Raw genomic sequence first — 125,775 nt, forward strand, 5'->3', positions numbered from 1 at the left:
CTCCGGCTCCAGCACCGTCACCATGTCGCTGGAAAAGCGCTAAGTGAGCTCACAGTGAGCTCAGTGTAATGTCTGCTCTGGTGAGCTCACAGTGTGACCTAGTCGTGAGTTCACGTCTTCACTGGGTAGTCCTTGACAACTTAATTGACTCAAATCTTGGGCTTAATTGGTCAAAATGACCATTGGTTGAAGGTACTCAGGGACTGATGTGTAGAGAGACTTATTAAACCTGCAGGATTGTGGTTTTCCCAGATCAGAATTAACCAGATCACCACAAAGGAACATGGTAGGTGCTATTGCAACACAGATTACACAAATACATTGAAATCCAAGTTTGCAGTGGTCCTTGGGCCATTGTGTGGTGATCCAGATCACTTCAGCAGGAATTTTGCAGTGGTCTGGACTACAACTCTCTCTCTCTCTCTCTCTCAATTCAGTGCATTTGAATTGTCAAAGCAATTGGACATGCATACATACATACATACATATACACTCACCTAAAGGATTATTAGGAACACCTGTTCAATTTCTCATTAATGCAATTATCTAACCAACCAATCACAGGGCAGTTGCTTCAATGCATTTAGGGGTGTGGTCCTGGTCAAGACAATCTCCTGAACTCCAAACTGAATGTCTGAATGGGAATGAAAGGTGATTTAAGCAATTTTGAGCGTGGCATGGTTGTTGGTGCCAGACGGGCCGGTCTGAGTATTTCACAATCTGCTCAATTACTGGGATTTTCACGCACAACCATTTCTAGGGTTTACAAAGAATGGTGTGAAAATGGAAAAACATCCAGTATGCGGCAGTCCTGTGGGCGAAAATGCCTTGTTGATGCTAGAGCTCAGAGGAGAATGGGCCGACTCGATTCAAGCTGATAGAAGAGCAACTTTGACTGAAATAACCACTCGCTACAACCGAGGTATGCAGCAAAGCATTTGTGATGCCACAACACGTACAACCTTGAGGCGGATGGGCTACAACAGCAGAAGACCCCACTGGGTACCACTCATCTCCACTACAAATAGGAAAAAGAGGCTACAATTTGCACAAGCTCACCAAAATTGGACAGTTGAAGACTGGAAAAATGTTGCCTGGTCTGATGAGTCTCGATTTCAGAGTCAGAATTTGGCGTAAACAGAATGAGAACATGGATCCATCATGCCTTGTTACCACTGTGCAGGCTGGTGGTGGTGGTGTAATGGTGTGGGGGATGTTTTCTTGGCACACTTTAGGCCCCTTAGTGCCAATTGGGCATCGTTTAAATGCCACGGCCCGTTGTTTCTGACCATGTCCATCCCTTTATGACCACCATGTACCCATCCTCTGATGGCTACTTCCAGCAGGATAATGCACCATGTCACAAAGGTCGAATCATTTCAAATTGGTTTCTTGAACATGACAATGAGTTCACTGTACTAAACTGGCCCCCACAGTCACCAGATCTCAACCCAATAGAGCATCTTTGGGATGTGGTGTGTAACGTTATGTTGGGTGTATTTGGATAAGAGTATTTGGGCTCTGAGCTGAAGCACGGATCTAAAGAAGACCTCTCCCCCCCAAAGTTATCAGATTTCCTTAGCTCATCAGCTTGGAACTGGTTTGCATCAAAGTGACAGTTTTGGGGAGGATGGCACCGAGAAGAGGCCAAATAGTTTGTTATTCTGCTATGAGATGTCTGGAGAAAGGGGCCTGTGGGTGATAAAAACTCTTTGAAGTGGATGAGAGCCGAAATCCCGACATAGAGCTACGAACCCAGGCCAACCGGCATTTCCAAAAGATGGCATGGATTGACATCAGTCATAAATCCAAAGTCACAAAAGATTAAGTCTGTTTTAGTTACTTGTGATAAATTGTTGATATCCTAAGCGTTGGCATTAGAGTCATTAGGTGATTAATCGAGTACTGTTCTGTTGGGTTGTTACTGAATAGCCAAAACAATGATTACCCAAATGTCCCCATGTGAAGCATTGATTGTTAAGGTACCAGGAACAGAGATTCCTGAATTCCTTGGACGCCTAGGCAGTTTGGACTTTGAAGTAGAGTCGCGTCGAACTCAGTTGGTAAACGACACTACGACGCAACTCGAAAAAGAGTCGATAGAGGTGATGAAAGTTATGGCTAGCTTAGCACTTGCGAGCTCAAGGGTAGTGAACTGGATCATAAGCAAGTTTGAAAAACTGAAAAAGCTAGGAGAAAAGTATGCTAAAGCGAAAGAAGAAAGAGCCAAACGGCATGGAATGGTTTTAGAATTTGAAGGAAAGCTAGATACTTGTGGAAAACAAGTCATTGTGTTGAATGCTGAAAAAGAGGACTTAATTGAACAGAGAGAGCAATTAGGAAATGATTTAAGACAATGTCAAGTTGAATTGGAAACAACTCTGATCCAAGTAAAAGGTCTGCAAAATGACAGATGTAAAGCGGTTGAAAATGAAAGGATAGTTTTGAAGGACCGGGATGTTTTGGAAATGCGTCTTTGCAAAACAGTCAGGGAGAAAGATTTGGGCACTGTAAAAATGGAGATACTCGAAGGCGAGGTCATACATTTAAAAAGGGACAGTGAAGAAATGAGGAGAGTAAATCAGGTGCTTAGGGGAGAACTCAAATCAACTGAAGTTGAAAATGAGCGTCTCAAGCAACAAATAGGGGCCCTGAAAGCTGCCTCTTGGTGGGCTGCAAAGCTGACACCTGACAGCATAAAGGAACAGCCGGAACCGGCCAATGCACGGAGTCGCACACCGTCTCCACATTTAGGCCCCGGGTTGCCTCGTCCTGATCGTACCCCTCCCTGTAGTCTTTCTCCACCCAGGGTAAGAAGCTCGTCGCACAGACGAACTTCCTCTCCCGAGAGTCCAGACCGAAAGGTTAACATGCGCCAGTTGAGAGAACTGGCTAAAGATTGTGAAACCTTTAACCCAGCAGACAAGGAAGGAAATGTGGAAGCGTATATTAAGGACATTAAGTATGCTTTGAGTTTCTATCCTGAGGCTACGGAGAAGGAAAAGGTTCTCCTAATCCGCAAAACTACCTCTCGCCAAGTCCATTCTTGGATGGAGAGGCAAGGGTCCATGGTCTGCGATAGGTTTCAACGCTTGTGCAGAGCATTAGTTAGGGACTATTCCAGGTTTATTGATCCAGTGGCAGCAGTGACTGCCGCACACCAGATCAAACAGGGTAAGCATGAGTCCCCCCGTGATTACTATGAAAAGCTTAGGAAAACCTATTTTGCGGGTCAAGATCGACCCGGGGCCGAGGAAGAGGTGAGCTTTAAAGGGTTGTTTGTTGCTAATTTGTTCCCAACGATTAAGGAAATGATCACATTACATGCAGACGCAATGTATATGAACATAGCTGAAATTTGAAAAAATGGCACAGAAAGCTTGTGAAAGCAAGTACAATAGCACTTCTGATCGTAAAGATTCAAGCACCCAAGTACTGGCAAGGCGCTCTGAGAGCCCTATTTCTCCACTGGAGTTAGAGGGGACAGAGATTCAAAGAAGGAAAGAACCTCCCAAGGTTGGAATCCAAGACACCCAGGCTTACAATAAAAAAAAGAAATCTGCTCCTAGCCTAGGTGGGTTAACTCAGTCTCTGAGCAATGTTGCAGTTTCTGAGCTACTGCTACGCTTAGCTCTGCTCCCTTTGCCCCCTCTTCCCAAACTGGAAGTTAGTAGCCAGGGTAAAGGGCCGGACTCGCCACCTAAGGAATGACTAGCTCTGGAACCACCCCCTGTCCCCGCCTCTGTGTTTTTGATTGGATGTGAGGAACAGCAGGGGGGTTTCTCTGACACATCAGCCCACTGGGACCTCCCAGTGGGGGAAGTTGCCTGCAGGCAAGCTGAACCTTTGGTGATGTTACTGGGTGATCTGACACAGAGAGGCAGAGCCAAGCAAGTTTACATAGAAGTGACCATTGAGAATGTGTGGGAGTGAGGAGCCTTGTTGGACACTGGGGCTGAAATTTGTTTAATGTCTGCCACCACAATGGGCAACCTGAAACAAATTATGGAAACCTCAGACCAACGACTGAAAGTGGAAGCTTGTAGTGTGAACATTACAAGTTACACAGAGACTAAGGCACAGCTCACTCAAAAGGCATTGTTAGAGTTCACCTTTGGGAAGATTAAGTTGGTTCATCCAGTTTATATTTCCAAATTTGAAACAGAGAAGTTGATCATTGGTCAGGATCTATTGAACATCTATTGGTTGTGGGCTCAAGTTGAATCACCAAAGCCGGTGGAATTGAATGACAGATATGATACAGCCACCAAGGTACAACTTCCCAATGAGACCATTTTTTGTGCATGTCCCTAAAGGGGGCACCGGCTTACCATGTAAGCCAACCATTCGAACCCAGGTCCCTACCAACTATTATAGACATAGTGAAGGTCAGGTGCCTGAATAACACCTGAATTCCCAGTCACCTCCCTCTGTTAATCAACTTCCACCTATTGGTTACCGTCAGTAACCATACTCAATACTGAGTAATACCAATTGTTTTTTTGTTTTAATGTACTTGTGTTATAATATGTAACCTGTATATGTGCTAGTATAGGATTGTCAATTTGATTGGAATACATTCTGCTTAAATAATGAACTATTAGTTTGTTTTCTTTGATTTCTCGGGGTCATGAATGGTGAAGTCCACTGTTGAATTCTGTTACATAACTTTGAGATAAATGCTTAACGTCTTATTTTGTCTTGAAGGGGATAACGTCCTAGTCGACCTCAGTCCCATTCAAGAAAGGGGGTATGTAGCGTTATGTTGGGTGTATTTGGATAAGAGTATTTGGGCTCTGAGCTGAAGCACGGATCTAAAGAAGACCTCTCACCCCCAAAGTTATCAGATTTCCTTAGCTCATCAGCTTGGAACTGGTTTGCATCAAAGTGACAGTTTTGGGGAGGATGGCACCGAGAAGAGGCCAAATAGTTTGTTATTCTGCTATGAGATGTCTGGAGAAAGGGGCCTGTAGGTGATAAAAACTCTTTGAAGTGGATGAGAGCCGAAATCCCGACATAGAGCTACGAACCCAGGCCAACCGGCATTTCCAAAAGATGGCATGGATTGACATCAGTCATAAATCAAGCCCCCCTCCAATAGGACACTGGGGGCTGAAACCGAAATCCAATCTCAAGAACTCAGGAACCAATCACCTATTGATCTGACAGACTATAAAGGACAAACACGGCCTTTCTTTCTCTCTCTCTCTCACCTGAACCAGTAACTCGCTGCCACAGCTCAACCTGTAGCTCTGTTGCCCGAACCGGAACCAGAAACCAACCAAGTCTTTGCCGGCAACAGAAGAGTTAAACTGGGAGAAGGAGATTGAGCCGTACAAAGAATTCTTTTAAAGGACTTTATTAAATAAAGAACTTTACAGACTGCGCTGCCCGCCTGTGCCCACATGATCAGTGGAGTTTTACAGCTGGACAAATGACTAAGTCGACTGAATACGAAAGTGTCAGTCATTTAAATAGCTATTTGAGTTTTAAGAAACTTGACCCTTGGAACAAACAGGGCCCTGCTTTCCTCAAAGACTTTGTCTTCAAGTAACTACGGTGGAAACCTGCTTACAAAGAAGATTTTGTGCACAACCTTGGAGCCTTCAAACCAGTGGAAAATCTGTTTGGAAACGACTCTACTTTCGCGAAACCCCAACTTCCAGGTGCATCGACTGAGTGGAAGTTCTTGGACAAAGCCGAACCGGACTGCCTTTGTTCCAAACCACACGGACCTCGTGCCGTGTGCTGTTATCTGAGCCCGAAGGCAGAGAGGCCTCTCTGCGACGAAGTTCAGATAAGTTTAACAGTTTGGAGTTCATGATTCATGACATTTGAGAAATCAATTAGAAATGTTAATCTGTGATTCATAACTCTAGAATGTGTAATATCATTTAGTTTTCTTAAATTTAAATGTGTGTTGCATTAAACTGTTTTGTTGATAATTTTAGAAATAAAATCTGTCAACGCCGAGAAATATCTTCTCATTCCTGTTTAACTGTTTAGTCTGAAATTGACACAAGTTAATAGACACCAGATTATAGGTGGCCCTGCCTATCCTTAATCATTGAATAATAATCAGTTAAGGGAAATTGTGGTAACAAGTAATGATAGGATCTTTCTCTCCACCTAAACGTTAATGAGACTGATATATATATAACGAGAAGTTACCTGACATAAATACTAACCTGCGTAGTTATTTAATGTCTGACTAATAATACTAACAAGAGACTCACCTTCATCTTACTAACTGGTATTGTAGTCAATGTGTTTATAACCTCTTTTGTTTAACGATTTGTGTTATCATATGCGATCCCATGGTCTTTGATTTGGTCACGGAAGTGATTTGTCTTTGATTTGTTGATATAGAGTTGAATTCTAATTAGTTTTTCCCTTTTGTATAATTAGTGTAGTGCTACATTTAGTCTTTGTTTTGAATAAATTTGACAATTTATATCTTTGGAATTGGTGTCTGCGTCCAATTATTACAGAAATTGAGTTCTACAAGATTCCAGGATTCGTGATAAGGTGATACTATAAATTCACTTCTTTAATTGAAATTTATAAGTGTACCTTACGCTACAGGTGGAACGGGAGCTTCGTGCCCTGGATGTGCATCCCACAAATCTCCATCAACTGCAAGATGCTATCCTATCAATATGGGCCAACATTTCTAAAGAATGCTTTCAGCACCTTGTTGAATCAATGCCACGTAGAATTAAGGCAGTTCTGAAGGCGAAAGGGGGTCAAACACAGTATTAGTATGGTGTTCCTAATAATCCTTTAGGTGAGTGTATATGGAAAAGGAACAATATGTGTACATCTCTGCATATGGTGCCCTAACAGATGTGCAAGTTACATGACAGACAGACACTCACACACACTTTCAAAGACAGACAGACAGACAGACACTCACACACACTTTCACACACTCACTTTCACAGACAGACAGACACAGACACAGACACACTCACTTTCACACAGAGACAGGCACATTTTCACACAGAGACAGACACACAAACACAAACAAACAGACACAGACACACATACTTTGACAGACAGACAGACAGACACATGCATATTATGGGTCTTTGTTGGGTAGTGAAATGGGTAGCATCAGTCGCAGTGTGGGTAATGTCAGGGAGCCAATCATAGTCCCCGTTATTTGCATATCGTGGCGCAAAGCATTCTGGGAAAAGCAACTTAACACGTTTAGTCATGTATTTGTCCATAGTTTACACATGAGATGAACGAGACAGTATGACGTATTGAGCACCTGGGATTCCTCATGTGTATGTGAGGGGCAGAGGAACCGGATCCCAAGTGTGCGTCCCAGGTGCTATAGGTTTCAAAGCATGCAGGGGAATAGGCACCCCACCCTGACACATATAGAAGACTGGATAGGGAGATATAAATAGCAATGGGGAGACTCTTGTACTTGGTGTGGCTCTATCCATATAGTGGGGCCAGCAGGTGCAGCAATAGAAGCTCAGCCTGGGGAGACTGGATTTAGCATTTCCTCTCCATTTTGATAACTATTCATAATCATTTCTGCAAAATACTTCTATGATACCTATGTATGTTTTTTACTTGTACTATATTATACTATCAAGTATCAGTGTACACATACAATGTGACCTGTTACATTAATACAGAGGCCACGGAAGGCCAGATCACTAATAGCCACTGTCCCCTGATATTACACTTTTTTACAATCACTTTGGCACTCATTTCAGAACCTTGATGTCATTTTTCAAAACTCTAGACACTAAACTCACACCCGATGATCAAAATGCACATTTTTCAAAACTCTAACACTTTTTTACAATTGCTTGGATACAATACACATCAACCTCAGATCATTTGTTCATTGAACTAAAATGACACAACTTAACATCAAAGTATTACCATTTCAAAATGCAATTCACACATTACATCTGAGATCACTGTCTATTCATTTCATTACAAAGATCTAACTATCAATTGATACAGCTGCTCAAAATGATAAGTGACTGTTGCATTACTCTTAATGCATAGTTTTATGGAAACTGACAAACAGTATTCCATGTTTCGATCATGAAAGTTTCAGGATAATGAGATCCATTGACACCAATAACCGAGGAGCATGGTTTCTTAGGGTTACCATAGACTTGACTGTGTCTTCTTGTTTGTGAAGGAACAGGACTGTGTTTTCCTGTCTGGGTTCCCGCAGGCTTAAGTGGGTTTGACCTACTATTAGAAAAAAAAAAAAAAAGGAGCGCTAATTAATTGTTCAATATCTGATACGCCGGTGATAATATAAAATAACGTGTTTATAGTTTATAGAAGTTTATAGTGTTTATGGTAAATGAAGAAAAGTCATTAAGTTATATACAAGTTCTATAAATGCAAACATTGAAAAGCATGTTTGTTGTTATTCCTATATAGGATTTAGTATTATTTGTGTTTTCTTGTTTTTTGCTATGTTTTCTCCCCTGTCGTTTATTGTTATTTTGCGGGCTTGCACGCCTTGGTTGTTGTGTACAAAACGATACATAGAAAATGGGAAAACGTGTTACTGTGTGGGAACAGCTCTAGTAAGACGGGCGACCCGCCACTTAAAGGTACACATGTAAGGTACATGTATGATAACTATGGAGTGAAGCGGTGCGTTTGACTGGACAATAGGTGACAGAAAATTAAGGTTTCCAGAAGATGGGACTTTTGATTCAGATAGACTTGAGCACCTAAAAACGGTTTTGCAAAATAGGAATACAAAGCATTAAGAAATGAGAAACCAAAGCTAGCTATCTTAAAACATTTGTTAGAGAAAAGAAAGAAAAGACAACAGGCATAATTCAATCTGAATGCCCCGAAGACAAATTAAAAATATATATATATGTTTTTCAGTATAAATGATAGTCCTCAAGATACTGAAGGAAAATTACTAGATAAGTAATAAATAAGGGTAGTTTGAGACACTGCAGGTCAATATAACATGCCAACCAAAACCATGGTATCTGAATTTACTATGGATATAAATTAATATGTGTCTCTTTGTATGTTTGTACGTTTTCAGTTTGCGCAAGGTAAATGTCCATATTTTGACTTTTTCATGTACTGTATAGTCCAGAATATGACTAAGAGAGTCATAAGTCACAAATAGTTACAGAATGATAGCTAAAAAACGCCAGTTAAATATGTTGTAATAACAGACCTACAAGAAAGTCAGCATTTAACTGTACACAGAATGCTATTGCAAACAGAAATAATAATACAAAATTAAGTTATTTAAATAGGTCTTACGAATACAGAAGTTAAAAGTAACATGTTAGAAATGGAATTAGAGCCAAATTTAGAAATAGGAATCCGAGGCAACCACAAACATTCGGTGAAGGTTTCTTACATATTGATAAATAGATAACCAGATACTCCAGGAAATTAACGATGTGCTCATTTGGAAGCTATGAGTTCCACAATGAAGAGTTTTTAAATCCCTAGAAATAGATCCCTAAATACAATGTGTAGGTAAGAAATTAACTATTGATCAGTTCAATCTGGATTCGGGAACAGTTCTTCTGAACCTGTACTGGTGTAGATTGGACTTCAATAGGAGGAAGTGACACAATAAAGACATGAGCCGCGCAGGAGGACAGTCTTAGTGCCCACGCAGGTTCTTAGTTGGGGAAATCATTGACTGGACACATTTTTTGAAAATGTGCTTTCCTGAAGTACCTGGACATCATTATTGAGATCAATGAAAAGGCTTATTTTCCAAAGATTAAATACATTCATTAACTACAATAATGTAGTGAAATGTATATAAATAGTAATAATACAAATCGATCAAATATAACTTGCATTTTCTTGTAAGAAATTAGGAATAGGAGAAAGAACAGCTGTTGGGATGCAGTGCGATGTTATCCAAAATTGAAAGCGGTTGAGAAAGGAGAGTTTGTTCTGTGTGAGACAAATGTACTGCCACGAGAGACTCTGATGGTGATTGACTGGAATATGAGGGAAAATAATGAAGTTACTACAGGTATAACTAAAGGTGTAACATAACTAATTTAATGAAACATAGTCATGGCAAGTTATAAAACTGTTTGGAAATAGTCCTTTCACAAACAGAAATACCCTATCAATTAGGAAGAGGGGGGCAGGGGGCAAGGACCGTATGTGCTCCTCTGCTCCCCCTGTTCGCCTGAGCAGACAAGCAGCCTGAGATGAGAGAGAGAGAGAGAGAGAGAGAGAGAGAGAGAGAGAGAGAGAGAGAGAAGTCAGAGACAAGGCAGAGACTGTAAGTACGTGTAAGGGTTCATAACTTATTACAAACAGAGCAAGAGTGTAATGAATGGTAATTTACACTGCTTGTATTAATAATGATAATAATATTGATGTTGATACAGACGAATACATCACATACTAGATGACAACCGCATAAAACTAATAATAATGAAAATAGGAATAATAGGAGTATGGAAATAATTTCAAATTATGGTTTATTGGTAAAAAATGAATTGAGAAACAAAGATTAATAACTGCCATCATTTACCCAACTACTATTAACTATGGTGTTGAAGGAGCTGCTGTAATAGTTATTGTAATGTTCTCAGGTATTTAAGTTAGATAAAAGGACAAAGATAAGCACATTGTTTTGAAACTTTGACAACTCCACACAAAAAGAGTATCTACACTAGGAAGTAAAGCTGATTCAATAAACACAGGAGATATGATGCTGCTGACGACAGCTGAGTGCTGTACTGAAATAATTTGATAAATGAGATAAATTGGAATCAAGATTATTATTATTTTGAATTGTCCCTTTACTAGAAACCTTATAGATTGTGCGAATGTCAACTAATGTGATAGAGATGCCTTTTATAAGGACGATCTCTGATGTTGTGTGAACCACACATTGTGTCTTCAGACTGATTTATTCCACATGGCAGATATGCATATTATGAATCGTGTCCTGAAGGAACCGATGTCTGACCCATATGGAGAAGATGCTGGTGTTCTTGTTGAGACACAGTAGGCCGAGGGCGCGGCTTTAAAGACAGCCTCACAGCAACTTGAACAGACCAATGCTGAGGTCCACTACGCTGAAGTGATGCTTGACTCAGTGGAGAAATAAGTTAAAATACTATAATTAAAGGTTTTCCAGATTATAGGAATCTACAATATATTGTGAAACTGCTCAGATGACGTCCGCAGTAGCACATATTCTTCTATTGATAGTTTAATTTATAATGTACTATTAGTGGAGATGTCACATTATTCAAATGAATAGAATGACAGCCATGAAGTCAGAATCAGTCCATTGCCCTTCACTTAAGATTTGTACAATGTATAATGTTTATAAATCAAAACGCAACAAATATATGTACAATACAGTTTACAAACTGAATTTGTAAAAAAGAATGTTTTGCTGACTTTTGTATTCTCTTTGAAGCAACAAAATGTATGTGTTATGTATGTCGTAACTAGGGTTTGACTTTTATGACCTGGGGCTGGATGAAATTTAATTTGAGATGCACTGTAAAAGCTCCAGGAAATTGCAACTGGCCACTGCACCTTCCATAAGAGAGCTCAAACATTTGCTAATGCATTGGTTGCCTCACAGGCACTCTTTCCCTGGTTTGCCCATGTGGCGCATGGTGTTGGCCACACGGGCAAAGGGGGGATGTGTGCATCAATCTTTTAAATTGGTTTGCCCCAGGTTTTATAGTAACAGCTTAGCAATTTTGTAGAACTTGCCACATTTGTCAAGCTCATAATCCTGCAATAAAATGTTGTGGATATGAATATATACTTGTAATAATATATAGGTGTTCTAAATGGGTTGAAGCCTATCCCGTAGGAAGGCTGAAGTAGTAAAAGTAGCAAAAATACAGTTAAGGGATGTTATATGTAGATTTCGCATTCCAGGGAAATTTCCAGTGATAGGAACACTCACTTCACTGGGACAATAGTGCAGGAACTATGCAAAGCCCTGCGAGGTAAACAACATTTTCACTGCCCCATCAGGCTCAGTCAGCTGGAGCAGTGGAGAAACAAAATGGGATATTAAAGAATAAGCTGTCTAATATATGCAAACAAACAGGACTCAAACGTCCAGATCCCCTTCCTATAGTCCTAATGACAATGAAATCGTCAGCAAATTGAGAAAAACAGGTCTTTCTCCGTGTGAGATTATTATGGGATGACTTATGAGACTCTCCATCACTCCTCCATTGTCTGTAAGGGAAATGGACATCCACTTGATGGATGATGCTATGTTGTCTTTTTGTATGGGACTAACACGTGCTTTCGAAGCTGTCCATTCACAGATGAAAGCCGCCCAGACTGAACCATCCCAGCAGGTTTACCACCCCTTCCAGCAAGGTGACTGTGTATATCAAAGCACACAAGAGAAAGTCCTCCCAACAGCCCAGGTGGACAGGGCCCTACCAGGTGCTCCTGACCACCCACACAGCTGTGAAGTGCCTAGGAACGACGACATGGATCCACTCCTCACACTGCAAACTTGCCAATCGAGGCGATCAGCACAACCCTGGTGGAGAACAGAGGGATAAAGGAATTGTTCTTCCACATCAGATTTGACATTACTGTATGTATGCAGGCCCTTGTAATTGCTTTTCCAATACTGCCAACTGGTTATTGATGATTGATTTCACATTGTGGTACGAGTATCGAGTGAAATGAGTGCTATCCACCTCAACAACACAGCGATAACATGGAGCCGGCAGGTGATCCAGGTCACAATAGAGGTCAAGCAGTGGGAGGAGGAAGACGTGGTGGTCAAAGGTGTAGCGTAAGGTACACTTATAAAATTCAATTAAAGAAGTGAATTTATAGTATCACCTTATCACGAATCCTGGAATCTTGTAGAACTCAATTTCTGTAATAATTGGACGCAGACACCAATTCCAAAGATATAAATTGTCAAATTTATTCAAAAACAAAGACTAAATGTAGCACTACACTAATTATACAAAAGGGAAAAACTAATTAAAATTCAACTCTAGATCAACAAATCAAAGACAAATCACTTCCGTGACCAAATCAAAGACCATGGGATCGCATATGATAACACACAAATCATTAAACAAAAAAGGTTATAAACACATTGACTACAATACCGGTTAGTAAGACGAAGGTGAGTCTCTCATTAGTATTGTTAGTCAGACATTCAATAACTATGCAGGTTAGTATTTATGTCAGGTAACTTCTCGTTATATATATATCAGTCTCATTAACGTTTAGGTGGAGAGAAAGATCCTATCATTACTTGTTACCACAATTTCCCTTAACTGATTATTATTCAATGATTAAGGATAGGCAGGGCCACCTATAATCTGGTGTCTATTAACTTGTGTCAATTTCAGACTAAACAGTTAAACAGGAATGAGAAGATATTTCTCGGCGTTGACAGATTTTATTTCTAAAATTATCAACAAAACAGTTGAATGCAACACACATTTATATTTAAGAAAACTAAATGATATAACACATTCTAGAGTTATGAATCACAGATTAACATTTCTAATTGATTTCTCAAATGTCATGAATCACAAACTCCAAACTGTTAAACTTATGTGAACTTCGTCACAGAGAGGCCTCTCTGGCTTCGGGCTCAGATAACAGCACACGGCACGAGGTCCGTGTGGTTTGGAACAAAGGCAGTCCGGTTCGGCTTTGTCCAAGAACTTCCACTCAGTCGATGCACCTGGAAGTTGGGGTTTCGCGAATGTAGAGTCTTTTCCAAACAGATTTTCCACTGGTTTGAAGGCTCCAAGGTTGTGCACAAAATCTTCTTTGTAAGCAGGGTTCCACCGTAGTTACTTGAAGACAAAGTCTTTGAGGAAAGCAGGGCCCTTTTCGTTCCAAGGGTCAAGTTTCTTAAGACTCAAATAGCTATTTAAATGACTTTCGTATTCAGTCGACTTAGTCAATTGTCCAGCTGGATGGCTGGGCACAGGCGGGCAGCGCAGTCTGTAAAGTTCTTTATTTAATAAAGTCCTTTAAAAGAATTCTTCGTACGGCTCAATCTCCTTCTCCCAGTTTAACCCTTCTGTTGCTGGTAAAGACTTAGTTGGTTTCTGGTTCCGGTTCTGGCAACAGAGATACAAGTTGAGCTGTGGCAGCGAGTTACTGGTTTAGGTGAGAGAGAGAGAGAGATGCCGTGCGTTACCCTTTATACGCCTGTCAGATCAATAGGTGATTGGTTCTTTAGTTTGTGAGATTGGATTTCGGCTTCAGCCCCCAGTGTCCTATTGGAGGGGGGCTTGATTTATGACTGATGTCAATCCATGCCATCTTTTGGAAATGCCGGTTGGCACGGGTTCGTAGCTCTGTGTCGGGATTTCGGCTCTCGTCCATTTCAAAGAGTTTTTATTTCCTACAGGCCCCCTTCCCCAGACATCTCACAGCAGGGATTCCAAGCTATTTGGCCCATTCTCGGTGCCATCCTCCCAAGACTGTCACTTTGATGTAAACCAGTTCACATGCTGATGAGTTAAGGAAATCTGATAAATTTGGGGGGGAGAGGTCTTCTTTAGATCAGTGCTTCAGCTCAGAGCTAAAATGCTCTTATCAGAATACACCAACATAACGCTACACTGGTTAATTCTGTTCTGGGAAAACCACAATCCTGCAGGTTTAATAAGTCTCTCTACACATCAGTCCCTGAGTACCTTCAACCAATGGTCATTTTGACCAATTAAGCCCAAGAATTGAGTCAATTAAGTTGTCAAGGACTACCCAGTGAAGACGTGAACTCACGACTAGGTCACACTGTGAGCTCACCAGAGCAGACATTACACTGAGCTCACTGTGAGCTCACTTAGCGCTTTTCCAGCGACATGGTGCCGGTGCTGGAGCCGGAGCTGCTGCTCGGCCTGGGATCCAGCTGATCTTTTTTGAACCGGCCCGCTTTTCCACCGGTTTTGACGTCACTGGATGTGGGCGTTCCCAAGCATGGAGTAGAAGTGGAGAAACACAGCAATAGTAATCAGCACCGAGGCGACTGCGTCTTTAAACCCCATTTAACATCACAATCAAACTCATTCCGCGTCTATGGCAAATCGTAACCCTAATGTTACAAATGTTCCCTAAACACCTATTTTGCAGGATCAATAAAAAATTATTAGGATTTTTTAAACTTTTACTGACACACATAGTTAATAGCAATGTGTTATAACTTTACCGAAAATAAAAATCTGTATATCTTTAATTGTTTAGACGTTATTAAGATATAATGCATCTTTCACATAGGGAACATTTGTAACATGTTAGGAAAAACAAACAAATGATTTGAAAATATTCATAATTACAGCATACAATTTGTCAGGCTTCATAACAATGGTATTTATAACATACTCTGTAAAAATCAAGCAAATAGCATTTGTGGTTCACGAGAAAAAATATATATATATAATCAAAGCTATCAGACTATAGCAGCCGGTGTATGAAGACACATACGATTATACAGCATTATTTGGCAGCTTCGCAAGACCTAATTTGAAACGTTGTTGGTAAGTTAGATAATTAGTGGGGACCCTCTATTTGCAGTTCTTCCCCTCCATAATTGCTAAAATAAAGTTTTACTGACATTTTATTGACCCTACCACTGCATAGGGCACATCTGTAACATGAACGCTACTGAATGGCACATACATTGAAAACTACGGAGAACTGAGACAAAATCCACTTTACACTTCATAAATAATCTTAAAACGTTTCCAACCAAGGCAACACCCACTTGAAATACGTTCATTCTCATTTTTGGTAAACAAAAAGAGAGATTGTTACATATGTTCCCTATGATGCATCTACAGAGAGAGAGAGACAGACAGACACTAACTCTCTCTCTCTCTCTCTCTCTCTCTCTCTCTCTCTCTCTCTCTCAGCTGGGAGTGTGTGGGAGGGGTCTGCAGTGAGCGGGAGTGCTGCTGAGAGCTCTGTCCTTTGGCTGCGTTTTTTTGTTGCTTTACTTTTTTCAGTTTGTTTATTTTGTCTTCTGTTTTCAGTGCTTTTCTTATTGTGGGGGAACAGGGGAGGGGAGGGGGGAGTACCGGTAGTTCTTCCCGGGTCGGGGGGTCGGACCCCCTGAATGCGTCTTTTGAAAAACTGACCCGACGCCATGGAGTCAAGATCGCTCCGGTGCAGTTCTGCCCCCTAGAGCAGTGTGTGTTAGCGGTTGGGGAGGTAGCAGGGTGTGAAAATATCAAGTCTGCTGCCATTGTTATCTTCTTAAAAACCACTGATCTGCTCAATCAGCTAGTGGCTAATGGCACAGTGTTAGACGACACTTTCACCCCGGTGTTGCCGCTCGCTGCTCCTGCCCGGAAGGTAACGCTGTCTAACGTCCCTCCGTTCATCCGCACCGGCTCGGGCAGCTGATGTCCGGCATTAAGAGGGTCCCGCTGGGCTGCAAAGCCCCGCAACTGAAACACGTCGTGTCCTTCCGAAGGCAGCTGTATATGATCCTCAATAACATCAATGAGGATCTTAATGTCTCCGAAGTTGGATCTCTCTTGCTGCCACCACCACGAAGATTGCTCTTTAGTAATGTTGGAAAGTCAAAGACAGCAACCGTCAGGGTTCTTGCATATGACGTATTCGTGCTGCACCTCTCTGCAAGGATCCAGGACAGTTTGTCAATGTAAACTCCAGTGCCTGGGAATATTTCCACCTAAAAGACAATGGTAAATAAAAAACAAGTTTATCCCCAAACTATTCTTATATTATGTTAAGTGGAATACATTATCAGTAAGGCTGTGATTTTGTTACAGAAATGTGTTATTAAAGACCACAGTATGTCTCAATTCTAAGTTTATTAATTTACAGACATAATTAAGTCAGTGAATCTGTGTCACCCATAATTCAATTACATTCTTATTATCAACTTTAACTATGAATATAACTGATAATGTAGCATCATTAGATTGTTTACAACCAATATTTGTTTTCAATATATATATTTTTACCTTGTCTTTGTAATATTGTAGACCAAGAGTGTTATACCTGTTTTGGTGATTCTTTGTCAGATTCAGAACAATTTGCTGTGGGGCTGTCAGAACCACTTGATGGTGACACACTTTTGTCTTCATTGCTGATAAATGTGGCTTTTGTTACAATTTTTTTCAGATTGTCCAAAAGGTCTGGAATCTCTGGAGAAAAAAACCTTAGTATTAAATGATAATCATTTCTAGTAATATATTTAATACAAAGTGAAAACAAAACCATCAATGCCTGCAATTATACTTGAGAGACTTGCTCTATGTTATTGGCAAACTGACCTTTTTGTGGGTCATTAACATTAGCTACGAAAAAAATAAAAGAGATAAAATACAAGAATTACCAGGTCTAATGTAATGCATATAGTCATTAATGTAGGATTATGAAGTTATGTTGAAAAACTTTATTTAATAATCAGTATTATTAAACTATTAGACAGTGCACATTAAGAGTCTGTATTGTGGTTCTAGATTACTTCAGTATGATCAACTATAATACATTACTCTGGAATCTAAATTACTGAAGAATAACATTTATCAAGGTAAGGAATTATTTGCTATAAATAAAAAAACTTACCATCAACCATACGGTTTCGAAGACATTGGTTTTCATTTTTAAGTCTTGTGTTTTCCTTTTCGAGCTGCTTAACGTTTTGCTGTAGCTCAACTTCACTGGACTCTTTAAATGTCTGTAGAATATGACGGGATCTAATTCTTGAAGCTCCATCGGTTTTCTTTCTTATTTTGTGCTGTATTCAGAGAGAAAAAGAGTTTAAAATGAATATATATATATATATATATATGAAAATGATTTAAAAAAAAAACAATCCTGCAATACATTTATTTAATATTTGCAGTAATTATCTCACCGGTAACTGTGGTTCATCAAGGTCACTATCATCTGAAATTTGAAGTTTTTTGTTTGGTTTAGGTACTCTCTTCATTTTAGGACAGGGCATTTTTGTTAGGTCATTAAGTTTTCTTCTTAGTTCGCCTTCTTTTCCTAAAATAAAAATAAAATAAATAAAACCCTGCATTATGTCCACAGATATTTGGGGATTATATTTATTTGTCATAAAAATACTGTGCTTTGACCACACAAATTAAGATGAACAGCCAACACTGAATCAAAACTGAAGTTAAATTATATCTGGTTTAATTTATTTTGTGATTTGGGGGATTTTATTGTAAAGCACAACACACAATAAATCGTTCTTACAAATGCCAGTCAAGTATGACGAGTTTTTAGCGCCCTCACCACCACCTACCATGTTATAAGAGTATGTTAGAAGTACAACACATTAATAACTTAAACATTCATTTCAAATATACTGTGATTGTATATATCAAATAGCATGTAAAGACTTTAATGTTTTTTTTTTTTAAATAAACATTGTTACCAGTCATAATGATCTGCGCTTCATGGACAGGCCATCCACCTTTTGGAGGTTTGTTCGTGTCTCTCCACTCTGCTCTGAAGTTTCGAGTCGTCTCTTCGTCATCATCAGCAATGCTGAATAAATCAAAATTGCGAAAGCAAGCAGTGGGAATCACGCTGTAAGAGTCTTTGTCGACCCCGCTTTCCCACTTCACCAACGCGTGCATCACCGCCATACTACCTTCACCTTCTCGTCCGTTTTTTCTGCGCGTTTTTCCCCCGACAAGTCACGGCACAAAAAACAGTCCCGCTCTGCATTCTGGTACTTGGCGTTCTTAATAACACCAACAGGGTGTAATCGCATAGACCACTCGAGTATAAAGTACTACATATCCCATCTGTTACAGTTTTTTTTCTTCTTCTGAAACTGCAAGCGCACTACATAAAGTTTGGCAAATGAAGAAATTTGGATGATGAGTTTACAATCTTATAAACAGTATTTAAGTAAACCTAGATATGCAATTCCAAAAAGAACAGCATCGAGATGGAGAAACAGGATACAAAAATAATAATACAATGTTTATACTTTTTGTATTTTAATTACAGTATGTAATTATTGCCTTTTGATTTACATTTACAGAAAAAGAACGGCGGCAAATGTGGACTACCCAACAAGAAGCAACAAAGTTACTAAAATATCAGATTCTCAGGTAAGCTTCATGCAGCCATACATGTATAATTATAAAATCAATCCAAAAAATAGACCTTGTTTACCCTACAACTGATTTGAGTGTTAATTCTATTTAAGATATAAAAAAATATTTTGTTTTCTGAACTAATAATCTGTGAACATTCTATTATCTCTATAATTTTAATTAATACATTTATTTTATTATTGGTGGAACATTATATTTTTCAGCTCAGATGATTTCACGTACCATCAATTTTTCTGTTAATAAATGTGCAAAAACAAATCAGATGGATAGGCCCCTACATATGAACATTAAGTTAAAGGCCTAGAGTGAGTGTTCTTCACTTCCAGTCATGGCGGGCCACAATCCAGCTCTTTGTAACTCATCAACAACCAAAGACCTGGGAAAAGGGTTAAATGGCTTCAGTTAAGCCAATTAGGTAATTAAGAGCTCAACTGGAAAAAAAACAGCAGGCATAGGGGTACTTTAGGACCACAGTCACTGATATAACCTACAATGTTGTTGTAATGAAAATCAGCAGACAGTGGGCCTCCTCCAGGACTAAGGTTGAGAAGCACTGGTCTTGAAGACCACAATAACAATCGACCTCAAGGGCTAGGGATATTCGAGGTGATGCTAAACCAGTCCTGAATGTTTAAATATAATGTTATTTTCTTGTAGTGTGCCGTTGCTGTTAATGCAACCAGTTATATTGAGCCATCAAATACAGAAGCTGACGAAAGACATCAACATGTAAATTTAGTTGTAAATTTAAAGTGTGTGTGAAAAGTATTTTGTATATGGAGATTAACCCATAGTTTCACAGATAAATTGTGGACCAGTGATATTCAGGATCTTCAAAACAAGTCCTGAATGCTCAAACTTAACACTTCTTTTTTTAGAGTGTCGTTGCTGTCAATCCAGCCAGTGATGTGGAGCCATCAGATACAGAAGCTGATGAAAAACAACATGTAAATTTCCTAAATTAATATGGTGCATCAAAATACTTATTTAGCACTTTCAACTGTTTCTTTGTGATTCCTAAAATTACTTTACAGGCTGGGGCTGGGGGAAGACACTGCGCCCGCCTGGATAAGCCTGTACAAGCCCCCCTCAATAAGAGAGCTGGCAATCTGCAGTGGAGGGTGTTACACACCATTATTGCTGTCAATTCTTTTATTACTGTTCTTAACCCTGCTGTGTCCGACGCCTGCCCATTCTGTGCTCAGAGAGAGACCGTGTTTCACTGTTTCAGCACTTGCTCTCGGTTGTCACCCATTTTTAGTCTTTTAACTCGTCTTTTTACTGATCTTAACCTGATTTTTAACACAAAGGTTTTTATTTTAGGGGCGCGATACACCAGAAAGACCAAACATGTGGACCAGCTGGTAAACTTCTTGCTGGGCCAGGCTAAAATGGCCGTCTATAAGACTAGGAAGAACAGAGTGTGTGGGGAGGGCAGTGAGGATGCAGTGAGAGTGTTTGCCATGCTGGTCAAGTGCAGAGTCAGACTAGAGTTTAACTATTACAGGCTGATGAATGATTTGGAGAGTTTTGAACAGGTCTGGTGTATTAATGATGCCCTTTGTGAATTGTATGACGGGGAGTTGGTTTTTATTATGTAATTCATTTATAGGGTTTAGTATTTGATGGTTGTTTTGTTGTGTGTATTGGGTTGCTTTCTTTAAAAGTGTACAGATCAGTGGCGGAGTTAATGCTTGTTGGGGGGAGACAAACAAAGGGGAACACTATTTTTTATTTATTTATTTATTTTCTTTTGTATGAATTATTGCGTGTTGCAAACAGGCAATGAAGTCTGATAAAAGTCAAAAAGTCTCTCTCTCTCTCACACACACACACACAGCCAGCAAGACACACAGAGCCAGCCAGCTCAGCGATGACATCACAAACATCTCTCTCAGGTGACTCCTATGACATCACAGAGCACGTACATTCCGTTGCTTGCCGTCTGTCAACCACTCAGTCACTGCCAGCCAGACTGGCTGGCTGACTGGATGGTGGGGCTGCTTGCTGCTGCTGCGTACCTTAGCAAGCTTATTTGCTTGACCGGCCTTCCTCCTCCGCCCACATGCCCACCTATGTCCGATCTGCTGTTCACCTGGATCACAGCTCCGCCCCAACAAGGCAGAGCCTCCCAAGAATGGTACAAACTCACCCACGATCCCCTCCACGGAAAGCTATAGCAAAAGGCAAAAGCATTATACGTAATGAAGAGGAACCCGAGTCCAAGACGCATCCGACCAGCCATACATATTTGTGTGTATTAAAGATCACATTTTATTACATTTAGATTTTCTGTACTTTATTACATCTTTTTGTGATTTTTAAATGTATTGTTTCTTTTCCTTATATATGTATGTATGTATGTATGTATGTGTGTGTGTGTCTGTGTGAAAGTGTATGTGTTTGTGTGTCTCTGTGTGAAAGTGAGTGTGTGTGTGTCTGTCTCTGTGTTTGTGTGTCTGTCTCTGTGTGAAAGTGAGTGTGTGTGCGTGTGTCTGTCTGTGAAAGTGTGTGTGTGTGTGTGTGGGTGTGACAGTGTGTATGAGTGTCTGTCTGTCATGTAACTCGCACATCTGTGAGGGCACCATTTTTGCAGAAAGAGATGTACACATTTTGGAGCAACATATGCTGCCATCCAGACATCGTCTTTTCCAGGGACATCCCTGCATTTTTCAGCAGGATAACGCCAAACCACATTCTGCCCAGATTACAAGCGCATGGTTGCGTAGGCAGAGAGTGCGGGTGCTAGCATGGCCTGCCTGCAGTCCTGACCTGTCTCCGAATTGAGAATGTGTGGCGCACTATGAAGTGCAAATTAAGACAACGAAGGCCCTGTGCAGTTGCGCAGCTGAGGAAATGCATAATGGATGAATGGGGGGAAATCCCACTTGCTAAACTTAACCAAGTGGTGTCTTCAGTGCCCAAGTGCTTAATAAGTGTTATTAAAAGAAAAGGTGATGTTACATAGTGGTAAACAGTCGACTGTCCCAACTTTCTTGGTTTCTTTTCACTGCTAATGAGATGCTGTAGAGTGAGTTAGTTATATTGCTTTCAGGAGCTCTAATCGTATTGATGAGTTCATGCAGCATTTGTAATTGAATTTCAAAAAGAAATCCTTGCTGTCTGGCCTGTGTGTATGAGATGTACTCTGTCAATCTTTGGCTAACAACTGAAACATTGGTAGAACAAAAATGGCAACATAAAAAAGAAAAGTACATTTTAAAAGAGCACATTAAATAGGATGAATATACAGTTTTTTACAATCACTTTGTCACTAATTTCAGAACCTTGATGTCATTTTTCAAAACTCTAGACACAAAACTCAAAACGGTCATCACTTGTAACACAGGCTGTCCAATGTTCAAAACATTGCATTGTGCATTCATATCTTTAAAGAAACCTTGCACTTGCAGACTTGTTGGTTCAAATAATTCATTTATCATGAAATACCATAGTAACATTTATTTAGATCACCCACACAGAAGATACCGATAGTTTCACTGTGTAGTTGTTCGTACAATCATTAAATATTGTAGTACAAAATATGTGATACATGTTTCATTATGGTACTACACATAAATACATCACTGTAAAAGGACTAGTAGAGAGAATACTACAGACACAGTGGAATCATTGAACAAAATCTGAAATGTATTGATGCAATACAATCAAATCACACCATAGGTTTCTTTGAAGCCATGCAACAATAATTAGCTACAAAAAAGAACAAAACTACAGTAAAATGTCAACTGCAGTGTTCCTCACCTGGCTTAGTGTAAAACAAAGGATTGATTACTGTACTTCTGAATTTCCATCAGCCCTGTATTCAGGTTCAGGTTCTCACAACCATTTTTCACAAGAGGCATCTTGAAACTGAACATACCTGAACATACTCAGTCATCAGCTGCTTCACTCTGTCTGCATTTCTTTCAAAAGGCACACTATACTCTGTGCTACACATTGGTATGCAGTATACAGTCATTTGACAATTGAGAGTAGCCTAATGTTTAGTGCATGCTGAAGACTTGCCGCTTCTCAGTACGGACATTTCTGATGATTGAGGCCACAGTTGATCCTGAGTTGATTCTGAGGTTTGATTGAATCATTGTAGCTGCCTCAGTCATGGTCATGCCATGATTTACAACATGCTCTACAACTATTTCTCGGATTTCACTGGACACTATTTGCTGTTGCTGCCGCTGTCTGGTCCGTGGCCTTGTCCTCTACCACGTTCCCCCAACACCTCTCAAATGAGGCCCATGGCTGCCTCTCTGGTGAGGCCTAAGCCCTCCTCTATGACGAGGCCCACGACCACCTCTCAGAAGGGGTGCATGTCCCCTTCCATTCCTTTGACCACCACGTCTTCCTCCTCCCACTGCTTGACCTCTATTGTGACCTGGATGACTTGCCGGCTCCATGTTATCACTGTGTTGCTGGGGTGGATAGCACTCATTTCACTCGATACTCGTACCACAATGTGAAATCAATCATCAATAACCAGTTGGCAGTATTGGAAAAGCAATTACAAGGGCCTGCATACATACAGTAATGTCAAATCTGATGTGGAAGAACAATCATCTTCAACCAGGTTGGAGCGTTAGTTGCAATGCCTTTAATACACGCAGCGTGGAGAGGAACAGTGACTCAAGTAGATCCCAAAGTCGCTCTGCCTTCATTTTAACAGTCAGAGCTTTTATACACAAAAATCAAAGAGCTGGTTATAATCAGAAAGTCATTACTATGTTATCTTAAAAGTTAGCTAAGCAGAATTTATATCATTATAGGACAGAGTTCATAGATCAACACATGGATTAGGGAGCAGGCACTTCAATCATACTGTTTGACATTGTCTCCAAGATTCTCATCGTAAATAACAAGCAGAAATCAAACTACCTTCTGGCCTGACCTTCTAGCTTGACCTTATCTTTCTTAAGTATACAAGAGAGAAAAACAGGTATTAGAGAAAAAAATTCTAACTTTCCTTCCACACTGCAAACATGGTGTGGAAAAGTGCTACATGATGATGAATGATGATGAAATATTACATCCATAGATAATGTAGTCCAACTGGTTCATGCTCCTCGTTTATTGATGTCAATGGATCTCATTATCCTGAAACTTTCATGATCGAAACATGGAATATTGTTTGTCAGTTTCCATAAAATTATGCATTAAGAGTAATGCAACAGTCACTTATCATTTTGAGCAGCTGTATCAATTGATAGTTAGATCTTTGTAATGAAATGAATAGACAGTGATCTCAGATGTAATGTGTGAATTGCATTTTGAAATGGTAATACTTTGATGTTAAGTTGTGTCATTTTAGTTCAATGAACAAATGATCTGAGGTTGATGTGTATTGTATCCAAGCAATTGTAAAAAAGTGTTAGAGTTTTGAAAAATGTGCATTTTGATCATCGGGTGTCTAGAGTTTTGAAAAATGACATCAAGGTTCTGAAATGAGTGCCAAAGTGATTGTAAAAAAGTGTAATATCAGGGGACAGTGGCTATTAGTGATCTGGTCTTCCGTGGCCTCTGTATTAATGTAACAGGTCACATTGTATGTGTACACTGATACTTGATAGTATAATATAGTACAAGTAAAAAACATACATAGGTATCATAGAAGTATTTTGCAGAAATGATTATGGATAGTTATCAAAATGGAGAGGAAATGCTAAATCCAGTCTCCCCAGGCTGAGCTTCTATTGCTGCACCTGCTAAGTGGCTGCTGGCCCCACTATATGGATAGAGCCACACCAAGTACAAGAGTCTCCCCATTGCTATTTATATCTCCCTATCCAGTCTTCTATACGTGTCAGGTATACAAGTGTGTGTGTGTGTGTGTGTGTCTGTCTGTCTGTCTGTCTGTCTGTGAAAGTGTGTGTGTGTGTGTGTGTGTGAAAGTGTGTGTGAGTGTCTGTCTGTCTGTCTGTCATGTAACTTGCACATCTGTGAGGGCACCACTAATGCAGAAAGAGATGTACACATATTGTTTATTTTCCATATATATGTATGTATGTATGTATGCATGTCCAATTGCTTTGACAATACAAATGAATTGAATTGAGAGGGAGAGAGAGAGAGTAAGAGAGAGAGAGAGAGACAGACAGACAGACAGACAGAGAGACACACACACACACACACACACACACAGAGAGCCAGCCAGCCAGCTCAGCGATGACATGACGAGCCTCTCTCAGCTTACTGCTATGACATCACAGAGCACGTACATTCCGTTTAACAAATCGTTAAACAAAAAAGGTTATAAACACATTGACTACAATACCGGTTAGTAAGACGAAGGTGAGTCTCTCGTTAGTATTATTAGTCAGACATTAAATAACTACGCAGGTTAGTATTTATGTCAGGTAACTTCTCGTTATATATATATCAGTCTCATTTACGTTTAGGTGCCGAGAAAGATCCTATTTGTTACCACAATTTCCCTTAACTGATTATTATTCAATGATTAAGGATAGGCAGGGCCACCAATAATCTAATGTCTATTAACTTGTGTCAATTTCAGACTAAACAGTTAAACAGGAATGAGAAGATATTTCTCGGCGTTGACAGATTTTATTTCTAAAATTATCAACAAAACAGTTTAATGCAACTCACATTTATATTTAAGAAAACTAAATGATATTACACATTCTAGAGTTATGAATCACAGATTAACATTTCTAATTGATTTCTCAAATGTCATGAATCACAAACTCCAAACTGTTAAACTTATGTGAACTTCGTCGCAGAGAGGCCTCTCTGGCTTCGGGCTCAGATAACAGCACACGGCACGAGGTCCGTGTGGTTTGGAACAAAGGCAGTCCGGTTCGGCTTTGTCCAAGAACTTCCACTCAGTCGATGCACCTGGAAGTTGGGGTTTCGCGAATGTAGAGTCTTTTCCAAACAGATTTTCCATTGGTTTGAAGGCTCCAAGGTTGTGCACAAAATCTTCTTTGTAAGCAGGGTTCCACCGTAGTTACTTGAAGACAAAGTCTTTGAGGAAAGCAGGGCCCTGTTTGTTCCAAGGGTCAAGTTTCTTAAGACTCAAATAGCTATTTAAGTGACTGACACTTTCGTATTCAGTCGACTTAGTCAATTGTCCAGCTGTAAAACTCCACTGATCAGGTGGGTCTGTGAAGTTATTTATTTAATAAAGTCCTTTAAAATAATTCTTCGCTCAATCTCCTTCTCCCAGTTTAACTCTTCTGTTGCCGGCAAAGACTTGGTTGGTTTCTGATTCCGGTTCTGGCAACAGAGCTACAGGTTGAGCTGTGGCAGCGAGTTTCTGGTTCAGGTGAGAGAGAGAGAGAGAGAGAAAGACTGTCCGCTGTTCCTTATAGTCTGTCAGATCAGTAGGTGATTGGTCCCTGAGTTCTTGAGATTGGATTTCGGTTTCAGCCCCCAGTGTCCTATTGGAGGGAGGCTTTATTTATGACTGATGTCAATCCATGCCATCTTTTGGAAATGCCGGTTGGCCTGGGTTCGTAGCTCTATGTCGGGATTTCGGCTCTCATCCACTTCAAAGAGTTTTTATCACCTACAGGCCCCTTTCTCCAGACATCTCATAGCAGAATTCCAAACTATTTGGCCTCTTCTCGGTGCCATCCTCCCCAAAACTGTCACTTTGATGCAAACCAGTTCCAAGCTGATGAGCTAAGGAAATCTGATAACTTTGGGGGGGGAGAGGTCTTCTTTAGATCAGTGCTTCAGCTCAGAGCCCAAATGCTCTTATCCAAATACACCCAACATAACGCTACATATGTATGTATGTATGTATATATGTGTAGAAGGAAAATTAGAAATTATTTTCTTACACCTGTTTTTCTCTCTTGTATACTTAAGAAAGATACGGTCAAGCTAGAAGGTCAGCCCAGAAGATAGTTTGATTTCTGTTTGTTATTTACGATGAGAACCTTGGAGACATTGTCAAACGGTATGACCTACGTGCCTGTTCCCTAAAACCATGTGTTGACCTATGAACTCTGTTCTATAATGATATATGTTCTGCTTAGTTAGCCTTTAAGATAACATAGTAATGACTTTCTAGCATGTATGGATGTATGTATGTATGTATATATATATATATATATGTATGTATGTATGTCCAATTGCTTTGACAATACAAATGAATTGAATTGAGAGGAAGAGAGAGAGAGAGAGAGAGAGAAAGAGAGAGAGAGAGACAGACAGACAGACAGACAGCTCAGCGATGACATCACGAGCCTCTCTCAGCTGACTGTTATGACATCACAGAGCACGTACATTCCGTTGCTTGTCGTCTGTCAACCACTCAGTCACTGCTAGCCAGACTGTCCCTAAGACAAAGTGTACAATACTTCAATTATATCTCCTCCAGACAGATAAAGAGTATTAAGAGCTACGATGAAGTTACCCAGGAGACGTAAGAAGCTTGCAGCACCTGGTATTTCTAGGAGATCTCCCATCCAAGTACTGACCAGGCCATGCCCCGTTTAGCTTCCGAGATCTGACGAGACGGGGTGCGTCCAGGACGGTGTAGCCGCAAGCCGAGAGGCCTGGCTGCATGATGTCTCTTAAAGGCTGACAGGTGTTGACGGAACTTCCAGCAAATAAAAAAAGAAAAATGGAGGGAAAAATATCAGTTCAGCAAAGGGTGTTGAAAGTAGCCGGGTACGTGTACATTTCTTCAATTATATCTCCTCCAGACAGAAAGAGAGTATTAATATCTACGATGATGTTACCCAGGAGACGTATAAAGCTTGCAGCACCTGGTATTTCCAGGAGGTCACCCATCCAAGTACTGACCAGGCCCTGCCCTGTTTAGCTTCCGAGATCTGATGAGATCGGTCGCATTCAGGACGGCGTGGCCGCAAGCCGAGAGGCCTGGCAGCATGATGTCTCTTAAAGGCGGGCGGGTTTTGACGGACCTTCCAGCAAAAAAAAAAAGAAAAAAGAAAAATGGAGGGAAAAATATCAGTGCAGCAAAGGATGTTGAAAGTAGCCGGGTACGTGTACAATTCTTCAATTATATCTCCTCCAGACTGAAAGAGAGTATTAAGAGCTACGATGAAGTTACACAGGATAAGTAAAAAGCTTGCATCACCTGGTATTTCCAGGAGGTCACCCATCCAAGTACTAACCAGGCCCTGGCCCGTTTAGTTTCCATGGTCTGACGAGATCGGGCGCGTTCAGGACGGTGTGGCCGCAAGCCAAGAGGCCTGGCTGCATGATGTCTCTAAATGGCTGGAGGGTATTGACAGAACTTCCAGCAAAAAAAAATGAAAAAAGAAAAATGGAGGGAAAAATATCAGTGCAGCAAAGGGTGTTAAAAGTAGCCGGGTACGTGTACAATACTTCAATTATATCTCCTCCAGACAGAAAGAGAGTATAAAGAGCTACGATGAAGTTACCCAGGAGACGTAAAAGCTTGCAGCACCAGGTATTTCTAGGAGGTCTCACATTCAAGTACTGACCAGGTCCTGCCCCGTTTAGCTTCCGAGATCTGATGAGTTCGGGCGCGTTCAGGACAGTGTGGCCGCAAGCCAAGAGGCCTGGCTGCTTGATGTCTCTTAAAGGCTGGAGGGTATTGACGGAACTTCCAGCAAAATAAAAAAGAAAAAAGAAAAATGGAGGGAAAAATACCACTGCAGCAAAGGGTGTTGAAAGTAGCCGGGTACGTGTACAATTCTTCAATTATATCTCCTCCAGACTGAAAGAGAGTATTAAGAGCTACGATGAAGTTACACAGGATACGTAAAAAGCTTGCATTACATGGTATTTCCAGGAGGTCACCCATCCAAGTACCAACCAGGCCCTGGCTCGTTTAGTTTCCAAGGTCTGACGAGATCGGGCGCGTTCAGGACGGTGTGGCCGCAAGCCAAGAGGCCTGGCTGCATAATGTCTCTAAAAGGCTGGAGGGTATTGACGGAACTTCCAGCAAAAAAAAAAGAAATAACAAAAATGGAGGGAAAAATTTCAGTGCAGCAAAGGGTGTTGAAAGTAGCCGGGTACGTGTACAATACTTCAATTATATCTCCTCCAGACAGAAAGAGTATTAAGAGCTACGATGAAGTTACACAGGATACGTAAAATGCTTGCATTACATGGTATTTCCAGGAGGTCACCCATCCAAGTACTGATCAGGACCTGCCCCGTTTAGCTTCCGAGACCTGACGAGATCGGGCGCATTCAGGATGGTGTGGCACACAAGCCAAGACGCCTGGCTGCATGATGTCTCTAAAAGGCTGGCGGGTATTGACGGAACATGCAAGAAAAAAAAAAAAAAAAAAAATAGAAAAATGGAGGGAAAAATATCAGTGCAGGAAAGGGTGTTGAATGTAGCCGGGTACGTGTACAATACTTCAATTATATCTCCTCCAGACAGAAAGCGAGTATTAAGAGCTACGATGAAGTTACCCAGGAGACGTAAAAAGTTTGCAGCACCTCGTATTTCCAGAAGGTCACCCATAAAAGTACTGACCAGGCCCTGCCCCGTTTAAATTCCGAGATCTGACGAGATCGGGCGCGTTCAGGATGGTGTGGCCGCAAGCCGAGATGCCTGGCTGCATGATGTCTCTTAAAGGCTGGCGGGTATTGACGGAACTGCCAGCAAAAAAAAAAAGAATAATAGAGGGAAATATACCAGTGCAGCAAAGGGTGTTGAAAGTAGCCGGGTACGTGTACAATTCTTCAATTATATCTCCTGGAGACAGAAAGAGAGTATTAAGAGCTACGATGAAGTTACCCAGGAGACGTAAAAAGCTTGCAGCACCTGGTATTTCCAGGAGGTCACACATCCAAGTACTGACCAGGCCCTGCCCCGTTTAGCTTCCGAAATCTGATATGATCGGGCGCGTTCAGGACAGTGTGACTACAAGCCAAGAGGCCTGGCTGCATGATGTCTCTTAAAGGCTGGCGGATATTGACGGAACTTCCAGCAAAAAAATAAAATAAAAAGAAAAATAGAGGGAAAAATATCAGTGCAGCAAAGGGTGTTGAAAGTAGCCTAGTACGTGTACAATTCTTCAATTATATCTCCTGGAGACAGAAAGAGAGTATTAAGAGCTACGATGAAGTTACCCAGGAGACGTAAAAGGCTTGCAGCACCTGGTATTTCTAGGAGGTCTCCCATCCAAGTACTGACCAGGCCCTGCCCCGTTTAGCTTCCGAGATCTGACGAGATCGGGCGCATTCAGGACGGTGTGGCCGCAAGCCGAGAAGCCTGGCTGCATGATGTCTCTTAAAGGTTGGCGGGTATTGACGGAACTTCCTGCAAAAAAAAAAAAAAAAAAAGAAAAATGGATGGAAAAATATCAGTGCAGCAAAGGGTGTTGACAGTAGCTGGGTACGTGTACAATACTTCAATTATATCTCCTCCAGACAGATAGAGAGTATTAAGAGCTACGATAAAGTTACCCAGGAGACGTAAATGCTTGCAGCACCAGGTATTTCCAGGAGGTCTCACATTCATGTACCGACCAGGTCCTGCCCCGTTTAGCTTCCAAGATCTGACGAGATCGGGCGAGTTCAGGATGGTGTGGCCGCAAGCCGAGATGCCTGGCTGCATGATGTCTCTTAAAGGCTGGCGGGTATTGACGGAATTTCCAGCAAAAAAAAAAAAAAAAAAATAGAAAAATGGAGGGAAAAATATCAGTGCAGGAAAGGGTGTTGAAAGTAGCCGGCTACGTGTACAATTCTTCAATTATATCTCCTGGAGACAGAAAGAGAGTATTAAGAGCTACGATGAAGTTACCAGGAGACGTAAAAAGCTTGCAGCACCTGGTATTTCTAGGAGGTCTCCCATCCAAGTACTGACCAGGCCATGCCCCGTTTAGCTTCCGAGATCTTACGAGATCGGGCGCGTTCAGGATGGTGTGGCCGCAAGCCGAGATGCCTGGCTGCATGATGTCTCTTAAAGGCTGGCGGGTATTGACGGAACTGCCAGCGAAAAAAAAAAAGAAAAATAGAGGGAAAAATACCAGTGCAGCAAAGGGTGTTGAAAGTAGCCGGGTACATGTACAATTCTTCAATTATATCTTCTCCAGACAGAAAGAGAGTATTAAGAGCTACGATGAAGTTCCCCAGGAGACGTAAAAAGCTGGCAGCACCTGGTATTTCCAGGAGGTCTCACATTTAAGTACTGACCAGGTCCTGCCCCGTTTAGCTTCCGAGATCTGACAAGATCGGGCAAGATCGGGCGCGTTCAGGACGGTGTGGCCGCAAGCCGAGATGTCTGGCTGCATGATGTCTCTTAAAGGCTGGCGGGTATTGACGGAATTTCCAGCAAAAAAAAAAAAAAAAAAAAAAGAAAAATGGAGGGAAAAATATCAGTGCAGGAAAGGGTGTTGAAAGTAGCCGGGTACGTGTACAATTCTTCAATTATATCTCCTGGAGACAGAAAGAGAGTATTAAGAGCTACGATGAAGTTACCCAGGAGACGTATAAAGCTTGCAGCACCTGGTATTTCTAGGAGGTCTCCCATCCAAGTACTGACGAGGCCCTGCCCCGTTTAGTTTCCGAGATCTGACGAGATCGGGCGCATTCAGGACGGTGTGGCCACAAGTCAAAAGGCCTGGCTGCATGATGTCTCTTAAAGGCTGGCGGGTATTGACGGAACTGCCAGCAAAAAAAAAAAAGAAAAATAGAGGTAAATATACCAGTGCAGCAAAGGGTGTTGAAAGAAGCCGGGTACGTGTACAATTCTTCAATTATATCTCCTGGAGACAGAAAGAGAGTATTAAGAGCTACGATGAAGTTACCCAGGAGACGTAAAAAGCTTGCAGCACCTGGTATTTCTAGGAGGTCTCCCATCCAAGTACTGACCAGGCCCTGCCCCGTTTAGCTTCCGAGATCTGACGAGATCGGGCGCATTCAGGACGGTTTGGCCACAAGCCGAAAGGCCTGGCTGCATGATGTCTCTTAAAGGTTGGCGGGTATTGACGGAACTTCCAGCAAAAAAAAAAAAAAAGAAAAATAGAAAAATGGAGGGAAAAATATCAGTGCAGGAAAGGGTGTTGAAAGTAGCCGGGTACGTGTACAATTCTTCAATAATATCTCCTGCAGACTGAAAGAGAGTATTAAGAGCTACGATAAAGTTACCCAGGAGACGTAAAAAGCTTGCGGCACCTGGTATTTCCAGGAGGTCACCCATCCAAGTACTGACCATGCCCTGCCCCGTTAGCTTCCGAGATCTGATGAGATCGGGCGCGTTCAGGACGGTGTGGCCGCAAGCCAAGAAGCCTGGCTGCATGATGTCTCTTAAAGGCTGGCGGGTATTGACGGAACTTCCAGCAAAAAAAAAAAAAAAAAAATGGAAAATGGAGGGAAAAATATCAGTGCAGCAAAGGCTGTTGAAAGTAGCCGGGTACGTGTACAATACTTCAATTATATCTCCTCCAGACAGATAGAGAGTATTAAGAGCTACGATAAAGTTACCCAGGAGACGTAAAAGCTTGCAGCACCAGGTATTTCCAGGAGGTCTCACATTCAAGTACTGACCAGGTCCTGCCCCGTTTAGCTTCCGAGATCTGACGAGATCGGGCGCGTTCAGGACGGTGTGGCCGCAAGCCGAGATGTCTGGCTACATGATGTCTCTTAAAGGCTGGCGGGTATTGACGGAATTTCCAGCAATAAAAAAAAAAAAAAAAGAAAAATGGATGGAAAAATATCAGTGCAGCAAAGGGTGTTGACAGTAGCTGGGTACGTGTACAATTCTTCAATTATATCTCCTCCAGACAGAAAGAGAGAATTAAGAGCTACGATAAAGTTACCCAGGAGACGTAAAAGCTTGCAGCACCAGGTATTTCCAGGAGGTCTCACATTCGTGTACTGACCAGGTCCTGCCCCGTTTAGCTTCCAAGATCTGACGAGATCGGGCGCGTTCAGTATGGTGTGGCCGCAAGCCGAGATGCCTGGCTGCATGATGTCTCTTAAAGGCTGGCGGGTATTCACGGAATTTCCAGCAAAAAAAAAAAAAAAAAAATAGAAAAATGGAGGGAAAAATATCAGTGCAGGAAAGGCTGTTGAAAGTAGCCGGGTACGTGTACAATTCTTCAATTATATCTCCTGGAGACAGAAAGAGAGTATTAAGAGCTACGATGAAGTTACCCAGGAGACGTAAAAAGCTTGCAGCACCTGGTATTTCTAGGAGGTCTCCCATCCAAGTACTGACCAGGCCCACCCCGTTTAGCTTCCGAGATCTGACGAGATCGGGCGCGTTAAGGATGGTGTGGCCGCAAGCCGAGATGCCTGGCTGCATGATGTCTCTTAAAGGCTGGCGGGTATTGACGGAACTGCCAGCAAAACAAAAAAAGAAAAATAGAGGGAAATATACCAGTGCAGCAAAGGGTGTTGAAAGTAGCCGGGTACGTGTACAATTCTTCAATTATATCTTCTCCAGACAGAAAGAGAGTATTAAGAGCTACGATAAAGTTACCCAGGAGACGTAAAAGCTTGCAGCACTAGGTATTTCCAGGAGGTCTCACTTTCATGTACTGACCAGGTCCTGCCCCGTTTAGCTTCCGAGATCTGACGAGATCGGCCGCGTTCAGGATGGTGTGGCCGCAAGCCAAGATGCCTGGCTGCATGATGTCTCTTAAAGGCTGGCGGGTATTGACGGAACTGCCAGCAAAAAAAAAAAAGAAAAATAGAGGGAAATATACCAGTGCAGCAAAGGGTGTTGAAAGTAGCCGGGTACGTGTACAATTCTTCAATTATATCTCCTGGAGACAGAAAGAGAGTATTAAGAGCTACGATGAAGTTACCCTGGAGACGTAAAAAGCTTGCAGCACCTGGTATTTCTAGGAGGTCTCCCATCCAAGTACTGACCAGGCCCTGCCCCGTTTAGCTTCCGAGATCTGACGAGATCGGGCGCGTTCAGGATGGTGTGGCCGCAAGCCGAGATGCCTGGCTGCATGATGTCTCTTAAAGGCTGGCGGGTATTGACGGAACTGCCAGCAAAAAAAAAAAGAAAAATAGAGGGAAATATACCAGTGCAGCAAAGGGTGTTGAAAGTAGCCGGGTACGTGTACAATTCTTCAATTATATCTCCTGGAGACAGAAAGAGAGTATTAAGAGCTACGATGAAGTTACCCAGGAGACGTGAAAAGCTTGCAGCACCTGGTATTTCTAGGAGGTCTCCCATCCAAGTACTGACCAGGTCCTGCCCCGTTTAGCTTCCGAGATCTGACGAGATCGGGCGCATTGAGGACGGTGTGGCCGCAAGCCGAGAGGCCTGGCTGCATGATGTCTCTTAAAGGTTGGCGGGTATTGACGGAACTTCCAGCAAAAAAAAAAAAAAAAAAAGAAAAATGGATGGAAAAATATCAGTGCAGCAAATGGTGTTGACAGTAGCTGGGTACGTGTACAATACTTCAATTATATCTCCTCCAGACAGATAGAGAGTATTAAGAGCTACGATAAAGTTACCCAGGAGACGTAAAAGCTTGCAGCACCTGGTATTTCCAGGAGGTCTCACATTCAAGTACTGACCAGGTCCTGCCCCGTTTAGCTTCCGAGATCTGACGATATCATGCGCGATCAGGACGGTGTGGCCGAAAGCCGAGAGGCCCGGCTGCATGATGTCTCTTTAAGGCTGGCGGGTATTGACGAAACTTCCAGCAAAAAAAAAAAGAAAAAAGAAATATGGAGGGAAAAATATCAGTGCAGCAAAGGGTTTTGAAAGTAGCCGGGTACGTGTACAATTCTTCAATAATATCTCCTACAGACTGAAAGAGAGTATTAAGAGCTATGATGAAGTTACCCAGGAGACGTAAAAAGCTTGCAGCACCTGGTATTTCCAGGAGGTCACACATCCAAGTACTGACCAGGCCCTGCCCCGTTAGCTTCCGAGATCTGACGAGATCGGGTGCGTTCAGGACAGTGTGGCCGCAAGCCAAGAGGCCTTGCTGCATGATGTCTCTTAAAGGCTGGCGGATATTGACGGAACTTCCAGAAAAATTAATAAAGAGAAAGAAAAATGGAGGGAAAAATATCAGTGCAGCAATGGGTGTTGAAAGTAGCCGGGTACGTGTACAATACTTCAATTATATCTCCTCCAGACAGAAAGAGAGTATTAAGAGCTACGATAAACTTACCCAGCAGACGTAAAAAGCTTGCAGCACCTGGTATTTCCAGGAGGTCTCCCATCCAAGTACTGACCAGGCCCTGCCCCATTCAGTTTCCGAGATCTGACGAGATCGGGCACGTTCAGGATGGTGTGGCCGCAAGCCGAGATGCCTGGCTGCATGATGTCTCTTAAAGGCTAGCGGGTATCGACGGAACTGCCAGCAAAAAAAAAAAAAGAAAAATACAGGGAAAAATACCAGTGCAGCAAAGGGTGTTGAAAGTAGCCGGGTACATGTACAATTCTTCAATTATATCTCCTCCAGACAGAAAGAGAGTATTAAGAGCTACGATGAAGTTACCCAAGTGAAGAAAAAAGCTTGCAGCACCTGGTATTTCCAGGAGGTCACCCATCCAAGTACTGACCAGGCCCTGCCCCGTTCAGCTTCCGAGATCTGGCGCGTTCAGGACGGTGTGGCCGCAAGCCAAGAGGCCTGGCTGCATGAAGTCTCTTAAAGGCTGGAGGGTATTGACGGAACTTCCAGCAAAAAATAAAAGAAAAAAGAAAAATGGAGGGAAATATATCAGTGCAGCAAAGGGTGTTGAAAGTAGCCGGGTATGTGTACAATTCTTCAATTATATCTCCTCCAGACAGAAAGAGAGTATTAAGAGCTACAATGAAGTTACCCAGGAGACGTAAAAAGCTTGCAGCACCTGGTATTTCTAGGAGGTCTCCCATCCAAGTACTGACCAGGCCCTGCCCCATTTAGCTTCCGAAATCTGACGAGATCGGGCGCATTCTGGACGGTGTGGCCACAAGCCGAGAGGCCTGGCTGCATGATATCTCTTAAAGGCTGGCGGGTATTGACGGAACTTCCAGCAAAAAAAAAAAAAAAAAACTTAGGGAAAAATATCAGTGCAGCAAAGTGTGTTGAAAGTAGCCGGGTACGTGTACAAAACTTCAATTATATCTCCTCCAGACAGAAAGAGAGTATTTAGAGCTACGATGAAGTTACCCAGGAGCCGAAAAAGCTTGCAGCACCTGGTATTTCCAGAAGGTCACACATCCAAGTAGTGACCAGGCCCTGCCCCGTTTAGTTTCCGAGATCTGACGAGATCGGGCACGTTCAGAACGGTGTGGCCGCAAGCCGAGAGTCCTGGCTGCATGATGTCTCTCAAAGGCTGGAGGGTATTGACGGAACTTCCAGCAAAGAACAAAAGAAAAAAGAAAAATGGAGGGAAAAATATCAGTGCAGCAAAGGGTGTTGAAAGTAGCCGGGTACGTGTACAATACTTCAAATATATCTCCTCCAGACAGAAAGAGAGTACTAAGAGCTACGATGAAGTTACCCAGGAGACGAAAAAGCTTGCAGCACCTGGTATTTCCAGAAGGTCACCCATCCAAGTACTGACCAGGCCCTGCACCGTTTAGCTTCCGAGGTCTGATGAGATCGGGCACGTTCAGAACGGTGTGGCCGCAAGCCAAGAGGCCTGGCTGCATGATGTCTCTTAAAGGCTGGCGGGTATTGACGGAACTTCCAGCCAAAAAAAAAAAAAAAAGAAAAAAGAAAAACGGAGGGAAAAATATCAGTGCAGCAAAGGGTGTTGAAAGTAGCCGGGTACGTGTACAATTCTTCAAATATATCTCCTCCAGACAGAAAGAGAGAATTAAGAGCTACGATGAAGTTACCCAGGAGACGTAAAAAGTTTGCAGCACCTCGTATTTCCAGGAGGTCACCCATCCAAACACTGACCAGGCCCTGCCACGTTTAGCTTCCCAGATCTGACGAGAACGGGCGCGTTCAGGACGGTGTGGCCAGAAGCCAAGATGCCTGGCTGCATGATGTCTCTTAAAGGCTGGCGGGTATTGACGGAACTTCCAGGAAAAAAAAAAAAAAAAAAAAAAAGAAAAACGGAGGGAAAAATATCAGTGCAGCAAAGGGTGTTGAAAGTAGCCGGGTACGTGTACAATACTTCAATTATATCTCCTCCAGACAGAAAGAGAGTATTAAGTGCTACGATAAAGTTACTCAGGAGACGTAAAAGCTTGCAGCACTAGGTATTTCTAGGAGGTCTCCCATCCAAGTACTGACCAGGCCCTGCCCCATTTAGCTTCCGAAATCTGACGAGATCGGGCGCATTCTGGACGGTGTGGCCACAAGCCGAGAGGCCTGGCTGCATGATATCTCTTAAAGGCTGGCGGGTATTGACGGAACTTCCAGAAAAAATAAAAAAGTAAAAGAAAAATGGAGGGAAAAATATCAGTGCAGCAAAGGGAGTTGAAAGTAGTCGGGTACTTGTACAATTCTTCAAATTTATCTCCACCACACAGAAAGAGAGTATTAAGAACTACGATGAAGTTACCCAAGTGACGTAAAAAGCTTGCAGCACCTGGTATTTCCAGGAGGTCTCCCATCCAAGTACTGACCACACCCTTCCCCGTTTAGCTTCCGAGATCTGACGAGATCGGGCGCGTTCAGGACGGTGTGGCTGCAAGCCAAAAAGCCTGGCTGCATGATGTCTCTTAAAGGCTGGTGGGTATTGACGGAACTTCCAGCAAAAAAAAAAAAAAAAAACTTAGGGAAAAATATCAGTGCAGCAAAGTGTGTTGAAAGTAGCCGGGTACGTGTACAAAACTTCAATTATATCTCCTCCAGACAGAAAGAGAGTATTTAGAGCTACGATGAAGTTACCCAGGAGCCGAAAAAGCTTGCAGCACCTGGTATTTCCAGAAGGTCACACATCCAAGTAGTGACCAGGCCCTGCCCCGTTTAGTTTCCGAGATCTGACGAGATCGGGCACGTTCAGAACGGTGTGGCCGCAAGCCGAGAGTCCTGGCTGCATGATGTCTCTCAAAGGCTGGAGGGTATTGACGGAACTTCCAGCAAAGAACAAAAGAAAAAAGAAAAATGGAGGGAAAAATATCAGTGCAGCAAAGGGTGTTGAAAGTAGCCGGGTACGTGTACAATACTTCAAATATATCTCCTCCAGACAGAAAGAGAGTACTAAGAGCTACGATGAAGTTACCCAGGAGACGAAAAAGCTTGCAGCACCTGGTATTTCCAGAAGGTCACCCATCCAAGTACTGACCAGGCCCTGCACCGTTTAGCTTCCGAGGTCTGATGAGATCGGGCACGTTCAGAACGGTGTGGCCGCAAGCCAAGAGGCCTGGCTGCATGATGTCTCTTAAAGGCTGGCGGGTATTGACGGAACTTCCAGCCAAAAAAAAAAAAAAAAGAAAAAAGAAAAACGGAGGGAAAAATATCAGTGCAGCAAAGGGTGTTGAAAGTAGCCGGGTACGTGTACAATTCTTCAAATATATCTCCTCCAGACAGAAAGAGAGAATTAAGAGCTACGATGAAGTTACCCAGGAGACGTAAAAAGTTTGCAGCACCTCGTATTTCCAGGAGGTCACCCATCCAAACACTGACCAGGCCCTGCCACGTTTAGCTTCCCAGATCTGACGAGAACGGGCGCGTTCAGGACGGTGTGGCCAGAAGCCAAGATGCCTGGCTGCATGATGTCTCTTAAAGGCTGGCGGGTATTGACGGAACTTCCAGGAAAAAAAAAAAAAAAAAAAAAAAGAAAAACGGAGGGAAAAATATCAGTGCAGCAAAGGGTGTTGAAAGTAGCCGGGTACGTGTACAATACTTCAATTATATCTCCTCCAGACAGATCGAGAGTATAAAGAGCTACGATAAAGTTACCCAGGAGACGTAAAAGCTTGCAGCACTAGGTATTTCCAGGAGGTCTCACAATCAAGTACTGACCAGGTCCTGCCCCGTTTAGCTTCCGAGATCTGACGAGATCGGGCGCGTTCAGGATGGTGTGGCCGCAAGCCGAGATGCCTGGCTGCATGATGTCTCTTAAAGGCTGGCGGGTATCGACGGAACTGCCAGAAAAAAAAAAAAAGAAAAAGAAAAATAGAGGGAAAAATATCAGTGCAGCAATGGGTGTTGAAAGTAGCCGGGTACGTGTACAATACTTCAATTATATCTCCTCCAGACAGAAAGAGAGTATTAAGAGCGACGATAAACTTACCCAGCAGACGTAAAAAGCTTGCAGCACCTGGTATTTCCAGGAGGTCTCCCATCCAAGTACTGACCAGGCCCTGCCCCATTTAGCTTCCGAAATCTGACGAGATCGGGCGCATTCTGGACGGTGTGGCCACAAGCCGAGAGGCCTTGCTGCATGATATCTCTTAAAGGCTGGCGGGTATTGACGGAACTTCCAGAAAAAATAAAAAAGTAAAAGAAAAATGGAGGGAAAAATATCAGTGCAGCAAAGGGAGTTGAAAGTAGTCGGGTACTTGTACAATTCTTCAAATTTATCTCCACCACACAGAAAGAGAGTATTAAGAACTACGATGAAGTTACCCAAGTGACGTAAAAAGCTTGCAGCACCTGGTATTTCCAGGAGGTCTCCCATCCAAGTACTGACCACACCCTTCCCCGTTTAGCTTCCGAGATCTGACGAGATCGGGCGCGTTCAGGACGGTGTGGCTGCAAGCCAAAAAGCCTGGCTGCATGATGTCTCTTAAAGGCTGGTGGGTATTGACGGAACTTCCAGCAAAAAAAAAAAAAAAAAACTTAGGGAAAAATATCAGTGCAGCAAAGTGTGTTGAAAGTAGCCGGGTACGTGTACAAAACTTCAATTATATCTCCTCCAGACAGAAAGAGAGTATTTAGAGCTACGATGAAGTTACCCAGGAGCCGAAAAAGCTTGCAGCACCTGGTATTTCCAGAAGGTCACACATCCAAGTAGTGACCAGGCCCTGCCCCGTTTAGTTTCCGAGATCTGACGAGATCGGGCACGTTCAGAACGGTGTGGCCGCAAGCCGAGAGTCCTGGCTGCATGATGTCTCTCAAAGGCTGGAGGGTATTGACGGAACTTCCAGCAAAGAACAAAAGAAAAAAGAAAAATGGAGGGAAAAATATCAGTGCAGCAAAGGGTGTTGAAAGTAGCCGGGTACGTGTACAATACTTCAAATATATCTCCTCCAGACAGAAAGAGAGTACTAAGAGCTACGATGAAGTTACCCAGGAGACGAAAAAGCTTGCAGCACCTGGTATTTCCAGAAGGTCACCCATCCAAGTACTGACCAGGCCCTGCACCGTTTAGCTTCCGAGGTCTGATGAGATCGGGCACGTTCAGAACGGTGTGGCCGCAAGCCAAGAGGCCTGCCTGCATGATGTCTCTTAAAGGCTGGCGGGTATTGACGGAACTTCCAGCCAAAAAAAAAAAAAAAAGAAAAAAGAAAAACGGAGGGAAAAATATCAGTGCAGCAAAGGGTGTTGAAAGTAGCCGGGTACGTGTACAATTCTTCAAATATATCTCCTCCAGACAGAAAGAGAGAATTAAGAGCTACGATGAAGTTACCCAGGAGACGTAAAAAGTTTGCAGCACCTCGTATTTCCAGGAGGTCACCCATCCAAACACTGACCAGGCCCTGCCACGTTTAGCTTCCCAGATCTGACGAGAACGGGCGCGTTCAGGACGGTGTGGCCAGAAGCCAAGATGCCTGGCTGCATGATGTCTCTTAAAGGCTGGCGGGTATTGACGGAACTTCCAGGAAAAAAAAAAAAAAAAAAAAAAGAAAAACGGAGGGAAAAATATCAGTGCAGCAAAGGGTGTTGAAAGTAGCCGGGTACGTGTACAATACTTCAATTATATCTCCTCCAGACAGATCGAGAGTATAAAGAGCTACGATAAAGTTACCCAGGAGACGTAAAAGCTTGCAGCACTAGGTATTTCCAGGAGGTCTCACAATCAAGTACTGACCAGGTCCTGCCCCGTTTAGCTTCCGAGATCTGAAGAGATCGGGCGCGTTCACGATGGTGTGGCCGCAAGCCGAGATGCCTGGCTGCATGATGTCTCTTAAAGGCTGGCGGGTATCGACGGAACTGCCAGAAAAAAAAAAAAAGAAAAAGAAAAATAGAGGGAAAAATATCAGTGCAGCAATGGGTGTTGAAAGTAGCCGGGTACGTGTACAATACTTCAATTATATCTCCTCCAGACAGAAAGAGAGTATTAAGAGCGACGATAAACTTACCCAGCAGACGTAAAAAGCTTGCAGCACCTGGTATTTCCAGGAGGTCTCCCATCCAAGTACTGACCAGGCCCTGCCCCATTCAGTTTCCGAGATCTTACAAGATCGGACGCATTAAGGACGGTGTGGCCGCAAGCCGAGACGCCTGGCTGCATGATGTCTCTTAAAGGCTGGCGGGTATTGACGGAACTGCCAGCAAAAAAAAAAAAAAAAAAAAAGAAAAATGGATGGAAAAATATCAGTGCAGCAAAGGGTGTTGAAAGTAGCCGGGAACGTGTACAATACTTCAATTATATCTCTTCCAGACAGATAGAGAATATTAAGAGCTACGATAAAGTTACCCAGGAGACGTAAAAGCTTGCAGCAACAGGTATTTCCAGGAGGTCACCCATCCAAGTACTGACCAGGCCCTGCCCCGTTTAAATTCCAAGATCTGATGAGATCGGGGGCGTTCAGGACGGTGTGGCTGCAAGCCAAGAGGCCTGGCTGCATGATGTCTATTAATGGTTGGCGGGTTTTGACGGAACATCCAGCAAATAAAAAAAAGAGAAATGGTGGTAAAAATATCAGTGCAGCAAAGGGTGTTGAAAGTAGCCGGGTACGTATACAATACTTCAATTATATATTCTCCAGACAGATAGAGAGTATTAAGAGCTACGATGAAGTTCCCCAGGAGAAGTAAAAAGCTGGCAGCACCTGGTATTTCCAGAAGATCTCCAATCCAAGTACTGACCAGGTCCTGCCCCGTTTAGTTTCCGAGATCTTCCGAGATCGGGCGCGTTCAGGATGGTGTGGCCGCAAGCCAAGAGGCCTGGCTGCATGATGTCTCTTAATGGCTGGCGGGTATTGACGGAACTTCCAGCAAAAAAAAATAAAAAAAGAAAAAGAAAAAGAAAAATGGAGGGAAAAATATCAGTGCAGCAAAGGGTGTTGAAAGTAGACGGGTACGTGTACAATAATTCAATTATATCTCCTCCAGACAGATAGAGAGTATAAAGAGCAACGATAAAGTTACCCAGGAGACGTAAAAGCTTGCAGCACTAGGTATTTCCAGGAGGTCTCACAATCAAGTACTGACCAGGTCCTGCCCCATTCAGTTTCCGAGATCTGACGAGATCGGGCGCGTTCAGGATGGTGTGGCCGCAAGCCGAGATGCCTGGCTGCATGATGTCTCTTAAAGGCTGGCGGGTATTGACGGAACTGCCAGCAAAGAAAAAAAAGAAAAATAGAGGGAAAAATACCAGTGCAGCAAAGGGTGTTGAAAGTAGCCGGGTACGTGTACAATACTTGAATTATATCTCCTCCAGACAGAGAGAGAGTATTAAGAGCTACGATGAAGTTACCCAGGTGACGTAAAAAGCTTGCAGCACCTGGTATTTCTAGGAGGTCTCCCATCCAAGTACTGACCAGGCTCTGCCCCGTTTAGCTTCCGAGATCTGACGAGATCGGGCGCATTCAGGACGGTGTGGCCACAAGCCGAGAGGCCTGTTCTGCATGATGTCTCTTAAAGGTTGGCGGGTATTGACGGAACTTCCAGCAAAAAAAAAAAAAAAGAAAAATGGATGGAAAAATATCAGTGCAGCAAAGGGTGTTGACAGTAGCTGGGTACGTGTACAATACTTCAATTATATCTCTTCCAGACAGATAGAGAGTATTAAGAGCTACGATAAAGTTACCCAGGAGACGTAAAAGCTTGCAGCACCAGGTATTTCCAGGAGGACACCCATCCAAGTACTGACCAGGCCTTGCCCCGTTTAGCTTCCAAGATCTGACAAGATCGGGCGCGTTCAGGACGGTGTGGCCGCAAGCCGAGATGCCTGGCTGCATGATGTCTCTTAAAGGCTGGCGGGTATTGACGGAACTGCCAGCGAAAATAAAAAAGAAAAATAGAGGGAAAAATACCAGTGCAGCAAAGGGTGTTGAAATTAGCCGGGTACGTGTACAATTCTTCAATTATATCTTCTCCAGACAGAAAGAGAGTATTAAGAGCTACGATGAAGTTCCCCAGGAGACGTAAAAAGCTGGCAGCACCAGGTATTTCCAGGAGGTCTCCCATCCAAGTACTGACCAGGTCCTGCCCCGTTTAGCTTCCGAGATCTTACGAATTCGGGCGCGTTCAGGACGGTGTGGCCGCAAGCCGAGAGGCCTGGCTGCATGATGTCTCTTAAAGGTTGGCGGGTATTGACGGAACTTCCAGCAAAAAAAAAAAAAAAAAAAAAAAAAAAAAGAAAAATGGATGGAAAAATATCAGTGCAGCAAAGGGTGTTGACAGTAGCTGGATACGTGTACAATACTTCAATTATATCTCCTCCAGACAGATAGAGAGTATTAAGAGCTACGATAAAGTTACCCAGGAGACGTAAAAGCTAGCAGCACCAGGTATTTCCAGGAGGTCTCACATTCATGTACTGACCAGGTCCTGCCCCGTTTAGCTTCCGAGATCTGACGAGATCGGGCGCGTTCAGGATGGTGTGGCCGCAAGCCGAGATGCCTGGCTGCATGATGTCTCTTAAAGGCTGGCGGGTATTGACGGAACTGCCAGCAAAAAAAAAAAAGAAAAATAGAGGGAAATATACCAGTGCAGCAAAGGGTGTTGAAAGTAGCCGGGTACGTGTACAATTCTTCAATTATATCTCCTGGAGACAGAAAGAGAGTATTAAGAGCTACGATGAAGTTACCCAGGAGACGTAAAAAGCTTGCAGCACCTGGTATTTCTAGGAGGTCTCCCATCCAAGTACTGACCAGGCCCTGCCCCGTTTAAATTCCAAGATCTGATGAGATCGGGGGCGTTCAGGACGGTGTGGCTGCAAGCCAAGAGGCCTGGCTGCATGATGTCTCTTAATGGTTGGCGGGTTTTGACGGAACATCCAGCAAATAAAAAAAAAGAGAAATGGTGGTAAAAATATCAGTGCAGCAAAGGGTGTTGAAAGTAGCCAGGTACGTGTACAATTCTTCAATTATATCTCCTCCAGACTGAAAGAGAGTATTAAGAGCTACGATGAAGTTACCCAGGAGACGTAAAAAGCTTGCAGCACCTGGTATTTCCAGGACGACACCCATCCAAGTACTGACCAGGCCTTGCCCCGTTTAGCTTCCAAGATCTGACAAGATCGGGCGCGTTCAGGACGGTGTGGCCGCAAGCCGAGATGTCTGGCTGCATGATGTCTCTTAAAGGCTGGCGGGTATTGACGGAATTTCCAGCAAAAAAAAAAAAAAAAAAAGAAAAATGGAGGGAAAAATATCAGTTCAGGAAAGGGTGTTGAAAGTAGCCGGGTACGTGTACAATTCTTCAATTATATCTCCTGGAGACAGAAAGAGAGTATAAAGAGCTACGATGAAGTTACCCAGGAGACGTAAAAAGCTTGCAGCACCTGGTATTTCTAGGAGGTCTCCCATCCAAGTACTGACCAGGCCCTGCCCCGTTTAGCTTCCGAGATCTGACGAGATCGGGCGCATTCAGGACGGTGTGGCCACAAGCCAAAAGGCCTGGCTGCATGATGTCTCTTAAAGGTTGGCGGGTATTGACGGAACTTCCAGCAAAAAAAAAAAGAAAAAAGAAAAATGGAGGGAAAAATATCAGTGTAGCAAATGGTTTTGAAAGTAGCCGGGTACGTGTACAATTCTTCAATAATATCTCCTACATACTGAAAGAGAGTATTAAGAGCTACGATGAAGTTACCCAGGAGACGTAAAAAGCTTGCAGCACCTGGTATTTCTAGGAGGTCTCCCATCCAAGTACTGACCAGGTCCTGCCCCGTTTAGCTTCCGAGATCTGACGAGATCGGGCGCGTTCAGGATGGTGTGGCCGCAAGCCAAGAGGCCTGGCTGCATGATGTCTCTTAATGGCTGGCGGGTATTGACGGAACTTCCAGCAAAAAAAAATAAAAAAATAAAAAGAAAAAGAAAAATGGAGGGAAAAATATCAGTGCAGCAAAGGGTGTTGAAAGTAGACGGGTACGTGTACAATAATTCAATTATATCTCCTCCAGACAGATAGAGAGTATAAAGAGCAACGATAAAGTTACCCAGGAGACGTAAAAGCTTGCAGCACTAGGTATTTCCAGGAGGTCTCACAATCAAGTACTGACCAGGTCCTGCCCCATTCAGTTTCCGAGATCTGACGAGATCGGGCGCGTTCAGGATGGTGTGGCCGCAAGCCGAGATGCCTGGCTGCATGATGTCTCTTAAAGGCTGGCGGGTATTGACGGAACTGCCAGCAAAAAAAAAAAAGAAAAATAGAGGGAAAAATACCAGTGCAGCAAAGGGTGTTGAAAGTAGCCGGGTACGTGTACAATACTTGAATTATATCTCCTCCAGACAGAAAGAGAGTATTAAGAGTTACGATGAAGTTACTCAGGTGACGTAAAAAGCTTGCGGCACCTGGTTTTTCTAGGAGGTCTCCCATCCAAGTACTGACCAGGCCCTGCCCCGTTTAGCTTCCGAGATCTGACGAGATCGGGCGCATTCAGGACGGTGTGGCCACAAGCCGAAAGGCCTGGCTGCATGATGTCTCTTAAAGGTTGGCGGGTATTGACGGAACTTCCAGCAAAAAAAAAAAAAAAGAAAAATGGATGGAAAAATATCAGTGCAGCAAAGGGTGTTGACAGTAGCTGGGTACGTGTGCAATACTTCAATTATATCTCTTCCAGACAGATAGAGAGTATTAAGAGCTACGATAAAGTTACCCAGGAGACGTAAAAGCTTGCAGCACCAGGTATTTCCAGGAGGTCTCACATTCAAGTACTGACCAGGTCCTGCCCCGTTTAGCTTCCGAGATCTGACGAGATCGGGCGCGTTCAGGATGGTGTGGCCGCAAGCCGAGACGCCTGGCTGCATGATGTCTCTTAAAGGCTGGCGGGTATTGACGGAACTGCCAGCAAAAAAAAAAAGAAAAATAGAGGGAAAAATACCAGTGCAGCAAAGGCTGTTGAAAGTAGCCGGGTACATGTACAATTCCTCAATTATAACACCTCCAGACAGATAGAGAGTATTAAGAGCTACGATGAAGTTTCCCAGGAGACGTAAAAAGCTTGCAGCACCAGGTATTTCCTGGAGGTCTCCAATCCAAGTACTGATCAGGCCCTGCCCCGTTTAAATTCCGAGATCTGACGAGATCGGGGGCGTTCAGGACGGTGTGGCCGCAAGCCGAGAGGCCTGGCTGCATGATGTCTCTTAATGGCTGGCGGGTATTGACAGAACTTGCAGCAAAAAAAAAAAAAAAAAAAGAAAGAAAAAGAAAAATGGAGGGGAAAATATCAGTGCAGTAATGGGTTTTGAAAGTAGCCGGGTACGTGTACAATTCTTCAATTATATCTCCTCCGGACAGAAAGAGAGTATTAAGAGCTATGATGAAGTTACCCAGGAGACGTAAAAAGCTTGCAGCACCTGGCATTTCCTGGAGGTCACCCATCCAAGTACTGACCAGGCCCTGCCCCGTTTAAATTCCAAGATCTGATGAGATCGGGGGCGTTCAGGACGGTGTGGCTGCAAGCCAAGAGGCCTGGCTGCATGATGTCTCTTAATGGTTGGCGGGTTTTGACGGAACATCCAGCAAATAAAAAAAAAGAGAAATGGTGGTAAAAATATCAGTGCAGCAAAGGGTGTTGAAAGTAGCCAGGTACGTGTACAATTCTTCAATTATATCTCCTCCAGACTGAAAGAGAGTATTAAGAGCTACGATGAAGTTACCCAGGAGACGTAAAAAGCTTGCAGCACCTGGTATTTCCAGGAGGACACCCATCCAAGTACTGACCAGGCCTTGCCCCGTTTAGCTTCCAAAATCTGACAAGATCGGGCGCGTTCAGGACGGTGTGGCCGCAAGCCAAGATGTCTGGCTGCATGATGTCTCTTAAAGGCTGGCGGGTATTGACGGAATTTCCAGCAAAAAAAAAAAAAAAAAAAAAGAAAAATGGAGGGAAAAATATCAGTTCAGGAAAGGGTGTTGAAAGTAGCTGGGTACGTGTACAATTCTTCAATTATATCTCCTGGAGACAGAAAGAGAGTATTAAGAGCTACGATGAAGTTACCCAGGAGACGTAAAAAGCTTGCAGCACCTGGTATTTCTAGGAGGTCTCCCATCCAAGTACTGACCAGGCCCTGCCCCATTTAGCTTCCGAGATCTGACGAGATCGGGCGCGTTCAGGATGGTGTGGCCGCAAGCCGAGATGCCTGGCTGCATGATGTCTCTTAAAGGCTGGCGGGTATTGACGGAACTGCCAGCGAAAATAAAAAAGAAAAATAGAGGGAAAAATACCAGTGCAGCAAAGGGTGTTGAAAGTAGCCGGGTACTTGTACAATTCTTCAATTATATCTCCTCCGGACAGAAAGAGAGTATTAAGAGCTATGATGAAGTTACCCAGGAGACGTAAAAAGCTTGCAGCACCTGGCATTTCCTGGAGGTCACCCATCCAAGTACTGACCAGGCCCTGCCCCGTTTAAATTCCAAGATCTGATGAGATCGGGGGCGTTCAGGACGGTGTGGCTGCAAGCCAAGAGGCCTGGCTGCATGATGTCTCTTAATGGTTGGCGGGTTTTGACGGAACATCCAGCAAATAAAAAAAAAGAGAAATGGTGGTAAAAATATCAGTGCAGCAAAGGGTGTTGAAAGTAGCCAGGTACGTGTACAATTCTTCAATTATATCTCCTCCAGACTGAAAGAGAGTATTAAGAGCTACGATGAAGTTACCCAGGAGACGTAAAAAGCTTGCAGCACCTGGTATTTCCAGGAGGACACCCATCCAAGTACTGACCAGGCCTTGCCCCGTTTAGCTTCCAAGATCTGACAAGATCGGGCGCGTTCAGGACGGTGTGGCCGCAAGCCAAGATGTCTGGCTGCATGATGTCTCTTAAAGGCTGGCGGGTATTGACGGAATTTCCAGCAAAAAAAAAAAAAAAAAAAAAGAAAAATGGAGGGAAAAATATCAGTTCAGGAAAGGGTGTTGAAAGTAGCTGGGTACGTGTACAATTCTTCAATTATATCTCCTGGAGACAGAAAGAGAGTATTAAGAGCTACGATGAAGTTACCCAGGAGACGTAAAAAGCTTGCAGCACCTGGTATTTCTAGGAGGTCTCCCATCCAAGTACTGACCAGGCCCTGCCCCGTTTAGCTTCCGAGATCTGACGAGATCGGGCGCGTTCAGGATGGTGTGGCCGCAAGCCAAGATGCCTGGCTGCATGATGTCTCTTAAAGGCTGGCGGGTATTGACGGAACTGCCAGCGAAAATAAAAAAGAAAAATAGAGGGAAAAATACCAGTGCAGCAAAGGGTGTTGAAAGTAGCCGGGTACGTGTACAATTCTTCAATTATATCTTCTCCAGACAGAAAGAGAGTATTAAGAGCTACGATGAAGTTCCCCAGGAGACGTAAAAAGCTGGCAGCACCTGGTATTTCCAGGAGGTCTCACATTTAAGTACTGACCAGGTCCTGCCCCGTTTAGCTTCCGAGATCTGACAAGATCGGGCGCGTTCAGGACGGTGTGGCCGCAAGCCGAGATGTCTGGCTGCATGATGTCTCTTAAAGGCTGGCGGGTATTGACGGAATTTCCAGCTAAAAAAAAAAAAAAAAAAGAGAAAAATGGAGGGAAAAATATCAGTGCAGCAAAGGGTGTTGACAGTAGCTGGGTACGTGTACAATTCTTCAATTATATCTCCTCCAGACAGAAAGAGAGAATTAAGAGCTACGATAAAGTTACCCAGGAGACGTAAAAGCTTGCAGCACCAGGTATTTCCAGGAGGTCTCCCATCCAAGTACTGACCAGGTCCTGCCCCGTTTAGCTTCCGAGATCTTACGAATTCGGGCGCGTTCAGGACGGTGTGGCCGCAAGCCGAGAGGCCTGGCTGCATGATGTCTCTTAAAGGTTGGCGGGTATTGACGGAACTTCCAGCAAAAAAAAAATAAAAAAAAAAAATAAAAAAGAAAAATGGATGGAAAAATATCAGTGCAGCAAAGGGTGTTGACAGTAGCTGGATACGTGTACAATACTTCAATTATATCTCCTCCAGACAGATAGAGAGTATTAAGAGCTATGATAAAGTTACCCAGGAGACGTAAAAGCTAGCAGCACCAGGTATTTCCAGGAGGTCTCACATTCATGTACTGACCAGGTCCTGCCCCGTTTAGCTTCCGAGATCTGACGAGATCGGGCGCGTTCAGGATGGTGTGGCCGCAAGCCAAGATGTCTGGCTGCATGATGTCTCTTAAAGGCTGGCGGGTATTGACGGAATTTCCAGCAAAAAAAAAAAAAAAAAAAAAGAAAAATGGAGGGAAAAATATCAGTTCAGGAAAGGGTGTTGAAAGTAGCTGGGTACGTGTACAATTCTTCAATTATATCTCCTGGAGACAGAAAGAGAGTATTAAGAGCTACGATGAAGTTCCCCAGGAGACGTAAAAAGCTGGCAGCACCTGGTATTTCCAGGAGGTCTCACATTTAAGTACTGACCAGGTCCTGCCCCGTTTAGCTTCCGAGATCTGACAAGATCGGGCGCGTTCAGGACGGTGTGGCCGCAAGCCGAGAGGCCTGGCTGCATGATGTCTCTTAAAGGTTGGCGGGTATTGACGGAACTTCCAGCAAAAAAAAAAAAGAAAAATGGATGGAAAAATATCAGTGCAGCAAAGGGTGTTGACAGTAGCTGGATACGTGTACAATACTTCAATTATATCTCCTCCAGACAGATAGAGAGTATTAAGAGCTACGATAAAGTTACCCAGGAGACGTAAAAGCTAGCAGCACCAGGTATTTCCAGAAGGTCTCACATTCATGTACTGACCAGGTCCTGCCCCGTTTAGCTTCCGAGATCTGACGAGATCTGACGAGATCGGGCGCGTTCAGGATGGTGTGGCCGCAAGCCGAGATGCCTGGCTGCATGATGTCTCTTAAAGGCTGGCGGGTATTGACGGAACTGCCAGCAAAAAAAAAAAAAGAAAAATAGAGGGAAATATACCAGTGCAGCAAAGGGTGTTGAAAGTAGCCGGGTACGTGTACAATTCTTCAATTATATCTCCTGGAGACAGAAAGAGAGTATTAAGAGCTACGATGAAGTTACCCAGGAGACGTAAAAAGCTTGCAGCACCTGGTATTTCTAGGAGGTCTCCCATCCAAGTACTGACCAGGCCCTGCCCCGTTTAGCTTCCGAGATCTGACGAGATCGGGCGCATTCAGGACGGTGTGGCCACAAGCCGAAAGGCCTGGCTGCATGATGTCTCTTAAAGGTTGGCGGGTATTGACGGAACTTCCAGCAAAAAAAAAAAAGAAAAAAAGAAAAAAGAAAAATGGATGGAAAAATATCAGTGCAGCAAAGGGTGTTGACAGTAGCTGGGTACGTGTACAATTCCTCAATTATAACACCTCCAGACAGATAGAGAGTATTAAGAGCTACGATGAAGTTACCCAGGAGACGTAAAAAGCTTGCAGCACCAGGTATTTCCTGGAGGTCTCCCATCCAAGTACTGATCAGGCCCTGCCCCGTTTAGCTTCCGAGATCTGACGAGATCAGGCGCGTTCAGGACAATGTGGCCACAAGCCAAGAGGCCTGGCTGCATGATGTCTCTTAAAGGCTGGCGGGTATTGACGGAACTTCCAGCAAAAAAAAAAAAAAAAAAAAAAAAAAAATGGAAAATGGAGGGAAAAATATCAGTGCAGCAAAGGGTGTTGACAGTAGCTGGGTACGTGTACAATTCTTCAATTATATCTCCTCCAGACAGAAAGAGAGAATTAAGAGCTACGATAAAGTTACCCAGGAGACGTAAAAGCTTGCAGCACCAGGTATTTCCAGGAGGTCTCCCATCCAAGTACTGACCAGGTCCTGCCCCGTTTAGCTTCTGAGATCTTACGAATTCGGGCGCGTTCAGGACGGTGTGGCCGCAAGCCGAGAGGCCTGGCTGCATGATGTCTCTTAAAGGTTGGCGGGTATTGACGGAACTTCCAGCAAAAAAAAAAAAAAAAGAAAAATGGATGGAAAAATATCAGTGCAGCAAAGGGTGTTGACAGTAGCTGGATACGTGTACAATACTTCAATTATATCTCCTCCAGACAGATAGAGAGTATTAAGAGCTATGATAAAGTTACCCAGGAGACGTAAAAGCTAGCAGCACCAGGTATTTCCAGGAGGTCTCACATTCATGTACTGACCAGGTCCTGCCCCGTTTAGCTTCCGAGATCTGACGAGATCGGGCGCGTTCAGGATGGTGTGGCCGCAAGCCGAGATGTCTGGCTGCATGATGTCTCTTAAAGGTTGGCGGGTATTGACAGAACTTCCAGCAAAAAAAAAAAAAAAAGAAAAATGGAGGGAAAAATATCAGTGCAGCAATGGGTGTTGAAAGTAGCCGAGAACGTGTACAATACTTCAATTATATCTCCTCCAGACAGATAGAGAGTATTAAGAGCTACGATGAAGTTACCCAGGAGACGTAAAAGCTTGCAGCACCAGGTATTTCCAGGAGGTCTCACATTCAAGTACTGACCAGGTCCTGCCCCGTTTAGCTTCCGAGATCTGACGAGATCGGGCGCGTTCAGGACGGTGTGGCCGCAAGCCGAGATGTCTGGCTACATGATGTCTCTTAAAGGCTGGCGGGTATTGACGGAACTGCCAGCAAAAAAAAAAAGAAAAATAGAGGGAAATATACCAGTGCAGCAAAGGGTGTTGAAAGTAGCCGGGTACGTGTACAATTCTTCAATTATATCTCCTGGAGACAGAAAGAGAGTATTAAGAGCTACGATGAAGTTACCCAGGAGACGTAAAAAGCTTGCAGCACCTGGTATTTCTAGGAGGTCTCCCATCCAAGTACTGACCAGGCCCTGCCCCGTTTAGCTTCCGAGATCTGACGAGATCGGCCGCATTCAGGACGGTGTGGCCGCAAGCCAAGAGGCCTCGCTGCATGATGTCTCTTAAAGGTTGGCGGGTATTGACGGAACTTCCAGCAAAAAAAAAAAAAAAAAAAGAAAAATGAATGGAAAAATATCAGTGCAGCAAATGGTGTTGACAGTAGCTGGGTGCGTGTACAATACTTCAATTATATCTCCTCCAGACAGATAGAGAGTATTAAGAGCTACGATAAAGTTACCCAGGAGACGTAAAAGCTTGCAGCACCAGGTATTTCCAGGAGGTATCACATTCATGTACTGACCAGGTCCTGCCCCGTTTAGCTTCCGAGATCTGACGAGATCGGGCGCGTTCAGGATGGTGTGGCCGCAAGCCGAGATGCCTGGCTGCATGATGTCTCTTAAAGGCTGGCGGGTATTGACGGAATTTCCAGCAAAAAAAAAAAAAAAAAAAAATAGAAAAATGGAGGGAAAAATATCAGTACAGGAAAGGGTGTTGAAAGTAGCCGGGTACGTGTACAATTCTTCAATTATATCTCCTGGAGACAGAAAGAGAGTATTAAGAGCTACGATGAAGTTACCCAGGAGACGTAAAAAGCTTGCAGCACCTGGTATTTCTAGGAGGTCTCCCATCCAAGTACTGACCAGGCCCTGCCCCGTTTAGCTTCCGAGATCTGACGAGATCGGGCGCATTCAGGACGGTGTGGCCACAAGCCGAAAGGCCTGGCTGCATGATGTCTCTTAAAGGTTGGCGGGTATTGACGGAACTTCCAGCAAAAAAAAAAAAAAAAAAATAGAAAAATGGAGGGAAAAATATCAGTGCAGGAAAGGGTGTTGAAAGTAGCCGGGTACGTGTACAATTCTTCAATTATATCTCCTGCAGACTGAAAGAGAGTATTAAGAGCTACGATAAAGTTACCCAGGAGACGTAAAAAGCTTGCAGCACCTGGTATTTCTAGGAGGTCAGCCATCCAAGTACTGACCAGGCCCTGCCCCGTTTAGCTTCCGAGATATGATGAGATCAGGCGCGTTCAGGACGGTGTGGCCGCAAGCCGAGAGGCCTGGCTGCATGATGTCTCTTAAAGGTTGGCGGGTATTGACGGAACTTCAAGCAAAAAAAAAAAAAAAAAAAAAAAAAAAAAGAAAAATGGATGGAAAAATATCAGTGCAGCAAAGGATGTTGACAGTAGCTGGATACGTGTACAATACTTCAATTATATCTCCTCCAGACAGATAGAGAGTATTAAGAGCTACGATAAAGTTACCCAGGAGACGTAAAAGCTTGCAGCACCAGGTATTTCCAGGAGGTCTCACATTCATGTACTGACCAGGTCCTGCCCCGTTCAGCTTCCGAGATCTGACGAGATTGGGCGCGTTCAGGATGGTGTGGCCGCAAGCCAAGATGCCTGGCTGCATGATGTCTCTTAAAGGCTGGCGGGTATTGACGGAACTGCCAGCAAAAAAAAAAACGAAAAATAGAGGGAAATATACCAGTGCAGCAAAGGGTGTTGAAAGTAGCCTAGTACGTGTACAATTCTTCAATTATATCTCCTGGAGACAGATAGAGAGTATTAAGAGCTACGATGAAGTTACCCAGGAGACGTAAAATGCTTGCAGCACCTGGTATTTCTAGGAGGTCTCCCATCCAAGTACTGACCAGGCCCTGCCCCGTTTAGCTTCCGAGATCTGACGAGATCGGGCGCATTCAGGACGGTGTGGCCGCAAGCCGAGAGGCCTGGCTGCATGATGTCTCTTAAAGGTTGGCGGGTATTGACGGAACTTCCAGCAAAAAAAAAAAAAAAAAAGAAAAATGGATGGAAAAATATCAGTGCAGCAAAGGGTGTTGACAGTAGCTGGGTACGTGTACAATACTTCAATTATATCTCCTCCAGACAGATAGAGAGTATTAAGAGCTACGATAAAGTTACCCAGGAGACGTAAAAGCTTGCAGCAACAGGTATTTCCAGGAGGTCTCACATTCATGTACCGACCAGGTCCTGCCCCGTTTAGCTTCCAAGATCTGACGAGATCGGGCGAGTTCAGGATGTCGTGGCCGCAAGCCGAGACGCCTGGCTGCATGATGTCTCTTAAAGGCTGGCGGGTATTGACGGAATTTCCAGCAAAAAAAAAAAATAGAAAAATGGAGGGAAAAATATCAGTGCAGGAAAGGGTGTTGAAAGTAGCCGGGTACGTGTACAATTCTTCAATTATATCTCCTGGAGACAGAAAGAGAGTATTAAGAGCTACGATGAAGTTACCCAGGAGACGTAAAAAGCTTGCAGCACCTGGTATTTCTAGGAGGTCAGCCATCCAAGTACTGACCAGGCCCTGCCCCGTTTAGCTTCCGAGATCTGACGAGATCTTGCGTCTTCAGGACGGTGTGGCCTCAAGCCAAGAGGCCTGGCTGCATGATGTCTCTTAAAGGCTGGAGGGTATTGATGGAACTTCCAGCAAAAAACAAAAGAAAAAAGAAAAATGGAGGGAAAAATATCAGTGCAGCAAAGCGTGTTGAAGGTAGCCGGGTACGTGTACAATTCTTCAATTATATCTCCTCCAGACAGATAGAGAGTATTAAGAGCTACGATAAAGTTACCCAGGAGACGTAAAAGCTTGCAGCACCAGGTATTACCAGGAGGTCTCACATTCAAGTACTGACCAGGTCCTGCCCCGTTTAGCTTCCGAGATCTGTCGAGATCGGGCGCGTTCAGGACGGTGTGGCCGCAAGCCGAGATGTCTGGCTGCATGATGTCTCTTAAAGGCTGGCGGGTATTGACGGAACTTCCAGCAAAAAATAAAAAATAAATAAATAGAAAAATGGAGGGAAAAATATCAGTGCAGGACAGGGTTTTGAAAGTAGCCGGGTACGTGTACAATTCTTCAATTATATATTCTCCAGACAGAAAGAGAGTATTAAGAGCTACGATGAAGTTTCCCAGGAGACGTAAAAAGTTGGCAGCACCTGGTATTTCCAGAAGATCTCCCATACAAGTACTGACCAGGTCCTGCCCCGTTTAGTTTCCGAGATCTTCCGAGATCGGGCTCGTTCAGGACTGTGTGTCCGCAAGCCGAGAGGCCTGGTTGCATGATGTCTCTTAAAGGCTGGCGGATATTGACGGAACTTCCAGAAAAAATAATAAAGAAAAAGAAAAATGGAGGGAAAAATATCAGTGCAGCAATGGGTGTTGAAAGTAGCCGGGTACGTGTACAATACTTCAATTATATCTCCTCCAGACTGAATGAGAGTATTAAGAGCTACGCTGAAGTTACCCAGGAGATGTAAAAAGCTTGCAGCACCTGGTATTTCCAGGAGGTCACCCATCCAATTACTGACCAGGCCCTGCCCAGTTTTTCTTCCGAGATCTGACGAGATCTTGCGTCTTCAGGACGGTGTGGCCTCAAGCCAAGAGGCCTGGCTGCATGATGTCTCTTAAAGGCTGGCGGGTATCAACGGAACTGCCAGCAAAAAAAAAAAAGAAAAATAGAGGGAAAAATACCAGTGCAGCAAAGGGTTTTGAAAGTAGCCGGGTACGTGTACAATTCTTCAATTATATATTCTCCAGACAGAAAGAGAGTATTAAGAGCTACGATGAAGTTTCCCAGGAGACGTAAAAAGTTGGCAGCACCTGGTATTTCCAGAAGATCTCCCATCCAAGTACTGACCAGGTCCTGCCCCGTTTAGCTTCCGAGATCTGACGAGATCGGGCGCGTTCAGGATGGTGTGGCCGCAAGCCGAGATGTCTGGCTGCATGATGTCTCTTAAAGGTTGGCGGGTATTGACAGAACTTCCAGCAAAAAAAAAAAAAAAAGAAAAATGGAGGGAAAAATATCAGTGCAGCAATGGGTGTTGAAAGTAGCCGAGAACGTGTACAATACTTCAATTATATCTCCTCCAGACAGATAGAGAGTATTAAGAGCTACGATAAAGTTACCCAGGAGACGTAAAAGCTTGCAGCACCAGGTATTTCCAGGAGGTCTCACATTCAAGTACTGACCAGGTCCTGCCCCGTTTAGCTTCCGAGATCTGACGAGATCGGGCGCGTTCAGGACGGTGTGGCCGCAAGCCGAGATGTCTGGCTACATGATGTCTCTTAAAGGCTGGCGGGTATTGACGGAACTGCCAGCAAAAAAAAAAAGAAAAATAGAGGGAAATATACCAGTGCAGCAAAGGGTGTTGAAAGTAGCCGGGTACGTGTACAATTCTTCAATTATATCTCCTGGAGACAGAAAGAGAGTATTAAGAGCTACGATGAAGTTACCCAGGAGACGTAAAAAGCTTGCAGCACCTGGTATTTCTAGGAGGTCTCCCATCCAAGTACTGACCAGGCCCTGCCCCGTTTAGCTTCCGAGATCTGACGAGATCGGGCGCATTCAGGACGGTGTGGCCGCAAGCCAAGAGGCCTCGCTGCATGATGTCTCTTAAAGGTTGGCGGGTATTGACGGAACTTCCAGCAAAAAAAAAAAAAAAAAAAAGAAAAATGAATGGAAAAATATCAGTGCAGCAAATGGTGTTGACAGTAGCTGGGTGCGTGTACAATACTTCAATTATATCTCCTCCAGACAGATAGAGAGTATTAAGAGCTACGATAAAGTTACCCAGGAGACGTAAAAGCTTGCAGCACCAGGTATTTCCAGGAGGTATCACATTCATGTACTGACCAGGTCCTGCCCCGTTTAGCTTCCGAGATCTGACGAGATCGGGCGCGTTCAGGATGGTGTGGCCGCAAGCCGAGATGCCTGGCTGCATGATGTCTCTTAAAGGCTGGCGGGTATTGACGGAATTTCCAGCAAAAAAAAAAAAAAAAAAAAATAGAAAAATGGAGGGAAAAATATCAGTACAGGAAAGGGTGTTGAAAGTAGCCGGGTACGTGTACAATTCTTCAATTATATCTCCTGGAGACAGAAAGAGAGTATTAAGAGCTACGATGAAGTTACCCAGGAGACGTAAAAAGCTTGCAGCACCTGGTATTTCTAGGAGGTCTCCCATCCAAGTACTGACCAGGCCCTGCCCCGTTTAGCTTCCGAGATCTGACGAGATCGGGCGCATTCAGGACGGTGTGGCCACAAGCCGAAAGGCCTGGCTGCATGATGTCTCTTAAAGGTTGGCGGGTATTGACGGAACTTCCAGCAAAAAAAAAAAAAAAAAAATAGAAAAATGGAGGGAAAAATATCAGTGCAGGAAAGGGTGTTGAAAGTAGCCGGGTACGTGTACAATTCTTCAATTATATCTCCTGCAGACTGAAAGAGAGTATTAAGAGCTACGATAAAGTTACCCAGGAGACGTAAAAAGCTTGCAGCACCTGGTATTTCTAGGAGGTCAGCCATCCAAGTACTGACCAGGCCCTGCCCCGTTTAGCTTCCGAGATATGATGAGATCAGGCGCGTTCAGGACGGTGTGGCCGCAAGCCGAGAGGCCTGGCTGCATGATGTCTCTTAAAGGTTGGCGGGTATTGACGGAACTTCAAGCAAAAAAAAAAAAAAAAAAAAAAAAAAAAAGAAAAATGGATGGAAAAATATCAGTGCAGCAAAGGATGTTGACAGTAGCTGGATACGTGTACAATACTTCAATTATATCTCCTCCAGACAGATAGAGAGTATTAAGAGCTACGATAAAGTTACCCAGGAGACGTAAAAGCTTGCAGCACCAGGTATTTCCAGGAGGTCTCACATTCATGTACTGACCAGGTCCTGCCCCGTTCAGCTTCCGAGATCTGACGAGATTGGGCGCGTTCAGGATGGTGTGGCCGCAAGCCAAGATGCCTGGCTGCATGATGTCTCTTAAAGGCTGGCGGGTATTGACGGAACTGCCAGCAAAAAAAAAAACGAAAAATAGAGGGAAATATACCAGTGCAGCAAAGGGTGTTGAAAGTAGCCTAGTACGTGTACAATTCTTCAATTATATCTCCTGGAGACAGATAGAGAGTATTAAGAGCTACGATGAAGTTACCCAGGAGACGTAAAATGCTTGCAGCACCTGGTATTTCTAGGAGGTCTCCCATCCAAGTACTGACCAGGCCCTGCCCCGTTTAGCTTCCGAGATCTGACGAGATCGGGCGCATTCAGGACGGTGTGGCCGCAAGCCGAGAGGCCTGGCTGCATGATGTCTCTTAAAGGTTGGCGGGTATTGACGGAACTTCCAGCAAAAAAAAAAAAAAAAAAGAAAAATGGATGGAAAAATATCAGTGCAGCAAAGGGTGTTGACAGTAGCTGGGTACGTGTACAATACTTCAATTATATCTCCTCCAGACAGATAGAGAGTATTAAGAGCTACGATAAAGTTACCCAGGAGACGTAAAAGCTTGCAGCAACAGGTATTTCCAGGAGGTCTCACATTCATATACCGACCAGGTCCTGCCCCGTTTAGCTTCCAAGATCTGACGAGATCGGGCGAGTTCAGGATGTCGTGGCCGCAAGCCGAGACGCCTGGCTGCATGATGTCTCTTAAAGGCTGGCGGGTATTGACGGAATTTCCAGCAAAAAAAAAAAATAGAAAAATGGAGGGAAAAATATCAGTGCAGGAAAGGGTGTTGAAAGTAGCCGGGTACGTGTACAATTCTTCAATTATATCTCCTGGAGACAGAAAGAGAGTATTAAGAGCTACGATGAAGTTACCCAGGAGACGTAAAAAGCTTGCAGCACCTGGTATTTCTAGGAGGTCAGCCATCCAAGTACTGACCAGGCCCTGCCCCGTTTAGCTTCCGAGATCTGACGAGATCTTGCGTCTTCAGGACGGTGTGGCCTCAAGCCAAGAGGCCTGGCTGCATGATGTCTCTTAAAGGCTGGAGGGTATTGATGGAACTTCCAGCAAAAAACAAAAGAAAAAAGAAAAATGGAGGGAAAAATATCAGTGCAGCAAAGCGTGTTGAAGGTAGCCGGGTACGTGTACAATTCTTCAATTATATCTCCTCCAGACAGATAGAGAGTATTAAGAGCTACGATAAAGTTACCCAGGAGACGTAAAAGCTTGCAGCACCAGGTATTACCAGGAGGTCTCACATTCAAGTACTGACCAGGTCCTGCCCCGTTTAGCTTCCGAGATCTGACGAGATCGGGCGCGTTCAGGACGGTGTGGCCGCAAGCCGAGATGTCTGGCTGCATGATGTCTCTTAAAGGCTGGCGGGTATTGACGGAACTTCCAGCAAAAAATAAAAAATAAATAAATAGAAAAATGGAGGGAAAAATATCAGTGCAGGACAGGGTTTTGAAAGTAGCCGGGTACGTGTACAATTCTTCAATTATATATTCTCCAGACAGAAAGAGAGTATTAAGAGCTACGATGAAGTTTCCCAGGAGACGTAAAAAGTTGGCAGCACCTGGTATTTCCAGAAGATCTCCCATACAAGTACTGACCAGGTCCTGCCCCGTTTAGTTTCCGAGATCTTCCGAGATCGGGCTCGTTCAGGACTGTGTGTCCGCAAGCCGAGAGGCCTGGTTGCATGATGTCTCTTAAAGGCTGGCGGATATTGACGGAACTTCCAGAAAAAATAATAAAGAAAAAGAAAAATGGAGGGAAAAATATCAGTGCAGCAATGGGTGTTGAAAGTAGCCGGGTACGTGTACAATACTTCAATTATATCTCCTCCAGACTGAATGAGAGTATTAAGAGCTACGCTGAAGTTACCCAGGAGATGTAAAAAGCTTGCAGCACCTGGTATTTCCAGGAGGTCACCCATCCAATTACTGACCAGGCCCTGCCCAGTTTTTCTTCCGAGATCTGACGAGATCTTGCGTCTTCAGGACGGTGTGGCCTCAAGCCAAGAGGCCTGGCTGCATGATGTCTCTTAAAGGCTGGCGGGTATCAACGGAACTGCCAGCAAAAAAAAAAAAGAAAAATAGAGGGAAAAATACCAGTGCAGCAAAGGGTTTTGAAAGTAGCCGGGTACGTGTACAATTCTTCAATTATATATTCTCCAGACAGAAAGAGAGTATTAAGAGCTACGATGAAGTTTCCCAGGAGACGTAAAAAGTTGGCAGCACCTGGTATTTCCAGAAGATCTCCCATCCAAGTACTGACCAGGTCCTGCCCCGTTTAGTTTCCGAGATCTTCCGAGATCGGGTTTGTTCAGGACTGTGTGTCCGCAAGCCGAGAGGCCAGGTTGCATGATGTCTCTTAAAGGCTGGCGGATATTGACGGAACTTCCAGAAAAAATAATAAAGAAAAAGAAAAATGGAGGGAAAAATATCAGTGCAGCAATGGGTGTTGAAAGTAGCCGGGTACGTGTACAATACTTCAATTATATCTCCTCCAGACAGAAAGAGAGTATTAAGAGCTACGATAAACTTACCCAGCAGACGTAAAAAGCTTGCAGCACCTGGTATTTCCAGGAGGTCTCCCATCCAAGTACTGACCAGGCCCTGCCCCACTCAGTTTCCGAGATCTTACGAGATCGGGCGCGTTCAGGACGGTGTGGCCGCAAGCCGAGATGCCTGGCTGCATGATGTCTCTTAAAGGCTGGCGGGTATTGACGGAACTGCCAGCAAAAAAAAAAAGAGAAATGGAGGGAGAAATACCAGTGCAGCAAAGGGTGTTGAAAGTAGCCGGGTACGTGTACAATACTTGAATTATATCTCCTCCAGACAGAAAGAGAGTATTAAGAGCTACGATGAAGTTACCCAGGAGACGTAAAAGCTTGCAGCACCAGGTATTTCCAGGAGGTCTCACATTCAAGTACTGACCAGGTCCTGCCCCGTTTAGCTTCCGAGATCTGACGAGATCGGGCGCGTTCAGGATGGTGTGGCCGCAAGCCGAGACGCCTGGCTGCATGATGTCTCTTAAAGGCTGGCGGGTATTGACGGAACTGCCAGCAAAAATAAAAAAAAAAAATAGAGGGAAAAATACCAGTGCAGCAAAGGCTGATGAAAGTAGCCGGGTACGTGTAGAATTTCTCAATTATAACACCTCCAGACAGATAGAGAGTATTAAGAGCTACGATGAAGTTTCCCAGGAGACGTAAAAAGCTTGCAGCACCAGGTATTTCCTGGAGGTCTCCCATCCAAGTACTGATCAGGCCCTGCCCCGTTTAGCTTCCGAGATCTAACGAGATCAGGCACGTTCAGGACGGTGTGGCCGCAAGCCGAGAGGCCTGGCTGCATGATGTCTCTTAAAGGTTGGCGGGTATTGACGGAACTTCCAGCAAAAAAAAAAAAAAAAAAAAAAAAAAGAAAAATGGATGGAAAAATATCAGTGCAGCAAAGGATGTTGACAGTAGCTGGGTACGTGTACAATACTTCAATTATATCTCCTCCAGACAGATAGAGAGTATTAAGAGCTACGATAAAGTTACCCAGGAGACGTAAAAGCTTGCAGCACCAGGTATTTCCAGGAGGTCTCACATTCATGTACTGACCAGGTCCTGCCCCGTTCAGCTTCCGAGATCTGACGAGATCGGGCGCGTTCAGGATGGTGTGGCCGCAAGCCGAGATGCCTGGCTGCATGATGTCTCTTAAAGGCTGGCGGGTATTGACGGAACTGCCAGCAAAAAAAAAAACGAAAAATAGAGGGAAATATACCAGTGCAGCAAAGGGTGTTGAAAGTAGCCTAGTACGTGTACAATTCTTCAATTATATCTCCTGGAGACAGATAGAGAGTATTAAGAGCTACGATGAAGTTACCCAGGAGACGTAAAAGGCTTGCAGCACCTGGTATTTCTAGGAGGTCTCCCATCCAAGTACTGACCAGGCCCTGCCCCGTTTAGCTTCCGAGATCTGACGAGATCGGGCGCATTCAGGACGGTGTGGCCGCAAGCCGAGATGCCTGGCTGCATGATGTCTCTTAAAGGTTGGCGGGTATTGACGGAACTTCCAGCAAAAAAAAAAAAAAAAAAAAAAAATGGATGGAAAAATATCAGTGCAGCAAAGGGTGTTGACAGTAGCTGGGTACGTGTACAATACTTCAATTATATCTCCTCCAGACAGATAGAGAGTATTAAGAGCTACGATAAAGTTACCCAGGAGACGTAAAAGCTTGCAGCACCAGGTATTTCCAGGAGGTCTCACATTCATGTACCGACCAGGTCCTGCCCCGTTTAGCTTCCAAGATCTGACGAGATCGGGCGAGTTCAGGATGTCGTGGCCGCAAGCCGAGACGCCTGGCTGCATGATGTCTCTTAAAGGCTGGCGGGTATTGACGGAATTTCCAGCAAAAAAAAAAAAAAAAAAATAGAAAAATGGAGGGAAAAATATCAGTGCAGGAAAGGGTGTTGAAAGTAGCCGGGTACGTGTACAATTCTTCAATTATATCTCCTGGAGACAGAAAGAGAGTATTAAGAGCTACGATGAAGTTACCCAGGAGACGTAAAAAGCTTGCAGCACCTGGTATTTCTAGGAGGTCTCCCATCCAAGTACTGATCAGGCCCTGCCCCGTTCAGCTTCCGAGATCTAACGAGATCAGGCGCGTTCAGGACAATGTGGCCGCAAGCCGAGATGCCTGGCTGCATGATGTCTCTTAAAGGCTGGCGGGTATTGACGGAACTGCCAGCAAAAAAAAAAACGAAAAATAGAGGGAAATATACCAGTGCAGCAAAGGGTGTTGAAAGTAGCCTAGTACGTGTACAATTCTTCAATTATATCTCCTGGAGACAGATAGAGAGTATTAAGAGCTACGATGAAGTTACCCAGGAGACGTAAAAGGCTTGCAGCACCTGGTATTTCTAGGAGGTCTCCCATCCAAGTACTGACCAGGCCCTGCCCCGTTTAGCTTCCGTGATCTGACGAGATCGGGCGCATTCAGGACGGTGTGGCCGCAAGCCGAGAGGCCTGGCTGCATGATGTCTCTTAAAGGTTGGCGGGTATTGACGGAACTTCCAGCAAAAAAAAAAAAAAAAAAGAAAAATGGATGGAAAAATATCAGTGCAGCAAAGGGTGTTGACAGTAGCTGGGTACGTGTACAATACTTCAATTATATCTCCTCCAGACAGATAGAGAGTATTAAGAGCTACGATAAAGTTACCCAGGAGACGTAAAAGCTTGCAGCACCAGGTATTTCCAGGAGGTCTCACATTCAAGTACTGACCAGGTCCTGCCCCGTTTAGCTTCCGAGATCTGACGAGATCGGGCGCGTTCAGGATGGTGTGGCCGCAAGCCGAGACGCCTGGCTGCATGATGTCTCTTAAAGGCTGGCGGGTATTGACGGAACTGCCAGCAAAAATAAAAAAAAAAAATAGAGGGAAAAATACCAGTGCAGCAAAGGCTGATGAAAGTAGCCGGGTACGTGTAGAATTTCTCAATTATAACACCTCCAGACAGATAGAGAGTATTAAGAGCTACGATGAAGTTTCCCAGGAGACGTAAAAAGCTTGCAGCACCAGGTATTTCCTGGAGGTCTCCCATCCAAGTACTGATCAGGCCCTGCCCCGTTTAGCTTCCGAGATCTAACGAGATCAGGCACGTTCAGGACGGTGTGGCCGCAAGCCGAGAGGCCTGGCTGCATGATGTCTCTTAAAGGTTGGCGGGTATTGACGGAACTTCCAGCAAAAAAAAAAAAAAAAAAAAAAAAAAGAAAAATGGATGGAAAAATATCAGTGCAGCAAAGGATGTTGACAGTAGCTGGGTACGTGTACAATACTTCAATTATATCTCCTCCAGACAGATAGAGAGTATTAAGAGCTACGATAAAGTTACCCAGGAGACGTAAAAGCTTGCAGCACCAGGTATTTCCAGGAGGTCTCACATTCATGTACTGACCAGGTCCTGCCCCGTTCAGCTTCCGAGATCTGACGAGATCGGGCGCGTTCAGGATGGTGTGGCCGCAAGCCGAGATGCCTGGCTGCATGATGTCTCTTAAAGGCTGGCGGGTATTGACGGAACTGCCAGCAAAAAAAAAAACGAAAAATAGAGGGAAATATACCAGTGCAGCAAAGGGTGTTGAAAGTAGCCTAGTACGTGTACAATTCTTCAATTATATCTCCTGGAGACAGATAGAGAGTATTAAGAGCTACGATGAAGTTACCCAGGAGACGTAAAAGGCTTGCAGCACCTGGTATTTCTAGGAGGTCTCCCATCCAAGTACTGACCAGGCCCTGCCCCGTTTAGCTTCCGAGATCTGACGAGATCGGGCGCATTCAGGACGGTGTGGCCGCAAGCCGAGATGCCTGGCTGCATGATGTCTCTTAAAGGTTGGCGGGTATTGACGGAACTTCCAGCAAAAAAAAAAAAAAAAAAAAAAAATGGATGGAAAAATATCAGTGCAGCAAAGGGTGTTGACAGTAGCTGGGTACGTGTACAATACTTCAATTATATCTCCTCCAGACAGATAGAGAGTATTAAGAGCTACGATAAAGTTACCCAGGAGACGTAAAAGCTTGCAGCACCAGGTATTTCCAGGAGGTCTCACATTCATGTACCGACCAGGTCCTGCCCCGTTTAGCTTCCAAGATCTGACGAGATCGGGCGAGTTCAGGATGTCGTGGCCGCAAGCCGAGACGCCTGGCTGCATGATGTCTCTTAAAGGCTGGCGGGTATTGACGGAATTTCCAGCAAAAAAAAAAAAAAAAAAATAGAAAAATGGAGGGAAAAATATCAGTGCAGGAAAGGGTGTTGAAAGTAGCCGGGTACGTGTACAATTCTTCAATTATATCTCCTGGAGACAGAAAGAGAGTATTAAGAGCTACGATGAAGTTACCCAGGAGACGTAAAAAGCTTGCAGCACCTGGTATTTCTAGGAGGTCTCCCATCCAAGTACTGATCAGGCCCTGCCCCGTTCAGCTTCCGAGATCTAACGAGATCAGGCGCGTTCAGGACAATGTGGCCGCAAGCCGAGATGCCTGGCTGCATGATGTCTCTTAAAGGCTGGCGGGTATTGACGGAACTGCCAGCAAAAAAAAAAACGAAAAATAGAGGGAAATATACCAGTGCAGCAAAGGGTGTTGAAAGTAGCCTAGTACGTGTACAATTCTTCAATTATATCTCCTGGAGACAGATAGAGAGTATTAAGAGCTACGATGAAGTTACCCAGGAGACGTAAAAGGCTTGCAGCACCTGGTATTTCTAGGAGGTCTCCCATCCAAGTACTGACCAGGCCCTGCCCCGTTTAGCTTCCGTGATCTGACGAGATCGGGCGCATTCAGGACGGTGTGGCCGCAAGCCGAGAGGCCTGGCTGCATGATGTCTCTTAAAGGTTGGCGGGTATTGACGGAACTTCCAGCAAAAAAAAAAAAAAAAAAGAAAAATGGATGGAAAAATATCAGTGCAGCAAAGGGTGTTGACAGTAGCTGGGTACGTGTACAATACTTCAATTATATCTCCTCCAGACAGATAGAGAGTATTAAGAGCTACGATAAAGTTACCCAGGAGACGTAAAAGCTTGCAGCACCAGGTATTTCCAGGAGGTCTCACATTCATGTACCGACCAGGTCCTGCCCCGTTTAGCTTCCAAGATCTGACGAGATCGGGCGAGTTCAGGATGTCGTGGCCGCAAGCCGAGACGCCTGGCTGCATGATGTCTCTTAAAGGCTGGCGGGTATTGACGGAATTTCCAGCAAAAAAAAAAAAAAAAAAATAGAAAAATGGAGGGAAAAATATCAGTGCAGGAAAGGGTGTTGAAAGTAGCCGGGTACGTGTACAATTCTTCAATTATATCTCCTGGAGACAGAAAGAGAGTATTAAGAGCTACGATGAAGTTACCCAGGAGACGTAAAAAGCTTGCAGCACCTGGTATTTCTAGGAGGTCTCCCATCCAAGTACTGATCAGGCCCTGCCCCGTTTAGCTTCCGAGATCTAACGAGATCAGGCGCGTTCAGGACAATGTGGCCGCAAGCCAAGAGGCCTGGCTGCATGATGTCTCTTAAAGGCTGGCGGGTATTGACGGAACTTCCAGCAAAAAAAAAAAAAAAAAAAAGAAAAATGGAGGGAAAAATATCAGTGCAGCAAAGGCTGTTGAAAGTAGCCGGGTACATGTACAATTCTTCAATTATATCTCCTCCAGACAGAAAGAGAGAATTAAGAGCTACGATGAAGTTACCCAGGAGACGTAAAAAGTTTGCAGCACCTCGTATTTCCAGAAGGTAACCCATAAGAGTACTGACCAGGCCCTGCCCCGTTTAAATTCCGAGATCTGACGAGATCGGGCGCGTTCAGGACGGTGTGGCCGCAAGCCGAGAGGCCTGGCTGCATGATGTCTCTTAATGGCTGGCGGGTATTGATGGAACTTCCAGCAAAAAAAAAAAAAAAAAAAAAAGAAAAAGAAAAATGGAGGGAAAAATATCAGTGCAGTAATGGGTTTTGAAAGTAGCCGGGTACGTGTACAATTCTTCAATTATATCTCCTCCAGACAGAAAGAGAGTATTAAGAGCTACGATGAAGTTACCCAGGAGACGTAAAAAGCTTGCAGCACCTGGTATTTCTAGGAGGTCAGCCATCCAAGTACTGACCAGGCCCTGCCCCGTTTAGCTTCCGATATATGATGAGATCAGGCGCGTTCAGGACGGTGTGGCCGCAAGCCAAGAGGCCTGGCTGCATGATGTCTCTTAAAGGCTGGCAAGTATTGACGGAACTTCCAGCAAAAAAAAAAAAAAAAAAAAATAGAAAAATGGAGGGAAAAATATCAGTTCAGCAAAGGGTGTTGAAAGCAGCCGGGTACGTGTACAATTCTTCAATTATATCTCCTCCAGACAGAAAGAGAGAATTAAGAGCTACGATAAAGTTACCCAGGAGACGTAAAAGCTTGCAGCACCAGGTATTTCCAGGAGGTCTCCCATCCAAGTACTGACCAGGTCCTGCCCCGTTTAGCTTCCGAGATCTTACAAGATCGGGCGCGTTCAGGACGGTGTGGCCGCAAGCCGAGAGGCCTGGCTGCATGATGTCTCTTAAAGGTTGGCGGGTATTGACGGAACTTCCAGCAAAAAAAAAAAAAAAAAAAAAAAAAAGAAAAATGGATGGAAAAATATCAGTGCAGCAAAGGATGTTGACAGTAGCTGGGTACGTGTACAATACTTCAATTATATCTCCTCCAGACAGATAGAGAGTATTAAGAGCTACGATAAAGTTACCTAGGAGACGTAAAAGCTTGCAGCACCAGGTATTTCCAGGAGGTCTCACATTCATGTACTGACCAGGTCTGCCCCGTTCAGCTTCCGAGATCTGACGAGATCGGGCGCATTCAGGACGGTGTGGCCGCAAGCCGAGAGGCCTGGCTGCATGATGTCTCTTAAAGGTTGGCGGGTATTGACGGAACTTCCAGCAAAAAAAAAAAAAAAAAAAAGAAAAATGGATGGAAAAATATCAGTGCAGCAAAGGGTGTTGACAGTAGCTGGGTACGTGTACAATACTTCAATTATATCTCCTCCAGACAGATAGAGAGTATTAAGAGCTACGATGAAGTTACCCAGGAGACGTAAACAGCTTGCAGCACCTGGTATTTCTAGGAGGTCTCCCATCCAAGTACTGACCAGGCCCTGCCCCGTTTAGCTTCCGAGATCTGACGATATCGGGCGCATTCAGGACGGTGTGGCCACAAGCCGAATGGCCTGGCTGCATGATGTCTCTTAAAGGTTGGCGGGTATTGACGGAACTTCCAGGGAAAAAAAAAAAAAAAAAAAAAAATGGATGGAAAAATATCAGTGCAGCAAAGGGTGTTGACAGTAGCTGGGTACGTGTACAATACTTCAATTATATCTCCTCCAGGCAGATAGAGAGTATTAAGAGCTACGATAAAGTTACCCAGGAGACGTAGAAGCTTGCAGCACCAGGTATTTCCAGGAGGTCTCACACTCATGTACTGACCAGGTCTTGACCCGTTTAGCTTCCGAGATCTGACGAGATCGGGCGCGTTCAGGATGGTGTGGCCGCAAGCCGAGACGCCTGGCTGCATGATGTCTCTTAAAGGCTGGCGGGTATTGACGGAACTGCCAGCAAAAAAAAAAAAGAAAAATAGAGGGAAAAATACAAGTGCAGCATAGGGTGTTGAAAGTAGCCGGGTACGTGTACAATTCTTCAATTATATCTTCTCCAGACAGAAAGAGAGAATTAAGAGCTACGATGAAGTTCCCCAGGAGACGTAAAAAGCTGGCAGCACCTGGTATTTCCAGGAGGACTCACATTTAAGTACTGACCAGGTCCTGCCCCGTTTAGCTTCCGAGATCTGACAAGATCGGGCGAGTTCAGGACGTTGTGGCCGCAAGCCGAGATGTCTGGCTGCATGATGTCTCTTAAAGGCTGGCGGGTATTGACGGAATTTCCAGCAAAAAAAAAAAAAAAAAAAAAAGAAAAATGGATGGAAAAATATCAGTGCAGCAAAGGGTGTTGACAGTAGCTGGGTACGTGTACAATTCTTCAATTAAATCTCCTCCAGACAGAAAGAGAGAATTAAGAGCTACGATAAAGTTACCCAGGAGACGTAAAAGCTTGCAGCACCAGGTATTTCCAGGAGGTCTCCCATCCAAGTACTGACCAGGTCCTGCCCCGTTTAGCTTCCGAGATCTTACGCGATCGGGCGCATTCAGGACGGTGTGGCCGCAAGCCAAGAGGCCTGGCTGCATGATGTCTCTTAAAGGTTGGCGGGTATTGACGGAACTTCCAGCAAAAAGAAAAAAAAAAAAAAAAAAAAAAAAAGAAAAATGGATGGAAAAATATCAGTGCAGCAAAGGGTGTTGACAGTAGCTGGGTACGTGTACAATACTTCAATTATATCTCCTCCAGACAGATAGAGAGTATTAAGAGCTACGATAAAGTTACCCAGGAGACGTAAAAGCTAGCAGCACCAGGTACTTCCAGGAGGTCTCACATTCATGTACTGACCAGGTCCTGCCCCGTTTAGCTTCCGAGATCTGACGAGATCGGGCGCGTTCAGGACAGTGTGGCCACAAGCCGAAAGGCCTGGCTGCATGATGTCTCTTAAAGGTTGGCGGGTATTGACGGAACTTCCAGCAAAAAAAAAAAAAAAAAAAAATAGAAAAATGGAGGGAAAAATATCAGTGCAGGAAAGGGTGTTGAAAGTAGCCGGGTACGTGTACAATTCTTCAATTATATCTCCTGGAGACAGAAAGAGAGTATTAAGAGCTACGATGAAGTTACCCAGGAGACGTAAAAAGCTTGCAGCACCTGGTATTTCTAGGAGGTCTCCCATCCAAGTACTGACCAGGCCCTGCCCCGTTTAGTTTCCGAGATCTGACGAGATCGGGCGCATTCAGGACGGTGTGGCCACAAGCCGAAAGGCCTGGCTGCATGATGTCTCTTAAAGGTTGGCGGGTATTGACGGAACTTCCAGGCAAAAAATAAAAAGAAAAAAAGAAAAAAGAAAAATGGATGGAAAAATATCAGTGCAGCAAAGGGTGTTGACAGTAGCTGGATACGTGTACAATACTTCAATTATATCTCCTCCAGACAGAGAGAGAGTATTAAGAGCTACGATGAAGTTACCCAGGAGACGTAAAAAGCTTGCAGCACCTGGTATTTCTAGGAGGTCTCCCATCCAAGTACTGACCAGACCCTGCCCCGTCCAACTTCCGAGATCTGACGAGATCAGTTGCATTCAGGACGGTGTGGCCACAAGCCGAAAGGCCTGGCTGCATGATGTCTCTTAAAGGTTGGCGGGTATTGACGGAACTTCCAGCAAAAAAAAAAAAAAAAAAAAAATAGAAAAATGGAGGGAAAAGTATCAGTGCAGGAAAGTGTGTTGAAAGTAGCCGGGTACGTGTACAATTCTTCAATTATATCTCCTGCAGACTGAGAGAGAGTATTAAGAGCTACGATGAAGTTACACAGGAGACGTAAAAAGCTTGCAGCACCTGGTATTTCCAGAAGGACACCCATCCAAGTACTGACCAGGCCCTGCCCCACTCAGTTTCCGAGATCTTACGAGATCGGACGCGTTCAGGACGGTGTGGCCGCAAGCCGAGATGCCTGGCTGCATGATGTCTCTTAAAGGCTGGCGGGTATTGACGGAACTGCCAGCAATAAAAAAAAGAGAAATGGAGGGAGAAATACCAGTGCAGCAAAGGGTGTTGAAAGTAGCCGGGTACGTGTACAATACTTGAATTATATCTCCTCCAGACAGATAGAGAGTATTAAGAGCTACGATGAAGTTACCCAGGAGACGTAAAAAGCTTGCAGCACCTGGCATTTCCAGGAGGTCACCCATCCAAGTACTGACCAGGCCCTGCCACGTTTAAATTCCAAGATCTGATGAGATCGGGGGCGTTCAGGACGGTGTGGCTGCAAGCCAAGAGGCCGGGCTGCATGATGTCTCTTAATGGTTGGCGGGTTTTGACGGAACATCCAGCAAAAAAAAAAAGAGAAATGGAGGGAGAAATACCAGTGCAGCAAAGGGTGTTGAAAGTAGCCAGGTACGTGTACAATTTTTCAATTATATCTCCTGCAGACAGAAAGAGAGTATTAAGAGCTACGATGAAGTTACCCAGGAGACGTAAAAAGCTTGCAGCACCTGATATTTCTAGGAGGTCAGCCGTCCAAGTACTGACCAGGCCCTGCCCCGTTTAGCTTCCGAGATCTGACGAGATCGGGCGCGTTCAGGACGGTGTGGCCGCAAGCCAAGAGGCCTGGCTGCATGATGTCTCTTAAAGGCTGGCGGGTATTGACGGAACTTCCAGCAAAAAAAAAACAAAAATAAAAGGAAAATGGAGGGAAAAATATCAGTGCAGCAAAGGCTGTTGAAAGTAGCCGGGTACGTGTACAATACTTCAATTATATCTCCTCCAGACAGATAGAGAGTATTAAGAGCTACGATGAAGTTTCACAGGAGACGTAAAAAGCTTGCAGCACCAGGTATTTCCAGGAGGTCTCCCATCCAAGTACTGACCAGGCCCTGCCCCATTCAGTTTCCGAGATCTGACGAGATCGGGCGCGTTCAGGATGGTGTGGCCGCAAGCCGAGATGCCTGGCTGCATGATGTCTCTTAAAGGCTGGCGGGTATCGACGGAACTGCCAGCAAAAAAAAAAAAGAAAAATAGAGGGAAAAATACCAGTGGAGCAAAGGATGTTGAAAGTAGCCGGGTACGTGTACAATTCTTCAATTATATCTCCTCCAGACAGAAAGAGAGTATTAAGAGCTACGATAAAGTTACCCAGGAGACGTAAAAGCTTGCAGCACTAGGTATTTCCAGGAGGTCTCACAATCAAGTACTGACCAGGTCCTGCCCCGTTTAGCTTCCGAGATCTGACGAGATCGGGCGCGTTCAGGATGGTGTGGCCGCAAGCCGAGATGCCTGGCTGCATGATGTCTCTTAAAGGCTGGCGGGTATCGACGGAACGGCCAGCAAAAAAAAAAAAGAAAAATAGAGGGAAAAATACCAGTGCAGCAAAGGGTGTAGAAAGTAGCTGGGTACGTGTACAATTCTTCAATTATATATTCTCCAGACAGAAAGAGAGTATTAAGAGCTACGATGAAGTTCCCCAGGAGACGTAAAAAGCTGGCAGCACCTGGCATTTCCAGGAGGTCACCCATCCAAGTACTGACCAGGCCCTGCCCCGTTTAAATTCCAAGATCTGATGAGATCGGGGGCGTTCAGGACGGTGTGGCCGCAAGCCGAGACGCCTGGCTGCATGATGTCTCTTAAAGGCTGGCGGGTATTGACGGAACTTCCTGCAAAAAAAATAAAAAATAAAAAATAAAAATGGAGGGAAAAATATCAGTGCAGCAAAGGCTGTTGAAAGTAGCCGGGTACGTGTACAATTCTTCAATTATATCTCCTCCAGACAGATAGAGAGTATTAAGAGCTACGATGAAGTTACCCAGGAGACGTAAAAAGCTTGCAGCACCTGGCATTTCCAGGAGGTCACCCATCCAAGTACTGACCAGGCCCTGCCACGTTTAAATTCCAAGATCTGATGAGATCGGGGGCGTTCAGGACGGTGTGGTTGCAAGCCAAGAGGCCGGGCTGCATGATGTCTCTTAATGGTTGGCGGGTTTTGACGGAACATCCAGCAAAAAAAAAAAGAGAAATGGAGGGAGAAATACCAGTGCAGCAAAGGGTGTTGAAAGTAGCCAGGTACGTGTACAATTCTTCAATTATATCTCCTGCAGACAGAAAGAGAGTATTAAGAGCTACGATGAAGTTACCCAGGAGACGTAAAAAGCTTGCAGCACCTGATATTTCTAGGAGGTCAGCCGTCCAAGTACTGACCAGGCCCTGCCCCGTTTAGCTTCCGAGATCTGACGAGATCGGGCGCGTTCAGGACGGTGTGGCCGCAAGCCAAGAGGCCTGGCTGCATGATGTCTCTTAAAGGCTGGCGGGTATTGACGGAACTTCCAGCAAAAAAAAAACAAAAATAAAAGGAAAATGGAGGGAAAAATATCAGTGCAGCAAAGGCTGTTGAAAGTAGCCGGGTACGTGTACAATACTTCAATTATATCTCCTCCAGACAGATAGAGAGTATTAAGAGCTACGATGAAGTTTCACAGGAGACGTAAAAAGCTTGCAGCACCAGGTATTTCCAGGAGGTCTCCCATCCAAGTACTGACCAGGCCCTGCCCCATTCAGTTTCCGAGATCTAACGAGATCGGGCGCGTTCAGGATGGTGTGGCCGCAAGCCGAGATGCCTGGCTGCATGATGTCTCTTAAAGGCTGGCGGGTATCGACGGAACTGCCAGCAAAAAAAAAAAAGAAAAATAGAGGGAAAAATACCAGTGCAGCAAAGGGTGTAGAAAGTAGCTGGGTACGTGTACAATTCTTCAATTATATATTCTCCAGACAGAAAGAGAGTATTAAGAGCTACGATGAAGTTCCCCAGGAGACGTAAAAAGCTGGCAGCACCTGGCATTTCCAGGAGGTCACCCATCCAAGTACTGACCAGGCCCTGCCCCGTTTAAATTCCAAGATCTGATGAGATCGGGGGCGTTCAGGACGGTGTGGCTGCAAGCCGAGAGGCCTGGCTGCATGATGTCTCTTAATGGTTGGCGGGTTGTGACGGAACATCCAGCAAATAAAAAAAAAGAGAAATGGTGGTAAAAATATCAGTGCAGCAAGGGGTGTTGAAAGTAGCCAGGTACGTGTACAATTCATCAATTATATCTCCTCCAGATTGAAAGAGAGTATTAAGAGCTACGATGAAGTTACACAGGAGACGTGAAAAGCTTGCAGCACCAGGTATTTTCAGGAGGAAACCCATCCAAGTACTGACCAGGCCCTGCCCCGTTTGGCTTCCGAGATCTGACGAGATCGGGCGCGTTCAGGACGGTGTGGCCGCAAGCCAAGATGCCTGGCTGCATGATGTCTCTTAAAGGCTGGCGGGTATTGACGGAACAGCCAGCAAAAAAAAAAAAGAGAAATGGGGGGAAAAATATCAGTGCAGCTAAGGCTGTTGAAAGTAGCCGGGTACGTGTACAACTCTTCAATTATATCTCCTCCAGACAGAAAGAGAGAATTAAGAGCTACGATGAAGTTACCCAGGAGACTTAAAAGCTTGCAGCACCAGGTATTTCCAGGAGGTCTCACATTCAAGTACTGACCAGGTCCTGCCCCGTTTAGCTTCCGAGATCTGACGAGATCGGGCGCGTTCAGGATGGTGTGGCCGCAAGCCGAGAGGCCTGGCTGCATGATGTCTCTTAAAGGTTGGCGGGTATTGACGGAACTGCCAGCAAAAAAAAAAAAGAAAAATAGAGGGAAATATACCAGTGCAGCACAGGGTGTTGAAAGTAGCCGGGTACGTGTACAATTCTTCAATTATATCTCCTGGAGACAGAAAGAGAGTATTAAGAGCTACGATGAAGTTACCCAGGAGACGTAAAAAGCTTGCAGCACCTGGCATTTCCAGGAGGTCACCCATCCAAGTACTGACCAGGCCCTGCCCCGTTTAAATTCCAAGATCTGATGAGATCGGGGGCGTTCAGGACGGTGTGGCTGCAAGCCAAGAGGCCGGGCTGCATGATGTCTCTTAATGGTTGGCGGGTTTTGACGGAACATCCAGCAAAAAAAAAAAGAGAAATGGAGGGAGAAATACCAGTGCAGCAAAGGGTGTTGAAAGTAGCCAGGTACGTGTACAATTTTTCAATTATATCTCCTGCAGACAGAAAGAGAGTATTAAGAGCTACGATGAAGTTACCCAGGAGACGTAAAAAGCTTGCAGCACCTGATATTTCTAGGAGGTCAGCCATCCAAGTACTGACCAGGCCCTGCCCCGTTTAGCTTCCGAGATCTGACGAGATCGGGCGCGTTCAGGACGGTGTGGCCGCAAGCCAAGAGGCCTGGCTGCATGATGTCTCTTAAAGGCTGGCGGGTATTGACGGAACTTCCAGCAAAAAAAAAAACAAAAATAAAAGGAAAATGGAGGGAAAAATATCAGTGCAGCAAAGGCTGTTGAAAGTAGCCGGGTACGTGTACAATTCTTCAATAATATCTCCTCCAGACTGAAAGAGAGTATTAAGAGCTACGATGAAGTTACCCAGGAGACGTAAAAAGCTTGCAGCACCTGGTATTTCCAGGAGGTCACCCAACGAAGTACTGACCAGACCCTGCCCCGTTTAGCTTCCGAGATATGATGAGATCAGGCGCGTTCAGGACGGTGTGGCCGCAAGCCAAGAGACCTGGCTGCATGACGTCTCTTAATGGCGGGCGGGTATTGACAGAACTTCCAGCAAAAAAAAAAAAAAAAAAAAAAAAGAAAAATGGATGGAAAAATATCAGTGCAGCAAAGGCTGTTGAAAGTAGCCGTGTACGTGTACAATACTTCAATTATATCTCCTCCAGACAGAAAGAGAGTACTAAGAGCTACGATGAAGTTACCCAGGAGACAAAAAAGCTTGCAGCACCAGGTATTTCCAGGAGGTCACCCATCCAAGTACTGACCAGGCCCTGCCCCTTTTTACCTTCCGAGATCTGACGAGATCGGGCGCGTTCAGGATGGTGTGGCCGCAAGCCAAGAGGCCTGGCTGCATGATGTCTCTTAAAGGCTGGTGGGTATTGACGGAACTTCCAGCAAAAAAAAAAAAAAAAAAAAAGAAAAATGGAGGGAAAAATATCAGTGCAGCAAAGGCTGTTGAAAGTAGCCGGGTACGTGTACAATTCTTCAATAATATCTCCTCCAGACTGAAAGAGAGTATTAAGAGCTACGATGAAGTTACCCAGGAGACGTAAAAAGCTTGCAGCACCTGGTATTTCCAGGAGGTCACCCAACGAAGTACTGACCAGACCCTGCCCCGTTTAGCTTCCGAGATCTTAAGAGATCGGGCGCGTTCAGGACGGTGTGGACGGAAGCCGAGAGGCCTGGCTGCATGATGTCTCTTAAAGGTTGGCGGGTATTGACGGAACTTACAGAAAAAAAAAAAAAAAAAAAAAAAAAAAAAAAAAAGAAAAATAGAGGGAAATATACCAGTGCAGCACAGGGTGTTGAAAGTAGCCGGGTACGTGTACAATTCTTCAATTATATCTCCTGGAGACAGAAAGAGAGTATTAAGAGCTACGATGAAGTTACCCAGGAGACGTAAAAAGCTTGCAGCACCTGGCATTTCCAGGAGGTCACCCATCCAAGTACTGACCAGGCCCTGCCCCGTTTAAATTCCAAGATCTGATGAGATCGGGGGCGTTCAGGACGGTGTGGCTGCAAGCCAAGAGGCCGGGCTGCATGATGTCTCTTAATGGTTGGCGGGTTTTGACGGAACATCCAGCAAAAAAAAAAAGAGAAATGGAGGGAGAAATACCAGTGCAGCAAAGGGTGTTGAAAGTAGCCAGGTACGTGTACAATTCTTCAATTATATCTCCTGCAGACAGAAAGAGAGTATTAAGAGCTACGATGAAGTTACCCAGGAGAAGTAAAAAGCTTGCAGCACCTGATATTTCTAGGAGGTCAGCCATCCAAGTACTGACCAGGCCCTGCCCCGTTTAGCTTCCGAGATCTTACGAGATCGGGCGCATTCAGGACGGTGTGGCCACAAGCCGAGAGGCCTGGCTGCATGATGTCTCTTAAAGGTTGGCGGGTATTGACGGAACTTCCAGCAAAAAAAAAAAAAAAAAAAGAAAAATGGATGGAATAATTTCAGTGCAGCAAAGGATGTTGACAGTAGCTGGGTACGTGTACAATACTTCAATTATATCTCCTCCAGACAGATAGAGAGTATTAAGAGCTACGATAAAGTTACCCAGGAGACGTAAAAGCTTGCAGCACCAGGTATTTCCAGGAGGTCTCACATTCATGTACTGACCAGGTCCTGCCCCATTTAGCTTCCGAGATCTGACGAGATCGGGCGCGTTCAGGATGGTGTGGCCGCAAGCCGAGATGCCTGGCTGCATGATGTCTCTTAAAGGCTGGCGGATATTGACGGAACTTCCAGCAAAAAAATAAAATAAAAAGAAAAATAGAGGGAAATATACCAGTGCAGCACAGGGTGTTGAAAGTAGCCGGGTACGTGTACAATTCTTCAATTATATCTCCTGGAGACAGAAAGAGAGTATTAAGAGCTACGATGAAGTTACCCAGGAGACGTAAAAAGCTTGCAGCACCTGGTATTTCTAGGAGGTCTCCCATCCAAGTACTGACCAGGCCCTGCCCCGTTTAGCTTCCGAGATCTGACGAGATCGGGCGCATTCAGGACGGTGTGGCCGCAAGCCGAGAGGCCTGGCTGCATGATGTCTCTTAAAGGTTGGCGGGTATTGACGGAACTTCCAGCAAAAAAAAAAAAAAAAAAGAAAAATGGATGGAAAAATATCAGTGCAGCAAAGGGTGTTGACAGTAGCTGGGTACGTGTACAATACTTCAAATATCTCCTCCAGACAGATAGAGAGTATTAAGAGCTACGATAAAGTTACCCAGGAGACGTAAAAGCTTGCAGCACCAGGTATTTCCAGGAGGTCTCACATTCATGTACCGACCAGGTCCTGCCCCGTTTAGCTTCCGAGATCTGACGAGATCGGGCGCGTTCAGGATGGTGTGGCCGCAAGCCGAGATGCCTGGCTGCATGATGTCTCTTAAAGGCTGGCGGGTATTGACGGAACTGCCAGCAAATAAAAAAAGAAAAATAGAGGGAAATATACCAGTGCAGCAAAGGGTGTTGAAAGTAGCCGGGTACGTGTACAATTCCTCAATTATAACACCTCCAGACAGATAGAGAGTATTAAGAGCTACGATGAAGTTACCCAGGAGACGTAAAAAGCTTGCAGCACCAGGTATTTCCTGGAGGTCTCCCATCCAAGTACTGATCAGGCCCTGCCCCGTTTAGCTTCCGAGATCTGACGAGATCAGGCGCGTTCAGGACAATGTGGCCGCAAGCCAAGAGGCCTCGCTGCATGATGTCTCTTAAAGGCTGGCGGGTATTGACGGAACTTCCAGCAAAAAAAAAAAAAAAAAAAAGAAGAATGGAGGGAAAAATATCAGTGCAGCAAAGGCTGTTGAAAGTAGCCGGGTACGTGTACAATTCTTCAATAATATCTCCTACAGACTGAAAGAGAGTATTAAGAGCTATGATGAAGTTACCCAGGAGACGTAAAAAGCTTGCAGCACCTGGTATTTCCAGGAGGTCACCCATCCAAGTACTGACCAGGCCCTGCCCCGTTAGCTTCCGAGATCTGACGAGATCGGGCGCGTTCAGGACGGTGTGGCCGCAAGCCAAGAGGCCTGGCTGCATGATGTCTCTTAAAGGTTGGCGGGTATTGACAATACTTCCAGCCAAAAAAAAAAAAAAAAAATGGAAAATGGAGGGAAAAATATCAGTGCAGCAAAGGCTGTTGAAAGTAGCCGGGTACGTGTACAATACTTCAATTATATCTCCTCCAGACAGAAAGAGAGTATTAAGAGCTACGATGAAGTTACCCAGGAGACGAAAAAGCTAGCAGCACCTGGTATTTCCAGGAGGTCACCCATCCAAGTACTGACCAGTACCTGCCCCGTTTTGCTTCCGAGATCTGACGAGATCGGGCGCGTTCAGGACGGTGTGGCCTCAAGCCAAGAGGCCTGGCTGCATGATGTCTCTTAAAGGCTGGAGGGTATTGATGGAACTTCCAGCAAAATAAAAAAGAAAAAAGAAAAATGGAGGGAAAAATATCAGTGCAGCAAAGGGTGTTGAAAGTAGCCGGGTACGTGAGAATTCTTCAATAATATCTCCTCCAGACTGAAAGAGAGTATTTAGAGCTACGATAAAGTTACCCAGGAGACGAAATAACTTGCAGCACCTGATATCTCCAGGAGGTCACCCATCCAAGTACTGACGAGCCCTTGCCCCGTTTAGCTTCCGAGATCTGATGAGATTGGGCGCGTTCAGGACGGTGTGGCCGCAAGCCAAGAGGCCTGGCTGCATGATGTCTCTTAAAGGCTGACGGGTATTGACGGAACTTCCAGCAAAAAAAAAATGGATAAAGAAAAATGGAGGGAAAAATATCAGTGCAGCAATGGGTGTTGAAAGTAGCCGGGTACGTGTACAATACTTCAATTATATCTCCTCCAGACAGAAAGAGAGTATTAAGAGCTACGATGAACTCATCTAAAGGATTATTAGGAACACCATACTAATACTGTGTTTGACCCCCTTTCGCCTTCAGAACTGCTTTAATTCTACGTGGCATTGCTTCAACAAGGTGCTGAAAGCATTCTTTAGAAATGTTGGCCCATATTGATAGGATAGCATCTTGCAGTTGATGGAGATTTGTTGGATGCACATCCAGGGCACGAAGCTCCCGTTCCACCACATCCCAAAGATGCTCTATTGGGTTGAGATCTGGTGACTGTGGGGGCCAGTTTAGTACAGTGAACTCATTGTCATGTTCATGAAACCAATTTGAAATGATTCGACCTTTGTGACATGGTGCATTATCCTGCTGGAAGTAGCCATCAGAGGATGGGTACATGGTGGTCAAAAAGGGATGGACATGGTCAGAAACAATGCTCAGGTAGGCCGTAGCATTTAAACGATGCCCAATTGGTACTAAGGGGCCTAAAGTGTGCCAAGAAGACATCCCCCACACCATTACACCACCACCACCAGCCTGCACAGTGGTAACAAGACATGATGGATCCATGTTCTCATTCTGTTTACGCCAAATTCTGACTCTACCATCTGAATGTCTCACCTCTTTTTCCTATTTGTAGTGGAGATGAGTGGTACCCGGTGGGGTCTTCTGCTGTTGTAGCCCATCCGCCTCAAGGTTGTACGTGTTGTGGTTTCACAAATGCTTTGCTGCATACCTCGTTTGTAACGAGTGGTTATTTCAGTCAAAGTTGCTCTTCTATCAGCTTGAATCAGTCGGCCCATTCTCCTCTGACCTCTAGCATCAACAAGGCATTTTCGCCCACAGGACTGCCGCATACTGGATGTTTTTCCCTTTTCACACCATTCTTTGTAAACCCTAGAAATGGTTGTGCGTGAAAATCCCAGTAACTGAGCAGATTGTGAAATACTCAGACCGGCCCGTCTGGCACCAACAACCATGCCACGCTCAAAATTGCTTAAATCACCTTTCATTCCCATTCAGACATTCAGTTTGGAGTTCAGGAGATTGTCTTGACCAGGACCACACCCCTAAATGCATTGAAGCAACTGCCATGTGATTGGTTGATTAGATAATTGCATTAATGAGAAATTGAACAGGTGTTCCTAATAATCCTTTAGGTGAGTGTATATGTATGTATGTGTATGTATGTCCAATTGCTTTGACAATACAAATGAAATGAATTGAGAGAGAGAGAGAGAGAGAGAGAGAGGAATATGAGCTCCTAAAAAACATTTGTTTTTATACATAAGCGGATTTAATTTGTGATTTACAAATGAATATATAGCACTATAAACATACACAGAAGACATGGAATAGAAATTCAGAAGAAAAAGTATTCAAAAAATAATAATTTTAAGAGAAACACAAAAAGAAGAAAGCAGAGAGACAGTTCAGGAAGAAAAGTCAGAAAAGAAAAGCTGAAGACAAGAATTGGAGGTAAGAGACAAATAATTAAACAAAAAAATATGTATTAATAAAATAAATAAGCATTCTCAGTAGTTGACTCAGCCAATGAAAATGCAGAGCTCCGATTTGAATAGAGTGACAGTAGGAGAGAGCCCAACTGCCACTGAGACTGATAGAAATCTATCGAACAGCAGTCTGACTGCAGAGCTGCCTTTTGAAATCCGATACCCTGAAGACATTCGCTCTGCACAGGCTAAGAAGGACTACAAACAAGCTGTGATGAGAGCATCTCCTGAGACCCTCATCCTAGACTACACCGGTAAAGGAGAAAACAGGGTCAAGAACAATCTACTGTTCTACACCGCCTTTCACAAAACCCTGTGCCAGACATACCCCAATAACAACAAGAGGGGCATTAGCAGAGGCAGGCAGATCTCAGTGCTGGTAGAGAAAGACACAGACAGTGTGATGCTCACTTTTAATGTATACCACAACGGGACCATCATGGTGCAGGGCAGCGAGAGCAGCCTGGACCAATTAGCTCTCGGCTTCCACACCTCAAAGCAGCAGACTGAGGTAGAGAAACAAGAGCCAGAGCCGGCCACCCTGCAGTCTGCCCCCAGCCACACGGAGCCAGACAGTGCCCCATCTCCCACAGACTGCCCCCCTGTCTCCCCAAAACTCTCCAGCAACATTAAAACACTAAAGGAATGCCTATCAGTGCTGGAGCTGGAGTTTGCGGAGTTCAGGGAGCAGACCTTGAGCACCCTGGCCCAGACCTCCTTGTGTGATCAGCTCCGGGATGAGATGCACAGACTAAAGATGCAGCACAAGGCTGAGATCCATGAGCTGAGAGCAGCAGTGAGAGACCTGGAGGAGCAGAGCCAAACCCTGAGGACGGAGCTGCGCAGAGCGAGGGAGGAGCTGACCTGGACACCCCAGCACAGCTAGCTGAGGAGCCTGCAGAGCCAGCTGGAGGAGCTAAGAGAGGAGCTACACATCACTGGAGCACAGAGACTGCACTGCACTGACCCCACAACACCTCCAACCCCTGACGCACCCACTGATCCACCCACACTCCCCACCACTCCTGACACACCCACTATCACCAGACCTGCCACTAATACACAACCCCCTGAAACGCCACTCCCCCAAAACACACCCGCTGCCCCCACCACTCCCGACGCAAACCCGGAGTGGCAGGTCAACGCAGAGGTGGTCATTCTGAGCGAATCCAATGGGAAGTTCCTGGTTGAGAGGCGCCTCTTCCCTGGGCGAAAAGTGAAAAAGCTTTGGTGCTCCACAGCACAGAGAGCCCTGGAGCTGCTCTCCAAGAGGAGGCTTTGCCAAGTCAAACACATCCTCATCCACACCGGCACTAACGACCTGAGTGCCCGCAGGGGCGATGTGGCCTCAGCCCTGAGACAGGTAGCAACGAAAGCCACAGAGGAATTCCCAACTGCCAAAATTTCCATCTCCACACTGCTGCCCCGCACAGACGTGCCCCTGCACATCATCCAGGCCATCAACGCAGAAGTGTCCCGAAGATGTGCCCTCCTCCCCAACGTCCACCTGGCACACCACTGAGACATCCAGCCACATCACCTGTATGACCACGTCCACCTCAACAAGACGGGTGTGAGGATCATCTCAAAGGTCCTCAAGGACACAACCCTGGGCCGAAACCCCACACACCCCCACCTCGAGACCAGGAGCAAACCCCCCAGCCCCCGGCCACATCCCCAGCCACCGGCTCCACCCCAGCCCCAGCCCCTGAGACCCCGCGGCTCCATTCCCCACCCCCCCATCCCCAGAGGGCCCGTCCAGCACAGCAGAGCGGACAGCCGGGGACCAGCACAGCCACACAGCCACGCAGCAGCGGCTTCCAGAGCCTGGAGGCCCGATGCTGCCCAGCTAGCCCAGATAAGGCAACTCCTCAGTGTCATCTGTTCCACACTGCTGAGTTAACTGAGCCTCAACACACATATATATGGTTGTGGAGATGGAGAGTAAGAAAAAATGTGATTTAATTATTCTGATATTTTGATGCAAAGATAAAATCTTTGAGTGATTATTATGTATATCCATATATAATTATTAATAGTAATATAATATCAGTTGTAGACCACAAATTAAACTTTCTTATGTAGAAGAGACAAGTATAATAAAATATATTAACATGTCCTTTAAAATAAGCAGTTGGAATATGCAGGGTTTACGCTCCTCAACTTTTGGAATGAAGAGCACAGGCCCTGAACTGATCAACACTGTAAATAGTTCAGATGTTTTCATTCTTGTAGAGACTTGGTGCTGTGCAGATATGTCTATACACTGGATGGATACAATGGATACAGGGAGCTGATTGTGCCCTCCTATAAAAAACCCAAAGTCAGGTGTGGCAGGGCCTCGTGGGGGATTATCGTGTGGTACAGGGAGGAGCTCCGAGCAGCCCTATGCCCAGTACAGAGAGGAGACACACACCTGTGGATGAAAATCAGAAAAGACACCCTACAAAATAACACAGATATATACCTATGTGCAATTTATATGCCACCCGCAGACTCCCCCTACTATAATGAGGAAGGCTTTCATGAGCTTCAAAACGAAATCTGCCACTTCCAGACCCTGGGCTCTGTACTGCTGTGTGGCGATCTCAATGCCAGGACTGGCAGAGAGATGGACTACATCAATACAGAGGGGAACACACACCTGTTCGGAGACTCCCCGCTGTGCCACACACACACCTCCACACTGACACAGCCACGACAGCGTGGTAAACAAGAGCAGGAAGCAGGTAGTGCGCCTATGTAAAAGCCTGGGTCTATATATCATCAATGGCAGGACCAGGGGGTACTCTCTGTGGAGATTCACATACTGCTCGGCTCTGGGCAGCAGTGTGGTGGACTACGCCATAACTGACCTGGACCCACAAGCCAACAATGCGTTTATAGTCAGACAACAATCTCCACTATCAGACCACAGCCAAATAACACTTTACCTAAAAAGATCAGCGCAGCCACAAGTCAGAGCCAAACTTCCCACAAAACTGGTCTCCCTGCCACCCAGTTAGAGATGGTCAGAGCCCAGCACAGAGAACTACACAAGAGCCCTGAATAGTGATGAGATTGAAAACATGTTAGACAGATATCAATCCTCACACTATCAAATAAACCAAAACGGAATAAACTCAGCCACCAAAACACTGAATGAAATATTTGAGAGACTGGCTTTAAAATCAAACATTAAAACAATTAAAAACCAAAATATGAAATCGTCTAAAAGAAAAAAAGAACAGTGGTGTGACCAGGAGTGTGAAACTTCTAGGAAACACCTGAGACATCTCTCCAACACTAAACACAGAGAGCCCGACAACCAGGAGGCTCGCCTCAGCTACTGCCAGGCCCTGCGGCACTACAAGCAACTCCTCAGTAAGAAAAAAGACCACTATATGGGCAGAATAAATACCCCAAAAACAAAAAATGAAATACCAATTCAAAATGGAGAAATCTGGAAAACACACTTTGAAAAACTTTACCAAAATGTTGAAAACAATCCAAAGCCAGAACAGGTTAAAATATTAAAAAACCTAAATAAATTGGAAGAAATCATTAAGAATAACCAAAATCCCTTAGATAACCCATTTACAATACAGGAACTAAAACATCAACTCAAAATCCTCAAACCCAGGAAAGCCAGCGGCCCCGACAGCATCAGCCCTGAGATGCTGAAGCACAGCAGCCCGCAGCTGCAGGAGGCTCTGCTCAAACTCTTTAACCTGGTGCTGAGAGCCGGGTGTTTCCCTGAGGTCGGGAATCAAGGATTGATCACCCCGATTTTTAAAAGTGGAGACAAATTAGACCCCAATAACTACTGGGGCAGCTGTGTGAGCAGTAACCTGGGGAAGGTGTTCTGCAGTATCATCAACGCCCAGATACTGGCCTTCCTTACCAAGCACAGTGTCCTGAATAAGAGTCAGATTGGCTTCCTACCAAAACACAGCACAACCGATCATATTTACACTCTACACACCCTCATAAATAAATATACCCAAAACAATAAAGGAAAAATATTTGCCTGTTTTGTAGACTTTAGAAAGGCATTTGACTCAATCTGGCACAAGGGATTATTTTATAAACTTCTACAGAGTGGTGTAGGGGGTAAAGTTTATGACATCATTAAATCAATGTATTCTGAAAACAAATGCGGAGTTCAAATTGGCAACTCAAGAACAGAGTTCTTCACTCAGGGGCGGGGAGTGAGACAGGGCTGCAGTCTGAGTCCAACACTGTTCAACATCTACATCATCGAGTTGGCCACAGTGTTGGAGCAGTCTGATGCCCGCAGCCTAACTCTCCATGACACAGAGATCAAGTTCCTGCTCTACGCAGACGACCTGGTGCTGCTGTCGCCCACAGAGCAGGGGCTTCAGCAGAACCTGGCGCTGCTAGAGCAGTACTGTCAGAAATGGGCCCTGGCAGTCAATCTGGACAAGACCAGAGTTATGGTTTTCCAGAAAAAAGCCCCATCTCAGGGAAACAGGTACCGCTTCACTCTGGGCAGCACTGGATTAGAGCACTGCACCAGATACAACTACCTTGGCCTGACCATCAGTGCGTCAGGGAGCTTCAGCCTGGCTATAAACGCATTAAAAGACAAGGCACGCCGGGCATTTTATGCCATAAAGACACAATTTGGGAAAACAACAATACCAATAACTATTTGGATTAAAATATTAAACTCCATCATCCAACCAATCCTGCTATATGGGAGCGAAGTGTGGGGTCCCCTCATGAACCTCAATAACAACAATTGGGACAAAAGCCCCATGGAAATATTCCACCTAGAATTTAATAAAAACATCTTACACGTACACAGAAACGCCCCCACGGCTCTGAGGCTCACAGAGCCCGAACACACAATGACCAAAACAACAACAATTGGGAAAATTGACATGTACCTGAAAAGCAAATACACAAAAGATTAGAGACACGAATTAGAATTACAAAACAAATTGGAATGCTACCGGGCCCTGAATAGAAACATTACATTGGCTGAATACTTAAAAATCCAAAATATAAAAGAGAGACAAAATCTAACTAAATACAGGCTCAGTGACCACAGCCTCGCCATTGAAAAAGGCCGCTACAGAAAATTCTGGGTTGCCAGAGAAGAGCGGCTGTGCAGCCAGTGTGACCTAGGGGAGGTCGAAACACAGGCGCATTTCCTGCTGTCCTGCCCTAAATACACAAAAATCAGGGAGACATACTTTAAAATATTAAAAATGCATATCCCTGAGTTCAGCATGATCCCCGATTGCTGCAAACTCCCCGTCCTGCTGGGAGAGGAGGAGCGCACTGCCTTCTTAGCAGCGCAATATGTATCCACCTGCCACAGCCTGCGAGACAGTGTGTAGACACCAGCCTGTGGCACTCCATTTGCAAAACAAAATAAAAACAGTGATTTTTCTGATATCATGACACAAATTTTGATACAAACAACAAATATGGTTTATATCCTACTTAATTTTATTTCAATGTGTACTATATTTGTTCCACTGAATCTTGTATTGCAATGTTTTGTCTTGATTGATAGAACATTTGTATCTGCTTTGGCAATATTGTGATAGATCATGCCAATAAAGCACCTTTGAATTGAATTGAAATGAATTGACAGACAGACAGACACACGCACACACACACACACACACACACACACACACACACACACAGAGCCAGCCAGCCAGACAGCCAGCCAGCTCAGCCATGACATCACGAGCCTCTCTCAGCTGACTGCTATGACATCACAGAGCACGTACATTCCGTTGCTTGCCGTCTGTCAACCACTCAGTCACTGCCAGCCAGACTGGCTGGCTGGCTGGATGGGGGGGCTGCTTGCTGCTGCTGCGTATCTTAGCAAGCTAATTTGCCTGACCGGCCTTCCTACTCCTATGCCCAAATGCCCACCTAAGCCCGATCTGCTGTTCACCTGGATCACAGCTCCGCCCCAACAAGGCAGATCCTCCCAAAAATGGTACAAACTGATCCACGTTCCCCTCCACGGAAAGCTTTAGCCCAAAATAAGGGACACATTCTGCCCAATATGTCAGCGCCAACCACAGCCTGAGGGACACAGTGACACACGAGCACCGGCTGTAAATATAATGTAAATACTCGTTTGTAATGCATGTCATTGTATTTCAAAAAAGGAATCTGGAAATGGTATACCTATTTTCTTTATTTGTATGTATTAAAGATCACATTTTATTACATTTTCTTTTTCTGTACTTCATTACATCTTATTGTGATTCATAATTCTATTATTTATTTTCCGTGTATATGTATGTATGTATGTATTGTGACAAACCAAGGGGCAGGGTCATACATGGCAGATATGTCAGGCCAGGTCTGCTGCAAGGTGTGTACTCTAGGGTAGAATACCGACCCTAGGCAACTACACTCCCCAGAAACCCTCAGGCAGCCATTCTAGCACCTAATGTGGTCACTTGGTGTTACTTCCTCAATTATTCACCAGGTATATAAGGCGGGCCTGAGAGAGAGAGAAGTGAGAGACAATAGGGTGAGTTATCTGGAAAACAGAGGTAGCTCATAAGGAGAAAGCCAAGACTTATTTATTCCAGACTTTGTTTAAAATAGAATGATTATGTAAGATTAGTTACAACTCCAGTGTGAGTTAGGTTTTGTTTTCAGATTTGTTTTGTTTGAAGTAAACATACAGGCACAGCCCTGTATTTGCAACCTCCTCCCTGGGTCATGACTGGTTTTTACTCCTAAGAAGATCACAGAGAAGACCCGCACATGTGTACAGCCAAGGCGTTTTGTCACATTTGGTGTAGAATGCGGGCAGCACCTCATGAAACCCAGACTGGCTGAGTGAATTTTTTTATCCAAAAAAAAAAAAACTACAGGCTGTAATAGCCCAACAGGAAGCGACCAGGGTGCAGCAGGTGGCTCACCAGGATGCTATGCGGATGCATCAGGAAGCACTGCAGGTCCAGCATGATACAAATAAAATGTTTAGAGAAGAGCAGGAAAAGGTGACTAAAGAGCTGAAAGAGAGTGTTGAAGCACTTGCAACCAGGATTGGGCCACAGGGGGCTGCAACCCATTCCACTCCCCGCACCAATCACTTTCTGCAGAAAATGACAAAACAGGACGATGTTGAGGCCTTCCTTATGACCTTTGAGAGGACAGCAGAGAGAGGGATGGCCAAAAGATTCCTGGGCAGGGCTTGTGGCACCTTATCTGGCAGGGGATGCACAGAAAGCGTACTTTGATCTGGAGCTGAAGGACGCCCAGGACTATGATAAATTGAAAGCGGAGATAATGACCCGATTGGGCGTGACCACCGCAGTGAGGGCACATCGGTTTCAGCAGTGGGCCTACCAACCAGGACAACCAATCCGAACGCAGATGTTTGATCTGATCCATCTGGCCAGGAAATGGCTACAGCCAGAGGTCCATTCATCAGCCGAGGTGGTGGAGGCCATAGTCCTTGACAACTACCAACGCTGTTTGCCCAAGGACGTTCGACGCTGGGTTGGCCAGAATGAGGTGCTGTCCGCTGACACCTTGGTGGCCATTGTAGAGCGGTTCTATACAGCCGGAGCAGCAGAGCATGTACCGGAGGTTAAAAACTCGTTCCCCAGGCCATGACGAACCAGCGGACCGGGTAAGATGGTTCCAAAGTACTCTGGGAAACATGACGCGCTGGATTGGAAGAAAAGAGCAAGACTGGGGGGGGCAAAGGTGGGGCCTAAAGCCGAGACTAAGGGTTATAGGGGGTCACCATCACAACCAATTGTCTGCTACAATTGTGACAAAGTAGGACATATTGCGGCCCACTGCCCAGGTAGAGAGGAACCAATGCAATGTAATGTGTGTGATATGGGGAAAGAGAAACCGGTATTTTATGCCTGCCCTGTTGGGACGGATGTTTTCATAGGCGGAGTACCTAATCCAAAACACATGTGTACAGTGATAGTCGATGAGAAAGAAGTGGCTGCTCTACTCGACTCTGGCAGTATGGTTACACTGGTCACAGAAAAATTAGTAGCGACCAACAAGCTGGATAGACATCAGGAGCTCAGTATCACATGCACACATGGTGACACACGCCCCTATCCCACAGCCCTTGTAAACATACAGACAGAGGCCGGGAAACTAGATTACGAAGTCGGTGTGGTACCCAACATGCCATATGATGTGATACTGGGACGATATTTTCCTAATTTTGGAAAACTAGATAGAAAACATAGTAAATTGGAAATGCACACTGAAAACTGTAAGCCAGAAGTTGCCTCGATCCCACAACTAGAGCTAAAAGTAGACCTGGTTCCAGTTGAGTCGACAGTGAAGGTTTTGGTTGGGGAAAATTAAACTGAAAACATAGGGGTGGAATGTAGTGACGTAGATGACCCTATGGAGGGTGAGGAACCCAGCACTAGCAGGGTGGGTGAGAATCCATTCATAGAGACCCCTGAAGCTGACAATGTAGAAGTGTCAGTGTTAGAGGGACTCCCCACTGATTTTGGCAGCGCACAGGTGCGAGATCTCACTCTACACTATGCTAAAGAAAATGTGAAGGTAGTAAATGGGACCCCTATGACTACTGCAGACCCGCCAACAGCTTATCCTTATTTTATGGTAAAAAATGACCTATTGTACCGTGTAAATAAGATAGGGGTGGACATTGTGGAGCAATTGCTAGTTCCCACCCCATTCAGACGAACAGTTCTCAATCTGGCACATGGGCATATCCTGGGGGGACATCTGGGGATGGACAAAACCAAGGATAGACTCCTGAGGAGGTTTTACTGGCCAGGCGTACATGCAGACGTGACAGAACATTGTAGCTCATGTCCTGAATGTCAACTACATGCTCCTAAACCAGCCTTCAGAAGCCCACTGGTCCCTTTGCCCATCATAGAGACCCCCTTTGCTAGGATAGCTATGGATGTGGTGGGACCTCTCCCGAAATCAGCCAGAGGGCATCAGTATATACTGGTTATTTTGGATTATGCCACCAGGTACCCAGAAGCCATTCCACTGCGGACCATGGCTTCAAAAGGTATTGCAAAAGAGCTAATGTTGATGTGTAGTAGGGTGGGGATACCGAGGGAGATATTAACAGATCAGGGCACACCCTTTATGTCTAAGGTTATGACCGATCTGTGTAAATTGTTGCAGGTTAAGCAGTTGAGAACATCAGTCTACCACCCACAAACAGATGGGTTGGTTGAGAGATTTAATAGGACCCTGAAGTCCATGCTAAGAAAGGTAATCGATAAGGATGGGAAAAATTGGGAATTCATGCTGCCCTACTTGATGTCTGCCATTAGGGAAGTCCCACAGGCTTCCCTGGGCTTTTCGCCTTTTGAACTGTTATATGGGAGGCACCCCAGGGGGATATTAGACATAGCCCGTGAAACGTGGGAACACGAGTCCACTCCTTTCCGGAGTGTAGTCGAGCACATCAATGCTATGCAAGAGAGAATAGCCACAGTCACTCCCATTGTGAGAGAGCACCTAAGGCAGGCACAGGAACACCAACAATTCGCCTATAATCGTCAGGCTACACTGAGGGTGTTCCAGCCTGGTGATAGGGTGTTGGTGTTGGTTCCCACTGTAGAATGTAAATTTCTGGCTACGTGGATGGGACCTTATGAGATTATAGAGCGAATACGGGAAGTGAACTATAAGGTTCAGCAACCCGGCCGCCGACCCCCAGAACAAATATATCATGTCAACTTAATAAAAGCCTGGAAGGACAGGGAAGTGTTGATGTTGACTTACCCCCCTCAGCCACTAGGGACACCGAAGGTGAATATTGCAGCTGCCTTGTCACCTGACCAGTTGAAGGAGGTGAACGACTTGATAATACGTAATAGGGAAGTTTTCTCAGGCATACCGGGGCGTACCCATTTAGTCTCTCACAACATTGTGTCTCTCCCAGGAAAGAAGGTAAATATGAGGCCTTACAGGGTACCAGAAGCTCGCAGGAACACTATTAGAAATGAGGTTAAGGAAATGCTGGAGGCAGGGGTTATTGAAGAATCCCACAGTGAGTGGTCCAGCCCTATAGTCATGGTTTCCAAACCTGATGGCTCCTGGAGATTCTGTAATGATTTTAGAAAGGTTAATGAAATTTCAAAGTTTGATGCATACCCAATGCCCCGAGTAGATGAATTGTTAGAGAATATTGGGAATGCTCGCTATATTTCAACTATTGACTTAGCCAAGGGCTACTGGCAGATTCCCTTGACCCCGGGTGACAAAGAAAAAACAGCCTTTGCAACCCCAGATGGTCTGTTTCACTACACAGTGATGCCCTTTGGCCTGCATGGTGCTCCTACCACCTTTCAAAGGTTGATGGACCACATACTTAGACCACACAGGACGTATGCGGCAGCATATTTAGATGATGTGGTCATTCACAGTCCAGATTGGGAATCACATTTGTCTCAGCTCCAAGCGGTATTGGATTCAATACATGCAGCAGGCCTGATGGCTAATCCAACCAAATGCAATTTGGGGTTGGAAGAGGCCAAATACTTGGGCTATACAGTAGGGAGGGGTATGGTGAAACCCCAAATATCCAAGGTTGAAGCCATAAACTCTTGGCCTAGGCCTGTCAATAAAAAGCAGGTTAGGGCATTTTTAGGGTTAACTGGGTATTACCGGAGGTTTATTCCCAACTATGCTACCTTAGCGGCCCCTCTGACTGATATGACTAAGGCTACAGAACCCAATATGGTTAGATGGGGTGATACAGCAAACCGGGCTTTCCGGAGCCTACAGGAGGCGCTCTGCCGCAACCCCGTTTTAATGGTACCTGACTTTCAGAAAGAATTTATAGTCCAGACGGACGCCTCTGAGGTGGGGATCGGAGTGGTTTTGTCCCAAAGAATGGGTGATCACGAACACCCGGTGTTGTTCCTTAGCAGAAAGTTGGAATCCAATGAAATAAATTATTTGGTAGTTGAAGAAGAATGTTTGGCAGTGAAGTGGGCTTTGGACAGTCTTCGATACTATTTGTTGGGCAGGCACTTCACCCTGATCACTGACCATGCCCCCCTCACTTGGATGCATCGTTCGAAAGACAGGAATGCCCGTGTGATGAGGTGGTTTTTGAGTCTCCAACATTTTCATTTCACCCTGCAGCACAGGCCAGGGAAGGCCATGGGGAATGTTGATGGGCTGTCCCGGGTGCATGCTTTTTTGCGGCTGTCGCTCGACCTATGGGGTCGCAGCTGGGGGGGAGGATGTGGGACAAACCAAGGGGCAGGGTCATACATGGCAGACATGTCAGGCCAGGTCTGCTGCAAGGTCTGCACTCTAGGGAAGAAAACCGACCCTAGACAACTACACTCCCCAGAAACCCTCAGGCAGCCTAATGTGGTCACTTGGTGCTACTTCCTCAATTATTCACCAAGTATATAAGGCGGAAAGATAGAGTCAAGCTAGAAGGTCAGGCCAGAAGCTAGTTTCTGTTTGTTATTTACGATGAGAACCTTGGAAACAATGTCAAACGGTATGACCTACGTGCCTGTTCCCTAAAACCATGTGTAGACCTATGGACTCTGTTCTATAATGATATATGTTCTGCTTAGTTAGCCTTTAAGATAACATAGTAATGACTTTCTAGCATGTATGCATGTATGTATGTATATATATATATATATATATATATATATATATGTATGTATGAATGTATGTATGTCCAATTGCTTTGACAATACAAATGAATTGAATTGAGAGGGAGAGAGAGAGAGAGAGAGAGACAGAGAGAGAGAGACAGACAGACTGAAAAACAGACAAACAGACACACACACACACACACAGACATACACACACACACACAGAGCCAGCCAGCCAGCCAGCTCAGCGATGACATCACGAGCCTCTCTCAGCTGACTGCTATGACATCACAGAGCACGTACATTCCGTTGCTTGCCGTCTGACAACCACTCAGTCACCGCCAGCCAGACTGGCTGGCTGGCTGGATGTGGGGGATGCTTGCTGCTGCTGCGTACCTTAGCAAGCTTATTTGCTTGACCGGCCTTCCAACTCCTCTGCCCACATGCCCACCTATGCCCGATCTGCTGTTCACCTGGTCACAGCTCCGCCCCAACAAGGCAGATTCTCCCAAAAATGGTACAAACTGATCCACGTTCCCCTCCACGGAAAGCTTTAGCCCAAAATAAGGGACAAATTCTGTAACAACATAATGGATGCCCACCCAACCTGTGACAAAACTGAGAAAAAAGAAAAACGCCAGTCCTCCTGGGGGAGGGACACACAGCCACCCTGGCTGCCCAATATGTCAGCGCCTACCACAGCCTGAGGGACACAGTGACACACGAGCACCGGCTGTAAATATAATGTAAATACTTGTTTGTTATGCATGTCATTGTATTTCAAAAAAGGAATCTGGAAATAGTAAACCTATTTTCTTTATTTGTATGTATTAAAGATCACATTTTTTTACATTTTCATTTTCTGTACTTCATTACATCTTATTGTGATTCATAATTCTATTATTTATTTTCCGTGTAGATGTATGTATGTATGTATGTATGTATGTATGTATATGTATGTATGTCCAATTGCTTTGACAATACAAATGAATTGAATTGAGAGGGAGAGAGAGAAAGAGAGAGAGAGAGAGAGAGAGAGAGAGAGAGAGAGAGAGAGAGAGAGGAATATGAGCTCCTAAAAAACATTTGTTTTTATACATAAGCGGATTTAATTTGTCATTTACAAATGAATATATAGCACTATAAACATACACAGAAGACATGGAATAGAAATTCAGAAGAAAAAGTATTCAAAAAATAATAATTTTAAGAGAAACACAAAAAGAAGAAAGCAGAGAGACAGTTCAGGAAGAAAAGTCAGAAAAGAAAAGCTGAAGACAAGAATTGGAGGTAAGACCTTTCACCTATAGAGACAAATAATTAAACAAAAAAATATGTATTAATAAAATAAATAAGCATTCTCAGTAGTTGACTCAGCCAATGAAAATGCAGAGCTCCAATTTGAATAGAGTGACAGTAGGAGAGAGCCCAACTGCCACTGAGACTGATACAAATCTATCGAACAGCAGTCTGACTGCAGAGCTGCCTTTTGAAATCCGATACCCTGAAGACATTCGCTCTGCACAGGCTATAAGGACTACAAACAAGCTGTGATGAGAGCATCTCCTGAGACCCTCATCCTAGACTACACCGGTAAAGGAGAAAACAGGGTCAAGAACAATCTACTGTTCTACACTCAGTACCCCACCGCCTTTCACAAAACCCTGTGCCAGACATACCCCAATAACAACAAGAGGGGCATTAGCAGAGGCAGGCAGATCTCAGTGCTGGTAGAGAAAGACACAGACAGTGTGATGCTCACTTTTAATGTATACCACAACGGGACCATCATGGTGCAGGACAGCGAGAGCAGCCTGGACCAATTATCTCTCGGCTTCCACACCTCAAAGCAGCAGACTGAGGTAGAGAAACACAAGCCAGAGCCGGCCACCCTGCAGTCTGCCCCCAGCCACACGGAGCCAGACAGTGCCCCATCTCCCACAGACTGCCCCCCTGTCTCCCCAAAACTCTCCAGCAACATTAAAACACTAAAGGAATGCCTATCAGTGCTGGAGCTGAAGTTTGCGGAGTTCAGGGACTAAAGATGCACCACAAGGCTGAGATCCATAAGCTGAGAGCAGCAGTGAGAGACCAGGAGGAGCAGAGCCAAACCCTGAGGACGGAGCTGCACAGAGCGAGGGAGGAGCTGACCAGGACACCCCAGCACAGCCAGCTGAGGAGCCTGCAGAGCCAGCTGGAGAAGCTAAGAGAGGAGCACAGAGACTGCACTGCACTGACCCCACAACACCTACAACCCCTGACGCACCCACTGACGCACCCACTGATCCACCCACACTCCCCACCACTCCTGACACCCCCACTATCACCAGACCTGCCACTAATACACAAACCCCTGAAACGCCACTCCCCTAAAACACACCCGCTGCCCCCACCACTCCCGACGCAAAACCCGGAGTGGCAGGTCAACACAGAGGTGGTCATTCTGGGCGACTCCAATGGGAAGTTCCTGGATGAGAGGCGCCTCTTCCCTGGGCGAAAAGTGAAAAAGCTTTGGTGCCCGACAGCACAGAGAGCCCTGGAGCTGCTCTCCAAGAGGAGGCTGTGCCAGGTCAAACACATCCTCATCCACACCGGCACTAACGACCTGAGTGCCCGCAGGGGCGATGTGGCCTCAGCCCTGAGACAGGTGGCAAAGAAAGCCACAGAGGAATTCCAAACTGCCAAAATCACCATCTCCACACTGCTGCCCCGCACAGACGTGCCCCTGCACATCATCCAGGCCATCAACGCAGAAGTATCCCGAAGATGTGCCCTCCTCCCCAACGTCCACCTGGCACACCACTGAGACATCCAGCCACATCACCTGTATGACCACGTCCACCTCAACAAGACGGGTGTGAGGAAGGTCCGTTTTTAGTGTTTCTCTGAACACTTCCAAGCTTACCTAGGCGCTACATATTATTTTCAATTACCCGTAATTCTGATCTGTATTTTGGCTTGTTAATAGAAATTATTGAAGTTGGACTCCTAATTCAAAATGACCAATATGTATCTCAACGTAATTTACTGACAGACATCACTCTTTATCACTTTCACTTTTGAAGGAACTGCTTTGTATTCTGTGTATTGTTTTATTGTAGTGCTGCTTCCTTTCTTGGCCAGGTTTTACTTGCAAAAGTGATTTTATTCTCAATGTAAGCTCAAAGTCAAATAGTTTAAATAAGAAAACAATGTATTGAAATGAGAACATCATGAACCTGTGTAATTGTGCTGAAGGACAAGCACTGAAAGCAGAGAGAATTTTGTGTTTGGCATTGAATAGCCTTAAAGAAAACTATGCCGTTTTTGGAAACTTTCATATTTAAGTTGAATGTAGGCAAAAACATTCCAGTCACTCTGAAGAGAGAATACAGTTTACTGTTCGAATAAGTAGCCCCTGAATTGAAGATAAAAATCAAAAGTGCTGTTCGTAATTAGTTTACACTTTTACATCAGATGTCTTGTTTTTGCGTTCCAAATTGAGGAGTTGTGGCATATAATGTAAATGAAGTTACTTCACTAGTAGTGCGATTTCTACGTTGTGTATGTGTGTTTGTATATATGAACTCATACATTTTTTAAAGATTGTATTTGGAAAACAAATTCAGGTATAGCACGTGTCCCCCTTTTGAATGGGTTCTATATATAACATTTTAAAACGAATGGTTCTGTGTAGAACGCTATGTTTGGGGGTTCTTCATGTAACCCCTTTGAAGGGGTTCTACATAGAACCATAAAGGGATCCACCAGAGCGATTACTCGAGGAACCCTTTATGGTTCTGTGCAGAACAATTTCTTCTAAGAGTGTGGAGTGTCGCCACACAATTTCTCTCAGAGGGCTTTTGACCAATGGCAATCCAATCCTGAATGACGTCACCACTATCCTGTTGTACTTTATGGGAGAGATGTATTAAGTAGTTTATAATGAGAAGAATAACAATAATCACCTGTTTTTCATAGGTTTTGTATCCATGGTCTCCTTCATATTAGGAAAGGAAGTTGATCCATAGCCTACTCAGAGACAACTGAGAGTTGGTCTCTGAGCAGCAGCACAAAGGGGTCGAGTCTCTCAATGTCCGTGTGTTGGAGATATTCCACCATATTGGTCCCAGCCTTTAAAACAATGTTAAAGAAGATGTTAAAGATATTGTAGAAATATATTGCAGAAGAGCAGAACTACAATCACACTTTTTCAATGCTATTGCTGTTTTCTACCTCCCTGGTGAGGTACCAATGCGGGAAGTTTGAGAGAGTATTTCTAAAATGTGTATGATCCAATACACACAGTTATTTAAAAAGCTGACGTCTTGTACATGCTCACCAGAACCAAGCCTAATTAAATAACACATTTAATATTAAATAAGTACATGTGCAGTAGCCACTTGGACAATTACAGATCCCCAGGTCAAAACACAACAGAAAGACATGGAAGATCGTATTTTCAAATCACATCTGTGGCTCCCATAACTGTAATTTGGTATTAGTGGGTCAAAGGATTTATTTGGTTCAAGTGATAATAAGATCATATTTTGAAAACAAACACTACAGGATGTCATATTTAAAATGACTGTGAGTACCTTTCTTTAGTGACGCTTCTGAGGGGGGCAGGGATTAGTTGAGTGTGCTAATTGGAGCTGTGAAGTGTGCAGAGAAAATACAAATGTTTTCTTTTAATATGAAAACAAAGAACTTTTTTTTAACACCGACCTGGGATTGTGTTTCTTTCCAAGTTTCCTTATTGTTTCTGAGAAGAGACTGTTCACTTGCAAAGTGAACTGGACCCGTGTGACTCGCAGGTAAGGAGAGCCCGTGTTGAACTAAGATGGCTACAGTGAGTTTTCCTGGACAAAGCTCGGGCAAAGGATAGCGCAGAGTGCACCTGCACCTGAGATTGTGTTGAGAAGCTTTGTGATAAGAGCAGGTAAAGAGGGAAAAGAAACACAAGTATTTTCTTTGTTTGAAGAACACATTTTGTTTTAACTGAAACGGGACTACAACTTTTGAAAGGGAAATAGTTGCTAGTGCACTGTATTTTTATTGAGTTTATTAGAAGAAAAAAGCTTATATTTTGGACAGAACGAACTCGTTTGGCATGCAACTAGCAGCAAACGATGTGAAGCAAACAAAACAGTTAGCAAGTTAGCAAGTTACAGTCTGTCCTAGGTCCGGGGGTGCTTATGGTTGTTTATGGGTTCCCTTACCTTAGCCAGTGTCATGTACGGGTGTCCGTACCTTACTGGAGTGTTTGTTTTTATTATAATATATATACATAATATAATATATAATAATGTAATATTTCAGATAAATCGTCACAGTGAGTGACACCAGCATTATTGGTTTTTTGAGAAATAAAAAAACAGAATGTAGAGAAGAAAATGTTGGAAGGAAGTTGGGAGAAAGACTGGTCTCCGAAGGAGCACCGGGACTGGTGGAAGCAACAACAACCAGATAAGACAGAGAAAGGAATTGTGATATTGTGTCAGGTTGGTGAGAATCAAGAAAAGAAAATAACAGAAATGGAAGATCATCATAAACAGTAATGTGAATTGAGAGAAGAAGTTGTGAAAAATACGATAGAATTAATAGAACTACAAGGCAAATTAGAAGGGCAAGAAAAGTGGTCAGAAAAGGTGAAGGTGTAGGTGCGCGATGTGCTGCCGTGTTAGGAGCGCGTCGCGACACAGATCACTCCGAGGACGACAGGCCCGATTGGGATGATTTAGATCGCAAAGCATGGGAATATGAAAAAGGAGGTTTTGCTAGCGCTCCTCCCCCATATAATCCGGAATATAAATCAATCACTGATTTTGGTTATAATAATACATTGTATCCAGATCTGACCGCTCTGAAAACGGTCCCAGCTGCACCCATGCAAGTCAAAACTAGACAGAGTAAAGAGGAAGGTCAATCAATAGTCTATACGACTAAAACCCATGTCCCCTTCTCCCCAGGAGAAAAAGAAATGATATGGGCGTCCCTCCCAAAATTAAAACCAAACCAGGGTAACACAACTTTTTGGGATATTCTAGATGAAAAGATGGTTATTCACCTCCTTCACCCGCACGATGTACACATCATCGTGAAGGCTAAATGTCCGCCCAACATTTGGATACAGTTACTACGAGAATATCAGACCGGGGAGTGGGCTAATGTAGCCTCTACAGATGAGGAGGAAATAACAGAACTTTTTCACAATGGATCAAGAAAACTGAGATAGTGAAATAATGAAATAATCGAGTGGGATTATTTGACATTTTATTCTAAATAATCATAAGCTTAAATAATAAGTTATAAGGGCTGTTTGAGACACTGCAGGGTCAATAAAACATGCCACAGATCGGATATCTGAATTATCTTTAGATATCAATGTGTATGTGCTTTGTGTGTTTATGAATATGTATAGTTTGAAGGTGATATAAGGTAAATGTCTATGTTTTGGCAATCATTTTAGAATTATATTTAAAAATGTAACAACAGATTTATCATATTCATGAGGATCTTTGGCTCTATACAGAGTGCCTCAAGCATCAGAAATCAGAAAGAAAGACTATTATAAGAAAAGTAATCCAAAATATACATTGAATAAACAGATGGATAATAATAGTAATACATAAATAGTCATGGTGTCTCCACAAGAAGAACCAGAATTTGTTTGTTAAACATCATGTTATGGACAAGCTCTGTCAAAAGTCAAATTCAAGGAAACGAAAGGCTAGAAGAGAGCCTGGTGCAGCCCTGACAGCCTGTGAAAGCAGGAGAATGTAAACAGTCTGGTGACATGTTACAGTCTTTCAGAAAATGTTTGGTTATTGGTGCCTAGCATATAATACCTGAAATGAAAGTCAAAGTAGACCATGGTTTTAAGATGAGTGATGTAGGAAAAGGGTAAGATACCGCAGAAGTATAAGATTACAACTATAGAATAAGTAAGCTCAAGTAATATAAAATGCTTTACAGGAGAAAAGGAAGAATGGAAAGGAAGAGTAAAAGATAAGGTGTCCTAGGATTATGGGAATCATTATTGAGATCAATGGCCTATTGGCTAATATTTTGTTAGGTACATATATGACTTCAATAAACGAATAATGGAGTGACATCTGTATAAATATAAATAAAACATATTGATAAAAAAACCTGAATACATTTCTTGTAAGAAATTAAGAATAGGAGAAAGAATAGCTGTTAGAATGCAGAGCAATGTTAACCAAAGTTGAAGAGGGTTTGAGTAAGTTGACAAGGGTCTGAGTAAGTTGATAAGGCTTGGGAAGCAGGAAAAGGCGAGTTTGATGTGTGTGAGACAAATGTGCTGCCACTTTTAGCACAGAGAGCTTCTGATGGTGATTGAATGAAACGTGGGAAAATAAATAAACTTGATGTAGGATAAATGAATAAATAATTGAATGAGATATGAGCCGCAGAGACCTCCCACATTGGAAAGTGGACTACAGCAGATAATCCTCTCCTCTCCCAGGGCAGGGTGATTAAGTGGGGACGCGTGTGAAGAGTGCAGGTGGACCCAGGTGAGTTGTGAAAGAAAGAAGAAACAAAAATAATAAGGCACGCGTGCAAACAATCAAAATAATACTAAGTGAATAACAAATTAAACAATAAAGTGAAAGATAATCAACACACAAAATAATGGCAATATAGAACCAAACAAAATACACAAGCCATATTGCATAAAGTGAAGTGAAATATAAATATAATAAGTAATGGTGATTAAGGAGCTAATTAACACCGTCCGTGACATTTACATTGGTTGGGTGTGTGGATACCAGTAATTATTTTTGTTTTATTGAAATACAAAATAATTCTATTTTTCCGAAGTGCTGAACTTTAATACAGTCTAGAAAGATTAATATTTTTTGTCTTGGGCTATATTATTATTACCATAGTTTTTCTATTGTATAAGTATCTTGGAGTAGAGGCATAGGTGGGCATGTGGGCAGAGGAGTAGGAAGGCCGGTCAAGCAAATAAGCTTGCTAAGGTACGCAGCAGCAGCAAGCAGCCCCCACATCCAGCCAGCCAGCCAGTCTGGCTGGCAGTGACTGAGTGGTTGACAGACGGCAAGCAACGGAATGTACGTGCTCTGTGATGTCATAGCAGTCAGCTGAGAGAGGCTCGTGATGTCATCGCTGAGCTGGCTGGCTGGCTGGCTGGCTGGCGGGCTGGCTGGCTCTGTGTGTGTGTGTGTTTGTGTGTGTGTCTGTTTTTCTGTTTGTCAGTCTGTCTGTCTGTCTCTCTCTCTCTCTCTCCCTCTCAATTCATTTGTATTGTCAAAAGCAATTGGACATACATACATTCATACATATATATATATATATATATATATATATATATATATATATATATATACATACATACATACATGCTAGAAAGTCATTACTATGTTATCTTAAAGGCTAACTAAGCAGAACATATATCATTATCGAACAGAGTTCATAGGTCTATACATGGTATTAGGGAACAGGCACGTAGGTCATTCTGTTTGACATTGTCTCCAAGGTTCTCATTGTAAATAACAAAGAGAAATCAAACTACCTTATGGCCTCCTGACCTTCTAGCTTGACCTTATCTTTCTTAAGTATACAAGAGAGAAAAACAGTTGTGAGAAAAGAATTTCTAACTTTCCTTCCACACATACATACATACATACATACATACATACATACATACAAACCAGAGGCATGCAAAAAAATATAAAGAGGAAGAAAATGTTGTATAGCACATACAAAAGGGATGGTGATGAAACAAAATACATAGAATATGTTGAGCTGCAAAGAGATCTTAAGAAAGGGATCAGGAAAGCAAAGAGGGAAATAGAAAGAAACATAGCTCTTGGAGCTACAACCAATGCAATGAGCTTTTTTCAAAATTACAACAGCAAGCGGTCAATTAAGGAGGAGGTGAAACAGATAAAGGGCAAAAATGGAGGTATCTTGGAAAACGAACAAGATGTGGCAAATATTCTAAATGAGTATTTCACAGAGGTTTGTACAAAAGAAAAAACAGATGACATGCCACAGGTTGACAATCAATCCAGTCAAACCCTAAGAGAGATCAGGATAAATGAGGAGGAGGTACTAAAGGGACTAGCAGAATTAAAATCAAACAAATCACCTGGGCCAGATGGGATATTTCCAACAGTACTTAAAGAAATGAGGGAAATTATGTATAGGCCGTTAACTCGATTATTTCAAATGACACTTAGAACAGGGGATGTTCCCACTGACTGGAAGACAGCAAATTTCATACCAATCCACAAGAAAGGGGACAAAACTGAGCCAGGAAATTACAGACCAATCAGTCTCACCTGCATCACCTGTAAAATGTTGGAAAAAATGATTAGACAGAAAATAGAGGAGCATCTCAATGAAAACCATATTCTTGGAGATAGTCAACATGGGTTTAGACGAGGCAGATCATGTCTTACTAACTTAATACATTTTTTTGAACATGCAACTGCAGCTGTAGATCACGTGAAAGCATATGATATGATATACTTAGATTTCCAAAAAGCTTTTGATAAGGTTCCACACCAAAGACTGATCCTCAAAATGGAAGCTGTAGGCATTCAGGGTCATGTAAGTAGATGGATTATGAACTGGTTGATGTATAGGAAACAGATTAGAGGAGTCACTTCTAACTGGAGTGAGGTTGTTAGTGGAGTTAGTGCTTTTTCTAATCTATATTAATGATCTGGACTCTGGGATACTTAGCAACCTTGTCAAATTTGCAGATGATACTAAAATAGGTGGCTTAGCAGATACAATCTTGGCAGCACATGCTATTCAGAGGAACTTAGATAAATTCAGTTGTGGGCTGACACCTGGCAAATGAAATTCAATGTGGACAAGTGCAAGGTAATACATGCAGTAAAACAAAAATGTCCACTATAATTACACTATGGGAGGTACAGATCTAGATGAAGTAATGCATGAGAAAGACCTAGGAATCTATGTGGATTCACTTTCTCCATCCAAACAATGTGGGGAAGCAATACAAAAGGCATACAGAATGCTAGGGTATATCGTCAAAAGTGTAGAATTTAAGTAATGTTAAGACTGTACAATGCGCTAGACCTCATCTGGAATACTGTGTACAGTTCTGGGCACCACACTTCAAGAAGGATATTGCTGCTTTAGAGACAGTTCAGAGGAGAGCAACCAGACTTATTCCAGGTCTGAAGGGAAAGTCCTACTCGGAGAGACTGAGGGAACTGAACCTTTTCACCCTGGAACAGAGGAGATTACGTGGGGACTTGATCCAAGTCTTCAAAATCATGAAAGGTTCCTCAAACCAGAGGAGCTTTTCCAGATCAGCAGGGACACACGCACCAGGGGACAACAAATGGAAATTGGGCTTCAAGGCATTCAAGATGGAAAGTGGTAGAAGCTGAAAGTTTGGGAACATTTAAAAATAGACTGGATAGGATCCATGGATCACTTAGATATTAATGGACACCAAACGAGCATGATGGGTCGAATGGCCTCCTCTCGTTTGTAAACTTTCTTATGTTCTTATGTTCTTATGTTCTTATGAATGTTCCCTAAGCATGTTTCAAATGTTCCCTAATTTATGTTACAAATGTGCCTTAGCACCTCTCTCTCTCTCTCTCTCTCTCTCTCTGTCTCAATTCAGTGCATTTGTATTGTCAAAGCAATTGGACATGCATACATTCATACATACATATATATGGAAAATAAACAATATGTGTACATCTCTGCATTAATGGTGCCCTAACAGATGTGCAAGTTACATGACAGACAGACAGACAGACACTCACACACACTTTCACACACACACACACACACACACACACTTTCACAGACAGACAGACAGACAGACACACACACACACACACACACACTTGTATACCTGACACGTATAGAAGACTGGATAGGGAGATATAAATAGCAATGGGGAGACTCTTGTACTTGGTGTGGCTCTATCCATATAGTGGGGCCAGCAGCCACTTAGCAGGTGTAGCAATAGAAGCTCAGCCTGGGGAGACTGGATTTAGCATTTCCTCTCCATTTTGATAAGTATCCTTAATCATTTCTGCAAAATACTTCTATGATACCTATGTATGTTTTTTACTTGTACTATATTATACTATCAAGTATCAGTGTACACATACAATGTGACCTGTTACATTAATACAGAGGCCACGGAAGGCCAGATCAGTAATAGCCACTGTCCCCTGATATTACACTTTTTTACAATCACTTTGGCACTCATTTCAGAACCTTGATGTCATTTTTCAAAACTCTAGACACTAAACTCACACCCGATGATCAAAATGCACATTTTTCAATTGCTTGGATACAATACACTTCAACCTCAGATCATTTGTTCATTGAACTAAAATGATACAACTTAACGTCAAAGTATTACCATTTCAAAATGCAATTCACACATTACATCTGAGATCACTGTCTATTCATTTCATTACAAAGATCTAACTATCAATTGATACAGCTGCTCAAAATGTTAAGTGACTGTTGCATTACTCTTAATTCATAGTTTTATGGAAACTGACGAACAGTATTCCATGTTTCGATCATGAAAGTTTCAGGATAATGAGATCCATTGACACCAATAACCGAGGAGCATGAACCAGTTGGACTACATTATCTATGGATGTAATATTTCATCATCATTCATCATCATGTAGCACTTTTCCACACCATGTTTTCAGTGTGGAAGGAAAGTTAGAAATTCTTTCTCTAATACCTGTTTTTCTCTCTTGTATACTTAAGAAAGATAAGGTCAAGCTAGAAGGTCAGGCCAGAAGGTAGTTTGATTTCTGCTTGTTATTTACGATGAGAATCTTGGAGACAATGTCAAACAGTATGATTGAAGTGCCTGCTCCCTAATCCATGTGTTGATCTATGAACTCTGTCCTATAATGATATAAATTCTGCTTAGCTAACTTTTAAGATAACATAGTAATGACTTTCTGATTATAACCAGCTCTTTGATTTTTGTGTATAAAAGCTCTGACTGTTAAAATGAAGGCAGAGCGACTTTGGGATCTTCTTGAGTCACTGTTCCTCTCCACGCTGCATGTATTAAAGGCATTGCAACTAACGCTCCAACCTGGTTGAAGATGATTGTTCTTCCACATCAGATTTGACATTACTGTATGTATGCAGGCCCTTGTAATTGCTTTTCCAATACTGCCAACTGGTTATTGATGATTGATTTCACATTGTGGTACGAGTATCGAGTGAAATGAGTGCTATCCACCCGAGCAACACAGTGATAACATGGAGCCGGCAGGTCATCCAGGTCACAATAGAGGTCAAGCAGTGGGAGGAGGAAGACGTGGTGGTCAAAGGAATGGAAGGGGACATGCACCCCTTCTGAGAGGTGGTCGTGGGCCTCGTCATAGAGGAGGGCTTAGGCCTCACCAGAGAGGCAGCCATGGGCCTCATTTGAGAGGTGTTGGGGGAACGTGGTAGAGGACAAGGCCACGGACCAGACAGCGGCAGCAACAGCAAATAGTGTCCAGTGAAATCCGAGAAATAGTTGTAGAACATGTTGTAAATCATGGCATGACCATGACTGAGGCAGCTACAATGATTCAATCAAATCTGTAGTATTCTCTCTACTAGTCCTTTTACAGTGATGTATTTATGTGTAGTACCATAATGAAACATGTATCACATATTTTGTACTACAATATTTAATGATTGTACGAACAACTACACAGTGAAACTATCGGTATCTTCTGTGTTACTATGTTACTATGGTATTTCATGATAAATGAGTTATTTGAACCAACAAGTCTGCAAGTGCTAGGTTTCTTTAAAGATATGAATGCACAATGCAATGTTTTGAACATTGGACAGCCTGTGTTACAAGTGATGACCGTTTTGAGTTTTGTGTCTAGAGTTTTGAAAAATGACATCAAGGTTCTGAAATTAGTGACAAAGTGATTGTAAAAAACTGTATATTCATCCTATTTAATGTGCTCTTTTAAAATGTACTTTTCTTTTTTATGTTGCCATTTCTGTTCTACCAATGTTTCAGTTGTTAGCCAAAGATTGACAGAGTACATCTCATACACACAGGCCAGACAGCAAAGATTTCTTTTTGAAATTCAATTACAAATGCTGCATGAACTCATCAATACGATTAGAGCTCCTGAAAGCAATATAACTAACTCACTCTACAGCATCTCATTAGCAGTGAAAAGAAACCAAGAAAGTTGGGACAGTCGACTGTTTACCACTATGTAACATCACCTTTTCTTTTAATAACACTTATTAAGCACTTGGGCACTGAAGACACCACTTGGTTAAGTTTAGCAAGCGGGATTTTCCCCCATTCATCCATTATGCATTTCCTCAGCTGCGCAACTGCACAGGGCCTTCGTTGTCTTAATTTGCACTTCATAGTGCGCCACACATTCTCAATTCGGAGACAGGTCAGGACTGCAGGCAGGCCATGCTAGCACCCGCACTCTCTGCCTATGCAACCATGCGCTTGAAATCTGGGCAGAATGTGGTTTGGCGTTATCCTGCTGAAAAATGCAGGTACGTCCCTGGAAAAGACGATGTCTGGATGGCAGCATATGTTGCTCCAAAATGTGTACATCTCTTTCTGCAAAAATGGTGCCCTCACAGATGTGCGAGTTACATGACAGACACTCATACACACTGTCACACCCATACACACACAAACACACACTTTCACAGACAGACACACGCACACACACTCACTTTCACACAGAGACAGACACACAAACACAGAGACAGACACACACACACTCACTTTCACACAGAGACACACAAACACATACACTTTCACACAGACACACACACACATACATACATACATACATACATATATAAGGAAAAGAAACAATACATTTAAAAATCACAAAAAGATGTAAATGTAAATGTAGATGTAAAGATGTTAATGATCTCAAGGTAGCTGGGACCATAGTCACCAAGAAAACAATTGGTAACACACTATGCCGTGAAGGACTGAAATCCTGCAGCGCCCGCAAGGTCCCCCTGCTCAAGAAAGCACATGTACAGGCCCGTCTGAAGTTTGCCAATGAACATCTGAATGATTCAGAGGAGAACTGGGTGAAAGTGGTCTCAGATGAGACCAAAATCAAGCTCTTTGCCATCAACTCAACTCGCCGTGTTTGGAGGAGGAGAATTGACCCCAAGAACACCATTCCCACCATCAAACATGGAGGTGGAAACATTATGCTTTGGGGCTGTTTTTCTGCTAAGGGGACAGGACAACTGCACCGCATCAAAGGGACGATGGACGGGGCCATGTACCGTCAAATCATGGGTGAGAACCTCCTTCCCTAAGCCAGGGCATTGAAAATGGGTCAAATACTTATTTCCCTCATTAACATGCAAATCAATTTATAACTTTTTTGAAATGCATTTTTCTGGATTTTCTTGTTGTTATTCTGTATCTCACTGCTAAAATACACCTACCATTAAAATTATAGACTGATCATTTCTTTGTCAGTGGGCAAACGTACAAAATCAGCAGGGGATCAATTACTTTTTTCCCCCACTGTACATACATATATATGGAAAAGAAACATTACAAGTATAAATCACAATAAGATGTAATAAGGTACAGATAAACAAAGTGTAATAAAATGTGATCTGTTTGAAAATGCAGGGACGTCACTGGAAAAGATGATGTCTGGATGGCAGCATATGTTGCTCCAAAATGTGTACATCTCTTCTGCAAAAATGGTGCCCTCACAGATGTGCGAGTTACATGACAGACAGACAGACAGACACTCACACACACTGTCACACCCACACACACACTTTCACAGAGAGACATATACACACACACACACACACACACACACTTTCACACAGAGACAGGCACACACACGTACAGACACACACACTAACTTTCACACAGAGACAGACACACACACACACACACACATACATACATACATATGGAAAAGAAACAATACTTTTATAAATCACAATAAGATGTAATAAAGTACAGAAAAACTAAATGTAAGAAAATGTGATCTTTAATACACACAAATATGTATGGCTGGTCGGATGCGTCTTGGACTCGGGTTCCTCTTCATTACGTATAACGCTTTTGCCTTTTGCTAAAGCTTTCCGTGGAGGGGATCGTGGGTGAGTTTGTACCATTCTTGGGGGGCTCTGCCTTGTTGGGGCGGAGCTGTGATCCAGGTGAACAGCAGATCGGGCATAGGTGGGCATGTGGGCAGAGGAGTAGGAAGGCCGGTCAAGCAAATAAGCTTGCTAAGGTACGCAGCAGCAGCAAGCAGCCCCCCCATCCAGCCAGCCAGCCAGTCTGGCTGGCAGTGACTGAGTGGTTGACAGACGGCAAGCAACGGAATGTACGTGCTCTGTGATGTCATAGCAGTCAGCTGAGAGAGGCTCGTGATGTCATCGCTGAGCTGGCTGGCTGGCTGGCTCTGTGTGTGTGTGTGTCTGTGTCTGTCTGTTTTTCTGTTTGTCAGTCTGTATGTCTGTCTCTCTCTCTCTCTCTCTCTCTCTCTCTCTCTCTCTCTCCCTCTCAATTCAATTCATTTGTATTATCAAAGCAATTGGACATACATACATACATACATACATATATGTAGCGTAAGGTACACTTATACATTTCAATTAAAGAAGTGAATTCATAGTATCACCTTATCACGAATCCTGGAGTCTTGTAGAACTCAATTTCTGTAATAATTGGACGCAGACACCAATTCCAAAGATATAAATTGTCAAATTTATTTAAAAACAAAGACTAAATGTAGCACTACACTAATTATACAAAAGGGAAAAACTAATTAAAATTCAACTCTAGATCAACAAATCAAAGACAAATCACTTCCGTGACCAAATCAAAGACCATGGGATCCCATAGGATAACACACAAATCGTTAAACAAAAAAGGTTATAAACACATTGACTACAATACCGGTTAGTAATTCTAGGAATCACTAAGAAACAGTTGAAAGTGCTAAATTGCAGTTTCAGAAGATGAAAAAAAACTGTAACTGATGGGATATGTAGTACTTTATACTCGAGTGGTCTATGCGATTACACCCTGTTGGTGTTATTAAGAACGCCAAGTACCAGAATGCAGAGCGGGACTGTTTTTTGTGCCGTGACTTGTCGGGGGAAAAAGGCGCAGAAAAAACGGACGAGAAGGTGAAGGTAGTATGGCGGTGATGCACGCGTTGGTGAAGTGGGAAAGCGGGGTCGACAAAGACTCTTACAGCGTGATTCCCACTGCTTGCTTTCGCAATTTTGATTTATTCAGCATTGCTGATGATGACGAAGAGACGACTCGAAACTTCAGAGCAGAGTGGAGAGACACGAACAAACCTCCAAAAGGTGGATGGCCTGTCCATGAAGCGCAGATCATTATGACTGGTAACAATGTTTATTTAAAAAAAAAACATTAAAGTCTTTACATGCTATTTGATATATACAATCACAGTATATTTGAAATGAATGTTTAAGTTATTAATGTGTTGTACTTCTAACATACTCTTATAACATGGTAGGTGGTGGTGAGGGCGCTAAAAACTCATCATACTTGACTGGCATTTGTAAGAACGATTTATTGTGTGTTGTGCTTTACAATAAAATCCCCCAAATCACAAAATAAATTAAACCAGATATAATTTAACTTCAGTTTTGATTCAGTGTTGGCTGTTCATCTTAATTTGTATGGTCAAAGCACAGTATTTTTATGACAAATAAATATAATCCCCAAATATCTGTGGACATAATGCAGGGTTTTATTTATTTTATTTTTATTTTAGGAAAAGAAGGCGAACTAAGAAGAAAACTTAATGACCTAACAAAAATGCCCTGTCCTAAAATGAAGAGAGTACCTAAACCAAACAAAAAACTTCAAATTTCAGATGATAGTGACCTTGATGAACCACAGTTACCGGTGAGATAATTACTGCAAATATTAAATAAATGTATTGCAGGATTGTTTTTTTTTAATCATATTCATATATATATATATTTTCATTTTAAACTCTTTTCCTCTCTGAATACAGCACAAAATAAGAAAGAAAACCGATGGAGCTTCAAGAATTAGATCCCGTCATATTCTACAGACATTTAAAGAGTCCAGTGAAGTTGAGCTACAGCAAAAAGTTAAGCAGCTCGAAAAGGAAAACACAAGACTTAAAAATGAAAACCAATGTCTTCGAAACCGTATGGTTGATGGTAAGTTTTTTTATTTATAGCAAATAATTCCTTACCTTGATAAATGTTATTCTTCAGTAATTTAGATTCCAGAGTAATGTATTATAGTTGATCATACTGAAGTAATCTAGAACCACAATACAGACTCTTAATGTGCACTGTCTAATAGTTTAATAATACTGATTATTAAATAAAGTTTTTCAACATAACTTCATAATCCTACATTAATGACTATATGCATTACATTAGATCTGGTAATTGTTGTATTTTATCTTTTTTATTTTTTTCGTAGCTAATGTTAATGACCCACAAAAAGGTCAGTTTCCCAATAACATAGAGCAAGTCTCTCAAGTATAATTGCAGGCATTGATGGTTTTGTTTTCACTTTGTATTAAATATATTACTAGAAATGATTATCATTTAATACTAAGGTTTTTTTCTCCAGAGATTCCAGACCTTTTGGACAATCTGAAAAAAATTGTAACAAAAGCCACATTTATCAGCAATGAAGACAAAAGTGTGTCACCATCAAGTGGTTCTGACAGCCCCACAGCAAATTGTTCTGAATCTGACAAAGAATCACCAAAACAGGTATAACACTCTTGGTCTACAATATTACAAAGACAAGGTAAAAATATATATATTGAAAACAAATATTGGTTGTAAACAATCTAATGATGCTACATTATCAGTTATATTCATAGTTATAGTTGATAGTAAGAATGTAATTGAATTATGGGTGACACAGATTCACTGACTTAATTATGTCTGTAAATTAATAAACTTAGAATTGAGACATACTGTGGTCTTTAATAACACATTTCTGTAACAAAATCACAGCCTTACTGATAATGTATTCCACTTAACATAATATAAGAATAGTTTGGGGATAAACTTGTTTTTTATTTACCATTGTCTTTTAGGTGGAAATATTCCCAGGCACTGGAGTTTACATTGACAAACTGTCCTGGATCCTTGCAGAGAGGTGCAGCACGAATACGTCATATGCAAGAACCCTGACGGTTGCTGTCTTTGACTTTCCAACATTATTAAAGAGCAATCTTCGTGGTGGTGGCAGCAAGAGAGATCCAACTTCGGAGAAAAAGACACCTCTGGATCGCTTAAAGGTGGAAGCCATATATGGTATGTAAATGCTGTTGTACAAAATTTCTAACTCTCCTTTTTAACTGTATAGAACACAAAGGGTTAGCATTTTAAATGTTCCTTTGGCCTTTGTTTTAGTTTCAGAGACTAGAGTTAATTTATTAATAAATAATAATACCTTACATGTAGCAGCTGGAAAGATCCCAAAGTGCTCTACAGACTCACTTCACCCACCACCCTCTGGGGTGCAGCCATTTTGTACCAGCAGATTACTACACAGCAGTAAAGGTGGAGTCATAACAAATTTGTTAGACCTGATTGAGGGAAGCCTGACTTAGAATTCAGCCACGTCACTCTTTCAACAACACCTTGTAAATCACCTTGGATTAATGCTTCAGACATATTAATACATAATAATAATGAATAGTGCCATGGGATCCTTGACAATATAAACTTTCATGTCTCATTTAAATTTGACTTTTGAGCAAATACTTCACATTTCAGTCCAGTTGTGCCACATCAATGTAATGCTTAAGCAAGGTATTAATGGAGAAAAGACTGCCTTTGCATAGCTGCTTCGCCAAGTACAGATTTTACTATGAACTAGTGTAAGACAAGTTTAAGAGCATACACCAAAACGTTTAAATACACCCACACACAAAAATGTTGATTTACTGTGGCAATATGTAACTAATGAACCCTTCTCAAAGATATGTGGTATGTTTATTAAAAGATTTTTATATATCTATGTGCAAGTCATTAAATCTATGTGATACATGTTTTTTAGGGGCTACCTTGAAAAAATTGCCCAGTACCCCAAAGAGTGTAATTGGTGGTGCAATTAACAGCAAGATAAATGAACTACGACACAGAATGAAACCAGAGTGAAGATTTGAAGAACCAGATCTGTATTTTTTGTTTTGTTTTCAACAGGGTTGGGGTCAATTCCAATTCAATTTTTAATTCCCTTTTCAATTCAATTCCAATAAAGAATATTCTGTGAATGCAAAAAGTAATTGCAATTTTGAATTGATTTGTAGGAGGAATTGGAATTGAAAAACAGGAATTGACCCCAACCATGGTTTTCAGTGAGTGTTGTACAAATTGATAGGTCAGGGTTTCTGTAAAAACTTAATAGAGGCCAGCAGGCGTGCACGATCTGGGAAAAACTGCTCCACTACAACAGACCTCTTTCCCTTCGTTTTCTCTAAAAACCTCCTGATATCCTTCACTGCAGCTCTGACTCACCGAGGACGAGGAGGCGAGAGAGGAATCCGTGAAGCCGCCCTCACTGTCACTCCGAGCCCGAGGCATCCCCGGTGGCTGCCGCGATGCTCCAGCGTGTAGCCGGACCTTTCCCCACCAAGCCGCTCGCTACCCCAGCTTCACTACTGTGCCACCACTTCTTTTACTGCCACTATTTACCAACACCGTCCGTGCTCCCTCCCAGCACCTTCTTAGTGCGTTTTTTCCACCCGGCGCCTCGGCTTGTACCGCCGAGCCTGGCCCTGCCTCCTCCTCGGCTACACCCTGTGTGTCTGTCCGCCCGTCTGCTGGCTGCTGAGGTTGTTCCTCGTCACTAACCAGCGCCCCGTGCACCGCCTCAACACCATCTCCCCCCGGCGTCTCGGTCGTCACTATCCCCCGCTGCCTCGACCCCGTCCCCCAGCTGTGCGTCATCGCCTCCGGGCAGCTCTTCCCCCGTCACGGCATCAGTGGTACCATCGGTCCGACCGGCGACTGTCTCCTCCGCCGGGGCTCGATCTCTGTCTGCCCGCTGCATCTGTGGCTGCGGGCCGGTGTCTCTATTCCTCCCCGCGTCGCCCCGCTCCTCCTCCCGCTCCCTGTCCTGCTCGGGACAGTTCCTCACGACATGCCCCTCGCTCCCACACCTGAAACACTTCATGGACTCCGAAGTAGCGAACACGACGTAGTCGGTATTGTCGATCTTAAATTTAAAAATGACATTAAGATCCTCATTGATGTTATTGAGGATCATATACAGCTGCCTTCGGAAGGACACGACGTGTTTCAGTTGCGGGGCTTTGCAGCCCAGCGGGACCCTCTTAATGCCGGACATCAGCTGCCCGAGCCGGTGCGGATGAACGGAGGGACGTTAGACAGCGTTACCTTCCGGGCAGGAGCAGCGAGCGGCAACACCGGGGTGAAAGTGTCGTCTAACACTGTGCCATTAGCCACTAGCTGATTGAGCAGATCAGTGGTTTTTAAGAAGATAACAATGGCAGCAGACTTGATATTTTCACACCCTGCTACCTCCCCAACCGCTAACACACACTGCTCTAGGGGGCAGAACTGCACCGGAGCGATCTTGACTCCATGGCGTCGGGTCAGTTTTTCAAAAGACGCATTCAGGGGGTCCGACCCCCCGACCCGGGAAGAACTACCGGTACTCCCCCCTCCCCTCCCCTGTTCCCCCACAATAAGAAAAGCACTGAAAACAGAAGACAAAATAAACAAACTGAAAAAAGTAAAGCAACAAAAAAACGCAGCCAAAGGACAGAGCTCTCAGCAGCACTCCCGCTCACTGCAGACCCCTCCCACACACTCCCAGCTGAGAGAGAGAGAGAGAGAGAGAGAGTGTTAGTGTCTGTCTCTCTCTCTCTCTCTGTAGATGCATCATAGGGAACATATGTAACAATCTCTCTTTTTGTTTACCAAAAATGAGAATGAACGTATTTCAAGTGGGTGTTGCCTTGGTTGGAAACGTTTTAAGATTATTTATGAAGTGTAAAGTGGATTTGTCTCAGTTCTCCGTAGTTTTCAATGTATGTGCCATTCAGTAGCGTTCATGTTACAGATGTGCCCTATGCAGTGGTAGGGTCAATAAAATGTCAGTAAAACTTTATTTTAGCAATTATGGAGGGGAAGAACTGCAGATAGCGGGTCCCCACTAATTATCTAACTTACCACCAACATTTAAAATTAGGTCTTGCGAAGCTGCCAAATAATGCTGTATAATCGTATGTGTCTTCATACACCGGCTGCTATAGTCTGATAGCTTTGATTATATATATATATATATATATATATATATTTTTTTTTTTTTTTTCTCGTGAACCACAAATGCTATTTTCTTGATTTTTACAGAGTATGTTATAAATACCATTGTTATGAAGCCTGACAAATTGTATGCTGTAATTATGAATATTTTCAAATCATTTGTTTGTTTTTCCTAACATGTTACAAATGTTCCCTATGTGAAAGATGCATTATATCTTAATAACGTCTAAACAATTAAAGATATACAGATTATTATTTTTGGTAAAGTTATAATACATTGCTATTAACTATGTGTGTCAGTAAAAGTTTAAATTTCCTAAAGGATTTTTATTGATCTTGCAAAATAAGTGTTTAGGGAACATTTGTAACATAGAGGTGGGTTAGCCACCGAGTAAGGGCAGCGGCTCCGGCTCCAGCACCGGCACCATGTCGCTGGAAAAGCGCTAAGTGAGCTCACAGTGAGCTCAGTGTAATGTCTGCTCTGGTGAGCTCACAGTGTGACCTAGTCGTGAGTTCACGTCTTCACTGGGTAGTCCTTGACAACTTAATTGACTCAAATCTTGGGCTTAATTGGTCAAAATGACCATTGGTTGAAGGTACTCAGGGACTGATGTGTAGAGAGACTTATTAAACCTGCAGGATTGTGGTTTTCCCAGATCAGAATTAACCAGATCACCACAAAGGAACATGGTAGGTGCTATTGCAACACAGATTACACAAATACATTGAAATCCAAGTTTGCAGTGGTCCTTGGGCCATTGTGTGGTGATCCAGATCACTTCAGCAGGAATTTTGCAGTGGTCTGGACTACAACTCTCTCTCTCTCTCTCTCTCTCTCTCTCTCTCTCTCAATTCAGTGCATTTGAATTGTCAAAGCAATTGGACATGCATACATACATACATACATATACACTCACCTAAAGGATTATTAGGAACACCTGTTCAATTTCTCATTAATGCAATTATCTAACCAACCAATCACATGGCAGTTGCTTCAATGCATTTAGGGGTGTGGTCCTGGTCAAGACAATCTCCTGAACTCCAAACTGAATGTCTGAATGGGAATGAAAGGTGATTTAAGCAATTTTGAGCGTGGCATGGATGTTGGTGCCAGACGGGCCGCTCTGAGTATTTCACAATCTGCTCAGTTACTGGGATTTTCACGCACAACCATTTCTAGGGTTTACAAAGAATGGTGTGAAAAGGGAAAAACATCCAGTATGCGGCAGTCCTGTGGGCGAAAATGCCTTGTTGATGCTAGAGCTCAGAGGAGAATGGGCCGACTCGATTCAAGCTGATAGAAGAGCAACTTTGACTGAAATAACCACTCGCTACAACCGAGGTATGCAGCAAAGCATTTGTGATGCCACAACACGTACAACCTTGAGGCGGATGGGCTACAACAGCAGAAGACCCCACTGGGTACCACTCATCTCCACTACAAATAGGAAAAAGAGGCTACAATTTGCACAAGCTCACCAAAATTGGACAGTTGAAGACTGGAAAAATGTTGCCTGGTCTGATGAGTCTCGATTTCAGAGTCAGAATTTGGCGTAAACAGAATGAGAACATGGATCCATCATGTCTTGTTACCACTGTGCAGGCTGGTGGTGGTGGTGTAATGGTGTGGGGGATGTTTTCTTGGCACACTTTAGGCCCCTTAGTGCCAATTGGGCATCGTTTAAATGCCACGGCCCGTTGTTTCTGACCATGTCCATCCCTTTATGACCACCATGTACCCATCCTCTGATGGCTACTTCCAGCAGGATAATGCACCATGTCACAAAGGTCGAATCATTTCAAATTGGTTTCTTGAACATGACAATGAGTTCACTGTACTAAACTGGCCCCCACAGTCACCAGATCTCAACCCAATAGAGCATCTTTGGGATGTGGTGTGTAACGTTATGTTGGGTGTATTTGGATAAGAGTATTTGGGCTCTGAGCTGAAGCACGGATCTAAAGAAGACCTCTCCCCCCCAAAGTTATCAGATTTCCTTAGCTCATCAGCTTGGAACTGGTTTGCATCAAAGTGACAGTTTTGGGGAGGATGGCACCGAGAAGAGGCCAAATAGTTTGTTATTCTTCTATGAGATGTCTGGAGAAAGGGGCCTGTGGGTGATAAAAACTCTTTGAAGTGGATGAGAGCCGAAATCCCGACATAGAGCTACGAACCCAGGCCAACCGGCATTTCCAAAAGATGGCATGGATTGACATCAGTCATAAATCCAAAGTCACAAAAGATTAAGTCTGTTTTAGTTACTTGTGATAAATTGTTGATATCCTAAGCGTTGGCATTAGAGTCATTAGGTGATTAATCGAGTACTGTTCTGTTGGGTTGTTACTGAATAGCCAAAACAATGATTACCCAAATGTCCCCATGTGAAGCATTGATTGTTAAGGTACCAGGAACAGAGATTCCTGAATTCCTTGGACGCCTAGGCAGTTTGGACTTTGAAGTAGAGTCGCGTCGAACTCAGTTGGTAAACGATACTACGACGCAACTCGAAAAAGAGTCGATAGAGGTGATGAAAGTTATGGCTAGCTTAGCACTTGCGAGCTCAAGGGTAGTGAACTGGATCATAAGCAAGTTTGAAAAACTGAAAAAGCTAGGAGAAAAGTATGCTAAAGCGAAAGAAGAAAGAGCCAAACGGCATGGAATGGTTTTAGAATTTGAAGGAAAGCTAGATACTTGTGGAAAACATTGTGTTGAATGCTGAAAAAGAGGACTTAATTGAACAGAGAGAGCAATTAGGAAATGATTTAAGACAATGTCAAGTTGAATTGGAAACAACTCTGATCCAAGTAAAAGGTCTGCAAAATGACAGATGTAAAGCGGTTGAAAATGAAAGGATAGTTTTGAAGGACCGGGATGTTTTGGAAATGCGTCTTTGCAAAACAGTCAGGGAGAAAGATTTGGGCACTGTAAAAATGGAGATACTCGAAGGCGAGGTCATACATTTAAAAAGGGACAGTGAAGAAATGAGGAGAGTAAATCAGGTGCTTAGGGGAGAACTCAAATCAACTGAAGTTGAAAATGAGCGTCTCAAGCAACAAATAGGGGCCCTGAAAGCTGCCTATTGGTGGGCTGCAAAGCTGACACCTGACAGCATAAAGGAACAGCCGGAACCGGCCAATGCACGGAGTCGCACACCGTCTCCACATTTAGGCCCCGGGTTGCCTCGTCCTGATCATACCCCTCCCTGTAGTCTTTCTCCACCCAGGGTAAGAAGCTCGTCGCACAGACGAACTTCCTCTCCCGAGAGTCCAGACCGAAAGGTTAACATGCGCCAGTTGAGAGAACTGGCTAAAGATTGTGAAACCTTTAACCCAGCAGACAAGGAAGGAAATGTGGAAGCGTATATTAAGGACATTAAGTATGCTTTGAGTTTCTATCCTGAGGCTACGGAGAAGGAAAAGGTTCTCCTAATCCGCAAAACTACCTCTCGCCAAGTCCATTCTTGGATGGAGAGGCAAGGGTCCATGGTCTGCGATAGGTTTCAACGCTTGTGCAGAGCATTAGTTAGGGACTATTCCAGGTTCATTGATCCAGTGGCAGCAGTGACTGCCGCACACCAGATCAAACAGGGTAAGCATGAGTCCCCCCGTGATTACTATGAAAAGCTTAGGAAAACCTATTTTGCGGGTCAAGATCGACCCGGGGCCGAGGAAGAGGTGAGCTTTAAAGGGTTGTTTGTTGCTAATTTGTTCCCAACGATTAAGGAAATGATCATATTACATGCAGACGCAACGTATATGAACATAGCTGAAATTCGAAAAAATGGCACAGAAAGCTTGGGAAAGCAAGTACAATAGCACTTCTGATCGTAAAGATTCAAGCACCCAAGTACTGGCAAGGCGCTCTGAGAGCCCTATTTCTCCACTGGAGTTAGAGGGGACAGAGATTCAAAGAAGGAAAGAACCTCCCAAGGATGGAATCCAAGACACCCAGGCTTACAATAAAAAAAAGAAATCTGCTCCTAGCCTAGGTGGGTTAACTCAGTCTCTGAGCAATGTTGCAGTTTCTGAGCTACTGCTACGCTTAGCTCTGCTCCCTTTGCCCCCTCTTCCCAAACTGGAAGTTAGTAGCCAGGGTAAAGGGCCGGACTCGCCACCTAAGGAATGACTAGCTCTGGAACCACCCCCTGTCCCTGCCTCTGTGTTTTTGATTGGATGTGAGGAACAGCAGGGGGGTTTCTCTGACACATCAGCCCACTGGGACCTCCCAGTGGGGGAAGTTGCCTGCAGGCAAGCTGAACCTTTGGTGATGTTACTGGGTGATCTGACACAGAGAGGCAGAGCCAAGCAAGTTTACATAGAAGTGACCATTGAGAATGTGTGGGAGTGAGGAGCCTTGTTGGACACTGGGGCTGAAATTTGTTTAATGTCTGCCACCACAATGGGCAACCTGAAACAAATTATGGAAACCTCAGACCAACGACTGAAAGTGGAAGCTTGTAGTGTGAACATTACAAGTTACACAGAGACTAAGGCACAGCTCACTCAAAAGGCATTGTTAGAGTTCACCTTTGGGAAGATTAAGTTGGTTCATCCAGTTTATATTTCCAAATTTGAAACAGAGAAGTTGATCATTGGTCAGGATCTATTGAACAGGTTGTGGGCTCAAGTTGAATCACCAAAGCCGGTGGAATTGAATGACAGATATGATACAGCCACCAAGGTACAACTTCCCAATGAGACCATTTTTTGTGCATGTCCCTAAAGGGGGCACCGGCTTACCATGTAAGCCAACCATTCGAACCCAGGTCCCTACCAACTATTATAGACATAGTGAAGGTCAGGTGCCTGAATAACACCTGAATTCCCAGTCACCTCCCTCTGTTAATCAACTTCCACCTATTGGTTACCGTCAGTAACCATACTCAATACTGAGTAATACCAATTGTTTTTTTGTTTTAATGTACTTGTGTTATAATATGTAACCTGTATATGTGCTAGTATAGGATTGTCAATTTGATTGGAATACATTCTGCTTAAATAATGAACTATTAGTTTGTTTTCTTTGATTTCTCGGGGTCATGAATGGTGAAGTCCACTGTTGAATTCTGTTACATAACTTTGAGATAAATGCTTAACGTCTTATTTTGTCTTGAAGGGGATAACGTCCTAGTCGACCTCAGTCCCATTCAAGAAAGGGGGTATGTAGCGTTATGTTGGGTGTATTTGGATAAGAGTATTTGGGCTCTGAGCTGAAGCACGGATCTAAAGAAGACCTCTCCCCCCCAAAGTTATCAGATTTCCTTAGCTCATCAGCTTGGAACTGGTTTGCATCAAAGTGACAGTTTTGGGGAGGATGGCACCGAGAAGAGGCCAAATAGTTTGTTATTCTGCTATGAGATGTCTGGAGAAAGGGGCCTGTAGGTGATAAAAACTCTTTGAAGTGGATGAGAGCCGAAATCCCGACATAGAGCTACGAACCCAGGCCAACCGGCATTTCCAAAAGATGGCATGGATTGACATCAGTCATAAATCAAGCCCCCCTCCAATAGGACACTGGGGGCTGAAACCGAAATCCAATCTCAAGAACTCAGGAACCAATCACCTATTGATCTGACAGACTATAAAGGACAAACACGGCCTTTCTTTCTCTCTCTCTCTCACCTGAACCAGTAACTCGCTGCCACAGCTCAACCTGTAGCTCTGTTGCCCGAACCGGAACCAGAAACCAACCAAGTCTTTGCCGGCAACAGAAGAGTTAAACTGGGAGAAGGAGATTGAGCCGTACAAAGAATTCTTTTAAAGGACTTTATTAAATAAAGAACTTTACAGACTGCGCTGCCCGCCTGTGCCCACCTGATCAGTGGAGTTTTACAGCTGGACAAATGACTAAGTCGACTGAATACGAAAGTGTCAGTCATTTAAATAGCTATTTGAGTTTTAAGAAACTTGACCCTTGGAACAAACAGGGCCCTGCTTTCCTCAAAGACTTTGTCTTCAAGTAACTACGGTGGAACCCTGCTTACAAAGAAGATTTTGTGCACAACCTTGGAGCCTTCAAACCAGTGGAAAATCTGTTTGGAAACGACTCTACTTTCGCGAAACCCCAACTTCCAGGTGCATCGACTGAGTGGAAGTTCTTGGACAAAGCCGAACCGGACTTCCTTTGTTCCAAACCACACGGACCTCGTGCCGTGTGCTGTTATCTGAGCCCGAAGCCAGAGAGGCCTCTCTGCGACGAAGTTCAGATAAGTTTAACAGTTTGGAGTTCATGATTCATGACATTTGAGAAATCAATTAGAAATGTTAATCTGTGATTCATAACTCTAGAATGTGTAATATCATTTAGTTTTCTTAAATATAAATGTGTGTTGCATTCAACTGTTTTGTTGATAATTTTAGAAATAAAATCTGTCAACGCCGAGAAATATCTTCTCATTCCTGTTTAACTGTTTAGTCTGAAATTGACACAAGTTAATAGACACCAGATTATAGGTGGCCCTGCCTATCCTTAATCATTGAATAATAATCAGTTAAGGGAAATTGTGGTAACAAGTAATGATAGGATCTTTCTCTCCACCTAAACGTTAATGAGACTGATATATATATAACGAGAAGTTACCTGACATAAATACTAACCTGCGTAGTTATTTAATGTCTGACTAATAATACTAACAAGAGACTCACCTTCATCTTACTAACTGGTATTGTAGTCAATGTGTTTATAACCTCTTTTGTTTAACGATTTGTGTTATCATATGCGATCCCATGGTCTTTGATTTGGTCACGGAAGTGATTTGTCTTTGATTTGTTGATATAGAGTTGAATTTTAATTAGTTTTTCCCTTTTGTATAATTAGTGTAGTGCTACATTTAGTCTTTGTTTTGAATAAATTTGACAATTTATATCTTTGGAATTGGTGTCTGCGTCCAATTATTACAGAAATTGAGTTCTACAAGATTCCAGGATTCGTGATAAGGTGATACTATAAATTCACTTCTTTAATTGAAATTTATAAGTGTACCTTACGCTACAGGTGGAACGGGAGCTTCGTGCCCTGGATGTGCATCCCACAAATCTCCATCAACTGCAAGATGCTATCCTATCAATATGGGCCAACATTTCTAAAGAATGCTTTCAGCACCTTGTTGAATCAATGCCACGTAGAATTAAGGCAGTTCTGAAGGCGAAAGGGGGTCAAACACAGTATTAGTATGGTGTTCCTAATAATCCTTTAGGTGAGTGTATATGGAAAAGGAACAATATGTGTACATCTCTGCATATGGTGCCCTAACAGATGTGCAAGTTACATGACAGACAGACACTCACACACACTTTCAAAGACAGACAGACAGACAGACACTCACACACACTTTCACACACTCACTTTCACAGACAGACAGACACAGACACAGACACACTCACTTTCACACAGAGACAGGCACATTTTCACACAGAGACAGACACACAAACACACACAAACAGACACAGACACACATACTTTGACAGACAGACAGACAGACACATGCATATTATGGGTCTTTGTTGGGTAGTGAAATGGGTAGCATCAGTCGCAGTGTGGGTAATGTCAGGGAGCCAATCATAGTCCCCGTTATTTGCATATCGTGGCGCAAAGCATTCTGGGAAAAGCAACTAAACACGTTTAGTCATGTATTTGTCCATAGTTTACACATGAGATGAAAGAGACAGTATGACGTATTGAGCACCTGGGATTCCTCATGTGTATGTGAGGGGCAGAGGAACCGGATCCCAAGTGTGCGTCCCAGGTGCTATAGGTTTCAAAGCATGCAGGGGAATAGGCACCCCACCCTGACACATATAAAAGACTGGATAGGGAGATATAAATAGCAATAGGGAGACTCTTGTACTTGGTGTGGCTCTATCCATATAGTGGGGCCAGCAGGTGCAGCAATAGAAGCTCAGCCTGGGGAGATGGATTTAGCATTTCCTCTCCATTTTGATAACTATCCATAATCATTTCTGCAAAATACTTCTATGATACCTATGTATGTTTTTTACTTGTACTATATTATACTATCAAGTATCAGTGTACACATACAATGTGACCTGTTACATTAATACAGAGGCCACGGAAGGCCAGATCACTAATAGCCACTGTCCCCTGATATTACACTTTTTTACAATCACTTTGGCACTCATTTCAGAACCTTGATGTCATTTTTCAAAACTCTAGACACTAAACTCACACCCGATGATCAAAATGCACATTTTTCAAAACTCTAACACTTTTTTACAATTGCTTGGATACAATACACATCAACCTCAGATCATTTGTTCATTGAACTAAAATGACACAACTTAACATCAAAGTATTACCATTTCAAAATGCAATTCACACATTACATCTGAGATCACTGTCTATTCATTTCATTACAAAGATCTAACTATCAATTGATACAGCTGCTCAAAATGATAAGTGACTGTTGCATTACTCTTAATGCATAGTTTTATGGAAACTGACAAACAGTATTCCATGTTTCGATCATGAAAGTTTCAGGATAATGAGATCCATTGACACCAATAACCGAGGAGCATGGTTTCTTAGGGTTACCATAGACTTGACTGTGTCTTCTTGTTTGTGAAGGAACAGGACTGTGTTTTCCTGTCTGGGTTCCCGCAGGCTTAAGTGTGTTTGTAAACTGCAGCGTAGGTTTGACCTACTATTAGAAAAAAAAAAAAAAAGGAGCGCTAATTAATTGTTCAATATCTGATACGCCGGTGATAATATAAAATAACATGTTTATAGTTTATAGAAGTTTATAGTGTTTATGGTAAATGAAGAAAAGTCATTAAGTTATATACAAGTTCTATAAATGCAAACATTGAAAAGCATGTTTGTTGTTATTCCTATATAGGATTTAGTATTATTTGTGTTTTCTTGTTTTTTGCTATGTTTTCTCCCCTGTCGTTTATTGTTATTTTGCGGGCTTGCACGCCTTGGTTGTTGTGTACAAAACGATACATAGAAAATGGGAAAACGTGTTACTGTGTGGGAACAGCTCTAGTAAGACGGGCGACCCGCCACTTAAAGGTACACATGTAAGGTACATGTATGATAACTATGGAGTGAAGCGGTGCGTTTGACTGGACAATAGGTGACAGAAAATTAAGGTTTCCAGAAGATTGGACTTTTGATTCAGATAGACTTGAGCACCTAAAAACGGTTTTGCAAAATAGGAATACAAAGCATTAAGAAATGAGAAACCAAAGCTAGCTATCTTAAAACATTTGTTAGAGAAAAGAAAGAAAAGACAACAGGCATAATTCAATCTGAATGCCCCGAAGACAAATTAAAAATATATATATATGTTTTTCAGTATAAATGACAGTCCTCAAGATACTGAAGGAAAATTACTAGATAAGTAATAAATAAGGGTAGTTTGAGACACTGCAGGTCAATATAACATGCCAACCAAAACCATGGTATCTGAATTTACTATGGATATAAATTAATATGTGTCTCTTTGTATGTTTGTACGTTTTCAGTTTGCGCAAGGTAAATGTCCATATTTTGACTTTTTCATGTACTGTATAGTCCAGAATATGACTAAGAGAGTCATAAGTCACAAATAGTTACAGAATGATAGCTAAAAAACGCCAGTTAAATATGTTGTAATAACAGACCTACAAGAAAGTCAGCATTTAACTGTACACAGAATGCTATTGCAAACAGAAATAATAATACAAAATTAAGTTATTTAAATAGGTCTTACGAATACAGAAGTTAAAAGTAACATGTTAGAAATGGAATTAGAGCCAAATTTAGAAATAGGAATCCGAGGCAACCACAAACATTCGGTGAAGGTTTCTTACATATTGATAAATAGATAACCAGATACTCCAGGAAATTAACGATGTGCTCATTTGGAAGCTATGAGTTCCACAATGAAGAGTTTTTAAATCCCTAGAAATAGATCCCTAAATACAATGTGTAGGTAAGAAATTAACTATTGATCAGTTCAATCTGGATTCGGGAACAGTTCTTCTGAACCTGTACTGGTGTAGATTGGACTTCAATAGGAGGAAGTGACACAATAAAGACATGAGCCGCGCAGGAGGACAGTCTTAGTGCCCACGCAGGTTCTTAGTTGGGGAAATCATTGACTGGACACATTTTTTGAAAATGTGCTTTCCTGAAGTACCTGGACATCATTATTGAGATCAATGAAAAGGCTTATTTTCCAAAGATTAAATACATTCATTAACTACAATAATGTAGTGAAATGTATATAAATAGTAATAATACAAATCGATCAAATATAACTTGCATTTTCTTGTAAGAAATTAGGAATAGGAGAAAGAACAGCTGTTGGGATGCAGTGCGATGTTATCCAAAATTGAAAGCGGTTGAGAAAGGAGAGTTTGTTCTGTGTGAGACAAATGTACTGCCACGAGAGACTCTGATGGTGATTGACTGGAATATGAGGGAAAATAATGAAGTTACTACAGGTATAACTAAAGGTGTAACATAACTAATTTAATGAAACATAGTCATGGCAAGTTATAAAACTGTTTGGAAATAGTCCTTTCACAAACAGAAATACCCTATCAATTAGGAAGAGGGGGGCAGGGGGCAAGGGCCGTATGTGCTCCTCTGCTCCCCCTGTTCGCCTGAGCAGACAAGCAGCCTGAGATGAGAGAGAGAGAGAGAGAGAGAGAGAGAAGTCAGAGACAAGGCAGAGACTGTAAGTACGTGTAAGGGTTCATAACTTATTACAAACAGAGCAAGAGTGTAATGAATGGTAATTTACACTGCTTGTATTAATAATGATAATAATATTGATGTTGATACAGACGAATACATCACATACTAGATGACAACCGCATAAAACTAATAATAATGAAAATAGGAATAATAGGAGTATGGAAATAATTTCAAATTATGGTTTATTGGTAAAAAATGAATTGAGAAACAAAGATTAATAACTGCCATCATTTACCCAACTACTATTAACTATGGTGTTGAAGGAGCTGCTGTAATAGTTATTGTAATGTTCTCAGGTATTTAAGTTAGATAAAAGGACAAAGATAAGCACATTGTTTTGAAACTTTGACAACTCCACACAAAAAGAGTATCTACACTAGGAAGTAAAGCTGATTCAATAAACACAGGAGATATGATGCTGCTGACGACAGCTGAGTGCTGTACTGAAATAATTTGATAAATGAGATAAATTGGAATCAAGATTATTATTATTTTGAATTGTCCCTTTACTAGAAACCTTATAGATTGTGCGAATGTCAACTAATGTGATAGAGATGCCTTTTATAAGGACGATCTCTGATGTTGTGTGAACCACACATTGTGTCTTCAGACTGATTTATTCCACATGGCAGATATGCATATTATGAATCGTGTCCTGAAGGAACCGATGTCTGACCCATATGGAGAAGATGCTGGTGTTCTTGTTGAGACACAGTAGGCCGAGGGCGCGGCTTTAAAGACAGCCTCACAGCAACTTGAACAGACCAATGCTGAGGTCCACTACGCTGAAGTGATGCTTGACTCAGTGGAGAAATAAGTTAAAATACTATAATTAAAGGTTTTCCAGATTATAGGAATCTACAATATATTGTGAAACTGCTCAGATGACGTCCGCAGTAGCACATATTCTTCTATTGATAGTTTAATTTATAATGTACTATTAGTGGAGATGTCACATTATTCAAATGAATAGAATGACAGCCATGAAGTCAGAATCAGTCCATTGCCCTTCACTTAAGATTTGTACAATGTATAATGTTTATAAATCAAAACGCAACAAATATATGTACAATACAGTTTACAAACTGAATTTGTAAAAAAGAATGTTTTGCTGACTTTTGTATTCTCTTTGAAGCAACAAAATGTATGTGTTATGTATGTCGTAACTAGGGTTTGACTTTTATGACCTGGGGCTGGATGAAATTTAATTTGAGATGCACTGTAAAAGCTCCAGGAAATTGCAACTGGCCACTGCACCTTCCATAAGAGAGCTCAAACATTTGCTAATGCATTGGTTGCCTCACAGGCACTCTTTCCCTGGTTTGCCCATGTGGCGCATGGTGTTGGCCACACGGGCAAAGGGGGGATGTGTGCATCAGTCTTTTAAATTGGTTTGCCCCAGGTTTTATAGTAACAGCTTAGCAATATTGTAGAACTTGCCACATTTGTCAAGCTCATAATCCTGCAATATGCAAATAGATTGTGTTCAAAAGCTTAAATGTTGTGGATATGAATATATACTTGTAATAATATATAGATGTTCTAAATGGGTTGAAGCCTATCCCGTAGGAAGGCTGAAGTAGTAAAAGTAGCAAAAATACAGTTAAGGGATGTTATATGTATATTTCGCATTCCAGGGAAATTTCCAGTGATAGGAACACTCACTTCACTGGGACAATAGTGCAGGAACTATGCAAAGCCCTGCGAGGTAAACAACATTTTCACTGCCCCATCAGGCTCAGTCAGCTGGAGCAGTGGAGAAACAAAATGGGATATTAAAGAATAAGCTGTCTAATATATGCAAACAAACAGGACTCAAACGTCCAGATCCCCTTCCTATAGTCCTAATGACAATGAAATCGTCAGCAAATTGAGAAAAACAGGTCTTTCTCCGTGTGAGATTATTATGGGATGACTTATGAGACTCTCCATCACTCCTCCATTGTCTGTAAGGGAAATGGACATCCACTTGATGGATGATGCTATGTTGTCTTTTTGTATGGGACTAACACGTGCTTTCGAAGCTGTCCATTCACAGATGAAAGCCGCCCAGACTGAACCATCCCAGCAGGTTTACCACCCCTTCCAGCAAGATGACTGTGTATATCAAAGCACACAAGAGAAAGTCCTCCCAACAGCCCAGGTGGACAGGGCCCTACCAGGTGCTCCTGACCACCCACACAGCTGTGAAGTGCCTAGGAACGACGACATGGATCCACTCCTCACACTGCAAACTTGCCAATCGAGGCGATCAGCACAACCCTGGTGGAGAACAGAGGGATAAAGGAATTGTTCTTCCACATCA

At 43.5% G+C, this 125,775-nt stretch overlaps 35 non-coding genes and 111 pseudogenes across 35 annotated transcripts; 1 reads left to right on the forward strand and 145 right to left on the reverse strand.

Moving 5' to 3' along the window:
* Positions 1–21,206: 21,206 nt before the first annotated feature.
* On the reverse strand, positions 21,207–21,321 carry LOC136731581 (U5 spliceosomal RNA). The gene has a single exon (XR_010809575.1). It is a non-coding gene; the product is annotated as a U5 spliceosomal RNA (small nuclear RNA).
* Positions 21,322–27,510: 6,189 nt separating this feature from the next.
* Positions 27,511–27,629, reverse strand: LOC136731285 (uncharacterized; annotated as a pseudogene).
* Positions 27,630–27,838: 209 nt separating this feature from the next.
* LOC136732027 (5S ribosomal RNA) lies at positions 27,839–27,957 on the reverse strand. The gene has a single exon (XR_010809745.1). It is a non-coding gene; the product is annotated as a 5S ribosomal RNA (ribosomal RNA).
* Positions 27,958–28,173: 216 nt separating this feature from the next.
* Positions 28,174–28,292, reverse strand: LOC136731202 (uncharacterized; annotated as a pseudogene).
* A 214-nt stretch (positions 28,293–28,506) lies between these two features.
* On the reverse strand, positions 28,507–28,625 carry LOC136731152 (uncharacterized; annotated as a pseudogene).
* Positions 28,626–28,841: 216 nt separating this feature from the next.
* Positions 28,842–28,960, reverse strand: LOC136731455 (uncharacterized; annotated as a pseudogene).
* A 213-nt stretch (positions 28,961–29,173) lies between these two features.
* Positions 29,174–29,293, reverse strand: LOC136731363 (uncharacterized; annotated as a pseudogene).
* Positions 29,294–29,513: 220 nt separating this feature from the next.
* Positions 29,514–29,632, reverse strand: LOC136731112 (uncharacterized; annotated as a pseudogene).
* Positions 29,633–29,841: 209 nt separating this feature from the next.
* Positions 29,842–29,960, reverse strand: LOC136731186 (uncharacterized; annotated as a pseudogene).
* Positions 29,961–30,176: 216 nt separating this feature from the next.
* On the reverse strand, positions 30,177–30,295 carry LOC136731610 (5S ribosomal RNA). The gene has a single exon (XR_010809603.1). It is a non-coding gene; the product is annotated as a 5S ribosomal RNA (ribosomal RNA).
* A 216-nt stretch (positions 30,296–30,511) lies between these two features.
* Positions 30,512–30,630, reverse strand: LOC136731355 (uncharacterized; annotated as a pseudogene).
* Positions 30,631–30,848: 218 nt separating this feature from the next.
* Positions 30,849–30,967, reverse strand: LOC136731793 (uncharacterized; annotated as a pseudogene).
* Positions 30,968–31,177: 210 nt separating this feature from the next.
* Positions 31,178–31,306, reverse strand: LOC136731465 (uncharacterized; annotated as a pseudogene).
* A 220-nt stretch (positions 31,307–31,526) lies between these two features.
* LOC136731172 (uncharacterized) lies at positions 31,527–31,645 on the reverse strand (annotated as a pseudogene).
* A 210-nt stretch (positions 31,646–31,855) lies between these two features.
* LOC136731489 (5S ribosomal RNA) lies at positions 31,856–31,974 on the reverse strand. Its single transcript, XR_010809550.1, has one exon. It is a non-coding gene; the product is annotated as a 5S ribosomal RNA (ribosomal RNA).
* Positions 31,975–32,195: 221 nt separating this feature from the next.
* LOC136731722 (5S ribosomal RNA) lies at positions 32,196–32,313 on the reverse strand. The gene has a single exon (XR_010809709.1). It is a non-coding gene; the product is annotated as a 5S ribosomal RNA (ribosomal RNA).
* Positions 32,314–32,530: 217 nt separating this feature from the next.
* Positions 32,531–32,649, reverse strand: LOC136731835 (uncharacterized; annotated as a pseudogene).
* A 216-nt stretch (positions 32,650–32,865) lies between these two features.
* On the reverse strand, positions 32,866–32,984 carry LOC136731323 (uncharacterized; annotated as a pseudogene).
* Positions 32,985–33,203: 219 nt separating this feature from the next.
* On the reverse strand, positions 33,204–33,321 carry LOC136731841 (uncharacterized; annotated as a pseudogene).
* A 209-nt stretch (positions 33,322–33,530) lies between these two features.
* On the reverse strand, positions 33,531–33,649 carry LOC136731434 (uncharacterized; annotated as a pseudogene).
* Positions 33,650–33,859: 210 nt separating this feature from the next.
* On the reverse strand, positions 33,860–33,978 carry LOC136731855 (5S ribosomal RNA). Its single transcript, XR_010809728.1, has one exon. It is a non-coding gene; the product is annotated as a 5S ribosomal RNA (ribosomal RNA).
* A 209-nt stretch (positions 33,979–34,187) lies between these two features.
* Positions 34,188–34,306, reverse strand: LOC136731723 (5S ribosomal RNA). The gene has a single exon (XR_010809710.1). It is a non-coding gene; the product is annotated as a 5S ribosomal RNA (ribosomal RNA).
* Positions 34,307–34,522: 216 nt separating this feature from the next.
* LOC136731545 (uncharacterized) lies at positions 34,523–34,641 on the reverse strand (annotated as a pseudogene).
* Positions 34,642–34,857: 216 nt separating this feature from the next.
* Positions 34,858–34,975, reverse strand: LOC136731921 (uncharacterized; annotated as a pseudogene).
* A 216-nt stretch (positions 34,976–35,191) lies between these two features.
* On the reverse strand, positions 35,192–35,310 carry LOC136731771 (uncharacterized; annotated as a pseudogene).
* A 211-nt stretch (positions 35,311–35,521) lies between these two features.
* On the reverse strand, positions 35,522–35,630 carry LOC136731392 (uncharacterized; annotated as a pseudogene).
* A 216-nt stretch (positions 35,631–35,846) lies between these two features.
* On the reverse strand, positions 35,847–35,965 carry LOC136731933 (uncharacterized; annotated as a pseudogene).
* A 209-nt stretch (positions 35,966–36,174) lies between these two features.
* Positions 36,175–36,293, reverse strand: LOC136731993 (uncharacterized; annotated as a pseudogene).
* Positions 36,294–36,508: 215 nt separating this feature from the next.
* On the reverse strand, positions 36,509–36,627 carry LOC136731618 (5S ribosomal RNA). The gene has a single exon (XR_010809610.1). It is a non-coding gene; the product is annotated as a 5S ribosomal RNA (ribosomal RNA).
* A 561-nt stretch (positions 36,628–37,188) lies between these two features.
* LOC136731154 (uncharacterized) lies at positions 37,189–37,307 on the reverse strand (annotated as a pseudogene).
* Positions 37,308–37,523: 216 nt separating this feature from the next.
* Positions 37,524–37,642, reverse strand: LOC136731782 (uncharacterized; annotated as a pseudogene).
* A 209-nt stretch (positions 37,643–37,851) lies between these two features.
* LOC136731994 (uncharacterized) lies at positions 37,852–37,970 on the reverse strand (annotated as a pseudogene).
* Positions 37,971–38,185: 215 nt separating this feature from the next.
* Positions 38,186–38,304, reverse strand: LOC136731619 (5S ribosomal RNA). Its single transcript, XR_010809611.1, has one exon. It is a non-coding gene; the product is annotated as a 5S ribosomal RNA (ribosomal RNA).
* A 561-nt stretch (positions 38,305–38,865) lies between these two features.
* On the reverse strand, positions 38,866–38,984 carry LOC136731110 (uncharacterized; annotated as a pseudogene).
* A 216-nt stretch (positions 38,985–39,200) lies between these two features.
* Positions 39,201–39,319, reverse strand: LOC136731823 (uncharacterized; annotated as a pseudogene).
* A 216-nt stretch (positions 39,320–39,535) lies between these two features.
* Positions 39,536–39,654, reverse strand: LOC136731783 (uncharacterized; annotated as a pseudogene).
* Positions 39,655–39,863: 209 nt separating this feature from the next.
* On the reverse strand, positions 39,864–39,982 carry LOC136731995 (uncharacterized; annotated as a pseudogene).
* A 215-nt stretch (positions 39,983–40,197) lies between these two features.
* On the reverse strand, positions 40,198–40,316 carry LOC136731620 (5S ribosomal RNA). Its single transcript, XR_010809612.1, has one exon. It is a non-coding gene; the product is annotated as a 5S ribosomal RNA (ribosomal RNA).
* A 560-nt stretch (positions 40,317–40,876) lies between these two features.
* LOC136731309 (uncharacterized) lies at positions 40,877–40,995 on the reverse strand (annotated as a pseudogene).
* A 216-nt stretch (positions 40,996–41,211) lies between these two features.
* Positions 41,212–41,330, reverse strand: LOC136731332 (uncharacterized; annotated as a pseudogene).
* Positions 41,331–41,548: 218 nt separating this feature from the next.
* LOC136731956 (uncharacterized) lies at positions 41,549–41,667 on the reverse strand (annotated as a pseudogene).
* A 210-nt stretch (positions 41,668–41,877) lies between these two features.
* LOC136731451 (uncharacterized) lies at positions 41,878–41,996 on the reverse strand (annotated as a pseudogene).
* A 226-nt stretch (positions 41,997–42,222) lies between these two features.
* On the reverse strand, positions 42,223–42,341 carry LOC136731480 (uncharacterized; annotated as a pseudogene).
* Positions 42,342–42,551: 210 nt separating this feature from the next.
* LOC136731729 (5S ribosomal RNA) lies at positions 42,552–42,670 on the reverse strand. Its single transcript, XR_010809716.1, has one exon. It is a non-coding gene; the product is annotated as a 5S ribosomal RNA (ribosomal RNA).
* A 213-nt stretch (positions 42,671–42,883) lies between these two features.
* Positions 42,884–43,002, reverse strand: LOC136731963 (uncharacterized; annotated as a pseudogene).
* A 210-nt stretch (positions 43,003–43,212) lies between these two features.
* Positions 43,213–43,331, reverse strand: LOC136731970 (uncharacterized; annotated as a pseudogene).
* Positions 43,332–43,557: 226 nt separating this feature from the next.
* On the reverse strand, positions 43,558–43,676 carry LOC136731140 (uncharacterized; annotated as a pseudogene).
* Positions 43,677–43,886: 210 nt separating this feature from the next.
* LOC136731849 (uncharacterized) lies at positions 43,887–44,005 on the reverse strand (annotated as a pseudogene).
* Positions 44,006–44,216: 211 nt separating this feature from the next.
* LOC136731229 (uncharacterized) lies at positions 44,217–44,335 on the reverse strand (annotated as a pseudogene).
* A 217-nt stretch (positions 44,336–44,552) lies between these two features.
* Positions 44,553–44,671, reverse strand: LOC136731372 (5S ribosomal RNA). The gene has a single exon (XR_010809539.1). It is a non-coding gene; the product is annotated as a 5S ribosomal RNA (ribosomal RNA).
* A 216-nt stretch (positions 44,672–44,887) lies between these two features.
* LOC136731595 (5S ribosomal RNA) lies at positions 44,888–45,006 on the reverse strand. The gene has a single exon (XR_010809588.1). It is a non-coding gene; the product is annotated as a 5S ribosomal RNA (ribosomal RNA).
* A 226-nt stretch (positions 45,007–45,232) lies between these two features.
* LOC136731481 (uncharacterized) lies at positions 45,233–45,351 on the reverse strand (annotated as a pseudogene).
* A 210-nt stretch (positions 45,352–45,561) lies between these two features.
* On the reverse strand, positions 45,562–45,680 carry LOC136731128 (5S ribosomal RNA). The gene has a single exon (XR_010809515.1). It is a non-coding gene; the product is annotated as a 5S ribosomal RNA (ribosomal RNA).
* A 212-nt stretch (positions 45,681–45,892) lies between these two features.
* LOC136731795 (uncharacterized) lies at positions 45,893–46,011 on the reverse strand (annotated as a pseudogene).
* Positions 46,012–46,220: 209 nt separating this feature from the next.
* On the reverse strand, positions 46,221–46,339 carry LOC136732018 (uncharacterized; annotated as a pseudogene).
* A 227-nt stretch (positions 46,340–46,566) lies between these two features.
* LOC136731876 (uncharacterized) lies at positions 46,567–46,685 on the reverse strand (annotated as a pseudogene).
* Positions 46,686–46,896: 211 nt separating this feature from the next.
* On the reverse strand, positions 46,897–47,015 carry LOC136731153 (uncharacterized; annotated as a pseudogene).
* Positions 47,016–47,234: 219 nt separating this feature from the next.
* On the reverse strand, positions 47,235–47,353 carry LOC136731608 (5S ribosomal RNA). The gene has a single exon (XR_010809601.1). It is a non-coding gene; the product is annotated as a 5S ribosomal RNA (ribosomal RNA).
* A 210-nt stretch (positions 47,354–47,563) lies between these two features.
* On the reverse strand, positions 47,564–47,682 carry LOC136731877 (uncharacterized; annotated as a pseudogene).
* A 211-nt stretch (positions 47,683–47,893) lies between these two features.
* On the reverse strand, positions 47,894–48,012 carry LOC136731961 (uncharacterized; annotated as a pseudogene).
* Positions 48,013–48,231: 219 nt separating this feature from the next.
* On the reverse strand, positions 48,232–48,350 carry LOC136731866 (5S ribosomal RNA). The gene has a single exon (XR_010809729.1). It is a non-coding gene; the product is annotated as a 5S ribosomal RNA (ribosomal RNA).
* Positions 48,351–48,560: 210 nt separating this feature from the next.
* LOC136731194 (uncharacterized) lies at positions 48,561–48,679 on the reverse strand (annotated as a pseudogene).
* Positions 48,680–48,897: 218 nt separating this feature from the next.
* LOC136731848 (uncharacterized) lies at positions 48,898–49,016 on the reverse strand (annotated as a pseudogene).
* Positions 49,017–49,243: 227 nt separating this feature from the next.
* Positions 49,244–49,362, reverse strand: LOC136731141 (uncharacterized; annotated as a pseudogene).
* Positions 49,363–49,581: 219 nt separating this feature from the next.
* On the reverse strand, positions 49,582–49,700 carry LOC136731195 (uncharacterized; annotated as a pseudogene).
* A 209-nt stretch (positions 49,701–49,909) lies between these two features.
* On the reverse strand, positions 49,910–50,038 carry LOC136731468 (uncharacterized; annotated as a pseudogene).
* A 211-nt stretch (positions 50,039–50,249) lies between these two features.
* LOC136731383 (5S ribosomal RNA) lies at positions 50,250–50,368 on the reverse strand. The gene has a single exon (XR_010809540.1). It is a non-coding gene; the product is annotated as a 5S ribosomal RNA (ribosomal RNA).
* Positions 50,369–50,593: 225 nt separating this feature from the next.
* LOC136731944 (uncharacterized) lies at positions 50,594–50,712 on the reverse strand (annotated as a pseudogene).
* A 226-nt stretch (positions 50,713–50,938) lies between these two features.
* On the reverse strand, positions 50,939–51,057 carry LOC136732017 (uncharacterized; annotated as a pseudogene).
* A 213-nt stretch (positions 51,058–51,270) lies between these two features.
* LOC136731142 (uncharacterized) lies at positions 51,271–51,389 on the reverse strand (annotated as a pseudogene).
* A 213-nt stretch (positions 51,390–51,602) lies between these two features.
* LOC136731837 (uncharacterized) lies at positions 51,603–51,721 on the reverse strand (annotated as a pseudogene).
* Positions 51,722–51,930: 209 nt separating this feature from the next.
* LOC136731667 (5S ribosomal RNA) lies at positions 51,931–52,049 on the reverse strand. Its single transcript, XR_010809657.1, has one exon. It is a non-coding gene; the product is annotated as a 5S ribosomal RNA (ribosomal RNA).
* Positions 52,050–52,265: 216 nt separating this feature from the next.
* On the reverse strand, positions 52,266–52,384 carry LOC136731101 (uncharacterized; annotated as a pseudogene).
* Positions 52,385–52,605: 221 nt separating this feature from the next.
* LOC136731396 (5S ribosomal RNA) lies at positions 52,606–52,724 on the reverse strand. Its single transcript, XR_010809542.1, has one exon. It is a non-coding gene; the product is annotated as a 5S ribosomal RNA (ribosomal RNA).
* A 219-nt stretch (positions 52,725–52,943) lies between these two features.
* Positions 52,944–53,062, reverse strand: LOC136731988 (uncharacterized; annotated as a pseudogene).
* A 226-nt stretch (positions 53,063–53,288) lies between these two features.
* On the reverse strand, positions 53,289–53,407 carry LOC136731370 (uncharacterized; annotated as a pseudogene).
* Positions 53,408–53,617: 210 nt separating this feature from the next.
* LOC136731992 (5S ribosomal RNA) lies at positions 53,618–53,736 on the reverse strand. Its single transcript, XR_010809741.1, has one exon. It is a non-coding gene; the product is annotated as a 5S ribosomal RNA (ribosomal RNA).
* A 546-nt stretch (positions 53,737–54,282) lies between these two features.
* Positions 54,283–54,401, reverse strand: LOC136731307 (uncharacterized; annotated as a pseudogene).
* Positions 54,402–54,616: 215 nt separating this feature from the next.
* LOC136732032 (uncharacterized) lies at positions 54,617–54,735 on the reverse strand (annotated as a pseudogene).
* A 556-nt stretch (positions 54,736–55,291) lies between these two features.
* Positions 55,292–55,410, reverse strand: LOC136731317 (uncharacterized; annotated as a pseudogene).
* Positions 55,411–55,620: 210 nt separating this feature from the next.
* On the reverse strand, positions 55,621–55,739 carry LOC136731940 (uncharacterized; annotated as a pseudogene).
* Positions 55,740–55,952: 213 nt separating this feature from the next.
* Positions 55,953–56,071, reverse strand: LOC136731838 (uncharacterized; annotated as a pseudogene).
* A 209-nt stretch (positions 56,072–56,280) lies between these two features.
* On the reverse strand, positions 56,281–56,399 carry LOC136731819 (5S ribosomal RNA). Its single transcript, XR_010809725.1, has one exon. It is a non-coding gene; the product is annotated as a 5S ribosomal RNA (ribosomal RNA).
* A 217-nt stretch (positions 56,400–56,616) lies between these two features.
* On the reverse strand, positions 56,617–56,735 carry LOC136731102 (uncharacterized; annotated as a pseudogene).
* A 221-nt stretch (positions 56,736–56,956) lies between these two features.
* Positions 56,957–57,075, reverse strand: LOC136731407 (5S ribosomal RNA). Its single transcript, XR_010809543.1, has one exon. It is a non-coding gene; the product is annotated as a 5S ribosomal RNA (ribosomal RNA).
* A 219-nt stretch (positions 57,076–57,294) lies between these two features.
* Positions 57,295–57,413, reverse strand: LOC136731989 (uncharacterized; annotated as a pseudogene).
* A 226-nt stretch (positions 57,414–57,639) lies between these two features.
* LOC136731371 (uncharacterized) lies at positions 57,640–57,758 on the reverse strand (annotated as a pseudogene).
* Positions 57,759–57,968: 210 nt separating this feature from the next.
* On the reverse strand, positions 57,969–58,087 carry LOC136732004 (5S ribosomal RNA). The gene has a single exon (XR_010809743.1). It is a non-coding gene; the product is annotated as a 5S ribosomal RNA (ribosomal RNA).
* Positions 58,088–58,633: 546 nt separating this feature from the next.
* On the reverse strand, positions 58,634–58,752 carry LOC136731308 (uncharacterized; annotated as a pseudogene).
* A 215-nt stretch (positions 58,753–58,967) lies between these two features.
* LOC136731905 (uncharacterized) lies at positions 58,968–59,086 on the reverse strand (annotated as a pseudogene).
* A 556-nt stretch (positions 59,087–59,642) lies between these two features.
* Positions 59,643–59,761, reverse strand: LOC136731318 (uncharacterized; annotated as a pseudogene).
* Positions 59,762–60,306: 545 nt separating this feature from the next.
* On the reverse strand, positions 60,307–60,425 carry LOC136731938 (uncharacterized; annotated as a pseudogene).
* A 208-nt stretch (positions 60,426–60,633) lies between these two features.
* Positions 60,634–60,752, reverse strand: LOC136731797 (uncharacterized; annotated as a pseudogene).
* Positions 60,753–60,962: 210 nt separating this feature from the next.
* On the reverse strand, positions 60,963–61,081 carry LOC136731761 (uncharacterized; annotated as a pseudogene).
* Positions 61,082–61,304: 223 nt separating this feature from the next.
* LOC136731212 (uncharacterized) lies at positions 61,305–61,423 on the reverse strand (annotated as a pseudogene).
* Positions 61,424–61,633: 210 nt separating this feature from the next.
* Positions 61,634–61,752, reverse strand: LOC136731622 (5S ribosomal RNA). The gene has a single exon (XR_010809614.1). It is a non-coding gene; the product is annotated as a 5S ribosomal RNA (ribosomal RNA).
* A 215-nt stretch (positions 61,753–61,967) lies between these two features.
* Positions 61,968–62,086, reverse strand: LOC136731540 (uncharacterized; annotated as a pseudogene).
* Positions 62,087–62,305: 219 nt separating this feature from the next.
* Positions 62,306–62,424, reverse strand: LOC136731160 (uncharacterized; annotated as a pseudogene).
* Positions 62,425–62,634: 210 nt separating this feature from the next.
* Positions 62,635–62,753, reverse strand: LOC136731683 (5S ribosomal RNA). The gene has a single exon (XR_010809672.1). It is a non-coding gene; the product is annotated as a 5S ribosomal RNA (ribosomal RNA).
* A 215-nt stretch (positions 62,754–62,968) lies between these two features.
* LOC136731798 (uncharacterized) lies at positions 62,969–63,087 on the reverse strand (annotated as a pseudogene).
* Positions 63,088–63,297: 210 nt separating this feature from the next.
* On the reverse strand, positions 63,298–63,416 carry LOC136731763 (uncharacterized; annotated as a pseudogene).
* Positions 63,417–63,639: 223 nt separating this feature from the next.
* On the reverse strand, positions 63,640–63,758 carry LOC136731213 (uncharacterized; annotated as a pseudogene).
* Positions 63,759–63,968: 210 nt separating this feature from the next.
* On the reverse strand, positions 63,969–64,087 carry LOC136731633 (5S ribosomal RNA). Its single transcript, XR_010809625.1, has one exon. It is a non-coding gene; the product is annotated as a 5S ribosomal RNA (ribosomal RNA).
* Positions 64,088–64,302: 215 nt separating this feature from the next.
* On the reverse strand, positions 64,303–64,421 carry LOC136731541 (uncharacterized; annotated as a pseudogene).
* Positions 64,422–64,640: 219 nt separating this feature from the next.
* On the reverse strand, positions 64,641–64,759 carry LOC136731161 (uncharacterized; annotated as a pseudogene).
* Positions 64,760–64,969: 210 nt separating this feature from the next.
* On the reverse strand, positions 64,970–65,088 carry LOC136731684 (5S ribosomal RNA). The gene has a single exon (XR_010809673.1). It is a non-coding gene; the product is annotated as a 5S ribosomal RNA (ribosomal RNA).
* Positions 65,089–65,303: 215 nt separating this feature from the next.
* On the reverse strand, positions 65,304–65,422 carry LOC136731542 (uncharacterized; annotated as a pseudogene).
* A 219-nt stretch (positions 65,423–65,641) lies between these two features.
* Positions 65,642–65,760, reverse strand: LOC136731923 (uncharacterized; annotated as a pseudogene).
* A 218-nt stretch (positions 65,761–65,978) lies between these two features.
* LOC136731234 (uncharacterized) lies at positions 65,979–66,097 on the reverse strand (annotated as a pseudogene).
* Positions 66,098–66,323: 226 nt separating this feature from the next.
* LOC136731200 (uncharacterized) lies at positions 66,324–66,442 on the reverse strand (annotated as a pseudogene).
* A 220-nt stretch (positions 66,443–66,662) lies between these two features.
* On the reverse strand, positions 66,663–66,781 carry LOC136731726 (5S ribosomal RNA). The gene has a single exon (XR_010809713.1). It is a non-coding gene; the product is annotated as a 5S ribosomal RNA (ribosomal RNA).
* Positions 66,782–67,004: 223 nt separating this feature from the next.
* Positions 67,005–67,122, reverse strand: LOC136731492 (uncharacterized; annotated as a pseudogene).
* A 218-nt stretch (positions 67,123–67,340) lies between these two features.
* On the reverse strand, positions 67,341–67,459 carry LOC136731840 (uncharacterized; annotated as a pseudogene).
* A 215-nt stretch (positions 67,460–67,674) lies between these two features.
* Positions 67,675–67,793, reverse strand: LOC136731246 (uncharacterized; annotated as a pseudogene).
* Positions 67,794–68,003: 210 nt separating this feature from the next.
* LOC136731512 (uncharacterized) lies at positions 68,004–68,122 on the reverse strand (annotated as a pseudogene).
* A 219-nt stretch (positions 68,123–68,341) lies between these two features.
* Positions 68,342–68,460, reverse strand: LOC136731642 (5S ribosomal RNA). The gene has a single exon (XR_010809633.1). It is a non-coding gene; the product is annotated as a 5S ribosomal RNA (ribosomal RNA).
* Positions 68,461–68,688: 228 nt separating this feature from the next.
* Positions 68,689–68,807, reverse strand: LOC136731337 (uncharacterized; annotated as a pseudogene).
* Positions 68,808–69,028: 221 nt separating this feature from the next.
* On the reverse strand, positions 69,029–69,147 carry LOC136731711 (5S ribosomal RNA). The gene has a single exon (XR_010809699.1). It is a non-coding gene; the product is annotated as a 5S ribosomal RNA (ribosomal RNA).
* A 226-nt stretch (positions 69,148–69,373) lies between these two features.
* Positions 69,374–69,492, reverse strand: LOC136731283 (uncharacterized; annotated as a pseudogene).
* A 222-nt stretch (positions 69,493–69,714) lies between these two features.
* On the reverse strand, positions 69,715–69,833 carry LOC136731211 (uncharacterized; annotated as a pseudogene).
* A 209-nt stretch (positions 69,834–70,042) lies between these two features.
* Positions 70,043–70,161, reverse strand: LOC136731943 (uncharacterized; annotated as a pseudogene).
* Positions 70,162–70,370: 209 nt separating this feature from the next.
* On the reverse strand, positions 70,371–70,489 carry LOC136731846 (uncharacterized; annotated as a pseudogene).
* Positions 70,490–70,708: 219 nt separating this feature from the next.
* Positions 70,709–70,827, reverse strand: LOC136731914 (uncharacterized; annotated as a pseudogene).
* Positions 70,828–71,036: 209 nt separating this feature from the next.
* Positions 71,037–71,155, reverse strand: LOC136731111 (uncharacterized; annotated as a pseudogene).
* Positions 71,156–71,365: 210 nt separating this feature from the next.
* LOC136731908 (uncharacterized) lies at positions 71,366–71,484 on the reverse strand (annotated as a pseudogene).
* A 220-nt stretch (positions 71,485–71,704) lies between these two features.
* On the reverse strand, positions 71,705–71,823 carry LOC136731129 (uncharacterized; annotated as a pseudogene).
* A 209-nt stretch (positions 71,824–72,032) lies between these two features.
* Positions 72,033–72,151, reverse strand: LOC136731847 (uncharacterized; annotated as a pseudogene).
* A 219-nt stretch (positions 72,152–72,370) lies between these two features.
* Positions 72,371–72,489, reverse strand: LOC136731954 (uncharacterized; annotated as a pseudogene).
* Positions 72,490–72,699: 210 nt separating this feature from the next.
* Positions 72,700–72,818, reverse strand: LOC136731916 (uncharacterized; annotated as a pseudogene).
* Positions 72,819–73,029: 211 nt separating this feature from the next.
* On the reverse strand, positions 73,030–73,148 carry LOC136731675 (5S ribosomal RNA). Its single transcript, XR_010809664.1, has one exon. It is a non-coding gene; the product is annotated as a 5S ribosomal RNA (ribosomal RNA).
* Positions 73,149–73,357: 209 nt separating this feature from the next.
* On the reverse strand, positions 73,358–73,476 carry LOC136731799 (uncharacterized; annotated as a pseudogene).
* Positions 73,477–73,686: 210 nt separating this feature from the next.
* Positions 73,687–73,805, reverse strand: LOC136731759 (uncharacterized; annotated as a pseudogene).
* A 209-nt stretch (positions 73,806–74,014) lies between these two features.
* On the reverse strand, positions 74,015–74,133 carry LOC136731678 (5S ribosomal RNA). Its single transcript, XR_010809667.1, has one exon. It is a non-coding gene; the product is annotated as a 5S ribosomal RNA (ribosomal RNA).
* Positions 74,134–74,353: 220 nt separating this feature from the next.
* On the reverse strand, positions 74,354–74,472 carry LOC136731983 (uncharacterized; annotated as a pseudogene).
* A 221-nt stretch (positions 74,473–74,693) lies between these two features.
* Positions 74,694–74,813, reverse strand: LOC136731839 (uncharacterized; annotated as a pseudogene).
* Positions 74,814–75,032: 219 nt separating this feature from the next.
* LOC136731215 (uncharacterized) lies at positions 75,033–75,151 on the reverse strand (annotated as a pseudogene).
* Positions 75,152–75,382: 231 nt separating this feature from the next.
* Positions 75,383–75,501, reverse strand: LOC136731760 (uncharacterized; annotated as a pseudogene).
* Positions 75,502–75,710: 209 nt separating this feature from the next.
* Positions 75,711–75,829, reverse strand: LOC136731851 (uncharacterized; annotated as a pseudogene).
* A 216-nt stretch (positions 75,830–76,045) lies between these two features.
* On the reverse strand, positions 76,046–76,164 carry LOC136731130 (uncharacterized; annotated as a pseudogene).
* Positions 76,165–76,380: 216 nt separating this feature from the next.
* LOC136731831 (5S ribosomal RNA) lies at positions 76,381–76,499 on the reverse strand. The gene has a single exon (XR_010809726.1). It is a non-coding gene; the product is annotated as a 5S ribosomal RNA (ribosomal RNA).
* Positions 76,500–76,712: 213 nt separating this feature from the next.
* On the reverse strand, positions 76,713–76,831 carry LOC136731131 (uncharacterized; annotated as a pseudogene).
* Positions 76,832–77,040: 209 nt separating this feature from the next.
* LOC136731887 (uncharacterized) lies at positions 77,041–77,159 on the reverse strand (annotated as a pseudogene).
* A 218-nt stretch (positions 77,160–77,377) lies between these two features.
* Positions 77,378–77,495, reverse strand: LOC136731626 (5S ribosomal RNA). Its single transcript, XR_010809618.1, has one exon. It is a non-coding gene; the product is annotated as a 5S ribosomal RNA (ribosomal RNA).
* Positions 77,496–77,712: 217 nt separating this feature from the next.
* Positions 77,713–77,831, reverse strand: LOC136731257 (uncharacterized; annotated as a pseudogene).
* A 214-nt stretch (positions 77,832–78,045) lies between these two features.
* LOC136731395 (uncharacterized) lies at positions 78,046–78,164 on the reverse strand (annotated as a pseudogene).
* A 28,352-nt stretch (positions 78,165–106,516) lies between these two features.
* LOC136731572 (U5 spliceosomal RNA) lies at positions 106,517–106,631 on the forward strand. The gene has a single exon (XR_010809566.1). It is a non-coding gene; the product is annotated as a U5 spliceosomal RNA (small nuclear RNA).
* Positions 106,632–125,775: the final 19,144 nt, after the last annotated feature.

This window comes from Amia ocellicauda, unplaced genomic scaffold (assembly GCF_036373705.1).
Source record: "Amia ocellicauda isolate fAmiCal2 unplaced genomic scaffold, fAmiCal2.hap1 HAP1_SCAFFOLD_33, whole genome shotgun sequence".
In the NCBI taxonomy this organism is placed as follows: Eukaryota; Metazoa; Chordata; class Actinopteri; order Amiiformes; family Amiidae; genus Amia; species Amia ocellicauda.